General features: G+C 46.6%; 12 protein-coding genes, 5 long non-coding RNA genes and 1 other non-coding gene across 22 annotated transcripts; 8 read left to right on the forward strand and 10 right to left on the reverse strand.

Annotated features, from left to right (window-relative positions):
• Window positions 1-6,333: 6,333 nt before the first annotated feature.
• On the reverse strand, window positions 6,334-9,267 carry LOC117861351 (uncharacterized). The gene is made up of 2 exons (XM_034744885.2): window positions 9,144-9,267; window positions 6,334-8,754 (listed from the first exon to the last, which is right to left on the reverse strand). Exon 2 carries the CDS (start codon window positions 8,727-8,729, stop codon window positions 7,392-7,394), a length of 1,338 nt encoding a protein of 445 aa, XP_034600776.1. The 5' UTR covers window positions 8,730-8,754; window positions 9,144-9,267; the 3' UTR covers window positions 6,334-7,391.
• Window positions 6,597-7,241, reverse strand: LOC117861352 (uncharacterized). The gene has a single exon (XM_034744888.2). The coding sequence runs from the start codon at window positions 7,239-7,241 to the stop codon at window positions 6,597-6,599; it is 645 nt and encodes a 214-aa protein (XP_034600779.1).
• Window positions 9,268-30,205: 20,938 nt separating the features above from the next.
• On the forward strand, window positions 30,206-38,156 carry LOC117861449 (transcription factor TGA2.3). 2 transcript variants are annotated; one of them, XM_034745011.2, is made up of 8 exons: window positions 30,206-30,469; window positions 31,359-31,432; window positions 33,256-36,004; window positions 36,144-36,477; window positions 36,575-36,634; window positions 36,768-36,848; window positions 36,952-37,509; window positions 37,598-38,156. In XM_034745011.2, exons 4-8 carry the CDS (start codon window positions 36,226-36,228, stop codon window positions 37,748-37,750), a joined length of 1,104 nt encoding a protein of 367 aa, XP_034600902.1. In that variant the 5' UTR covers window positions 30,206-30,469; window positions 31,359-31,432; window positions 33,256-36,004; window positions 36,144-36,225; the 3' UTR covers window positions 37,751-38,156. The 2 variants fall into 2 exon arrangements, with proteins under 2 accessions (XP_034600902.1, XP_034600901.1); XM_034745010.2 differs by lacking the exon at window positions 33,256-36,004 and having other exon boundaries at window positions 30,293-30,469.
• LOC117861450 (disease resistance protein RGA5) lies at window positions 37,961-44,549 on the reverse strand. Of its 3 annotated transcripts, XR_011898456.1 has the most exons (5): window positions 44,179-44,549; window positions 42,712-43,283; window positions 42,312-42,637; window positions 39,052-39,981; window positions 37,961-38,886 (listed from the first exon to the last, which is right to left on the reverse strand). XR_011898456.1 is itself a non-coding variant. In XM_034745012.2 (3 exons), exon 3 carries the CDS (start codon window positions 43,124-43,126, stop codon window positions 42,080-42,082), a length of 1,047 nt encoding a protein of 348 aa, XP_034600903.1. In that variant the 5' UTR covers window positions 43,127-43,283; window positions 44,179-44,246; window positions 44,360-44,547; the 3' UTR covers window positions 42,065-42,079. The 3 variants fall into 3 exon arrangements, 1 of the variants encoding a protein (XP_034600903.1); XR_011898455.1 differs by having other exon boundaries at window positions 42,312-43,283; window positions 44,179-44,547; XM_034745012.2 differs by lacking the exons at window positions 37,961-38,886; window positions 39,052-39,981 and having other exon boundaries at window positions 42,065-43,283; window positions 44,179-44,246; window positions 44,360-44,547.
• Window positions 44,550-44,808: 259 nt separating this feature from the next.
• Window positions 44,809-48,691, reverse strand: LOC117860280 (uncharacterized). Of its 2 annotated transcripts, none has more exons than XM_072294639.1 (5): window positions 48,590-48,691; window positions 46,346-48,492; window positions 46,115-46,273; window positions 45,966-46,036; window positions 44,809-45,880 (listed from the first exon to the last, which is right to left on the reverse strand). In XM_072294639.1, the coding sequence occupies exons 2-5, from the start codon at window positions 46,680-46,682 to the stop codon at window positions 45,191-45,193; spliced, it is 1,257 nt and encodes a 418-aa protein (XP_072150740.1). In that variant the 5' UTR covers window positions 46,683-48,492; window positions 48,590-48,691; the 3' UTR covers window positions 44,809-45,190. The 2 variants fall into 2 exon arrangements, with proteins under 2 accessions (XP_072150740.1, XP_034599436.1); XM_034743545.2 differs by lacking the exon at window positions 48,590-48,691 and having other exon boundaries at window positions 46,346-46,438; window positions 46,595-47,167.
• A 1,144-nt stretch (window positions 48,692-49,835) lies between these two features.
• On the forward strand, window positions 49,836-52,682 carry LOC117860789 (uncharacterized). The gene is made up of 2 exons (XM_072294511.1): window positions 49,836-51,617; window positions 52,254-52,682. Exons 1-2 carry the CDS (start codon window positions 50,507-50,509, stop codon window positions 52,286-52,288), a joined length of 1,146 nt encoding a protein of 381 aa, XP_072150612.1. The 5' UTR covers window positions 49,836-50,506; the 3' UTR covers window positions 52,289-52,682.
• A 4,379-nt stretch (window positions 52,683-57,061) lies between these two features.
• LOC117860790 (uncharacterized) lies at window positions 57,062-58,060 on the forward strand. Its single transcript, XM_034744168.1, has one exon. It carries the CDS (start codon window positions 57,062-57,064, stop codon window positions 58,058-58,060), a length of 999 nt encoding a protein of 332 aa, XP_034600059.1.
• Window positions 58,061-59,701: 1,641 nt separating this feature from the next.
• LOC117859802 (disease resistance protein RGA5) lies at window positions 59,702-64,739 on the reverse strand. The gene is made up of 3 exons (XM_034742982.2): window positions 63,615-64,739; window positions 60,404-62,411; window positions 59,702-60,099 (listed from the first exon to the last, which is right to left on the reverse strand). Exons 1-3 carry the CDS (start codon window positions 64,433-64,435, stop codon window positions 59,974-59,976), a joined length of 2,955 nt encoding a protein of 984 aa, XP_034598873.1. The 5' UTR covers window positions 64,436-64,739; the 3' UTR covers window positions 59,702-59,973.
• Window positions 64,740-66,125: 1,386 nt separating this feature from the next.
• On the forward strand, window positions 66,126-67,585 carry LOC117859913 (uncharacterized). The gene is made up of 2 exons (XR_004641332.2): window positions 66,126-66,824; window positions 66,940-67,585. It is a non-coding gene; the product is annotated as an uncharacterized lncRNA (long non-coding RNA).
• A 4,625-nt stretch (window positions 67,586-72,210) lies between these two features.
• Window positions 72,211-75,424, reverse strand: LOC117859536 (phosphopantothenate--cysteine ligase 2). The gene is made up of 9 exons (XM_034742661.2): window positions 75,023-75,424; window positions 74,762-74,894; window positions 74,640-74,684; window positions 74,334-74,419; window positions 74,051-74,103; window positions 73,887-73,946; window positions 73,421-73,522; window positions 72,750-72,869; window positions 72,211-72,655 (listed from the first exon to the last, which is right to left on the reverse strand). The coding sequence occupies exons 1-9, from the start codon at window positions 75,174-75,176 to the stop codon at window positions 72,422-72,424; spliced, it is 987 nt and encodes a 328-aa protein (XP_034598552.1). The 5' UTR covers window positions 75,177-75,424; the 3' UTR covers window positions 72,211-72,421.
• Window positions 75,425-75,431: 7 nt separating this feature from the next.
• On the reverse strand, window positions 75,432-75,503 carry TRNAW-CCA (transfer RNA tryptophan (anticodon CCA)). Its single transcript has one exon. It is a non-coding gene; the product is annotated as a tRNA-Trp (tRNA).
• Window positions 75,504-76,940: 1,437 nt separating this feature from the next.
• On the forward strand, window positions 76,941-85,642 carry LOC117860998 (DNA polymerase I A, chloroplastic). Its single transcript, XM_034744448.2, has 12 exons — window positions 76,941-77,360; window positions 77,888-78,569; window positions 79,050-79,250; window positions 79,516-80,183; window positions 80,663-81,083; window positions 81,673-81,768; window positions 82,402-82,494; window positions 82,591-82,785; window positions 83,820-83,912; window positions 84,330-84,542; window positions 84,632-84,721; window positions 84,896-85,642. Exons 1-12 carry the CDS (start codon window positions 77,218-77,220, stop codon window positions 85,055-85,057), a joined length of 3,057 nt encoding a protein of 1,018 aa, XP_034600339.1. The 5' UTR covers window positions 76,941-77,217; the 3' UTR covers window positions 85,058-85,642.
• A 1,906-nt stretch (window positions 85,643-87,548) lies between these two features.
• On the forward strand, window positions 87,549-90,675 carry LOC117859926 (uncharacterized). Its single transcript, XR_011898565.1, has 3 exons — window positions 87,549-88,066; window positions 88,154-89,994; window positions 90,183-90,675. It is a non-coding gene; the product is annotated as an uncharacterized lncRNA (long non-coding RNA).
• A 3,494-nt stretch (window positions 90,676-94,169) lies between these two features.
• LOC117860651 (uncharacterized) lies at window positions 94,170-94,867 on the reverse strand. Its single transcript, XR_004641535.2, has 2 exons — window positions 94,726-94,867; window positions 94,170-94,612 (listed from the first exon to the last, which is right to left on the reverse strand). It is a non-coding gene; the product is annotated as an uncharacterized lncRNA (long non-coding RNA).
• A 531-nt stretch (window positions 94,868-95,398) lies between these two features.
• Window positions 95,399-96,045, forward strand: LOC140223114 (uncharacterized). The gene is made up of 2 exons (XR_011898554.1): window positions 95,399-95,540; window positions 95,628-96,045. It is a non-coding gene; the product is annotated as an uncharacterized lncRNA (long non-coding RNA).
• Window positions 96,046-97,333: 1,288 nt separating this feature from the next.
• LOC117860650 (uncharacterized) lies at window positions 97,334-101,168 on the forward strand. Its single transcript, XM_034744020.2, has 6 exons — window positions 97,334-97,520; window positions 97,663-97,795; window positions 97,913-98,016; window positions 99,373-99,544; window positions 99,635-99,775; window positions 99,862-101,168. Exons 1-6 carry the CDS (start codon window positions 97,462-97,464, stop codon window positions 100,882-100,884), a joined length of 1,632 nt encoding a protein of 543 aa, XP_034599911.1. The 5' UTR covers window positions 97,334-97,461; the 3' UTR covers window positions 100,885-101,168.
• Window positions 101,169-102,434: 1,266 nt separating this feature from the next.
• On the reverse strand, window positions 102,435-105,784 carry LOC117861430 (uncharacterized). Its single transcript, XR_004641777.2, has 2 exons — window positions 105,377-105,784; window positions 102,435-104,668 (listed from the first exon to the last, which is right to left on the reverse strand). It is a non-coding gene; the product is annotated as an uncharacterized lncRNA (long non-coding RNA).
• Window positions 105,785-131,545: 25,761 nt separating this feature from the next.
• Window positions 131,546-133,822, reverse strand: LOC117859971 (CRS2-associated factor 1, mitochondrial). Its single transcript, XM_034743176.2, has 5 exons — window positions 133,134-133,822; window positions 132,894-133,021; window positions 132,561-132,786; window positions 132,356-132,483; window positions 131,546-132,254 (listed from the first exon to the last, which is right to left on the reverse strand). Exons 1-5 carry the CDS (start codon window positions 133,696-133,698, stop codon window positions 131,985-131,987), a joined length of 1,317 nt encoding a protein of 438 aa, XP_034599067.1. The 5' UTR covers window positions 133,699-133,822; the 3' UTR covers window positions 131,546-131,984.
• Window positions 133,823-135,080: the final 1,258 nt, after the last annotated feature.

Below are 135,080 nucleotides of genomic sequence, written 5' to 3' on the forward strand. Positions count from 1 at the left end.
TGATCAAGTTATTGTACCGTGCCACATATGGGAAGGGCTGCATAATTTCAGTCACCCGCCTTTTTTTTCGCGGATGAATAACATTACATTTTTCGCAGAACAGCTCACAGATACCAACCGCATAAGAGGTCTATGTACGTGTCCATGAAATTGTCAGAATTGGTCATTTTTTTATAATAGGACTCGCACGCATCTGCCATCTCCACTCGTTTGAAACGTGCGCTAGCATCCAGAAATTCTCGATCGCTGTCACTCACACTCTGACTGTCGACTCCATGCAGGATTCAACTCCAGGTTCCTTGGGTACCAAGACTTGTTATGATGATTCTCATCATCATAGCAAGCCACAAAAAAGCAAAAGAGCCCTAAGTAAGTTTCCGCGAAACTTTTAGCAGTCATTTACCATTTTTACTAGAAACGCACAACTGACATCCGCACTCGTTTGAAACGTGAGGTAGCAGCCTGATATTCTCTTGGCAGGTTTAGCACCGATCGCTTTCATTTTGACCTCTGACTCCACTCCAGGCATCTCCTACTAGTTCCTTGGCCGTCAAGCCTGCACATCTTCCTGGATCCTTCCTGCCACTTGCAACAGTGTCAGTCCTAGCTACCTACAAATAGCTCTGTTCATCACCAGGCGTCTCAGCATCAGAAGACGAGGGTGGCACTTGGCAGAGCTAGCTGCAGCATCAGCAATGGCGTACGAGGCAGCCGCGGCCGTTGCTCTGAGAGACCAAAGCCAGCCGCGCAGCCGAGAGGACAAGGGCAACGCAAGGAGCCGCCGGCAGCAACAGGCGGAGGAGGAGAAAGTGGTGGTGAGGTGCGGCGTTCTCAGGATCCTCAGGAGGGTCCTCCCGCTCCCCGTGGCACCAGCGCCGTCAGAGAAGAAATAAAGGGTGTGCGTCCATGGTGATGGTTCCATGATCCATATCCCATCATGATTTGTGGTTGCAAGTAATCATGTAGAGTAGTTGTGACCAGAGAGGTGCCAATTCATCCCTAAAACCAAGCCGAGACTCTTGTTTTCCTTTACTTGTTCATTATTGTTGACGGAGGGCTAGCCGGCTAGGGTTGAGAGGACAGGGGAGGATGCAATCTACGAAATTCATCCATTAGAGAGCGAAATCTTTAGGATTTGAATCCTCCAAATGTTGTTGCATTGGCTTCCGCATCTTGTATCCTCCATCCTCATAATAGATTGTTTGCTTGCCGTCGCTCGTGGTTTTCCATGGCATGAGGTTTTCATGTAAATTATGGTGTCAAATGTGTGGTTGATTTTTTAATTGGCTTGCTATATATTTGTGCCATTTAGTTGGATGGTTTATAAATGGTTGCCATATATTTGGGCATATATGGGTTACTTTATGTTGAGTATATTGTTTATACTCAACATGTGAGTAGCCAAGCCACATGAAATCCACAGACCGACTCTCTTCGCATAATCGAACAACCCTCAAAACAAACGCTTCCGCATGCCTCCATGCTCCACGTGCATCATCATCGTTGTTTTGAGGATGGAGTGCAGCACTAGCACACAGTAGCGAACAAGTCATGGCGTAGGGTGCATGACATGTCCACGTGCGATGCACGCCATTCTGTAGGGGTTCCACATGTCAGTGGACGAGCGAGACCTGTCCATGGATGCCATGCCCTGTAGGAAGGCTCCAAGCGCTACTCGTTGCGAGCGGCCATGTCAGAGTTGTTTGTTGGTGGCTCCTCAACGGCAGCACTGGACACAAACTGGCCTTACACTGCTGCAACAGCATCCAGTTAGTCCAGCACCAATGTTTGTCGAATAGGAGCATCGTTGTGCGTTTCGTTGCCGTCGCCACTGGCATTTCTGCCCTTTCTAAAAGCCTCTCATCACTGCCAAATTAGACATGGCTCAAGACATCTTTAAGACTAAACAGACTTTTAAGAAAGATATGCTATAGGGAACCATATGCCCTCTGACTCCATCCAGTCACCACCCTTTGCCCTCTGACTCCATCCAGGATTCGACTCAGACATCTCCCAGTTCCTTCCTCGATGCCATTCCCACTTTCTGGGGCACCAGATTTAATGTGGTCATTCTGAGAACCCCTTTCCCTTATTCAATTCAGGCACTATGTAGTGGTTTTGGACCTGTAATAAAGTACCGATAAAATCCTTCTTTGACAATGACACAGCGTGTCACATTGGGATCCTCTGATTCAATTCAGCCTGCCTCAGTACTAGCTCTGCTCTGCCTGCTACAAATAGCTCACCATCGGGCGGTTCTGCAGCAGAAGCAAGCACACGGAACATTAGCAACCTGAGTGACTAGTCGTCCTTAACCCATGCCAGCAGAGAGAGAAATTATTCAAAGGTGATAAAGTAGTTCACCAATATCTGTGGTCTGTCAGGCGCCAATTAATAGCTGCAGCAATGGCGTACTACGAGGCAGCTGCGGCCATCGCCCTGCGAAACCATCTGCGTCGCGCAGGAGAGCAGGACGGTCATGCAGGAGAGAAGGGCGGCGCGAGAAGCCAAGGCAAGCCGAAGAAGGTGGAGGAGGAGAAAGTGGTGATGAGGCGCGGCTTTCTCAGGGTTCTCAAACCGGTTGTTCCCGTCTCCATGGCCTCAGCGTCAGGGAAGACTAGGTGAAGGGTTTGGCGTTGGTTGCATCATGATTTTGTAAGTAGCCACTGATGTGACCATCCGTTCGGATATTATCCTTGCTGAAAATCCTAATCAGGTTACAAATACTTTCTTAATTAAATTTGGTTCCTGGTAATGAATATGGAGAAAAGTCGAAGAATAAAGTTCAAGCTATAGCCATGCCAGGCAATATGGTATTTATTGGGTCTTATATTTGCAAGAAGCATCCAGAGAAGAAATCACATATTGGATTCATGCTGTTGGAGATGGATTAGTTATCAAGGTCATTAGCAATGTGGCCAGATTATTTTATATTATTTCTAAATGTGAGTTGCTAGCTTGTTTTGCTGGAGTCAAGGTTTGTTTCGTCAGGTGTTTCACTTTGAGAGTATGGGACTCCGGGTCGGTTTGGTCTTTTTTGTTTTGAGTCAGACTTGAGTCCGGTTTATGCCAGGGCCTGCTGAGTCCTAGCTGGTGCTTGCGTGCACTTTTAATTGGCCAGGGTCGGTCTTGTGACCCTAGACTTGTTTTATTTTGTGAGTTTTTCCTCCGTCGTCGGGCGCTGCTCCAGAGAAGATGGTGATCCCATCTGCTATCTGAGGTCGTCCAATTTTGGATTGTGAAGGAACGCGATCAGATTGTGTATAATCTTGGTGCGTTTGAATTTTGTGAGTTCCTCCTCTTTGATCGTGGGTGCTTTTGTCCACGGGTGAAGAGTCGTCAACACTTAATCTAATTACCTGTTCTGGCTGGTTCTATCTACTGTTGTTCTGATTTGTTCGGCAACTATTGTTCATTGTTTAATCAAATTAGTCTGTGATCTATTTGGCTGATAATTTGGAAAGTGAAGATTGTATCGTGAAAGTGAGGGAAAATTAGTAAATCGCCGCCGGTGCCCTTCAGCCACCATGTAGTACATGTAATTAGAGAGTTTAATTTCATACTTATTGTATTTGATTTCACAAGCAAGCATGATGGTTGTTTTAGATACATAGTTTTTCAGTATGCACCTAACGGAGGGAGTAGTAGGAGTTTTGTTTGTAACAATTCTGATGTAAGGCTTATCCATGTGGGCGTGGCTGCCGTTATGGGATCCAAATATTGTGTAAACTATATAACATTAGCATTTGTCTTCAGAAATAAATTAGCATTCAAGGGGTCCAGTGCAAATTTACCTTTGATGGCAGTCATTGATCACCTTGCAAATGCTATTGGAGAGGGTTTTTTTTATTGTATTGTATTTCTCTTGTTAAACAAATACGATGGCATTGGTGTTGTGAGTGCATTCATTAACAAAACTATTATTTTTTTCAACCGGCTTATCACTGGGTCAAATACGACCGGCGGTGATACCTTTTCCCTCGGGCAGTTCTACAGTAGGTGGGCACACTGCACACCGGAATCGTAAAATTAAAAAGCATATCACAGCCGGTTCCATCCACGGACTAACAATGAGAAACTTGGCGATTTTCACTCCGGGGTTGTGATATACCTAGCGGTGAAAACCCGTCCATTTGCAAGAAAAAATTTATAACCTTTTTTTCATATGAAGTAATATGAAGACAAACTTTATATCAAAGTTATAAAGATAGTTGAGAAGTAGAATTTTTTAGTGAAAACTTTTTAATTTGAGGTTGTGTAGCTGCCAAAATATTTGATCTAAGTTTTTAGACCAATCAAATGACATCGACGAGAAACAAGGTCAATGCGGAAGTTGTAATACAAAATATTTGATCTAAGTTTTTAGACCAATCAAATGACATCGACGAGAAACAAGGTCAATGCCGAAGTTGTAATACTCGACGAGATGTACAGCTTTGTGCTTGATTAAACTTTCATTTAAGATTGTTTTGATTCAAAATGTTAATAAAGTGTTCCCGTCTCCATGGCATAAGAGTCAGGTAAGAATAAGTGAAGGGTTTGCATTGGTTGCATCATGATTTTGTAAGTAGCCAGCATGTAGTACATGCCATTAGAGAGGTTTCATTCTCATTATTCTATTTCATTTCACAAAGCAAGTATGATGGCATTTGGTGTTCAGTAGTGTATTGTAGGTAGCTAGTAGTCTAGTAGGTATTGTGTTTCAAGTGTAAAGCTTTAATGTTGTGTGAATTGTATTCATTCCGAAAAAAATAGCATTCAAGAGGTCCTATACATATTTACTATTGATGGCTGAGATAGTAAACTGGATAGGGCTGCTAGTAGCTTATGCTAAAACTATGCTTACTAAAAAATGGTTATTTACTTGTAGATTTTGAAAACACATAATTTCAGTGCAAATGAAAAATATTAAGGACTAGATACAAACAGTAAGGTCAGTCCTGTCGGGCATACATCCCAAACCCACATGAAGCTCTGTACGGACCCACGCACGGGGACGTACGTCGGGACGTATCAGGACATGAATACTACTATACAGGGAAACATAGATTACATGGACTCCTGAAAACTAGTTGGTGGACAAGAAACTACTCTTCCAAGTTAGAGTAGTACTCTATAGTCGCATCCGACTTGTACTCTTGTAAAACAACTACTCTGTAACTCTGCTCCCTCGATATATAAGGGCGGGCAGGGACCCCCTAAGTTCAAGTTCAATCCAACACAAGCAAACAAACACACAGGACGTAGGGTATTACGCGATCTAGTGGCCCGAACCTGTCTAAATCGCATGCCTACGTGACCATCGAGTTCCTGATTTCGACGACACCCACCAACCAAAACTCTACGCCGGGTACTCCCATGGTAGGTTATTGGGTATAAAACACCGACAAGTCCCAGGTCCCAATGGTGCACACGGTGACTAGCACTACGCCAGAATCGATTTGTGCTGGCACAGGGAAATTAGCGTGCTGACAGGCACGATTGGCACCTGCTAGCACAGAGAATCATCGGGCCGACGGGGAAGCGCCCGCCAGCATAGTGGCCACTGTGCTGGCGGGCGACGCAAGCACCCACCAGCACAGGTCATCCCATCTGTGCTGACGGGTGGTTATGTCACCTGCTAGCACAGAGAGCCACTGTGCTGGCAGGCGACATAAGCCCACCGCCAGCAATACATATTCTCTCGTGTTGGTGAGCTAACTGGTATGTATAGTTACAAGTACCGATTGATGAGGCAGATTAGGATGTGCAAGGATCTCAAGCACTTGATATATTACCGTTTTAACACTGGCCCTGTTGGAAAAGGACCAAGCTGTGGGTTTTGGGCTCCAATGTGGAGAGTGTGGCTCTTCTTCCTTCGTGGTATTGTCCCATTATTGGAGCACTGGTTGGGTAATCTGTTGGCAAGGTAGTTTTAGGGTCGGCATTTGAAGGGAGTAGCCAAAACCGTAGCAAAGCAACATGTTGAGCTTCATTTTAATTTGGAGTGCAGTTATCCAACAAAGGTCACTGTGCTGGTGGGCAACGCAAGCACCCGCCAGCACAGGTCACCCCATCTGTGCTGGCGGGCGGTTATGTCACCCGCCACCACAGAGAGTAACTGTACTGGCGGGCGACATAAGCCCACCGCCAGTATAGATGGGTGACCTGTGCTGGCGTTTGGCTTATGTCGCCCGCCAGCACAGAGAGCCAATGTGCTGGCAGTTGGCTTATGTCGCCCGCCAGCACAGAGCAAAGTATAAGAGCTCCTATTCATCTTTTTCCCCAGGCAACCTTCCATTTTGACGCTTGACGGGTAATCGTTTGTGATCTATGCTTAACGGTAATCGTTTTGTGATCTGTGCTTAACGGGACATCGGCAACACCCTCAAGAGCTCGGAGTGATCACAATCTGACATCTGACATTGGCTTGTCTTTTTCGTGTCAGCGATATTGTAGCGGGGGCGGAGTTATATATGTAGTGTATTCATTACTGTTTTGGTTATGTTCAAATAATGCAGCGTAACATGTTAAAGTATATGTTGCTGAGGGTGGATGAATTGGTTGTTCCTGTAAAACGTGCTATGTTTTTTCATTTCTTTTTCCCTCCGTATTATTCAGACGGTACCAGAGGTTGAACCGGAAGGCAGCATTTTGCCTCTTTCACAGTATTCCACCAGAAGGGCGGCCAGGGTGACGAGCTCGCTGCCGTTGCTAAGCTGCATGGCATGAGAATGTGCGCTGCAATGGGCGCCTGCGTAGCATAGCATCTCCAACCACACCTGCGCGATCAGCTTGAGCATCATCCCGGCGGCCGCGGGTGCGGTTTGTAACTCCTCGTTGATCAGGCACCTGCAGATGTCGGATCCTTTTTTCACTGAACCATTGTACACCCCGTGACGTACCTGCTCAAACCGATCCCAATCTGGTGTACTGTCCGGATCAGGTTTGAGGGCCACCGCACGGACCAGATCCTCGGCTGAGGCAATGTATGAAGACCCTGCAGACCTGATGAGGTCGGAGCACGCTCTGGCATAGCCGGTGCGACTAGCAGGAGGGGGCAACATGTAGGGGCGTGCGGCGAGGAGGAACAACATGTAGTTTGAGAGCTCCTGGACGGCCCTGGCAAGATCATTATCCTCCTCCTTCTGACCTTTTTGCGTTTCTTGCTGGCGCCTGTACCAGCAAAGGTAGGCATCAGTGGCGATGTGCCACACAAGAATGCTCTCCCCAAATTCCACGCCAACAACACTCTCTAGCATGAGCTTCTTCTTGCCGCTTCCAGAGTATCCACGCTGCTCCACGCCGGCACGAGCTTCTTCTTCATCATCCTGGGTTTTGGGGAACAACCAGGCTTTCCACGCCGGCACGGCCGCGTCGTGGTGGGCTGATGCCCAGCGCTCTAGAGCTGCTCAGCCCCTGGAATTGCGGATGTGGCTCAGGTTGTCGTCGGGGATCTTCACGCTCTCCAACACTTGTTCCACCAGTAGGCCCTTGATGCGAGGTGATACGCGAGCGGAGTGGGAGTAGGCAAAGGTGTTCCACCAGTCCTCCACTCCTATCAATTGCGCAACCTTGGCGACGATCGGCCTCGCCGCAGTGGAGCACCACATCTGGAACAGGTTGTGCTGTCCTATGGAGCCCGACCAGGTCCTGGGAAGGTAGTCGGCGGCGTGGATGCATCGGCGGAGAGCTGCGAATGCAACATCAATCCGCCAGCAGGAACATCGGATGCTAGGACGACGCAATCTAAATTCAAAAAAAAGGTGCCATGTCCAGGTCGAGAGCATGATTCTCAGCCCTGACACGGTCTCCAGGACGACGGCCCCAGCTAACAAGACGTAGGTGACTATAGCATCTTTCCTACTACTACTACTCCCGCTGCTGCTACCAACTAGATGGAGATGAAACAAGAACAATGCATCGGCTGTGGCCACCCAGGAGAAGACACGGACGCATAAACCATACCATGTGTGGATCACCTCCGCCTTGCTGTACAAGACGTCGTGCATCAAGGACAGCTGCATCTCGGCCACCCTGCACAGCACGTCCCCTCTGAACTCATCCCTGTATTCCATGTCCACAAACACAAATGGTAGCGGAACCTTGATCAAATCCTTGGCAACATCAAGCATGCTGTGAGCTACCTGCAACAAGCCTTCCGTGTCCGTCTCCTTTAGCTGTGAATGGCCACAAAATGTAGTGGACCTTCTGTCAGCAATTCTGTAGCTCTTGCCAGATGGGTTACTATTTGCGCGCATGAGTGCCAACACTTTCTCCCCGTACTTGGCAACGCCAACCACGAAAAGGAGGATGGCGGCACGCCGGAACAAAGGACGACGTCGGCCGTTGCCAGCAGGTTCCTGCAGGGACACATACAGGACGTAAGCAGCTCCAGTGGCCTGCACGACGAGCGTCTGCAGGTGGCGCAGCCACAGCCGGTTGTCCTCCATGGCATAGGCCGTGATGTTGTCCTGCCCACCAAGGTGCACCAGCAGCAATGGTGCCCAGAGCGCCATTGCTTTGTGCTCAGCCGCCTGGCTCGTCGCCGACAGATGGCCGATGGTGTAAATCGCTATCGAGTCAGCCAGCACGTACGCCGACCAAATGAAGGCCCTCAGCATGCCGGAGTCGAATCGTCGCCGGAACTCTGCCAGTAGGAGGAGCGTCAACTGCAATGTGAAACTCAACAGCACCAGCACGTGGAGTCCCCATTCTTTCCACAGATGCACCACATCTACTGCTGCCATATCTTAACGCGCGCTCTTCTTTGTTCTGAAAGGAATACACAGACAAGCTCCATAAATACACAGCCTGACAATAACAACGTATACTTACTCCTTGTTTGGAGTTTCATGATATGTGAGACGAGTTTCACCACCATGAAACCCAGCATGTACATTTACCAAGTTCTCAGCTTTGGTAACTGTACCATGAAACTGTGCACTAAGACTGGCCTAATCTGATTCAAGACATGGATAAATATCGCTGAAATTTGGAAAAGGGGCCCAAAACGAGGGTAAGGGCTCACATGATTTTCAAAGTGTATGAATGAAAAAAAAAATAGAAATGGACCCGATGCTGATAATTCTTAAAATGACATTCTTGATTAATCCTACGTGATAAGAAGAGTGCAAAAGTTGTTGTACATACCATTTACGTACCTTGTATGTATACAGACCTATCACTTGAACGGAATGGACCGGTTGCCTCGCTAGTTATGATTTGTTTAAAATGAACTATTCATGGGCGATGCTGTGATGATCAAAGAGTCGTCAAAGAAGAAACATATATATAAGTAGTGAGTTGATGCGAGACTTGGCTTCTGAAAACTCACTGGAATTGCGTACGTTTCGTTCCGTGTGTGGCACCATATATTCGATATTCCACTTCATGCGCCGGTCACAAGCAAAGGTAAAAAGCAAGCGATTCGCATTCGTTCCTTGTTGTGATACAGTACGTTCTCTGTGTGTTATAACGAATGAACAAAAGAAGCAGCAGTTATAACAAACGATTGTATTAATTTGTTCGGTGTTATATAGGACATGCCGACAAATAATATAAAGAGAACTTACCAGATCTTTCAGATTGTCCATGTCATCGAGAAACAAAAACTGCCGAAGCATATCTGCGGTAGAGATGGCTGCGACTACAGCAGCCAACAAAAATAGCTGCAGCCAGCGAGCAGTACAGGACGTTGCAGCCAGAAGCCAAAGCTTACGACTACATGGATATGGGCAGTCGTTTGGCTAGCCTGCAGCTCCAGCAGCTTGGCTGTTTTGGGCGTGCAGTTGCAGCATATACGCTGCAAAAAATCTGAAGCGCTGCAACTTTTGGGCGTGGGCCTGTTTAGTGAGTTTTGCGTGCGAGAATGGGCTAGAAGCGTGCGCCGAAAGAAATGGGGTCTAAGGAATGTATGCCGACAGATAGTTGGATGTATATGTTGGGTTATACCACTACTAGAAAATGTGCCTCTACTACCGGTGCTAAACCCCCCTCTAGTACCGGTTTGCCAACCGATACTAGCAAATCGGTACTGGAGGAGGTCCCCTCCAGTACCGGTTGAAATAAAAAAGAAGAAAATCCTCCACCCCACCGGCCCCTTCCCGCCGCCGACCCCCGCCGGCGTCCTCCTCCTCCTTCACCCCCACCGCCACCCCTCCTCCACCCCACCGCCGCCGGCTCCTCCACCTCCAACCCCACCGCCGCTGCCGGCTCCTCCTCCTCCTCCTCCACCCCCTCCACTGGATCCGCTGCCCCCTCCACCGGATTCGTTGCCCCGTCCTCCTCCTCCACCGCCCCCTCCACCGTATCCACCCTGCCACCATCTTGTTCGCCCCTCCTCCACCTCCTCTGCCGCACCCGCCGTCGTCGCCCCGCCGCGCCCGCCCCAAAGGCCACCGCCGCTGCGCCTCGCCCCGCCACCGCTCCTCGCCGAGGTGAGGGGCAAGCGGAGGGGGGAGGAGAGGGGAGGCCGGGGAGGGAGGAGGCCGGTGGTGGAGAGGGAGAGGGAGCCGGCGGTGGTGAAGAGGGAGAGGAGAGAGTGAGGCAGAGAGGAAGAGAGAGCGAAGAGAGCATGCGGTGGCCGGTGGGAGAGGATAAAGGAGAGAGAGCGTGCGTGCGGGGGTGGAAAAAATGCTAAGTGTGTGTAGGTGCGCGGGATGGGGATCTAGTACCGGATAGAGCATACCCTCTAGTACAGGTTGGAACCTCCAACCGATACTAGATCGAGGGCCTCTGGGGGCTCCCCACTTTGGAACCGGTACTAATACCCCCTCTGGTACCGGGTTCAAAAACAACCGGTACTAAGGCTAGGGATAAAAGTTATTTTTCTAGTAGTGTACCGACCAATGATTCGATGGAACATCTAATATATTATATTGTCGAATGATGAGCCGTACTAACGTGATATACTAACGAATGGTCTGTTGCTCAGCTACACCGACAAATGGTCGTTCGGTATTTTTAAACTTATACCGACTAACGTCTGCCGGTATATTGGGGTTGTGGTATAGTGCGGCCCGCCCGCCCACGCGCCGCTCCCCCACGTGCCACCGCCCGCCCTCGCCCCGTTGCCGCTCCTCACTGCCAGTGAGGGGCAAGCAGAGGGGGAAGGGGAGGGGCAACAGGGGGAGGGGACGACGGTGGAGAAGAGGAGAGGGAGGAGGGAAGAGAGGAACCTATGGAGAGAAGAGGAGAGGGAGGAGGGGAGAGAGGAACCGGTGAAGAAGACAAGTGTGGAGAGGAGAGCGCTACCTAGGAGGGAGATAAAGGTGGAGAGCGCTGCCTCGAGGGCCGCATGCCCCCCTTTTGTTCCGGTTGGTAGCTCCAACCCAGACAAAATGGGGGGTGTCGGTGCCTGACCTTACCAACCGGGACTAAAGCCCCTCTCGTCGGTGTCCTTTCAGTGCCTCATTTTTAATCCGGGACTAAAAGCCCTTTAGTCGCGGATCCAATGTTAACCTGAACAAAAGGGATTGGATGGAAGGTCAGTTCTCTACTAGTGATATCATATGGACGGTTAGGATTTCAATATATCCTAGCTAGGCCTAGCTAGGCCGTCTACAAAAGTACCACTACGCCAGATTGATTTGTGTTGGCACAGGAAAATTAGCATGCTGGCGGGCGCGATTGGCACCCGCCAGCACAGAGAATCATCGGGCCGGTGGGGAAGTGCCCGCCAGCACAGTGGCCACATTGCTGGCGGGCGAGGCAAGCACATGCCAGCACAGGTCATCCCATCTGTGCTAGCGGGTGGTTATGTCACTCGCCAGCACAGAGAGCCACTGTGCTGGCAGGTGACATAAGCCCACCGCCAGCAATACATATTCTCTCATGTTGGCGAGCTAACTGGTATGTATAGTTACAAGTACTGATTGATGAGGCAGATTAGGATGTGCAAGGATCTGAAGCACTTGATATATTACCGTTTCAACACTGGCCTGTTGGAAAAGGACCTAGCTGTGGGTTTTAGGCTCCAATGCGGAGAGTGTGGCTCTTCTTCCTTCGTGGTATTGTTCCATTATTGGAGCGTTGGTTGGGTAATCTGTTGGCAAGGTAGTTTTAGGGTCGGCATTTGAAGGGAGTAGCCAAAACCATAACAAAGCAACATGTTGAGCCTCATTTTAATTTGGAGCGCAGTTATCCAACAAAGGTCACTGTGCTGGCGGGCAACGCAAGCACCCGCCAGCACAGGTCACCCCATTTGTGCTGGCGGGTGATTATGTCACCCACCACCACAGAGAGCCACTGTGATAGCGGGCGACATAAGCCCACCGCCAGCATAGATGGGTGACCTATGCTGGTGTTTGGCTTATGTCACCTACTAGCACAGAGAGCCACTGTGCTGGCGGTTGGCTTATGTCGCCCACCAGCACAGAGCACAGTATAAAAGCTCCTCTCATCTTCCTGCCCAAGCAGCCTTCCATTTTGGCACTTCCATTTTGGCGCTTGATGGATTAATCTCCAGCCAAAAATGTTTTGCTTGGCATTGAAGATTACCTGCTTTTGATCAATTTCGAGGGTTTGTGGAGACTTTACCGTCATCAACACCTCGACGTGAAGCTCATTACCGTATGGTGCTTGTAAGTCCACATCTACCGCATACACGAGTTTTACAAACCTACGTATATATTTTATATGTCTAGTACCTGAGCGACTACCTTTTCTGCAGGATGCAATGGAAAGAGGAAGAATCAACGAACGACAGGTTCTCGGTAGTGTACCTTGACCCAGCACGAATTAGCGCGCTAGAGCACAGCTTCAAACTGAATGAAAGGGTCAAAGCAGAAATGGAAGCAGCAAAGACAAAAGCTGAAAAAGATGCTATACAGAAGAACGCCCACAAAGAAGAAAAGGTCAAAGTGGCCAAGTACATTTATAGAGTTATGATAAAAAAGGCTCGCAAGGAGTGCATCACGGGGGCTTACAATATATATACGGTAAGCTAGCTAGTTGAAATTACTATTTATATACTTGGTGCTAATTAATGTCATCTATAATATAAATTATTCTAATATCATGCAAAGACCACTGGATTGGCATCTGTATTTACCCCAAGCTTAGATTTGCAATTATCTTCGACTCTCTCACACATTCCAAGCAAAATGATTACAAGGAATTCCTACACATTGTACAACTGTAAGTACTTAAATGCATGTTGAGATTCTATACACCTAAGTTGTATTACTAACTCTTGTCTTTATATTCTCAAAGTGTGCACATGTGTTACGTGGAGAGAGGCGGGGTATGCCCTGAAAATAGGAAGACACAGATGAAAATAATGGTGCATAAATGGGTAAGAACATAAAAATTTGGTTTATATGAATATAATGTAGACTTGTCAATTATAACAACTCATCATTTTTCTATTTTATTGCAGTGCCACAATCAACCGATCGGCTCTGTGCTATGCGGATGCTACATGTGTGAGTTCCTTAGAAACAATGGGAGGTACCGGACGAACCCCAAAGACGTAAGTCTCTTATACATTGCCATGTGCTAACTTCCTTATGGTAATATATCCTAACTTCATTCACTGTGTACCTGCAGTTGCCTAGGATTGACACTCGCGATTCGGCGTTTGCAGACCAAGGCATCGTCGACATTTGTCGAGACATGGCAAGGTTCATCCAACGGGAGATTTGTCATGAGACAGGACAATTCTTTGATCCAAATGGTGAGTTGGCAGCGGACAGATGCGAGCGTCTTCGTGCATGGACGATATAAGACGTATATGGATGTATAGTTCTATTCCATTTGTTGAATTATGTGAATTATTTATTATTTAAGTTCGTTGTTATGTGGTTGGAGATACATATTTAAATTTGGTGGCTAAAAACTGGCGAAAAATAGAAATTATAAATAAATAATAGGGAATAATAAATAGGGTGGGAAAATAAATATTCCTGGCGGGTGGCATAACCAACCGCTAGCACAGAATTTCTTTGAGCTGGCACGTGGTTATGCCACCCGCTAGCACAGGTCTCCATTGTGCTGGCGGTTTGTTATGCCACCCACCAGTACAGATCTCCACTATGCTGGCGGTTGGTTATGTCACCCACCAGCACAGTGGTTCACTGTTCGCGCTAGCGGGTGACATAGCCAACCGCCAGCACAGGTATCCACTATGCTAGCGGTTGGCATAAGCACCCACCAGCATAGTGGTTCTCTGTACTGGCAGGCGCACCCGTCAGCACAGACCGTCATTTGTGCTGGCTCAAAGTTGCTGGCGGGTGCAGAACCCGCCAGCACAGTGGGATTTTACCCGCCAGTAAAAACATTTTCTAGCGTAGTGTAGCTTGGTTGGCTAGCTTGCTCATTGTAGAGTGGAGCTAATAACTACGGTTCAAATCCCCATTTGCACAGATATTCCATCAATATGGCCGGGGCCAGGCCCCCATATAGCCATAGTCGTTTATGTCTTAGGCATTTGATCACCCTGCCACCTAGGTTTGTGGCAAGATGGCAACTGTATACGTGTTGTGTGCATGTGTTGCACTTTCTTCTGGTGCTGTATTCAACGCCTTTTTTAAAGGTGCTCTTGCACTACTCTAATATATTCTCTACAACATAGGAGTGCATTTTATTAAAAAATACGGCGAGGCAACAATCTCGTGAGGCCTTTTCCTTTTCAATTGCACTACACCTTTTCTCAGAACAAGTCACCGAAACCAACCGTATCTATCAGGTCCATTGGTATTCTTTTGTGAAAAAATGCGCACATCTCTACTCGTCTGAAACGTGTGCTGCCAATGACAAATTCCCAATCGCTGTCACTCATCACACTTTGACCTCTGACTCTCCATGCAGGATTCAACTCTCAGACGTCTCCAAGTTCCTTGGCTACCAAGCCTGCCTGAACCTTCCTCGATCCCTCCTCCGGCCTGCCTCACTCTATCCTACCTGCTACAAATAGCTCACCATCAGGCGGCTCTTTGCTCTGTCAGGCGTCAACTAGCTGCGGAAATGGCGTACGAGGCAGCTGCTGCCGTTGCTCTGCAGAATCATCTGCGTCATGGAGAGAAGGGCGGCGCGAGAAGCCATGGCCGACCGAAGCAGGTGGAGGAGGAGAGAGTGGTGATGAGGTGCGGCGTTCTCGGGATTCTCAAACGGGTTCTCCCACTCTCCGGAGCCTCATGGTCAGGGAAGAGATAATTAAGTGAAGGGTCTGCGTTGGTTGCATCATGATTTGTAAGTAGTCATCATGTAGGACATGTGATTAAAGAGGTTTATTGACTCTCAATTCGTTTCCCAAGCAAATATGATGGCATTTGGCGTTGTGGGTAGCGTAGTGTAGGTAGCTAGTAGGATTCATAATTCAAGGTGCTGTTTGGTTAAAGAATTGTAACGTAAACACGCAAATGTAATCATAAAGCAGCGGTAACGTTAATAAGGAAACAGAAGCCTGACTCTGTTTGGTTCCCGTGCCGTAAGGAAAATAAAAACCTGCCTCTCTTAAGCACCTGCCTTCATTGTCATCTAGCTTTTGTTTCTCTCCTCGCATCCTGCAAGTTTTTTTTAAAGACGTGTATAGCATGTTTTCATTAAGACGAAGAGCATAATTACAACGATGCGGTCTGTCTGAAGAAAATCTTGAAACACAATTACAGGATGCCACACAAGCAGTGGCAGAGGACCTCTAGCAGAAGAACAGAAAACCCTACTCACCCCACACCAAAACACACCTAACTAAAGGAGCGACTGATACAGCTGAAAAACTACAACCCAAACAACTGACAACCTGCAAGATTACAAAGAAATAGTAGGAGCGACTGATACAGCTGAAAAACTACGACCCAAACAACTGACAACCTGCAAGATTACAAAGAAATAGTGCAAATAAAGATTGCCTACATAAACTACCAAACAAACAGAACAACGCAGACGTCACTGGAACCGGAGTTGAATGCGGAGGGATATGCAATACGGCGCCTCCAAGGAGGGAACATCGTCAAAGACGTCAGCATCGTCCGTCTATTCGAGAAAGAATGGGCCAAGTTTTCACTCGGTGAGACCAAAGTGTTGTGGTTGACCTCGGCAGGGCTCCCAACAGAGTGGCTACACACGGATGTAGCTCACTGCCGGCACCGGACAACACCGGACATAGCTTTCGCTCGTGACACCCACAACTGAGCACCGCAAACACACCTTCGGAGACCTAGCAGATGATCCAAGATGAAGGTAGCCTGACGATGGCGGCAGACCAACACGAACATAAGAGCAAAGGTAGGTGCACATGGAAGCTCTCCCTCCAATCAGCAACACCCGACGACGATGATTGGGCACGACCTGCAGCGACGACGACCGACATGGATGGTGGCGGCGGCGATGATAAGGAATATCCGCAGGGCACAGTTGAGAGGAAGAACAAGAACCAAAGAAGAAGTGTTAGCAAACTAGACAATTTCAGTACTAATTTAATCCAGAAAAATACTGCTAAGATTGTGACATCAAATATGTGCAAATGTTTAGGTGATCTAAGTTTCAGGAACATGTAGACAGTACTAATCGGTGTTGAAATTAGAAGATGAAGTATAACAGTAGCATACCCAGCGCCGTTCATAGCTTTAGTTGATGTAGTTGTTCCTCTCGATGTAGTGGAGGCAGATGTCGTCCAATGATCAGTCGCATCTCTTCTGGACACTCCCCAAAAACCTGATGGCCACCCTTCACCTGAAAAAAATGAACTTGTAGACGGTTCAATTCCGGAGGCATGCTCTCCCTACTCATGTGCTTGCAGAAACAGGGATGGGAAACTTGATGTGGCAGCATGTTGAAGGAGTTCTCCTATTATTCTCACATACACTGAACGGAGAACTCAGGAAGTAACTCTCGTAACCCCCATAGACACCAGCTTTAAACTCCAGAAACTCCTCTCCATTAGAAGCCACTAGAATTAATTTCCTTGAGTGGCAAAACTCCGCTCCGCATGTAGGCAGGCACGGCATGGCTCGGCGGCGCCGCTCCGCATGCAGGTAGGCATAGCATGCCACGTCTCAGCTCGGCGGCGGCGGTGGTGCGCACGTGTGGCATGCCTTCACCCTTTTCTCAACTTGCCAATATAAGCAAATATATTTCACGTATATAAATCGAGTCAATGTTCAGTCAAATTCCCATGTGGTACTAAAAGACAGTACACACAATATTTAATACGAGCCTTAGAATTATTTGATTTAATTAGATAAAATATTGGGCTTGGCCCACAATTAGATAAAATATTGGGCTTGACCCACATTAAATCCAACAATCCCCACCAAATTCTAAGGCACATGTTAAACAATATTAAATTCACAGTTCTTTGATATACCAGGTTTTTTATGGATACTATTAAGTTGAACATCCATCTAGGACAAGAGTTACGGTTATTCACAACTGAACAATGGACTATACCTTGAGTGAACAGTTTTGTGCAAAGTGAGTTTCACCCAAGTTCTTTTCTAGTACTAGGCTGCTGCAAGCATCCCCTCTGGTTGAAGCATACAAGTCACACTTCAAGGCTTTTCATGAGTATCTAGAGATTACTCAGATCTCATAGACTGTGTCGGTGCGAAATCTGGCCGACAAATAATTATACGTAGTTTTGCCATGCGTTAATCGGATATGGCCTACCACTCAATGACACAGGATCTATACTGGTTCGGGAAACGTGCCCTACGTCCAGTTAGGGGGTCGGTCGTCGACTTTATTCCTGAGCCTAGGTGCTCAAAGTTTGCAGTGAGGGTACAAACGAGAGGAGGAAGAAGGGGGGTGTCTGAGCCCCGGTGCGGGCGAAGCCTAGACGTGAGCTAAGTGTTGGGAGTGTAGTGCGCTACAAGTGTGAGCGTGTGTGTGTGTGGAGTGTGTCAACTTGTTTTCCTTCTTCTTCTTGCTAAAGAGAGAGGGCCCATCCCCTTTTATAGTGCAAGGGGATGGTCTTACAGGTTGGGAGAAGAATAAGAGAGTGAGTGTACGGGCGCTGCCTAGCCTTGTCGAATCCCATTCCAGCGAATATGGTATGGCCTCCGTCCTTGGTCCCTATTCTCCTCGTCAGGTCATCATGTTGCAGCATCAGGCCATCACACCGTAGCGGGTAGGTTTATGGGGCTACTGTGCGAACGTGCGTAGGATGTGGTGCGGTATGGCTCCGCATACGGCCAGCTGACCCAGAGGTTGCCTCATTATCTGTCCCACATGCTCCCTGGACCCACACCGGGTGGCCATTCCTGGTCGGGGGTCAACGCAGGTGGCACAGTGGGAACCTGTTCGAGAAGGCAGGTCAGGAGCGCCCAGCCGAGGAGAGCTGGTCGGGAGACACCGGTCGGGGTCGGACTGCGGTCCTATCCCTAGCAGACTTCGTTTGGTTGTCCTGCCAGCTGAGCCCCTAGGTCGTGGGAGCTGGTCGGCAATTGGGCCGTGGCTTTGCCCTGATCGTGTGCAGCCAGGCTGGCCCAAATACTTCAATGTTACTATCCCCTCTATTGGGCTAAGTCTGATGGGAAGCGGTCCTGTTGGGGACCCCGGGTCTATGGACCCGTCAAACTATGACTAGCAGTTGAACTCATATAGGTGTGATCCTTCTAAGATATTCTGTAGGACAACATCTCTGCTTAAACAAGCCTCATGGATCACATTAAGGTATATACTAACCTTCCATACAGTAAGGAGAAACGTGCATCTCAAACGATTTGGACCTTTATTGTAAGGGGTTTTCTCTATCTCAGTCAACCACTAGTTTGTTACACCATCCTATTTCACGAGATCTCCGATCACGTAGGATAGGTTACCACCATGGTATGACTTCAAAAGGGTCTCAAGCCCATCTTCCTAGATGCACCTTCTATCACATTACGTGACAGACCCTTAGTGAACTGATCAGCCAGATTCTTAGATGTATGGACATAGTCCAATGCTATTACTCTGGAGTTTCTCAGTTTTCTGATAGATTTCAACTGTCTTTTTACATGCCTAATTGACTTCATGTTATCCTTAGAACTGTTTACCTTGATTATCACTGTCTGATTATCACAGTTTACAGAAATAGCCGGTATCGGTTTTTCAACTACCGGTAAATCCTTAAGGAGTTCACAAAGCCACTCAGCTTCAACTGTGACGGTATCTAAAGCTGTGAGTTCTGCTTCCATTATTGACTTTATTAAAATGGTCTGCTTGCAAGACTTCCATGAAATAACGCCACCTCCAAGTGAGAACACATATCCACTTGTGGCGTAAATCTCATCAGCACCAGAAATCCAGTTTGCATCACTATAACCCTCTAGTACCCTCGGGTAACCAGTGTAGTGTATGCCATAGCTCATAGTCCCTTTTAGATAGCGCAATATTCTCTCAAGAGCATGCCAGTGATTATCTCCCGGATTTGAAACAAAGCGGTTGAGTTTGCTCATAGCAAACAAGATGTCAGACCTCATTGCACTAGCCAAATATAAAATAGAGCCAATAATTTGAGAATATATCAATTAATCTCGTGCTATTTTATAATTTTTCCTTAATAGCATGCTCGGATCATAAGGAGTTGGAGCAGATGTGCAATCACTATATCCAAAGCGATTCAACATCTTTTCCACATAGTGGGATTGTACAAGAGTAACCCCACCATTTCCTTCTCACAATAGCTTTATGTTAAGAATAACATCAGCTTCTCCCATATCTTTCATTTCAAAGTTCCTAGACAAAAAGTCTTTCACTTCCTTGATCACATTGACATTATTTCCAAATATTAGTATATCATCCACATATAAGCACAAGATCACACCTTTTCCTCCACCATGCCGATAATAAACACATTTATTAGCTTCGTTCACAATAAAGTCGGCTGATGTCAAAGTTTTATCGAACTTTTCATGCCATTGCTTAGGCACTTGCTTTAGGCCATACAAAGATTTCAACAACTTACACACCTTACCCTCATGAATATTTGTTACAAAACCATCAAACTAATCCATATAGATCTCTTCCTCGAGCTCTCAATTCAAGAAAGTTATCTTAACGTCCATCTGATGAACAAGAAGACCATGTGAGGCAACCAAGGAAAGTAACACTCGTATGATCATCAAACGGGCAACTCGTATGGTTGTCAAATGGGTAACTCGTATAAGTTTTCGCAAAAATTCATGAAATTCGGAATTTTTCCAATCAAATGTTTTCTGAAATTTGAAATTGTTTCGAAGGTTAATAACTTCTCTACATAATTGGTATTGTAAGCGTGTAGTGCAGTGGTTTGGGTGATTTTGCTGATCCACTACATCCAGAGCTAGACCACTGCACCATTGCTTCGTTTGTGATTATGTTACCCTATCAGACATATGTAATGGCATAAAAACTCGAAATTTTCAATTTCTTTTAAATGAAATTAAGTTTTTTTCTCATCATCGAAAAGTGCGAAATTCGCAAAATTTCGCCGATATTACAGCGAAATTTTGAACCCTAATACCATGAAGATTATATCCGACCAAAATGTTTATTGATCTGCATAATTTTCTCTTTAACAAGATATCCTTACTCATCGATTTCACAAACTAATTTGGCAGGTACATCATTGTTGTGGATGATTTATGGGATTCAGAGTCATGGGAAACAGTTATGTATGCTTTTATAGAAAATAGTCGTGGCAGCAGAATCATCACAACCACACGTATAAATGAAGTAGCTGAATCTTGCTGCTCTATACATCGGGGTCACATATATACACTACGTCCTCTTAATGCCGTGAACTCGAGAAAGTTATTCCTCAAGAGAGTATTCGGTTCAGAGGAGGGATGCTCATCACACCTCATTAAAGTTTCCAATGACATCTTGAAGAAATGTGATGGTTTGCCTTTGGCAATAATAGCAGTAGCTGGTTTGCTTGCAAGCAAAGCTCGAACTTTTGATGAATGGAACAAAGTACAAACTTCATTTGGCTATGCACTTGAAAGGCACTCCGATGTCAATAGAATGATACATATACTGTCACTGAGTTACTTTGACCTCCATCCTCACCTACGAAGCTGTCTTCTGTATCTGAGTACATTCCCAGAAGATTATGAGATCGGAAAGGAGCGATTGCATGGTTCTGAGATGGATTGCTGGGGGATTCATTCACGAAGAGCATGGGTTCACCCAATACGAGTTGGGGGAGAGGTGTTTCAACGAGCTCATAAACAGGAGCTTGATTCAGCTATGTAAATCATCAGATTTATCTGATCTCCTGTCGAGTCCACGACACAATTCTTGAGTTCATTGTGTCCAAGGCTACGGAGGAGAATTTCGTAACTCTGTTCGGTGTTCCTAATGCAACAGTAGATTCACGGAGGAAGATTCGGCGGCTCTCTCTCCATGACAGGACTGAGGTCGGTGATGATGCCTTGGTAGGCTTACGGGAGAATACACAGTCTTGATAGCCTCCCTTCTCTGCTCAAGTTCAGACATGTGCGTGTTTTGGACTTAGAAGGCTGCGAGGAACTACAAGCCCACCATCTGGCACATCTGGGCAGGTTATTTGCATTGAGGTACTTGAGCTTATGTAGAACACAAGCTTCCTGAAGAAATTGGAGAGCTGCGGTATCTACAAACACTGGATGTAAGACATACTGGAATAAGGGTGCTGCCATCGAGCATTGTTGGTCAATCTTTTGGGTCATTCTGTGCTGCTGCCAGAGGGATTCAGGAACATGCAAGCATTGCAGAAGTTGGAAGGCATCAGCCTCCCGAGTCAGTTACCTAACTGCGCGCAGGAGCTCCGTGAGCTAAGAAATCTACGGATGCTGGTGGTAGGTGCAGGTGAGTTTACTAAAGATGTGGCCGCATCTCTGTGTACACTTGGTACCGGAAGGCTAAGTTCTTTGATCATAAGCCCTGACAAAGAGTGAATGGACTTAGTGATGGAGCCATGGAGCCCTACCCCCATCAGCCTCAGGCTACTACGAATCTGGACGGTAGCCCCCAGGGTCCCTACATGGATGGGCTCACTTGACAACCTCCAGCATTTGACTCTCAGTATCGACCAACTCGGGTTGGCAGATGTTGCTTTGCTCGGGCGCTTAAACGCTCTGTCCTGCGTCTTTCTCAGGGTATGGAATTGAGCCGACAGATCGTCGTCCTCTCAAGGAACACAACGACGGGTCAAGATAACCGGGGCACATGGATTCCCAAGCTTGACAAAGTTACGAGAGCTTGAGCTCCATTTCAACAGAGCCAGAACCGGGTCCCTCACCGACGGCATCCAGCATCTCCCCTGCCTTGCTATTGTAAGATGTGACCTTGGTTTCTACAGGGAGGCACGCGGCATAGACGGCTATGACGAGCCTGAGCACCCGGCTTGGGATGCTCTTAAGATAGCCGTCAGCTCCAATCCCAACCATCCCAGGCTTTATCATTGTTATTCACAATGATAGCTTTATCCAAGCTACGAGCACCAGGACCTGCAACCATCCTGACAAGGCCTTTTTCCACTCCAATGCGTGCTACTTTATTTCTGTATTACGCTTCACGGGATCCTAACAGGCGTTAAGATTTCAAGAGGGACACGCAGGTTCTGGATAGCCTCCTTTGCAAAAGCTCTACCTTAGTTGGTTAAGATTTAAGAATGATCCTTGCAGAGAAGACGTCATTTCGTGCACAACTCAAGCTTATAACTTTTGACTCTTCAGATGAAAACGTAATGGCACCGTTTGTTTAAAAATATGAATCAAATCAACCAGCTGGGGTTTGTTATTAATGGAATGCATATAGATGTATGAAGACTATATCCTGGGAAGATATGCGAGGCCAAGTTAGCAGGATCAAAGTTTTTTCCCACAGTTTGGCAGTGAATGATCATGGACCTGCTAATGGCATGCATGTTTGTTCGAATTATCTCGATAGCTCGTTGGTTGTCTCATGAAATCGTGCGTGAAAATTGATCGCGTGCAGGGCCTCTTGTAGGGATGAAAACGGATCACATACGGACGGATATATACGGATACAAATAGAAATAGTTATTTTTTCTTATATCGAATTCTGATACTAATAGTGACAAGATGAATTCTGATACTAATAGTGACAAGATGTGTCAAATATTGATATTTGTCCTATTAGATAACCTAGTTTGATTATCTGGATTAGTATGCAGTACAGATATTAAACCTTAGATACAAATTATCCAAGATGAATGGACCCGTACCACTTTCATCCAAACCTGAGCATTTCTCGGGCTGGGCCAAAAGAAGCCCAGTTCATTTCGCACTGAAAATTCGTGCCCATGATCATTCCATGGGTGGCCGGGCCCAGTTGAGCTCGGGCTCCCCGCTCTTTTTAGTTGAATAATAAATCAAATAAATTGTCTGGACGGGCTCGGGCCGGCCTAAATTTTTTTGGGCTTGGTTTTCGCTGCCCACGCACAGTCCCATAGTCATCATGGGCGGGCCAAATCCCAACGGGCTCGGACCAGGCCTGCGGGTTGGGCCAAAAATGCTCAGGTAGTCATCCCTACCTCTTGGTGATGTAAATCAATTTGTTCAGTAATTTGTTTGAGTTATTAAATTATTTTTCAGCCTTGTAGATCAAATTGTTTGCCTAAAAAAATAATTCGTTCATGACCTGTTGCAACCTATGAAAGCAATGTGCCTTTGTGGAGCACCGAGGCCCCTCTCGCACCTTACCAAAGGGTGTGTTTTAGTGATAAATGATAACCTTATGCTTGTGACTGACCCGTGTGTTTTGAAGCGGACCCTCAATTGAATTATCAAGTGGACTAAAAGGCTAATGCGACAAAGGCTAAGGAATCTTTTAGAACTAAGTGTCACAAGGAGATGAAGGACACTTGGTGTAGTATAGGGTTTGTTATTTTTCTAGCTCTTAGACCGTACAATTAAGAGGGGTTTCAACGATAGTATCTTGACCATACAAGGCTAGCCATGAAAATGATGCACACCCAATATACTCTGGCACTTGGTAGCTCAAATAACTCATAGAAGTACTCAAGAAGCGAAGAAATCGACAAAAAATCAAAGGAATTTGAATGGATGAGTTATAAAGACAAGGGGACCGTCGGATGTTCCAACGCCCTATTTTTTAGTTGCATCGGATGAATTTTCCAAGGTTGGAATCTCTGGAGGGAGGCATCACTTGTTCCGATGCTACCATCAGACAAATTGGTACAGACTATCGGACAAATCATATTTACAATTCCAACTTCCAAAGAGGTTTTGGGTTTTGGGCCTTCAGCACCGGTTGATCCGACGCCCTATATATGACCATCGAATGAATGCGTCGGAGCAAGTATATTTTCAATTGAAACTTCCAGAGAGGTTTTGGCCAAACCCTCTTCGGTACCGGATGATCCGATGCTCAGCTCAAGACCGTCAGAGCAATTATCGGATATACTTTTTACTGTTACTTTTCTAATGGTCACAATCTGGACTTGTGTGTGACCGGATGTTCCGGCGCCCTGGGGATGGAAACCATCGGATCATCCGATGGTGTGCTTTTCTGTGTACACTTTTCCAATGGCCGGGTAGTGTTGCCTAGCCTATTTATACCCCTTCCCCGGGTCATTTGAGCTGCTCTTAACACCTTGAAGACTTCAAGCAGCCCATGAGCAAGTGAGAGTGTGCTAGAGCCAAAAGTGATTTGTGATTTGCAAGATTAAGAACTTCTCTTAGTGCTTGAGAGTGATAAGTGTGCATCTAGTTCGTGGCTGAGCTTAGTGCTAGTCAAGTGAAGCATTGAGGCTTATTACTCTTGGTGGTTGATGTCACCTAGACGGTCTTGGTGATTTGGAGGTTCTTGGTGAGCTCTTGGAGATTGTGGGAGCCCCAAGAGGAAGATCTTATACACGGTTTGAAGTCCGCCGTTCTGGAGATGGAGAAGTGACATTCTTAGTGAGCACTCAAGTCTTGGTGGCTTGAGGAGAGCAAAACCCTTAGTGGGTGCTCCAACGTGGATTAGGTGGGAGCATCAACTCCTCGATACCACGGGAAAAAATCCGATTGTCTCGTGTCCTCTCTCTTTATATTTCAGCACTTCCTTTGAGCATTTACTTCTTGCAATTTATGTTTTGCTCTTGTTCTTGTTATGTTTGTTTTGCTCATATCTTGCCTAGGTTGCAATATATATCTTAGTGTGCTCATTGCTAGGTTTTATCCTTGATAGTGTGCTTAGTTCATAGGTTTGAACCTTGGAATTTGGGCATCACTAGTTATCTTAACCTTTTTCTCATTCTAGAATTTCAAAAAAAAAAATCCCAGTTCAACCCCTTCATGAACCACCGATCCTTACAATTTTCTTTGCGCCTTCCCTGCCAAAACTAAGCCAGGCAGCTACTGAAAGGTGTACAACATGCATAGTGAATCTGGACACATTCTATCACTTCGGGTAGTAGCCAGCATTGCACCCCCGTCCTTTACCTTCAGGCTCTACCACACCTTAAAGCTTCGATCCATGAGAAACTAAAGGCCGGCAAACCTGTCATCAACGTCATTCAGTTATGGGCTCTTCAGAACTTTATGCCGGCAAACCAGTTATCAGTGTCATTCAGTTATATATTCTTCAGAACTTCATGCCGGCAAATCAGTCATCAGTGTTATATTCAGTTATATATTCTTCAAAACCTTAGGCCCCTATCTAGCTTCTGAAAGCTATGTGCCTTCGTGTGTTGGTCCCTCCTCCATTTGTGCCTGGCACAAAGTGGCAACCAGTATATGCCCTGTCCATGCAAGAAGTAAAGGGGAAAGGTAGGGCAGAGGTGACATCATATCCATGCACATTGGCATGGCAGTGGCAGCTGCATTTTCTGCCTCTCCTTTCTTTGGCCAAATTATTGCCTTGTGAGTGGGAGAAAAGGGTTGTCACGTGTGGTTGCAGTAGAGAATGCACTGTTTGAGCTTCCTTTATTTGCAAGTGCAAGTGAACTCACGTGATCTTGATTTGCCGAAGACTGAAGTTGTATGGTACTAGGGCTTATAGCTAGCTGGTTCAGCATCTGATCCAACGGCACTAGAAATGAATTGCCGGGAATTGTGCCGCCGTTTGTCGGGAAAGAATTTACCTGACTGATGTATCCCTGGCAAAATATTGCTATACTGCTGTGGAATATCAATAGGCAAAGACTTATCCCGGGTCAATTCTCATCTTCATCTCATTGGTAGGTTGGCGTCTCGTATATCTGTCCATGATATAATCTTCATACCTTTGTGTGCTTCCATTAACAAAACAAAGCCGGTTTGATTTGATTCATGATGTTAAACAAACGGTGTCAGTGTTCTTCTGAAGAGTCAAAAGTTTGGCCTTCTATAAGCTTGAGTTGTGCACGAAATGTCTTCTCTGCAAGGATCATTCTTAACTAACAAAGGCAGCAGGCAGAGCTTTTGCAAAGGATAAAGTAGTATATGTGCACATGCATGGCACTGATGAGGCTATCCAGAACCTGCGTAGTGTCCCTCTTGAAATTTGATTCCTCTTAGGATCAGCACATTGTAGCATGACCACGTGTCGTGTTCTTGGCTAATCAAAACATTTTTTTCACTCTATAATGAGTTAATGATGTTTGGTTTCGAATATACTAGCTAGGATTGAACTGTTTCTTCCTATATATGGAATTATTACAAAAATTTGTACTATGAAACTAATAGGATCAAATTAAAGGATGCAGTGAAGGGGAGAGACTATCTAGTAATAATTGAAAAGAGACATGTCACTTGGGAACTTTGGAAGATGTCATCTACACAAGGTGGCCTCTTGGGTTAACCAGGAATCGTCCCATGGAGCAGCCAATAGGCAGATTCCAATAGCCGCGGCACCTGCGAGGAGCACATGGGATCGTCACCCATGAGCCGAGCAACCAATAGGCATTGGTTTATGCCGCATCTAGTCATCGTCTCATCGATCACTATACCCTTGCAAATGAGATATCCAGTTATCCTAAGACCTAAATGATATGCTTAACTATAACTTTTTGTTCTTGCCCTCTTTTTTATTAGAAGGTAGATCAGCACGTATTATCATGCATATTCAACTCTCGTTTCATGGTACTTTTGATCATAATTGAGATCACAAAGCGATGAGGTTTTCATTTAACAAGAACAAAAGGAGAATTGAGGGTCCCTGTAGTGACTCACAGAGTGAAACCTCCATTTTCACCTTGGAGAAGGAAATTAAACATCAGGTCTTGAGTGTTCACTTCTTCCGTATATGTGCCAAAATCTGACTATACCTTTTTAATGTGGAATGGTTTTATCTTTTTTTTTCATGTTGAACGATTGGGGTTGTTATTTCAACTGCCAAGGATTTAAGTGTTAGTATGGAACCTACATGGTTTGCTACGAAATCTCTAGATTCCAACCAAGTTACGCAAGACGTACAGGTGCAACTGTGACGTGAGAATCTTGGCCGTCCACCGTTGCCCTTGCGAGATGGCACTTCATTATAAGCCATTCTTGCTTCTGGAAGTGCCAATACAGCTTTTCTCTTGGTCCCATGCATTTTTATTTTGTTAACGTCATATTGACAAGGTGGCGAGCTCCTTTTGTGCCAATCAGGTACCTTGCTTTTGACACATGGAGTTGCCTGAATCGGCATGAGGTTGGGCAACAAAAATGGTAATGGTCTAATGGCTGAATATTTTCTCCATTTTTTATCCAATACTAGTTGCTCTAATTTCTCTCATTTTGCCTTTCAGAAAATGCTAACATTGAGCAAACATTGGAGGTTAAATTAAAGCAACGTGGGATGCCATACTAAACTTTCAAAAATTTATATATAGTTCTTGAAAACATGTTAATATAGTTGAAGTCGTAACGTGCGAAGTCCAGATGTCGTCACACCCCTTGACGGAGAAAACAAGCACAAATCTATATAACAATTCGAGCAAAGGAAACTGCTGATTTTCAAAGAAAGAAGCACTCCTCTTCAGTAGATAATAAAGATAGTGCTGAATGTGATGTATGAAGCGCTTTAGATAATGCAGCAATTGGCAACTGAGACTGTTTAAGACTGCATAATTTCATCACTATCTATAGAAGAACTTAAATAGCATAATAGGTGGCCTTGTTAATAATTTGGTTAATCCTTTTTCTTTCTTTATCTCTAAGTATATGCTTTAATTAGGTCACTAAAGGTTCTCATCTTTTTTGGCACCTTCAGAGGAAAAGTGAGGCTTTGTTGCATGCCATCCACCAACTAGTGTTCCAACAACACTAAGCATGTAACAAGATCACATTCTTGATTTCTATCCAATTTAGAGCCTTTATTAGGTTACTTATTACTGCTCTTGGGATGTTTTTGTACATAGTACATACTACAAAATGATGGTAAGAATGGAAACAAACTTGAATGTCAAAGAATGAACAAATATGTTTCTCGCACAACTTCTACTGTGAAATTCCTTCAAATTCTTCTTTTTTTGAAAGACTGTTCCTTCAATAATTTTCTTGCAAATGTCTCACTAAGTCGAACATTTCATAGTTCATCATTAAAGGAGTTAAGAAAAACAATGCTACTGCTATCTACACTGCTAATAAGCAGCACTAACTGTTCAATGCCATCGAAAAAGCAAACATGGATGAAGACAAGCAACATCATTGTATTGATAGGCTGGGAAAAAGCGTGCAAACGTGTAAGGATGCCCCTTTTGGGTCTTGGGGGGACAATCCAGAGAAAGGGTGCTCCATCATGCGTCAAATAAGTAGATGGGTGAATCTAGTTACTTCTGTCATGATTTTTAATTTGATTTCACCATGCATGGAATCTTGTAACATAAGAGCCCATGGACATCACTGTACATGTGACTTCTCCCTCAATCTTGTGCAAGCATATTTTGTGAACCTTCAGGTCGTGTCAATCTAGCTCTAAGCTGAGAGGTACTTTCTGGATAATGCTAAACTCAGAGCTATTGAAAATTAATTAAGCTGAGGATGTGACTTTTGTTGCTACAAGGATTTGACAAAATTCTTCAACTTTGAGTTTTTCCTAATCTTAACTTTTTCTTGGAGAACTATCTGCAGCTCAAATTCTAATATTCTACCTTAGCTGATTGCTTGCTTCTAATCCTAGCTAGAATGATTGCAGTAATGTGTGTTTGCAAGATGGCTAAGCTAAGTATTCCTCTTTAGTATTTATTTTTTAAATGAGGAAGCTGCTTTACTCTTATTTTCTCTTTGTAATTTTGTTAAATATACGGGGTAATAGCCAGTGTGCTATATTTTCTCAAACGTGCATATATGTATGGGCTTTCCTGAATCTTTTCTGGATAATCAGCATGTGAAGGTAGAACCCCTTAACCTCAAGCCTCTTTTTGGAAGCCTAAAAAAGTATTGAAATGCATACCATGTGTCTGCAATTATGAATCCATCAAGTGCCATTAGTAACCAATTCGTGTGTATATACTTAGAAAAATTAGATTAAGTATTTCAATTCATATGCTTATACTTCAAAAAAGTTTCAATTGTTCAATAAATTTAGATTAAGTATTTCTAATTCATTTTCCAATGACATAGATGATGAACAGGAAGGAAAAACTCCTTGACACCGAAGTTTTCAGGGCAATACAAGATCAACTATGTGGATTTCTTCTGGACGAGATCACAAATCCTGCGGGGGAGTTTCTTAATTCAGGATCTAATCTAGTGCACAAAGCGGACTCGGGTTCAGATTAGTAATTAAATACGATATGTGTATACACAGAATGTCTATATATGTGTAATATTATTCATATATGTGTATGCACAATATGTATATATATATAATATTATCTCAAATGTTATATTAACGATAAATAGAATTTTCCATAAATTAGCGTATTAGAACTAGTATACGTAAAGGAAACAAATACGAAATACGAATATAGACTAAAGGAACAGAAATAAGAAAAAAACTTAGTACCGGTTGGGGATACCAACCGGTACTAATGAGGGAACCTCCCCGCGTGGCGTGGGAAGCCCTTTAATATCCGTTGGTATCCCCAACCAGTACTACCGGTTATTTAAACCGGAACTAAAGGGTCCCTCTCTAGTACCGATTGGCCAGTACCGGTTGCACAACCGGTACTAGAGGGGGATTATGAACCGGTACTAGACGTCATTTTTCCAATAGTGTTTGCTTGCATGCATGACTGCAAATGCTACTTGAAAGCGTCCCTTCTGCCAACTTTTACAGCTCAAAGTTACCATCTTTCTGGTACGCATGAACCCCGTATTCTCTTTTCTTCCTCTCACGTAGTTAAGATGATCATGTATGTCAGCATATATGCTCCGGATTAGTTTAGTAGAAAGCATAATTAGTGGATCCTAAGCTAACAGGAGGCCCCAGTGATAACATTTGTTAGTGAAAGCAGGCATGCAAGTTGGCTCTTTCTTTTTAAGGGAAATGGAGTGGCTCCTTATATAGACTTGTTCATGGTCTCATGTGGGCAAGTGGTGTGGCTCTTTGGAGCTTGAGCAAGAGCACTCACACATACATACATGGGTGAGCTCTCTCTTGAGCTGATTCTTGTTGTTTGATTGGTGTACGTACCTTTCCCTTATCTGCTCGTCCTTGGAAGGTACTACTCACTCTTCAATCAATTCTTACTTGTTCAATTGATTCAGTTTATGCATGTTATATTCATTTTGTGTGTCAATTACAAGTTCAGTTAATTGTGTTGGATGACTTTTGCATGTAAAAATGTGTCATTTCACTTAGATAGCACCACTACTTCCATGTCGAACATGTAGCAGTGTGTTCTTTTGTAGCATGGTACAAAATTCTCGCACATCAGTTAACTATAGGTTCTTTTAGGCGACACAGATTTCCATTCAGAGAAATAATAGTTTCCTTCTCTTAGTTCTTACATGATATACAAATGAGTTTAAATCTGTCCATGAGGCCACAGTTACAGGTAATGCCCATGAAAAGTGTCTTCTTTAAGATTAGCAGCAATCGTACAATTTTTTTTATTCTAGAATGTGTTACGTCTCATTACAAGCTATGTATTGTTATTGAATGAAGTGCTCTGGGTGAATGATCGAACATTATTAAACCTCTTTTCGGGAGCATATCTTAGTTTTAGGTTATTATTATAATTAAGAGCATATCATTTCCTCGAGAAAACATAATGAGATCATATTTAGTTTCATATTCATGAATCATCAGACGTCCACAGATCCTTAGTTGATTGGTCACAGTCTATGTAACCAGGATCAGCATCTAATAAAAATGTATACAAGATTCTATATTATCAAAGAATAATAGTGCAGATGTTATCAACTAGAGTGTGATTAAAGTAAATAATCTTCCGTGAAGAATTGGTAAACATATATTGGGTTCTTTTTATGTTTTATTTTCAGATGAATTTCACAGAAGCTAAAATAACTACTTTTGTTTCCATTTTTTTCCCAGTATATATGTTATCATAACTATTGATTTCTGTAAAAAAATAATGATGTATTTAGGTTCATCAATTGGAGCATGAGATGGAGCTCTACCACGGGTATCTTGAAGACCACTTCAACATCCACAAACTCAGGTAACCATTCATATTTCCTAAACCGTACCCCTGCTCTAATGCTATGTTGGCTGTTACATAACTTGAAACAAAAAAAAAGGCCATCCTGTGCAACTTAATAGAGATTGCAAACAAAGTAGAACCTAGATCACGCAATGTCACATATACTAAGTTGTGGAATCAAATCTGGTGGCACTAGCTAGTTTGTTATCAGATATACACTATAGTGCACCACCTCCAAAAGGTTGGGGCTATGCTCTGCCTTTGGAATCTCCATCTAGTGGTGCAGCATGAAGGGGCATGGATATTGAACCGTTTTTTATGTTAATCAAGTGCATTCATGTGATTCACCTAACTTTTAAAAACATTTGTTTCGACAAATGAGGTGTTTCTTGTAGCAAAGATAATAAGCACAAGAATCAAAAGCCACACGGCTTCGTGGAAAACTTGCTTCCAAACAAGCAAAATCTCCACTCTTTTTACGGTCAGTCAAGCTTCTTTTTTTTAAAAAAATGTGGAGGATATGAAAAATGAAGGCGTCACAAATCTTTCAATAAAAGATCGAATTTCTCGCATGTCGTCATCACGAATATGGATCTTTGGTAAGTGAACAAGATGCCCCCAAATGCATATGGCACCTACTGCTTAAAACTCATGTGGGGAGACGATGCGATCCATTGACAAGATGAGAGTGCCATCGAATAATTTTCCTAACTCGACTTGAGTCTTATTTGACCATGGTATATATAGTGCGGGAGTGCTGGATGGTTCATCACAAAAGGGGATCCTGATTCCTCCATTTGTTGTGTTATGGGACCCATTCAACTAGTCTGCTTGTTGGCGTCTCAAGTTATGAACCTAAAAATAAAAAAAAGGTCTCGAGTGATATGCACTGCATCGCAAAGTTGTGACGGATGCATCATCGCCAACTAGCCTAAAATGACCAATGAGTTTCTTGTTATCCCCTCTCCGCTGCTATATCTTTTTTGGAAAAGATGAGTACATGCACCATCTTCATTTGCCCCCACTACTAAAAGTTTCCAGCTACATGGAGAATCCTTAAATTTTAGTTTATATGGCCTCTTCCGTATTGATTTCAAATTCAACATTTCGCCGAAGAATGATGAGTTGGGATCTAATTATTAGTGAATATGGGACTTTGGGTACCTGCATCTTAAACTTCATGGACAGTGCGATCATCATCCCATGAGAATGACACAAGAATTAGTGCCGAATAGTTCTACTAACTAGATGAAACTTTATTTGATCATATCAGTGTAGGAGCACTGCTAGGTGGCTTATATTGGTCCCAGGAAAAAGGGGAATCCCGATTCCTGATTCTTGCATGCATTTCTTGCGCGGCCCCCATCAAGGTAGTGAGATTCCAAGGGGCTCCCTGCTGGCCGCTCAAGTCTCAAGTGCTGATCCCTCTCAAAAAAAAAAGATAAAAAAGTTGTCAAGTGCTCATGCACTAACTTCGTAAAGTCGTGACCTATGCATCATCGCCAACTAACTTAAGATCGCCCCATGAAAAATTCCTCCTTTTTCCTCCTCCCCTGCCATGATGATAATTAGGTTCGCTATCTTTTCCCGGGAAAAGACAGACACGGATACAATTCTATAATTGGATGACACATCTATACCGTCGATTTGCCCTCGTTACGGTGACAAAATTCCGATGATACGGAGGAGAAAATGGTCGAGAGGTTTGAGTAATTTTCAAATTTCAACGCGGAAATTCGTTAAGTCATTATTTCAAATTTCAACACAGAAATTCATGTAGATCACATCAGGAGATCATTAGATCTATGGTGTAACTCTTTGGCCTTTTATTTTCCTGTTAGGAGCTGAAACAAAGACTGCAAGAGTGGCATTGGGGGGATGTGGGTCAGCCAGGTGAGGTGTCTGGTCCAGGCCTGGCCCTGTGTGTGTTTGACACCAATTAAGTGACGCCACTGGTGACGGCGCTGCCTACCAACATTGGCGGCGTTGCTGTCACCCACCCCGCTAAGGGCACCCTTAATGGTTGTAGTAAGATACTCTCTATAACAGTGTTCATGTATAATACAGCACGTTATATGAAATACGTGTTCAATAGTCTTGCTATAGCGTGGGTCCGCATATTAACTTCCAACCTTATCCTCTCCTCTCCTTCTCTCACGCCTCTTCCCTCAGCCATGGCGTCACTGCCAGGCAGCGCGTCCCTACGCCCGCGCCGGCTTCCGCGCTCACCGCCAGCCGCACCTCGCTGGCCGCTGCACCCGACGTCCGACCACGCCGCTCCTTGCCCCCGGTCGAGCCGCAGCACCCGGTGTCCGACCGCACCGCACCCTACCCCCGATCGCGTCAGCGCCCGCCCGTCCTCCCCTGCGCTGGCGCTGGCGCCCCTCACCGGCCACCGCGCCCCGTGTCCGGCCATGGCGCACCCTGCCCCGGCCGCGCCGGCGGCCCAAGCGGAGGCGCGGTGCTACGCTGAGACGGAGCTTCACCATCCAGTGCGCCGAAGCCGAGATTCGCCCCACGCCCGCTCTTGCCGACTGCACCTCTCCGACATTTTCCTGTGTCTCCTCAGTTCTCTTTCCTACTGGAATCTCGTAGAGAATATGTCGACCACGAGATAAGCTATTCTAGGCCTACGATGACTTGTGACTTGTGAGCTCTTGGGGGATTAAAATTTTAGTGTCGCCCAACGTGCACAGTTCTGTCCACTTCAGGGTGACGCCGCCCGATGTCGAAGCAAAATGAAACAGGAAAGAGAATAATTGTAGCGCGAGGTAGCGTGAGCCACTTCCTGAGCATACTCTGCGCACTTTGCTCTGTATTATTGGCTGAGGTTAGAGCTGGTTTCCATATAGCATTTAATAGATTGTCATGTAAGTGTTTTGATGACGTGGCAAGATAGTCATTGAGGAGAGATAGAGCAGAAAATGACATCGTTTCTCATGCACGAAACTGGATCGACTCGACATCCAACGCACGCGACACCGGCGATTCCGCGTTGCAGCACTTGCGCACCAATGCCTTTTGTGGGACCCACCAGCGGACAGACCCGAGCCATGCCCAGGCGTCCGCCGTGGCCAGGACCTTCCTCGCCGTAGCCGCCGTGCCCCTCGAAAGCTCGCCGTGCACGTCGTTGCTGTAGCCGCCGCGCCCCTCGGAAGCTCGTTGTGCTCATCGTCGCAGTAGGTTCCTCGGCCACATCTCAACCTTGGCGGGCTCGTTGCGGAGGCCTGAGCGCGGCCTTGACGCCGGCGCCATTCCCTCAGCCTGAGGGCTCACTCGCATCCGCGAGCGCGCAAACCACGCCAGCCGACCTCCCTCGGCAGCGTCGCCTTGTGCTTGGGACTGCCGGCTGCCATAGCTGCATAGCTGCAAGAGCAGGGATGGCTTGCAGGTGCTAATTTGGAGAAGATGGAGGATGTGCAGTTTGTATCTCTAGAAGAAAAGGAGCACTTGGCCTCCATGGATTGCTTGCAGAGCTATTGCTGCCGTGGATGGATTCATGTTGGATTTGACAGAGACGGAAATCCGAGTGCTGGATTTGGTTGGATTCTTGGGCGCGCCCCCGGCCACTCGTGCGTAGCCCCCGACCCGCCGTCTGGCGAGCCGGCACGCACCCCAGCCAGTCCGCCGCCCACAGGCTCGCTGCTGCAGCCCCACCATGGCGCCATTGCCGTGCAGGTTTGATCGGAGAAAGAAGACAGGGAAGAGGCTCAGAGAGAAGACGAGATAGAATGGAGAGAGATGGTAATATAATTTACAGACATGCCTTAACGAGGTAGTAAGGTTAGACACGGCGAAATTAAGTTCCAGTACAGACATGCCTTAACGAGGTTGCCATTAGGGAACATAAAAAACATAGGTGATGAATGTGTGGATGTATGTCTTGACCACTAAAGTTTGAATCTTTTTAAACGCGAATTTGAACCCATATCTTCTTCAGCCTTCCATCATCAATCAATCCCATGGCGACGAATGCTAAGACACAGCAGGACTGTAGGAGTGGTTGATAACAGCGACGGATTTGGAAAGCTACAAGTGAACCCAAGCCAGTCAAACCCAGCGTTCACACTGCACCTGTCCGGAGTACAGGCCCAACGTAAAATACTCTCTCGCTGCATGCGACGGGTTACCAACAACAATTGTCCAGTTGTCCTTCTGGCTCTCCCGGCGGCGAGGTCCCCTGTCCCCTCCCCTCCCTCTGAAGGAAGAAACAGATCGGAGGCGAGGCCGGGAAGCGACAAGGCGCCACCTTTGTCGCGTGGGAACGCCACGACGACAAAAGGGCAGGCCCGCCGCCCGTGTGGCGCCAGCCAGCACGCAACCAGCAGCAATCATCAGCGACAGAGAGGGAGGGAGAAGCTGACACGCCTGTAAATCCACCCGGCCGGCTCCAGCCAGCGTCATCGGCCTCCTGCTGCTGCATGCCACTGAAAGCTAACCAGCGCGGCCGGAGCCCCACCGAGCGTCCTCGCCACCAACTCAACTTCTCACCGCCGCCCGCCGCCATGGCTCTCGTAGTCTCTGGCCGCTAGCACGTAGCTTTGTTCATCCGTGGCGCCACCGCTCCTTCTTCTTTCGTCTTTCCTCGACGTAATTATATCCTCCTCTGCTTGCTGGTTGCTCTGTTCCAGCGGCGGCGTTGCCGTCACCTTGTTTCGTCTTCTTGATGCGATAGTCCTCTGCTGGAGAAGCTGCGCGCTGACACGTTGTGCCTGTTTTGCTCATGTAGCCGCCTCCAGCCGCTGGCGACGACGAGCGGCGCTCCGGCGGGGTGGTACGGTGCCCCCGCGGCGGCGGCCAGCGGCGGGGCCATGGGGATCTACGAGCGGCAGCGCCACATGGTGGCGGCCGGCCTGTGGGGGGAGCCGTTCCGGCCCGACGGCGACGCTTTCGTCGCGCCCCTGGCCGCCGCCGCTCCGGTAACCGGAGTGGCGGTGGACGTCGTCGTCGAAACAGAGGCCAAGTTCGCCTTGCAGGCGCAGGACGAGGCCGTCCCGCCGGTGGAAGAGGTGGCGCCGTCGTCGGATAGCTTCGGCCACGACGACGCCAGGCCCCGAGACAAGGTGAGAGAGGGAGGGAGGGACACCCACAGCTGCTGGATGAATTGTTGGCACGAGAAAAATTCCTCGCTCCCTGACGCTGTGCCTTTGCTTTGCGTAGACACAGAGGAGGCTCGCGCAGAACAGAGAGGCTGCTCGGAAGAGCCGGCTACGGAAGAAGGTGAGCAAATTCAAGCGAATTTTCTTCCTATCGCTTCCTCAATTCTATTCATGATGAACTTGTAAGAATTCGAAATTCGAATTTTCTGATCACTGATGATCGCCCCTTTGGTTTTGGTGGATTCAAATGGAAGGCCTACATCCAGAATCTTGAGACGAGCCGGCTGAAGCTGGCGCAGCTGGAGCAGGAGCTCACCATGGCCAGGCGCCAGCAGGTACAGCTACGAATCATTCAGGAGAGCAAGCATATTGCTGGAACTCCGGCGAGACGGCCCATCGCTAACCGCCGCTGCCATTGCCGGAACTCCGCCGCTGCAGGGACACGGCGCCGCCGGAGCCGGGTTCCTCGCGCCACCCGTGGACCCGCGCGTGACGGCGTTCGAGCTGGAGTACGCGCGGTGGGCGGAGGAGCAGAAGAGGCAGGCCGCGGAGCTGCGCGCTGTGCTGCAGTCGGGCGCGCCGGAGCTCCAGCTGCGGCTCCTCGTCGACGCCGCGGTGGCGCACTACGACGCGCTCTTCGACGCCAGGTCGCGCGCCGCCCGCGCGGACGCCGTCTTCGTGCTCTCCGGCGTGTGGCGCGCCCCCGCCGAGCGCTTCTTCCTCTGGATCGGCGGGTTCCGGCCCTCGGAGCTCCTCCAGGTCCTGGCGCCGCGGCTGGACCCGCTGGCGGAGCGGCAGGCGTCGGCGGTGCGCGCGCTGCAGAACACGGCGAGGCAGCTGGAGGACGCGCTGTCGCAGGGTATGAGCAAGCTGCAGCAGACGCTCGTCGACGCGCTCCTGACCGTCGACGCGCCGGACGACGGCGGCGGGTACGCGGCGCGGCAGATGGCCAGCGCGGTCGGCAAGCTCGACGACCTCGTCAGCTTCGTGGACCAGGTGAGCGCGCCGCTGCCTAGCTAGTTGCAAGCAGAGCAAATCTTGGCCGTCCTTGTTCTGAGTTCTGACCTCTTCGTTCTCGGCGCAGGCGGATCATCTCCGGCAGCAGACGCTGCGGAACATGAACAAGATCCTGACGCTGCCGCAGGCGGCGCGGGGGCTCCTGGCGCTCGCTGACTACTGCCAGCAGCTGCGCGCGCTCAGCTCACTCTGGGCGGCGCGCCCGCGGGAGCCGGCGTAACGTGCTATGGGCGGGCGCAGGCGGCGACGGCGAAGAGGAAGCGGCATTGGCAAGGGCACGTGCGCGCGCGGTTGGCGTGGCTGGCGACCGGATCGGCCGGCGTAGGAAGAGGCCAAGACGGGCTGCGTCAGTGGCTCGGCTCGTCCAGCTCTGCATCTCGTACGGGCAAGGGATGTGTTTGTTCTAAATGAAATCTGAATCTTCTGATGGTTACAGTACAGCAGTAGGATTTGGATTTGGTTGGCAAATCTTGAAATTTACAAGTGTAAATAGAGTATACATAGTTGTTTGGAACTTTGGATAGGAGTATAGGACATGCTTGTGAGACTATTACACATTGTCTCTCTCTTCCTGTAACTACTGTCATTTGTACGGAGATAATGTGAAAATGTTGATGAACAATCTACTCACAGTGGACGATAACCGGAATTTTGATCTCCAAACAAGGATTTGGTTGTGACCAAAACTTTAGTTAAATTTTGGGTCTGTCTATATGGTACTTAAGTTATTTGATGGCTTCAAGCACTCGGGTGCTTTCAGCCTTCAAATCACCCAAATCTTAATCTGGTGAAAAATTGAGGATGCATGGCCATCACCCAAATTTTGCATCCAATTGATTAAGATCCTCCATTTGTAATCTTTTCCAAGCTCCATTTGTAATCTTTTCCAAGCAGCTTTCACCTGTTTGCACTTGATGGATAGGTGGACACCATCTTCGTCCAGCCTATGGCAAAAGAGACATTATGTCTCGTCCAGCTTAACCCTTCTCCTTATAAGAGATTCAAGTTGACTGCCAGATTGATATGAGCCAGAAACAATCCTCACAACTCTGCAGGCTACAGGTAGGCACACAGCTCGACTCTGTCACTTGAATTCCTTCTCTCTATGATCTGTATATGCAATCTGTATGCTGATTTAAATGAGAAGATACCCTTGAGATCAAATTGCCATGCAAGGAAATTCTCCATTCATTCATGTAAAGCTGTCGTTGAATCATTGTTACCGTCAGTTCAGGGGTGTTCCCTCTCCTTGAATCAGCACTGTCAAACGCGACATATTGTAATTAATTCTCCTTTTCAACATTTCTCGAGCCACTCGATTGGTACTCCAAAATTTTGGTTGATCCGCTCCAAACGCTAGAAGAAAGGGTGAAAACAGAACAGAAAACAAAAAGGGAGTCAGAAATAAGCGGTTATTTAATTGGATGACCATGTATTGTCCCATGAAAGAATTAGTAGAAAGCTTGCAACTGAGAGGGTGCAGTAATTAATCAACGCCTGTAATTCTGAGAGAGAACTTACAGACTTGAAATGTATGCAGTAATTATCATCATCCTCTGTTTCGAAAACGATAGTGGGACGGTTGTTAAGTGTTTCAACGGCAGCTTTGATATCGTTTGCAACAGATTCGACAATTTCATTATCATAGATGTCCCAGGCATCATCACCTCTAGTAAAAGCCTCGACCTTCGTCAGAGTGGAGAGGTGCTGGATGCCAAAATTAGAAACACCATTCAAGCACTCCATTTTATGCACAGAGAACTTCAATTTGAGGTGCTCAACCTTTGGCATTGATCCTGCTTCAAACTCCGTTGCAGTCCCACAACTCATGATATACAGGGAGAAATGTTTCAGATTTCTGAATCCATTGTTGCCGCTGAAGACGATCCTTCCATTTGTGCCGCACAAAGTCACTAGTTCAAGAGAAACCAGACTAGGAATTGCTCCAAGAATTTCTAGATCTTCCGGCCCAATGCAGTATATGCTTAGTTCTAACTCCTTGAGATTTCCAAGCGAGCTCATCCAAATCTGCACCCTGTGGATGAAACGGAATGTGATGTGGAGTTTCTGGAGGCTACAGCGAGCAGTAGGGCACCACGACTCCATTGACAGTGGCCGATACCATGGGAAATCATCATGGCAGTCATGGATGTCTCGATGATGAAGATTGCATGTAGTGATCAAAGATCCCACGCACCTTAGGAGGTCCTCAAGTTGCTTTCTTCCTTCCAAGTCGAATGAACAATACAAATTCCAACATATTACCAACGTCTTCAGCTTGGCTAGCTGACTGAATTCATGCAGAGACTTCTCTACATTATATGGGTGGACTTCGAATTCTGCTAGCTCTTTCAGGCTCTTCATCTGTCCAATCATTCCAACTGGAAATCTAATGCTGGAATCAACATACAGACGAGCTAGTTGTTGAAGTTTTGTGACAGTAGATGGCAACTGTTCAACAATTACAGTACCTCGTAAGTCCAGAGTTTCTTTTTTTGAAACGAACCATAAACGAACCAGGCAGAAGAGCTGCCGATTATATTAAAAAGAAGGAGTTACAAACTGGAAAGATAAAAAAGAAAATAAAACAAACTCGGTTGGATTGGAACATGTAGACACTCAACTCAACACTGCCAGACCTGAACCAGTTGGATTGGGACATCGATGCGGTCTCATCACTCCACTCACCATGGCGGCACCCACCAACCTCCACGCTCATAATACGCTAAAACCTCCAGGTGTGGCTCGGCGTCGACAAGGAACCGATAGAAATAGACTGCACCGTACCGAGAAGGCTACCGTCATGCGGGACCTACCGCTGTAGTGCCGCTGCAACACAACACCCCACCTGACAGGATGAAACCACCGAATCTGAACCTCTCACAGTCGCCACCGCGATAGCACAACGCGCGGGGGCCTCGTCACATCCGTTGTTGGACTCTACCTCACTCTCGTCGCCTCAAAGAAACACCACGCGCGGTGCCCTCGCCATGCCCGCCATAGTACTTCATGTCACGGATCCATTTCTTTAGTCACTGTCCGAGTGGTGAGCAAGGTTGCCCCGCTCCACAAGCTCTCTGTTGATCAGCCAAGCCGGCGCCGCAAGGTCGACCTCGCCTCATTGCTTCACCCGCGCAAAAAGCAATCGCCGCCATGTCAGCAAGCCTGAGAAGTCGCTTGCGCCGTTTTCCGACGATGTTTCGCACCAGGTAGTCCAGCCAAGCTGAGCAACCCGCCGCGGTCCGCTACAAGCCTAGTTGTCCCACGATGCCGTTGCTGCAAGCGCCGTCCTTCGACGCAGTCCCACGCCGCACTGACCGTTGCGAAGCAACGCTAGCCGCCGTGGTCCGCTGCAAGCGGCCAAGACCGACATCATGCGACAACTCCTGGCCGCCACCATCACTGCGATCGCCTCCATGTGGCCTTAGCAACACCCTTCTAGCTTGCCACACGGCAGAATTGTCACCACCGGGTGCGGCCGGCCATAACTTATGGACCAGGAATGTCATAGACCGAGATGGGTCTCTAGAGACGACGCCTCCAAGGAGGGCACAACACTAGTGGCGCTGCCATCGCTCGTCCAGAATCTGGACAGGGTTTTCACCAAGAGGACCCTATGCGGTATGATTGTAGCTCAGAAATGACACCCCCAACGAGGAGAACGACGCCCTAGGATGCCGCCGTCATCTCCACCAGCAAACGCCAGCAAGGGCTTTCGCCCGGAGCATCCCAACTCCTGCACGCTCATGCCTTGGCATTGCCGGCCACAGTCACGGCAGCCCGTCCGAGGCGTCGTTGCCGTCGCGCCTTCTCGCACCACGCCGTCATACCTCCACCTTCGCTCTCACACCGGTAGTCATCCTCCTCGCCAGCCGCTGCACTCCCTCAGCGTCTCCTCCTGGCGGCCCCTCCGCAACTCCTTCTCCGTCAGGCTACCACTGACACCCTCGTCCTCCACCCGGGCTAGGGCTGTCGCCGCACCCGCCAACCTTCACCCGGGCCGCCTCCACCACCGCGCGACTTCTCGGACCTCCGCGCGTTGCGCCACCGTTGCAGAGCCAGGCGCGTCGTCCTCGCCGGACACTCACAACACAAAGCTAGCATGCGCAAACAATCTCTGTTAGCTTCACCTACACAGCGTCATGGCGTCCAAGATCTTGTACGTTCTTGTACGTCACCGTGTCCTCCTTCGCCGGCGTCGCCTTCGCCGCTGACGCCCCAGCGCCGAGCCCCACCTCCGGCGTGGTAGCCGTCTCCTCGTCGCTCATGGCCACTGTCCTCTGCTCGGCCGTGGCGCTCCTCCTCAGCAACCTGCGCCAGTGGAGCCGAGGGCCACTGCCGTCTTCGCGCACCCGCCCCACCGTCTTCACCCGGGCTGCCGCCGTCTTTGCGCGCCCACTTGCCGAGGTGGGTTGGGGGCGGCGGATCTGGGGGCAGGGAGGCCGGATCCGCCCACGGCAGGGCCGGATCCGGGCTGCCGCCGCTCCGGTGTGCCACCGGCCTAGGTCCTCTTACGCCGCCCCGTCTCGGCCCAGAAGTCACAAACCGGCTAGTCTACCCCGCGCCGCCGTCCTCGGGAGCTAGTCAGGCTTCCGGCGGCGGCAAGGCAGGCGCGAGGGGCGGTGGAGGGTGGTTGGCAGCGGCGACTCGGGCACCGCCCGTGTCGCTCGCAGGGGGAGAGACGCGGGGGCAAATGTCTCAAGTCCAGAGTTTCTAAACACTGCATGTCTCCAATTTTCCAGGGAAGTTCAGTAATTGATTTTGAGCCAAGACATAAGTACCTCAGATTAAACAACTTTTCAATATTTGCAAGATGATGGTCTTTCAAGCCCCAACAGTCTCCTAGGTCCAACGCACGAAGTGCCCTGGAAGCCAACAAAGAAGTTTGCAAGGGATATCCAAATATAGTAAGTGATCGAGCTTTAGATATAATTAGGCTTGATGGTATGGTGACATTATTTCCATGCCGAGCATCAACAAAAAGTCTTCGGACCCTGTAATCTGAAATTTTTCCATGTTCTGCAGCATGTAATGATGGTGTGACAAAATTCTCTTCAGTAGCCTTGCTTGTGATGAAGTCAAGAATGATGTCATGAACTCGACATGCCTGTGCTTCACCATACGTTATGTCAACAGGTTGGATCAAGCTTCTATTGGCGAGATCGCTAAAATAGCTCTCACCTATTTCATATACACTTCGGCCGTGGTCCTCATAGATGAATCCTTCAGCAATCCATCTATTTATCAAGCGCTGTTTGCCAATCCTAAAATCTTCTGCGAATACACTCAAGTACAAAAAACAAGTTCTTAGATAGTGAAGATCAAAGTAACTGAGAGATAGTATGCTTGTCATGTTGCCAGCATTTGGATCCTTAGCAAGTTCACGACCAGTACCAGTTAGCACCCTGCACCATTCGTCTTCTGCAAGATTATCAGCTAATAAACTGGATAAAGTGATAATTGCCAGCGGAAGACCACCACATTTTTCCAGTATGCCATAACAAACCTCTTTTAGGTGAGGATAGCGTAATTCCTCAGAACCAAATGCTCTTTTACAAAACAACCTTAAGGAGTCAGCGAAACTAAGGGCTTCCATCTGATAAACATAGCCACCATCACTTACGCTCCATGATGCAACTGCAACATTACGTGTAGTCACAATAATTCTGCTACCGCATCTATTATTGAACAAAGAAAACCTGATACTTTTCCACGCTTCCACATCCCATACATCATCAACTACAACAAGGTACCTACAGTAGTACATGATTTTAACAATATCAATGAAAATGCTGCAAGCTAAAGTGCATCACAAACTATCATCTCTATGCCCCTGAGTTTCCCTGTGGCTACGTGCTTATTATTATATGTGCAAATAAATAGAAAACCTAGGCAGATTTAAAATATTTTACTTCTTGTGGTACAGGTATGATCACCTTTCTGCACACAAATTTGATTATGCACAGTTGCACACATACCAACATTTTAAATGCATGAATTTATTGTAATGTTTTAAGCTTAACATGCTCATTTTATTAGTATGTGCAATGTGGCATTAACTGCAAATTTGCATTTCACAAAACGTTATTGTTGTTTTAAGTGAATCTGTATGCATTGTAATTTTTCTAGTAAATGACACTATTATTTAAAATTATGTTTGGGATTTTAGTAAGTTCTTCACTAAAATCATAACAAGAGTAGTGGCAAAAAATAAATTTGTTTATACACTTTGTTGACAAAAATACTAGTTCTAATCGTCAGGTTAAAATATAACAAAAATATTAGAAGTAGTGTGTACACTGCACTCTTCCATGAATTTCGGCTACAAATTAAAATACTCGTTTCACGTTGAGTTGACCTAGGAACTTGTTCGTTTAAAAGTCAGTCAACCACGTGTTTGCCGGCAAGCTTGACCAAGGGAATAAGCAATTGATTGCACAGTGTAAACTAATCTAGCATTCCAAAGAAACAATCTAATCTTGCTCAAAAGCTGGAAAACACTAATATACTACTTGTCCAACTTAATCAATCAGAACACCAAAATTGCAGTTTTTCCTTTTTGTCAGCACAGAGTTTTAATCAATCGAAAGCACTAATATACACTGGCTGTTAGCAGTTGAGTTTCATCAGTCAAGATAGAAAATTTACCTTCTTTTTCACAGTTGGCTCATGGCCGTCGCTCCAGCAGTGAACCAGAGGCCGTAGTGGATGGATGACTGGAATAGGAAAGCAGATCACAGCAACCCTAGAATGGATAAGCAGGACTCACCGGAGAAGCAGAGAGAGACAAGGCTTGGGATGGGAAGCGTGGCGGCTCTCAGGAACTCACCAGGTCTGACGAACCGCTCGAGAAGAAAGTGCGCGCGTCTCGCCGGGGTGTTCTCCGTTTTCTCCTCGTCAACAACTCAACTCGTTCACTATTTTCTGTTCATTTCAAATACGTGAAGTTGACAGATGAATGTGATCTGCCGGTTCGTGATAAATCCCGTGATTATGTAGTACTACGTCTAGATGCCGTGCCACATCTGCATGATGCAGTATGTATCATTGAACAACTAAGTATTTTCTAAATAGAATAAAGAAATATGCGGAAGCAGCAAGTCAGAGGTTGATGGAATCATCGGTGCCGGCAGTTCACACACCACATGACACTCCATTTTGAATTTGAACTCTTTTACGGTATAAAAAAAACTAAGTATACATCTAAAATCATAGCGAGGCCAAGCTCGAGAGCTTCGCGCAAACAAACTGGGGGGGGGGGGGGGGGGGGGGGGGGTGTTTGATGTCTTAAAAACGCCTCTCGTTTCTTTGTTTAGATCACCCACAGCAGTTGTCATTACAAAAATATGGAACCAGTTACGCCCATCCACAACTGTCCAACATCATCCACAGCGCACTCTTAAAGCAGGAGAAAAATTACAACCCCTCGCTATACTAAGATTGCCCGGCTTCGTCTTGTCCACCTTTTTCGCCAGCTTCGTCTTGCCCAGCTTTTTCCGCGGCTTCGCGCTTCGCTTTGTCTTCCGCAAGTCTATCTCTAGCAAGCTGCTGAACATACTCCTGGGCAGAGACTGCCCAGAGACGCCTGAAGATTTTCAGCTTCGTGGTTTCCACGCCCTCAGACCTGAGCTCCGCCCCGAGAGTAGAAGCAGCAGGAAAGTTAATAGTCATCGGCCGACAACGCCATGAAATGGTTGCAGCCCTCCTTCTCGAGAAGCTGAAGTGTGCTGTCAAGACAAAAAGACGCGGCGTAGTCGTTCAGGCCAGAGATAACTTCGGGCAGGACTTCAAACTCCTCCCTCATCCAGTCAAAGATCTTCACAACATCGCCATCACCAGGATAAGGAAGAGGCTCGGCGCCAAAAACTTCCAGAGCAGACTTATAGTTCTCATAAAGAACAGCAAAATTCGCCCTCAAAAGGTCGTCAGCTTCCTTGATAAAATTTGTTTTCTCCTCGAGCTCCGGACCAATAATCTTTATTAACTTCGCCTGCTCGGCGATGGTCTGTGCATCCTTATCCGCAGCACTTCGAAGCTCATCAATGATCTTGGCGTTATCTTCAAGATTTTCTTTCAGCTTCAGATTCTCCTCCTCAAGACGCCCACTTTTATCCTCGAGCTTCTCGTACTTTTCCCCAAGCTCCTCGCAAGTCTTCATAAGAACATCATTATTCTCCTTAAGCCCGGAGTTAATGCCTCTGAGCTTATCCTTGATGCCATCCAAAATCCTATTCTGCTGCTCAAGATCAGCAACTCTGGCCTCAAACCTCGTCATTTTCTCCATTTGCGCGAGCACGCCCCTCTCTTGACTCTCCACCCTCTCCATAGCAACGTCAGCTGCTATAGCAACCTGCAAAGAAGCATCGCGTAAATAGCAAAGCCAACCATCAACCTCAACCACAGAAAAACAAAGATAGCAAAACCCCTGAGCTCACCTTCTTCCCGAGGCTGGCGCTCAACCTCGCTAAATCTCCATCACCCAAACCCCTAGCCAACTCCTCAAACTCTGCCAAACGCAACGCGGAAAGTTAGACAAACAGCGTATAAGAAAAAACAAAAAAAAAGTAACACCATAGGCAACCACCTTTAAGATCCAACACCCTATCAGCACTTTTGGCCACAGCCACCGCTTTCCCTTCGTCAACAGCCGCAGCATCCTTAGAGCTACCACTCCCCCCAACAATCACGCAATCAGCTTCGCCGCCGGCACTCGGTCCTTGAAAACTTCCCCCATCATCCGTATCTGCGGCACGCTTGCCGTCAGCCACGTCAGAACCCCACACCAGAGACAGGTTATAAGGATTATAATCCTCACCTGCCCCGGCCGCGTGAGCCGCGAAAATCTCCTTCCTCAGTGTCGTCCCAAATGCCTCGTTGAAGCCCTTCAGCTTCGCAGGCAATTCAGCATCTGCAGCGTAACGTTTAACTTTCAATCTCAGATGGGACTCCTCACAAACCTCCCCAGGACCAGCCATGGTTCCCTCCAACTCCAGCAAAAATCGCTCCGAAGCGCCGTCGTACCTAAAAAATCTCAACATAGGCAAACGAACGACCACATCCTTACCGGACTTAGTCGCCTCGGAAGAGGGATCTTTCAGCTTCTTCACAAGGGTGTCCACCATCTTCTCCTTCTCCCGTGCAAGCTCCGCCATAATCCTCTCCTTCTCGGTTCGGGGCTCCGGTCTCGGGCTGGCATCCTGCGCCCGCTCAGGCAAAACAGCTTCGGAGACGGATCGGCTGACGGCGGCCTCGGGCGCTCGCGCCGAAGCAGCGGGCGGCGCGTCCTCACCCGGGACGGCAGACGGCACGGATAAACCGGTTCCTGACAACAGACGCCTTAACCTTCTTTCCCGCCACCGCGCTTTTCGCCTCAGGACCCGTTCGGAACGCGAGGCGCCCGCATCGAAATGGGAATAATGAGCTTTGGGTCCACCGCAGAAGAGCCCTGCCTCGCGCTTGTAACGCCTCCTGTAGCCAGCAAAGTTGCGGCGACACTGGGAGCACTCAGCCCCGCTTTCCCTTTCTTCTTTTGAGACTCGAGGCTACTTGTTCTCTGCTTAGCCTTCGCAGCCTCGCGTATAACAACAGTCTGAGAAGAACTCCCCTCCATCTTCCTCCTCTTCCCCACACCGCCGCCCCCCGCCCCACGAGATCTTTTCCCAAGTGAGTGCACCCGAGGTGGCACATAAATCTTAAGCGCCTCAAAGACACGATTCACCCGACGATCGTGCTTCACAATCTTTTTTAAATACTCCACCTCCATCTTCGAAACAGGACCTATGATGTCCACAGCATGCCTCTCCACCTCCTCAACATACACCTCGCCGACCATCTCCGGAGGAAGCTCCGCATCAATAACAGGGTAAGGCATAGGACTACTCTTCCACGGGACCTCCCTCGGCACAACATCAATGTCAACACAATGTGCAGAAAGCGTCCAAACACTGCAAGCAAGAAACTCCTCCACGAGGTCGCGTCCACTAATCGACCCCGAAGCGGCCAAAAAGGCAGCTTCGCAATCTCTGACAGCCTTAGACCTGGCAAACTCCGAAGTAGTGGCAACATCCAAAGGGCCCAGAGGGGCGTAGAAAGGAAACCCCAGGTGACCGCCCCCCCAATCTTTACATAAAACCAATGACTCAACCAATCGTCGTCCCACCTGTTCCTCTGCGCAAACGACAGTTCAACCCGCTTGATCTTCCTCTTGTCATTTTTCCTCCGAGTGTTGAAGGTACAGCACCCGAAGTGATTTTCAAAGGTGCCGACTTCGCCTTCAAACACAACACGTTTCTTCTGAATGTGCAGTTCGAAGAGCTGCACGAAGCCATCAGCATCAATGCGCCCGCCAAACGTCCTCTGCACCCAGTAAAATTTTGACAGAGCCACGAACGAGTTGGGAGTAAGATGGTGCAGCTTCGCTCGATATCGGTCCAAAATAACAGGCAGCCGGCCATTGCATGGGAAGCGCAGCCGGGCGGTAAAGAAGTCCCTAAACACGACAGCCTCGCCATACCTAGGCTCAAGGACGACCTCATCTCCAGGTGCTCTGCCAGCACCAACGGGAAAATACTTCTTCTTCTTGAAAACCTTTATGTTCTTATCTGTGACCAAGGACCGCCTGAAGCGCATGGTAGGAACATACTCTTCCTTCCCCGGAACCAAATTAGCCACGTCCGCCTCAACCCCTTTGATATCCTCACCGCTTCCAGCTTGGTCCCCTCCGCAATCACCTTCCCCGACAGCAGATCTAAAACCTGAGACACCGCTGCTCGACGAGCCCTAGTCGCCGGAGGCCAAACCTGAAACCCTGGATCCACCTTTCCCAATTTCTCCCTCCTCAGAAATAGCCTCAACGTCAATATCCTCAGACCGGCCAGGCCACCCAGCCTCGTCGCAAGGCCCAATCTGAGCCGAGAGCTCCTCCGCAGACATGAGTCGAGCAGTCTGCTTGATGCGAGCCACCTATCAAAGCAAAAAGAACAAGCCCCCTAAGAAAAGAGTCCACAACCCAACAAGCAAAAGACCAGAGTTAACCGAAGCAAAAAAACAAGTTCATTACCTTCCGAGAGAGCGAAACAAGAGCTATCCTTGTGCAGAACTTACTCCCGCCAAGTCCTCAAACAGCAAAGACTTGCGTAGCCTCGTAGGAGATTTTTTAAACCCGAGGGTAAGTTCAAAAGCAACCCCGCCTCCCCTTTTATAGCCGCGGTAAAAAGGCTCCAAGCGGCGCATGTAACCGCGCGCCGCATGCGAAGAGTCGTCCAGTAAGAGCCTGCCACGTCACCACCCAAAAAGGTAATTCTTGGCTCAATTCGAACTGACGCTCGAGGGTGACATTTTTTTGACTAAGATCCTTGCTTCGCGGGTTCGGTCATCGGTGTCTAACCTCGCCTACGAGGGGCTACTGTTGGGGATCAACCAAAAGAACTCCCAACCTCGAGCGATTTCAAATCGAGACTCCACCCCTCAGCCCCCTCGCAAGCTCCTTGGCTTCAGGAGAACGTTTCCCCGCAAGGAACTAACCTCGGCCCGAAGCCGAAAGACGTTGGATAACCTTTGAGCTGACTAACCCTAACCATGAAATGTTCAGTAATTCTACCATGAGTAGGGTCGACGTCATCTACAAATGCGGCGGATACGTGACGCGAAGCACCCCCATGTGTGCGGTCAGAAGCTAAGAGGCCAATCGAAGCCGGAATGACTTCGGTTGCGACCTCACCTTCCCAAAAGCCCGAGGCCGATAGAAGGTAGGCGCGAGAAGCATGACAGCCAAAAAGACAATCCTGGAGGGAATCTACACTGCATGTAGCAGTTGGCAAGGGTAATGTAAAGTGAGTAGGGTGGTGAGTACGGGGTCTAAATGACATTCTTGTAAGGGATATCCCTAAGATATAGTGGTTGAATAGGGTTGTTTAGGGTACCTAAAAGTATCACTTTATGACACTATATAAGAGGGTTTCAACCAACTGTAATGGACACACACTATTCATTGATAAGACCACTCGTGGAAAAGATTGTGAGTTGTTCTAGTCCGAGGTTAAGAAGTTTCTTTCAGATTCGTATGTTGTGATCCAACTTCCCCCGAAGTCGAATCCCAACAAACGGCATAGCATTGAAGTCTGAAACTGAACTTGGAAGTGTCAAGTTTTTGGCCGTGATGTTCAGAGCCTTTGATCTCCCAAACCGTGCATTCCCTGAGAAAAATTCCTATCTATCAATTGTAGCTCTGGTACATCTGCAACTTTGGTTAAAGGTTCTTGGAGAGTTTGTGTATGACTTTGGACAAGAATCATCAAAGAAGGGGCTGAATTTTTGTGCATTTTGGAGCTCTACTTGACGGCAAGCAACTTGTCTGCTCCACCTGTTTGCCAGCCAGCTCCACCGCCGGTCACCGCTTGAGCTGCTGCGGCCAATTTTAACCGTGCCACGCGCCAGTTCGCTAGTGCGATAGCAGCAAGCAGGCAGACTGAGTGGTTAGTTTTTGAAGTTTAACCCTGCGGCCTGCCGTCTTCGTCATCTGCTCATTCTATCTGCTTCCTGCCCAAGTTCCAGCCGCCAGAGCTCGTCGCCAGTTTCACCGTCGATAGGCCATCACCGGTCGATTCCTCTCACTCACAGCACTGCAACGCGGCGTGCGGCAGTTGCGGCGCGGCCCGGCTCCGACGAGCGGCAGTGGAGCGGGCGACGGGTGGGCAGGGGCGGTGGCGGTGGGCAGGGCGAGGGGGGCCCCTGTCCGTCGACGCGACCCAACCGTGGAGGGCAGGGGCGGCGCTGCCACGGTGGGAGGGGGTGACGGGAGGAGGAGGGGGCGACGGGAGGAGGGCAGGGAAGGACAGATTTGCATTGGCTCAACGCTTCCCTGGCCCCACCTGACAGAGCCACACCACATCTCATCATTAAATAGTCTGGTTGGAAGCCGAACCAGGCTGTGGCACCAAACGAAACCCTCGCTCCGATCCGATCCACCGCGCCCGCGATGCCGCCGCCGCCGGAGCTGATGGAGGAGCTCATCGAGGAGATCCTCCTCCGCTTCCCACCGTCCGATCCCGCGAGCCTCGTCCGCGCCGCGCTCGTCAGCACGTCGTGGTGCCGCATCGTCTCCGGCGCCGCCTTCCGCCGCCGATTCCGCGCGTTCCACCGCACGGCGCCGCTGCTGGGCTTCCTCTGTGACTCCAGGGTGAAGATGGACGGCTTCCGCCCGGACGGCGTCCTCGTCCCCACCTCCTCCGCCTTCCGCCCGCGCGAGCCTTTCGCCTGGTGGCAGCCGTCGGACGCCCGCCACGGCCGCGTCCTCTTCCACGACTGCTCCTCGTCGTCCTACCGCCCCCACGTCTGGAACCCCATCACCGACGCCTGGATCACGCTGCCCGAGATGCCGAACGATGATCGGGACAACATCTCACTCGGCTGGACATCACGCTGGACATCCGCGGTGCTATGCGCTGCTGCCGCCACCGGAGAGTGCGACCACCTCGACTGCCACGACGGACCCTTCACCGTGGTCATCGTGGGTTCCGACGAGGATGAGGAGGAGATGTTCTCCTACGTCTACTCATCGGAGTCTGGCCGGTGGAGCGAGCCGACCTACGCCGATTGCCGTAATTATTCTATCAGTTGGGACAACAGTGTGTTAATGGGTAATGCGCTCTATTTCAAGATTGACACAAACAACTGCAGGATCCTCAAGTATGATTTGGGAACACGGGAAATGACTATGATGGATCTGCCTCGTTACGAGGACTATCATGCATCCTCAGTACCTAGTATTCAGCTCATGACAACGGAGGGTGGTCGACGGCTGGGATTCATAAGATTGGAGGACACACGGCTTTGCCTATGGTCAAGGGATGATGAAGCTGATGTGGGATGGGCACCGAACAGAGTCATTGAGCTCGAGAAGCTTCTCCCCTTTGATGTTTCGTTGACCTATGATACTTTTTTGCTTGGCTTTGCAGAAGGGGTTGGTGTCATTTTCATGCGCGTTGGGGATGGGGTCTTCACTGTTGATCTAAAAAGTAGCAAGGTGATGAAGGTATACGAGGGTTTGATCAACTCCGTTGTTCCGTACATGAGCTTCCGTACTCCAGGTACTGATTTAGGCACCATGACAATCTTTTTCAAGTAGAACTTTGCGTATTTATGCTAAAAAACAATGCACACCGATTCCATACAAGTCCATCTCTGTTTTGAGAAGGGGGTTTATGGGGCTTATCCATTGTACAACGACTGTCCTAGATGGATGATGGGGTCTTGACTCTTGATAATCGATCTAAATGTTGGATAAATCAAAATATTTGTTAGTTGATCCTAAGCGCAACAGAAGTGAGTGGCAATTTATAAACTTTGTTTGCAAATTTAGGACCGGATACAATGATATATATAAATATGATTTTTTTTTTATTTTGACAGGTTAGTTACATGCATGGGTTTGTACATTTGTATCCACCTCATGGGTAGCTGAAACCCTGCAAGCCTGCATTTTTCTTAGCTATGAATGCTTAGTTGTGTCTATGTCACTTAGTAACATGGAATTATGGATGAAGGTATTCTCCATGCTAAAGTAAACAATTAGTGGTGTTTCCCAAGAGTTATGAGTCCATCTTCTCTTGTCGATCGTGTTGGTACTTGTGGTAGATGAAAATAAAAATTTATTATCCAGTAGAAATTTGATTACTCAACCATGAACCATCTGATTCTAGTTTCAATTTTTCTCATTTCTGTAGCATTGCGGTCAGCCTCTACAGATGCGAGACCATAATCATCGGATGCGTCGAGTGCACCCTTCTAAGCTAAGGGGAAATAATTGAATGGTAGTGAGCATTATATAGCATGTGCTTTTTGTCAGGACAGTACTTTAGCATGCATTCTCTCGGACTAGTTTTGAATTTAATTTGTCGACCTCAAGGGTTTTGCGGATTGCATAAGATATTTCATGTCTCTGAAACACTTTTCAGTTGATGATTGGTGTCGAGTATCGTGGTCATCTGTAAACTGGTAATAATAGGCCCTGCATGATCCTAATCCATATTCAATCCAGAGCTTTAGACTGCACTAAAAGCCTACAATAATGGATACCGTCTCTTTCATGCGAGGAAATCTATGCTCGAGTCGAGAGAATGCATTTGAACTTGAAACACTGAACTTTCTTTGGAGCATCTGTGTAGTAGCATTAGTGAGTTCTTCCATACCGTACCTTTGAGATTTTTGTGTTTTGTTCAAGAGGTTGTTTCTCTTGAATGAATTTGTTAGCTTGGTCCTTGGTGCCAAGTTCAAATCATGCTTGTATGTGAAGTCATGTTAAAGTTCTGCCTAAATCTTCTTGGTTGGCCATCCATCTTGTGTAGCTTGAATTGGTTGGATAACCAGCATCTTTTTTTTTTGTGTGTGTGACCAAACTGGTAAGCATCCAAGATCAAACAACGCATTATGGGGACTGATAGGGCCACGGAGGCACACGACTTGGTGGTTGGCTCGGTCAGCGGCGATCTCGCCGCCGGCCGCGGGAGGTAAGAGTGGCCGGCAGGAGCACGGTGAACAGCTACAGTGCTGTTGGCCGTGAGGGAGGTGGACCGTGGGGGCAGGGGTAGCGGTGTGCTCGCCCAAGGAAGAAGAACGGCTGTGAAAGGAGGAAGAGAAAGGAAAGGGCCTATCCCTTCGTTTGCTACCAACACGTCGCCACGCATGAGCGCTGGGGAGTGCCCCCCCCCCAAAAAAAAAATCTGTCTGGCCCCACCTGGCAAAGCCACGCCTCATTAAATAGCCTGGCTGATTTGAAAGCCGACTCACGGCCTCCCGACCGGGACCAAGCAAAACCCTCGCTACGCTCCGATTCGCCGCCGCCGCCTTTGGAGCTGATGGAGGAGCTCGTCGAGGAGATCCTTCTCCGCCTCCCGCCGGCCGATCCCGCGAGCCTCGTCTGCAGGCCGTGGTGTTGCCTCGTCACCGGCGCCGCCTTTCGCTGCCGGTTCCGATCTGTGGGTTCCACCGCACGCCCCCCATGCTAGGCTTCATCTGCGATGACTGGGAGGGAGACAAAGACGAGGAAGATGACGACAGTGGGGAGGGCATCTTCATCCCCACCACCCCCTCCTTCCGTCCGTCACAGCCACGTCGTCCTCCATGATTCCTCTCTGTTCAATCAACCCAAAGTCTGGAAACCCATCATGGACAGTTGGATGGGGCTGGATGATCCGTTCAATCAACCTCTTGTGGAGAATGCGCTCTACTTGATGTTTCAGAAGAATGATAGAATCCTCTAGTATGATTTGAGAACGCGAGGAATAACTCCGATGGAACTAATATCTGAACCTTTTGTTGAGCTCATGGCGATGGAGGACGGTCGACTGCGATTCGCAAGATTGGAGGACTCGAAACTTTGCCTATGGTCTAGGGATGATCAAGATGTGGGATGGGTGTTGAGTAGAGTCATGGAGCTCGAGAAGCTTCTCCCCTTTGATGCCTTGTGGGCCTACAAAACTTACATGGTTGGTTTTCCAGAAGGGGTCAGTGTCTTTTTTTCGCAACTGCGCGCCTTAGCACGTATTTCATTAAGCAGGAAGAGAGAAGAACAAGGTACACCGTTTTAGAGTTACAAGTGGTCATCTAGAAAGATGACCTTAAGAGCATTGCAGAGAGAGCTGCTGTTACATGTATACTACATCGCGACCTGGACTAGCAGCAACAACATGAAGAGGTCCTGAAGCATTCCCCGCACTGGAACCTGTCGAGGCAAATGGTGCCAAACAACTGAAGTGTGCAGAAACCCACCTCGACGCCTCATCTAATGATCGCCTGCATCAATTGGCTTGCATTAATTCCTGTCTGTTCTGTTGAAGGTCCTAGCATTTCGTTCTAGCCAGATACACCAGGAGACTAGTACAATCATGAAGTCAAGAGTTTTTCTGTCTTCCTTGCGCACACGTCTCCTGGCTTTCATCCACCAGGCGGCCAGTGTTTGCTCATTAGGTGATGGGAATAGAGTCTACCAAGTTAGTTGTGATAGGCATTGATGCCAAATTTGCTTTGCGAAAGAGCATCGAAGTAACAGATGATTAATCATCTCTTGCTCTTGTCCGCATAAGCAGCAGCTGTCATCATCCTAAAGGTTATGTCTCTTACGCCTTGCCAGCAGCGACCATGTAGTGCAAGCCATAGGAAAAAATTACATTTAGCAGGGGCTCTTGTTTTCCATAGAATCTTAGTTCCTGGTATCCCATGTTGACCAATAAAGAAGGCTCTGTAAGCACTTGCTGTTGTGAAGGGGTCAGTGTCATTTTCGTTGATCTTCCAAGTAGCAAGGTGGTGAAGGTATACGAGGGGTCGATCAGCTGCGTCGCTCCACATGAGCTTCTGCACTCCAGGTACTAATTTTATTAGCCATCCTGACAATCTAGCTTTTTCCAGTTACATCTTTACTTATTTGTGATCAAGAACATCCCAAATTCATTGAAGAAGCTAAGGCTGTGTCATCACTCCTGCCTGTGAATGTTTTGAGAAAGGGTATACTATTAGGTGTTATCCGTATATAACGTCTACTGGATGGACGATGATGGGTCTCAACTTTTGATAACCGATCTAATAATGTTGACCAAATTTAAATGAGAACTTAACATTCGATTTCTGCGGTAAATCGGGATATGCCGTGTTTCATTGTCTCCTGTTGTGATTACTGAGTGCAAGACCATGTGGCGATTATTGAGAGTAGAAATTTGATTCCTCAGCTTTCTGATTTTAATTCCATTTTTTTCTTTTTTCCTGTAGCATTGCGGGCAGCCTCTACATGTGCAAGACCAAGATCGAGTACCTCACGTGTACACTCTGTCTTCTTCGCGACCGTGCCTTAGCACGTATTTCATTAAGAGGGAAGAAGCAAGATTACAGTTTGGGGCTTTGCCATCTAGATGGGATGACCTGCCCTATAGAGACATCATTAGTAAGTAGCTACATCAGCACCGTTGTGCGACCAGTTTACAAGAGCACTAGGATGAGAAGTATCTATAACGAAAGGCAATAAGCTTGTGAACCGTCCAGTAATCCATGCCTAGGTCTCCTCCGAAATCTTCTGTACTAGTTGCGTTACTGTTTGCTCTTCCCTGTTGAAAGTACGCGCACTGGGTTCCAACCAAATGAACCATGAGATCAAAATGACCACCGAGTCAAAAGACTTCATGTCTACCTTGTTGATCTGTTTTCTTGATGTCATCCACCAATCAACCAAGGATAAATCTGATGCTGAAGGAGTCATCAATTGCCAGTTAACCCTGGAGAGGAAAGAGTGCCACACTTGTTTAGAATAAGAATAGTTGATGATCAAGTGGTTGATAGTTTTTGATTCTTGCCCACAGAGAACGCAGACATCATTTTCTTGTAAATTGTGCCTCTTTCTTCTCGAAGCCGTCCGGTAGAGACCATGAAGAGCAAGCCACATGAAGAACTTGCATTTGGCAGGGGCTCTAGACTTCCATAGAGTTTTTGTTCCAGGGATCACGTACTGTCCAATAAAAAATGCTCCGTATGCTGAAGCCGTGGAGAAACAGTGATCTCCCGTCCATTTCCACAGTACCTTTGTCCGGGATGGAATCATCTAACGTGATCGACCTCAACCTCTCTCAGATGTTTAGATAGTCTAGCACGACTTGGACCATCAGAGCTCCAGTAATATCCTTAACCCATCTTCGATTAGCCCTTCATAAACAGTTCTCCTCTTCCAGGTTCTAGGGCCTACTGCTTGAAATAAACAAGGGGCAATCTCAGCAATTGAGCGACCATCAATCCATCTGGAGGGCAGAACGAAGCCTCGTCTAAAGTGTGTTGCATAATTATTTCGGATCCGTGAGGATGACAGAGCAGACGCGTTTTTAGGATACACGTCTCCTTTTATACCCAACAAAGGAGACACGTATTAAAAACCCGCGTCTCTAATGACTAACACACTCATTGGAGACGTGGGTTGATAATATGTGTCTCCTATATAGGTACATAGCAGACGCCGGTGAACTATGAGGGCTTTCGCCAGACAAATAAGATTAACACGCGTCTCCTATGACTTATTGGAGATGCGTTTTGTTCCCGCGTCTCCTATGATGATGTCTTCTTTGACAGTTTCTTACATAGTGTGTGGTAGTAGTGCAGTGGTGTTTTCTTTCTTGGTTAGACATTAGTAGCAACTTTGTTGATCCTTGTGATTGCTACAAACAAGTGTTCGTGAGCACACGTTATATTGTTTGTTTCCTCAGTCAGCTGATGCTTTCGTAATTTGTGTATTTCTGCAGCGTTGGGAGTGGCCTCCATCAGTGATGTGCCTCAAATGCATGACAAAGTTGATGATATCGGACACAGGCTTCTTGATCAAGTGGATATATATTTTTGTAGCGGTAGAGTTGGTGGTGGTTTGGGTGCTCTCCCACTGACTCCTCGGACCCACCTGCCACATCCAACAATCGAGCTGGTTGACCCGGACCAGAAACACGGCCGCCGCCGCCTCATCTTCGAAACCCTCGCTCCGCCGGCCGCTGGAGCGCCGCCAGTCGCCATGGACGCGCCGCTGCCGGACGAGATCATCGACCATATCCTCCTCGGCCTCCCGCCGTCGGATCCCGGGAGCCTCGTCTGCAGGGGCTGGCGCCGCCTCCTCTCCGGCCCGGCGTTCCGGCGCCGGTTCCGCGAGCACCACCGCTCCCCGCCCATGCTCGGCCGCGTCCTCTACTACGACGGCGAGTCCGTCCCGCTCGAGGCGCCCGTGCGGGTGGACCTCGTCGTGTCGCACCCCATCACCGGCGAGGAGCGGAGGCTCACCACGCCGCTGAACCTGCTCGGGTACTGCACCTGGAGCGGGGCGCTGCTCTGCGCGACGCCGGGGTGCGCCCACCTCGACTGCCCGCCCGGAGGCCCCTTCGCCGTGGTGTTCGTCGGCACCGACGAGTCCGAGGAGCACACGCGCGCGTACCACTACTCATCGGAGTCTGGGAAGTGGAGCAAGGCCGCCTCTGTTGCTCATCCCACCGACCGTGTGGCCGAAGGCCGCAGCGCCCTTGTGGGGAATGCAGTCTACTTCATCTGGGAGGAGAGCAACGGGATTCTGGAGTACGATTTGGACAAGCAGGAGCTCTCGGTGATAAGCTTGCCGCCTGTGTGCGAGGATTGGTTCGTCGCACTCATGGCAGCGGAGGATGGTGGATTGGGATTCGCCATTGTGAAGGATTTCAAGCTCCACATGTGGTCGAGGGAGCCTGCTGGTGCAAATGTGGGATCGGGATGGGCGCAGCGCAGGGTCGTCGAGCTCAAGAGTGTGGCCCCTGATCGTGCCCTCTCAACCTTGCCTGCTAGTGTGATTCCCTTTGCTAATGGGTACAGTGTGATTTTCGCATTTACTCGTGATGTTGGGGTGTTTTCTATTGATATGAGGACAGGCCTAATCACAAAGGTGTGCAAGGTCGGTGCCGTCCATGGCATTGTTCCCTGCATCTGCTTCTACCGTTCTATGTTCCAGGTGATGGCCACACACCCTCTTGCTTATATTTCTAGCCTGTAATTAGCCTTGGTTACCTGTGATTTTGTTATTATTTAGGATGAGTAATGTTAATGTGAAAGTATGGATGATGGTACATGTGCTCAACAACGACATTGCGAAAATGCAATATCGCAATGTATATTATAAAAACTGTTTTGTTAATACTGTTAATATTTGTTTTTGGTTCATTCCTAAAATCTGATAGATATCTATGCCTGGGAATCTATTCACCTGTCTGCACTTATTATGGTACAGATTACGGGAATCTTGAAATCAGATCAATATACAAGTCTGGCTAGGTAGTTATCCAGTAGGAAATGACCCCCAAAAACTGTTACCTTCATGATCTCTCATGCCTGTATCTAACTCCTGCATAGTACTTCCCCTTAACAATGATCTCTCAGTGTCCCAGTGTGTCACTTCAACAGCATATAAATGTGGATGATGAATTGATGATGTATGTGCCAAGCAAAGATAGGCAATTTTCTTTATTTCTGGAGTTTTGAGTCATGTTACTTGACTATGGTTATTACAAGGTGGAACAGTGGAAAATGAGGTAGATAGCTAACAATGCAGTTGGCGTGGCCGGCAAGCCCGCCGGTGGTGCCGCTGTTTGTGGCTTGCCGCATAGCCAAGAACGGAGCCGAGCAGAGGAGATGCCGCGTGACAGAAGGGCCGGTGTGCTAGAGATGCGGTGCAGCGGCGGGGGAGTGGCAGGCGCGGGCGGAGCTCAGTACAACGGCGGGCTTGGATTGGCACTGCTGTGTCAGAGTGAAGCGGCGGGGAGGAAAGAGACGGAGGAAATAGATAGGACTGGACAAGGAACGTAAAGGAGAGAGGAAAAAGATAGAAAATAAAAGGAGAGAGAGAAAATAAAAGAATGTAAAGGGAAAAAGTTAGTTAATCTATAAGCTTAGTATTAGTTAATTACTTTTCATTTCACGTTAAATCACACAATAAATTGATGAAATTATACTATTTGATAAGATAGCAAAAGGGTACAATGGACTTTTGAACTCTTGATCCATTCATGAAAAATAGAAAGAAGCCATTCTGCCAAACGTTTTCCGAAACGACTAGAGAAGTTGCTTCACCAGAGGAGCCACAGCTGGAGCCGTTTTAGCCACAGCTGCAACCCTGCCAAACAACCCGAAGTCTACCACGATCAATGTGAACAGAGAGGACATGGGCAGCTCTGGTGTGCAGTTGGCAGCTGTTCAATGGGGCCCAGCTTAATGCTACATTGGACCATAGTCATTGTAGGAATTTCTATATACGTGCTTAATGCTGCGACCACAGTGACAAATAACGATGGTCCTCGTGTATCCACTATGCCGTATAGTCGTCCGCCTTTTGTCTTAGCGTTCTTCGTTCCTATGCGCAGCGCATATAGTACGTCGACACTGCAGTGCATGTCCTGTGATCATCACAAATATAAGCCACTCTCTCAAGGGGCACTTAATTAGGTTATTAACAGCCAGATTCCGATTGACCCCTGCAAAGATACGTACGTACGTGCACGCAACGAGCGCCAGGCCATCGTACATATCATCGTACGTACTATATCACCATCGTGTTACTTAGCTCCTTTTCAGTTTGCCAAACTTTGAGCCACTCGGTCAATAACCCACACATTTCATTCATCTGCTTCAAACGCTAGAATAAAACTGAAAAATAAAGCATATATAGATAACAGAATGTCAGAATGTCATAGATAGGAACGTTTGTCAAGGTTCTACGACTGTGATCATATTGTTGTTGCTGAAACTGTCAGAGGAAGCAGAGTGTACCTAGTGGAATGCTAAGCGGGTGTAGAATTTTGTGCATGTGGAGCTGATGGAATTATTGTCACACGTGATAGGGAAAAATTAGTAGAGATCATGCTGGTTAAAAGGAACGGGCCAGTGCCAACTGCCTGCCAGTCCTGTTCACAGCTATAGTAGTGCCTCTTGTCCAGTCTGCACTTCTGTTACTTGCTCTGTCTGCCCGCCTTTAATTTGCCAAATTTTGAACCACTCTGTCAATAAACCCCGAAGCCGTTGATTGGCCTTCCTCAAAACCTACAAGAGAAAGTGAGGCGAGAACATGAATATATTGTGAATATTGGATGATCTATATTGAGCATCATGAGATATTTATACAGAGATAAGAAACTAATCCGCAATCCTTCCACAACAACCCAGACCCTTTTGGATCATTGCCATAAGTCTAGTAAGTAAAAACATAGCAAAAACAAGGTAAATGTGAGAAATAAGGATTATTCAATTGAGCCTACAAGTAATAATTGCTAAATGAGAGAGAAAAGCTGAGAGGGTGATAGAATAAATGAATAATGAATGCCTACAACTCTGAGGGACAACTTACACATTCAAAATGTTCACAGTGAACCCTATGCTCTGTTTCAAATCTGATAGTGGGACGGTTCGGAAGTGTATTGACGGCAGCATCAATGGCAGCAGCAACATATCGGATGATGCCATCGTCATTATCGTTCATCGGATCATAGTTAGTGTCAGATATGTGGTTGCCACTAATTTTTACCTCAATCTTGCTGAGAGCAGAGAGGTGCTGGATGCCAAAATTAGAAGCACCATTCAGGCACTCCATGTTATGGACAGGTAAGGCAAGCTTGATGTGCTCAAGCTTTGGCATTGATCCTTCTTCAAACTCCAGTGATGTCCCACAGCCAGTGATGAAGAGGGAGAAATACTTCAGAATTCTGAATCCGTTGTTGCCATGGATGAATATCCTTCGGTTACTGCCTCCGGTAGTGGTTAATTCAAGAAAAAGCAAACTGGGTATTGCTCCAAGGATCTCAACATCTTCTGGTCTCACGCAGATGAAGAGCAGTTCTAGCACCTCCAGATTTCCAAGCGAGCCCATCCAATTTGGCACCTTATACACGCAACAGCTTGTGATGGAGAGCTTTCGGAGGCAACAAGGAGCAGTGGGGTGCCATGGATCCAGCAGCAGTGCGTATCTCCCTGTCTGGTAGTCTGAGATAGATAGATTATGAAGGTTGCATGAAGATAATAAAGTTCCAAAATAGCTGAAAATGGCCTCTGGTCTTCCTCCTGAGCAATTAAACAAATAACACTGCAATCTAATTTCTAATGTCCTCAGCTTGGTTAGGTTACTGAATTCTTGTAAGGACTTCCGTTGTTTGTATAGGACCCCATACTGCCTTAGCTCTTCCAAGCTGTGCATCCGTCCAATCATTCCATCTTGAAATCTAGTGTGATGATTAACATATAAATAGGCCAAGTGTTGTAGTTTTATGATAGTGGGTGGCAGTTCATCGATTCTGGTACCTCGCACATCCAGGGTTTGTAGATGTTGAAGTTCCCCTATTTCCTCTGGGAGCTTAGTTATTGAACGTGAGCAGAGACGCAAGTACTTAAGATGAAACAACGTTCCAATACTTGCAATATGATGTTCTGTCATGCCACCGCAATCTCCTAGGTCCAACACACGAAGTGCAGTTGAAGGCAACAAAGAGGTTTTCACAGGCTGTCCAAATACAGTAACTGATCGAACGTGAGACAGAATTTGGCTTTGCCACAGGCTAACATGTTCTTCATCGCCGTTTTTAACACAAAGCCTATGAACCTTGTATTCTGAAGTGTACGCATGCTCTGCGGCATCTAAAGATGTTACAAAATTCTCTTTAACAGCTTCGCATTTGATGTAGTCAAGAATGATGTCATGAACTCTACAAGCCTTCGCCTCACCATACTTTATATCAACAGGTTGGATCATGCTTCTATTAGTGAGATCATTGAAATAACTCTCACCAATTTCATATTTAGTTCGCCCTTCTTCCTCATGGACAAACCCTTCTGCAATCCATCTATTGATCAAACGTTGTTTCTCTATCTCATAATCTTCTGGGAACACACTTAAGTATAATAAACAAGTTTTTAGATGGCGAGGAATATCAAAGTAACTCAGAGATAATATAGTTGTCATATTTCCAGCAGCAGGATTCTTTGCAAATGCAGAACCAATATCATTTAACACCCTGTCCCATTCATTTTTTGTATGCTGATCTCTTAATATGCTTGATATAGTAATAATTGCCAATGGTAAACCATCACACTTTCTTAATATCTCATCTGGAACACTACCCAAATGAGTGCCATGGTTCAAGTTTTCGGAACCAAATGATCTTTTAAAAAGCAACCTTTTGGAGTCGTCGAAACTGAGAGGCTTCATTTGGTAAACATCACCACTTTGGGAAGAAAAGGATAATGCAATTGCAGCATTGCGTGTCGTTGCGATTATTCTGCTCCCCAGATCATTTTTTGGTAATGCAAGCTTGATAAACTTCCATGCTTCTGTGTTCCATACATCATCAAGTACAACAAAGTACCTACGACATGATTTTAACAAGATATAGTTAGTGCTGATAGCAATGCTTAGAATTTTATGGGTCGATAACAATCAATTGTGGAAGCTAGGGAAATGTTGAGGGGTTAGTGCAGGATGATAGGAACCAAAAAATTTAAATGATACTCTTTGCTGGTATAAAGAGTGTTAGCCTAATATGTGTCAAACTATTTCAACTTTTGTTAACATTATGTTATGAATTATTAGATCATTCATGTGAAATATATTGAACTGAAAATGATGATGATTTTTTTTTAAAAAACTGCCCTGTATATTAATTTGGTCCACAACCAAAATTCTGGAACTAGTTTAAATTTTTCCATACCATTGTGGACTTCTTTGTAATTCAAACTGCTAGAGCTTAGTTTAGATTGTGAGCCTAAATTGCAAAGTTGAAAAATGCCACTTCAAAAGTTCAATATTTTGTAGGCTAGATTTCGAAACATTCATATGTTACCCCAGCTGCAGTAGTGCGCAATAAAATTCATCCAGAAAAAAAAAAGCACCTCCTGACTTCCATCTAGTTTCTAATTATAAGGCAGCCTTAACAACAATTGTGCGCACAGACAAATCGAAAGAGGCACACATGTCTAAGTAAAAGTGAATGAGAAATGCCCACACATGCATGTCTTTGTTGATCATACGGTACGAGTGTATCATGCTAGACCTTTTTCACATATTAATTTAGGGGAAGATATCTCTACCATACTTGCTTTCAGGAAATTTCGTGTCAGGCAATGATTTTTTTTCTGAACTATTATTCATTCAGTAATTATGAAAAATTATATTAATAACTACACTCTTATCTTTCTACATGAGCATCTATCTTGGGACAACTTTTCTTAGTAACAGTCTAGGATTTGTGTTGTAAAACAGATTGAGTACCTTGCAACTATGTAAGAAAATAGTAAGTAGAGGTCAAAGTTGTATTTCAATGTCTAAACGCCATATATTTGTGACTGAATATTGTATACTTTTAAATATCAATGGTTTCTCATTGAATTTGGACCTAACATATAAAGCCATTTTCTAAAAATTAAATAAAGCCAAAAACTAATATATTAGCTTTACGTCGGGATGCAATTAGAAGCCGTACTTGCTAGATGTCGGGATCAACACCAACGCCACAACATTTATTTTGCTGCAGACCATGCATACATTATTATCAATGGATGATCAGGTTTACCGTTTATCCTGGAGGTGTTCTCTAAGTTTATCGATGAGCTGCTGCTCATCATCATCCTGTGCCGTCTTATCACTGAGGCCGACTCCTTTAGCAATGTCTCTTAGTATCCTTCCCACATCAGGACTTTGAGAAACCGACACAAAAGCTGCACAAGAGAACTGGCTCTTAATGGTGTTAAAGACTTGCTTTGCAAGAGTAGTCTTACCAAGACCTCCGCAACCAACAATTGAAACCACTTTCAGTTTTGCAGATGACCCAGTAGACTCCATGGCTAACAACTCGATGATGTGCTTCCTAGAACCATCAATGCCTACAAGCCTGTCTATGTCCTCGTAGAGCGCTGGCAGTCGAGGATCAACGAGACAAGTGCTAGAGTGGCTAGATCCCGATTCGACAAAATTATACCTCTTATGCCTCTCGCTGACCTCCATTACACGTTTCTTGAGTTCCTCAATCTGACAGGCGATCTCATGCCGTGCTACCATTTTCTTAAACTTGCGGAATAGCCCCAAGATTCCTGCAAGCCCACCATGATGTTGCTCATGATCATCAACTCGAGCCAAGAAGCTATCCACGCAATCCTCCATGTCGTAGGCCAGCTCGCGTAACTCATTCCTCCAATCTCTCATCAGAGGGCTGAGGTCACGTGCGTCCCCGAGCATCTCGAGTGCGGGACTCATGGCCCTCAGCTCATCTCTCAAGAACTTGATCTGCTTGCTCACACCCCTGAGCTTGTCATATTCTTCCTCCATCAACTTGGAGAGCTTAGACAGTAGCGGTTCCATCACGCCCATGGAGACGCTCACGATAGCACTCTTCATTGCTGCTCTGCCACCACCGACGAGCTCTCCCGTACTTGAGATCTGCTGAGGCGTGGAGTGATCTGACAGGATGCTGCGTCGGATTGTTTGAATGTAACGCCCTAACGCCACTGCGTCAAGTGAAGCTCAGGGCGTGGCGTGGATCGAGGGCGGCTAGCTGAAGCGTCGGACTAGGAGTAGAGCTGTAGGAAAGGGAGGAGCTAGCTATCGAGAGCGTGGGTGAGGTGTTGGTCTCTTGGACGTGCACTCACTGGTGCCTCTTCACTCTTTTTTTTCTTTGAAGGTTGCCTCTTCACTTCAGTGAGCTACTGAAGGTCCTCATCATTCAAAAAGCATTATGGTGTTGTCCAGCTGTTGTTGCACGCGCTGTTATGTCAATCGAGTTTACTACTGCTTGAGTACGACATGCAGAGCTGGATCGCACTTTGCGATATCGTGGCCCGTGCTAAACTGGAGATTTGAGAATTACGGTGTGGATCCTCCTCGTCGTAAATGGGACAGTTCATTATGGATAGATCCTATGAATTTTAGCAGGTGACCTTATTCCTTTTTATACTATTAACTTTTTTTATACACGAGTGACGTGAGGTGGTGATGGAAAAACTCATTCTATTTCTCAAATCGAACATGAATTTTCATTTTTCAAAACAAACACCCTGCGCATACTCTTGCTTTGTTGGATCCTATATAGTAGGGGGGTTTTTTACCTCGAGGAAATATAGGAGCAATCCACTTCCACAGGCCCCACCAGATTATGGGCGAAAACGGGTCGGGTATTTCTCCGACCGGTCGATCGCGAATAGATTCAGATGCTAATAAGATAAAAAAGTAGATATCCTGGTACAATCTTTGACGTCGACATCGAATCAGATGTAAAAAAGCTAGATCAGCCAGATTTTCTCTGATCTTGATACTGTCATTTTTGTATATGTGACAAACAAGGGCACGGCTTCTCTTAGCCTAAAGGACAATTGGATTAGCTTGATGCTAGGATTATCTAGCTTTTTCTAAGCATACATGAAATTGACGTATTGTGATCCCATTATTTTGCCTCCTTTGTGTTCACCGTTATCATGCACTTGCTTCTATTTTAAAATCAATTCCCTAGCTGCTTCCCATTAAAAAAATATCTCCAGCGGACTCTCTAAATAACCCCTATCCCAAGAGGTCAAGTAAAAAAATGCACTCTAGCAGGCCATTTGCTGTCTCCCTATTTTGGGGAGGTCTCCAAATTTCCCCTCCACCCTCCATTCCTAGGGCGTTATTGCTGAAGTTGGAAGCATTTTTGTGACCCTCAAAAAAAATAGAGTGAACCTCCATTTGATCTTTGGAGGCTTTGATTTAATGGTTATTGCTGGAATTGCTCTTAGACCTTGACTCCTACGATCGATACCCATGTCGTGTTCATGCTAGTGGTCAAATAGTATTTTTTTAAGGAAGTGGTCAAATAGTATTACATTTCCATATTAGTCTATATCTATATACTATACATACTATAAAGATCGAAAATAATTAAAGTTTTTTCTTACCTATATTGGGGTCACCGTACCCCTCCAGCCGTACCCCTCACGCTGGATCCACGAAGGCAGGAGGAGGTGTATACCCATAGAAATCAGACTTTGAAAATGTTTCTCCCAGAAAAAAAAACTATTTTTTTTACCCATCTCGTGCCTACCCGCCGCTGTACCCATACGCGTACGTCCAAATTATTCGTCCGCTGCAATTACTCCCTTGCCGTGCCGCCCCACACCAGCTACCGCCGCGCGCCCGTGCTCGGCTCCCCGGTCCTCCGTCCGCCGTGCGCCGCTAGCTCGCGGTGGCCGGTGAGCCACCCGAATGCTCCTCCCCTCCCGAAAAGCCCCGCAGCTCCGCCCCCTACCTTCGCACGTGCCCGTGCTTCATCGCCCTCCCAGACTCCCTCACCCGTCGCGCGCCGCCAGCAAGCCGCTCCCCCGCCCGTTGTGCGCCACCAGGGAGCCACCCAATAGCCCGGCTGCGCACCGGGCGCAGCGGTGTCCCCCGTTCCCCAGCTCGCCAGTCTGGCCTCGTGGGCGCGTGGACCACGGCTCGCTCCCAGGAGGACAGGTGTGCCTCGCTTGCGTGCCCGATGCCCAGCGAGCCGCCGGTCGCGACGAGGCCTCTTTGGCCACAGCTACGGCGGCGATGTCAGCGTGTGCCGTGCGCGTGTGTCCTGCGCCCCCTCCTCCGCAATCCCCATCGGACTCGGCCTGGAAATCTCCGTTGCTCTGGTGACCGCAGCATCCTTCATCCAGAACCTGTTCGTCCCTGACGACGCCCTTATCTAGGTAAGAACGGGTTGTAAAAACGAGTTGCCTGGTGCCCGCAGCATCCTCCATCCCCAGGAGAACCTGACGCTGCCCTTCTCAAGGTACAAACGAATTACCCGTCGCCTGCTGCTTTGTTTGTCAGTTAACAGATCGCAATGTTCCTGAACATGTTCTCATACTCTGGCTCTGATCTGACTAACGTTGTATTGGATTTAGATGACTCTTGAGCTGGCACTATTTGGAGCAGTGCAGCAACAAACAATAAGTACATATGATCGTTTTTCTTAAAGAACCAATGACATGCATAATGGACAACTTAAAGTCAGCAGTCAGCACTCATTCTTTGTCTTAGTCTATCTTTTTATATGTCAGCAAACTGTACGACGATCCGCGCATCTTATGGTAGAGCTACGGGAAGGACTGTAGAGGAAGTGGCAAGGCTGGCAGTTGTGGTCACTGACACTGGACATCGTCACAGCAGAGGATGGGTTGGTATCTCTGCTCATCGTGACGGCAAGGCTATGCAGGGAGACAGAGCTAGAGGTTTAGGAATTGCATTTTCAGTAGATTTTGCATTTTGTGCATATATAGTATATGGTCTCCAAAATGATGATAGCTGAAGTAATTGGAGCTTGGGGAATGTTCCTGAATTTCTGCTTCTACGATGTATGTCATGGGAGTTTGTTCCGGTTGAGATGATGAAGCAAGACCACATTACTTAGATTGGTAGAATTTCATTTGTGTTGTATTCCTTTTACCCCCTTTGCCTGCCCTCTCTCAATTGTATTTTGAACATGTTTGGTTGCTTGTCAAATTGATTGTGAGGCAGTATGGTAAAAAAACAAAATGAATTTGTCTGGAACTAACACATGTTTGGTTGCTTGTCAAGTTTTCGATGATGTAAAATGATAAATGTATATTCATAGGTTGACTTAAACACTAAGGAAAAAAATTCATTGATTGATACACATAGAGTAAATATTTCCTTTATTATCTCTTCATTCTATTTTTAGATAATGGAAATAATTCCGGCTTTAAACCCCTCAAATGAGAGACATCAGACCACCAATATTACAAGCACACTCAAAGTTTAATACACGCATTGTGTTTAACATTATTGACCAATTCGAAAAAAGCAAGGCCATCCCTTCGATCCCTTGGATCATCAATGTATAGCTCTAGACTCCAGAAGTTGGCATGTCTTGACAAACCATTCCCTTTGATCATCAATGTGCTGCAATAGAGCCCAGAACCCCTGCAAAAAAGTTTCTCGTCTACGACAGTTAAACACAATATCATTTCTTGTGAGCCAAATTGCCCAACAATCGCCTCTGGGGCGATGGAAGCGTGGATGGAGTTGGGAGAGCAGGTGAGTGTGCCAGTGTGAGTGGAGTTGGGGATGAAAAAGCACAAGCAGCAGGGGGTTTATGAGTAGAACCTCGTGATCAATGTTCACCACTCACCAGTCACCAGGACAGCAACGATATCTGTAGCCTTCACTGAACCAGTGTGTTTCTGTGAGCAGCATCTCTTTTACAAAAGGGAAGATGGATTCTCTTATCTTAAAAGAACAGAGTTGTGGATTGCTTACTGTTTTCCTGGACCCATGCAAAAGGTATTGTGATGCCATTATCATGCGTCCTAATGTGCGCCATTATTCGCTTTTGCTTTAGAAAGATTCCCTAGCTGTTTCCCATTAGAGAGATGTCCTTTCGATCTTGACTCCGCAACTCACTGCTCGCCAAGTCGCTCGACTGGTTCACATGTCAATGCCACAAGGAATTTGGTATGTATCATGAAAGTTTCTTCAGGCTCTGGTTTATCAATAATTCCTACATACCTAGTTTTCTGGGTTGTATCACTGTAAGTTGTAAGCTAGCTCTCAATTTCACAAGTCGAACATGGTTCAGTGTTCATCAGAACCGGCAGCCAAAGGAGGAGGGCATAATCTGCATATGCAGCACCTAGCTTAGGAAATACCGGTTGTTTATCTCTTTCTTAGTATAGGCCCACATTTAACATTTGTAATCCGGCAAACGCCACAGGCAGCTCGGTGTTCTTTCCAGACATTGTGCGCCTTGGTAATACAAAGGTACATAGTGTGTATCAGGATGGTGCTGTTATTTGGAGCCTGTCAATGGAGCGAAAACGAAGAGGCAGAGCATGTGGATTTGGAAGACTAATTCAGTTCAATCGGTCAAAGATAATAGAATTGCAGTTATTTGTTCGCAATTTTCTGTAATTTGGCCAGTGTCGTCAATCAAAGTAGAAGTCCAGTAGATTTGTTTTTGACAGACGGTTGTCCCTGCAAGGCAAATGATGACCAGAATGGCAAAACAGAACAGAGGGAGAAAAAAATCAGAGAGAGGACGCACCAACCTCAGAGAAGCCAAAGATAGAAAGTATACGGGGAATTTACGGTTTATTTGGAGAGGGATACTGGGAGTGAAGGGACTGAAGATTATTTCCATGTCTACACGACATGGAGAGACTTCAATATATATTTTTCTCATCTGATCTTATACTATTACTGATTGGAGGCTCATTTTAATGCCTTCACGTGAAGCCACCTAGTCATCAATTCGGTATATTGTAATCACTGTTGATAATAATAGATGTTAGATCTAATTTGTTTATAAAAAATTATCCACCTACACCATTATGAATAATTAGACTAAAATAACCCCTATATCATAATTACCCACATCTATCGTTAAAAAGATAGTATCACTTTCAATATTTTCAAAAAATACTTAAAATTGTCACGTTAACTAGAGATAGAGAAAAAAAATCTAGCCATGTATCCATGTCACACGTATTGTCTCGTGGCTCATGTACGTAACTATGCAAATTTGCAACAACTCAGTCGCATAGCTAGCCGCCAGTGGTTCTTCAGAAATTTGTCCGATGGAGGCCCGCAGGGCCCATGTTGGTGTGGCCAATGCATGGTAGGATGGCCCGCACTAAGTGCACGTACCACAGACTGACGTCCTCCCACTATCTTGTACTAGTCCTGAAATTCACTCCACATGGCAGTCGAGCTTAGGATCTGGAGGTGCCACTAAAGCGCTGCAATCATTAAGCTACAAGCTACTAAATACCATTGAAATACCATAGTTCAAATGAGCCATGAGGAGGATGCATATAGCGGAGAGAACTGATTGACAAGGAACAATTCGTTGTTTGGAGGAAAAATAGGTTACTAGCATCCTCAAGTGTGGCATTCTGTGTACTCGTCTTTGATTCACCAAACCTTAAGCCATTTGATCAATGCCTCGGGCCCCATAATCTTTATTGACGACCTCCCCCAATGCCTAGATGAAATGCATAAACAAGACACGAACAAGAGCATGTCAAACAAAGAATTATTCAATCTAACAACCAAGTAAGTGCTGGCTAAATAGAATAAAGAAATATGAAGTGGTCTCAAGTCTCAACCAAGAAGGTGATGCAATCGTCGAAGCCTGCAATTTTTAGAGAAAATCATGCATTCAGAATGCCCGCATCCATGCCATGCCGTTGTTTTGTATCTGAAACTGGGATGGTTTGGAAGTTTTAATGCCTTGCAAAGCATTTGATGGTGCCGTCCCTACTGTCTTCATCAGGATTGTGGTTCCTCTCGTCGTCGTAGTTCACAATAAAAACAACCTCATCCTTGGTGAGGGTGGAGAGGTGATGGATGCCGAAAACAGAAGCACCATTTGGGCACTCCATCTCAAACGCAATGAACTTAAGCTTTAGGTGCTCAACCCTTGGCATTGATCCTTGAAAGGATCGGTGCCCTAAGACGGGATTGAATTGGGACTTTTTCAAATTTCTAGAATAATAAAAGCAAACCTTAACCTAGATTTCTAGTCTTGCCCAATATACAAGGTTCAAACCTAGAAACTAAACACACTAGTAAACAAGGAACCTAGCGAGAAAAGCACACTATCATGATTATCATTTTCTAAGGCAAGATATAAGCAAAACAAGCACAACTTGAACAAGAGCAAAACAACAAGTAAATTGCAGGAAGTAAATGCTCAAAGGAAGTGTTGAAATGTAAAGAGATAGGACACGAGATAACCGGATTTTTTTCCCGTGGTATCAAGGAGTTGACTCTCCCCCTAATCTACGTTGGAGCACCCACTAAGGGTTTTGCTCCCCCTCAAGCCACCAAGACTTGAGTGCTCACTAAGAATGTCCCTTCTCCATCTCCGGAACGGCGGACTTCAAACCGTGTACAAGATCAACCTCTTAGGGCTCCCAAAATCTCCAAGAGCTCACCAAGAACCTCCGGATCACCAAGACCGTCTAGGTGACGTCAACCACCAAGAGTAATAAGTCTCAATGCTTCACTTGACTAGCACTAAGCTCAGCCACGAACTAGATGCACACTTATTACTCTCAAACACTAAGAGAAGTCCTTAATCTTGCAAATCACAAATCACCTTTTGGCTCTAGCACACTCTTATTTTCTCATGGGCTTCTTGAAGTCTTCAGGGTGTTAAGAGCAGCTCAAATGACCTAGGGGAGAGGTATAAATAGGCTAGGGAACACCAGCTAGTCGTTAGAAAAGTGTTGCAGAAAAAGCACACCATCGGATATTTCGATGGTCTCCATCCCTGGAGCGTCAGAACATCCAGTCACTCACGTAACCAAATTCTAGCCGTTAGAAAACTAATAGTGAAAAGGTCATCCGGCATTTGCTCCGACGGTCTTGAGCTAAGCATCGGATCATCCAGTGCTGAAGGGAGTTTGGCCCAAAACCTTCTGTCAGCTTCAATTGAAAATATGCTTCCTCCAACACATTCATCCGACGGTCATCCACAAGGCGTCGGATCATCCGGTGCTGAAGGCCCAAAACTCAAAAACCTTTTGTCAGCTGAAATTGAAAATATGCTTTGTCCGATGCTCTGTACCAATTCATCTGATGGTAGCATCGAAACAAAGGATGTCTTCCTTCAGAAATTTCAGTCCCAGAAAATTTATCCGATGCAACTAAAAAAATAGGACGTCGGATCATCCGACGGTCCCTTTATTTATATAACTTATACTATTCAATCTCCTTTGAGTTTTCATCGATTTGTTTGCTTCTTGAGTTCTTCCATGAGTTGTTTAAGCTACCAAGTGCCATAGAGTATTAAGTGTGCATTATTTTCATGGCTAGCTTCACATGATCAAGCTACTATCATCGAAACCCTCTTAATAGTACGGTCCATGAGCTACAAACTAGCAAAACCTATTACACTAAGTGTCCTTCATCTTCTTCTTGTGACACTTAGTTCTACAAAGATCCTTAGCCTTGTCGCATTAGCTCCATGTCCATTATTGCAATTCAAATTAGGGGTCCACATTCTAATATATTCGTGACGAGATAACCAATAATATATCCACTTCAAAACACACGGGTTAGTCACAAGCATAAGGTTGTCATTTATCACCGAAACACACCCTTACCAAAGGTACGTAAAGGGTGTGTTTCGGTGATAAAGTCCGAAGTAATTACTGAATTTGTTTTCATTTTGCAAGAAAAATTAGCGCTTATATATATTATAAGATTTATATATAGTTTGCCCTCGCGACGAGTTCGCCAGAGGGCCCTCAGAAACTTAGGAGCGGCACTGCAACTTGATAGGAGAAGTAATCAAACAGCTGATACTCTGCCTTCACCATGTGGTATGCAACCAACTCAGCTCGCGTGGGTTTGATGGTCCTATGAACTGGGCTGCGTGATGTGCTCCGAGTGCATCTTTACCAGGAGCTCGGTTAGCTGCTTTTCCAGGTCTTCCTCCTTGCTGCTCCTGCTCACAGTCGTCCTCCCACTGCTTGTGACCATGACCACTACATCTTTGTAGTTCGCAAGCTCATTTGCAACCACCACGTTCATACCGTACTTTTTCAAAGCCATCTCTGCCTTCTGTAGGAGGATGTTGGGATCCGTCTCGAGCTGCAGTGTAAAGGCATGAGGAACAATTGGCAAGGCAGATTTGGAGATGGGAAGGCTGAAGAGTTAGTGAGGAAAGAAGAAATTTAGAACTAACCTTGAATGATACACAAAATGCTGAAGGAGCCCAATTTTTTCTGAGGATGAAAAGCATCTTGGGGACTTGATTGAGTTGCATGTTTAAAGGGCCAACTGCTGACTCGATTTTATGTTTGGCCTGTGATAATATTTGTGTTAGAAGGGAATAGGGAATGGAACCATGCAAAGGTGTCAGAACAATTTGAATATCTAACTGAAAGTTCCATCAACTCCTCTCAACAAACATTAGTGACCAAGTACTAGCAACTGTCCAACTAGTGTGGGATGTGCTCTTTTCAAACATCTGAAAACAGAATCTGGAGCAATTCTAATAGCAGAAAAATCATATTATGCTTATGTTTCCGGTATTTCGAGTATACCAAGTCATGTCACAATTCTAAAATTTAATGATGAAGTGTGCAGAGGGACTACAGTAAAAAAAACTTTGTTTCTGTGCACCAAGTGGATTGTGAAACCTTGATAATTCATTTAAAAATGGAGGAAGTAAAATGTAAAAACCATGTATAACTATGATGTGCAATGATAATGGCAGTCTAAAATTGTAGCAGTGTGATCATCTGATGTGCACTGACTGCTTCAGATGTACTCCTGCTATGCTCCACGAGCAAGCAGTTGACTGGTCTCGAATGCGATAAACATGTGAAGACATTGTCTGAAGATAGAACCTACCATGCTTTCCCATGGAACATAGAAGTCAGAAACTGCAGCAGCAAGAAAGAACATTCCACGGTGCCCTAAGCAATTCATAGAAGTTGCTACCATTTGTAGTAACTGTTGGAAACAGGGAAAGAACAAACAAGTCAGATTCTGTGGTAGTACAATATCATTCACAAGTTTAAGCTATCATGGATCATGGATGCACATGCAACTAAGCTATTATTGTCTATAACAAAATAAGAACGTGAATCTTATGATATGGTGGGAATCTCTTATGAGTACTTTGAATCACAAAAGTTTACCCAAATTGACTTCCTCCCACCTTAAACTATGCTGAAATCTTGAACAATATTCTAACCAATAAACCATGAGGGTACAAAATATAGCATGGACAACAACAGTTGATACGTGAGACCGACACTCTACTCAAAACAATAAGAACTGGAAACATCCACTAGTAGGAAATATGTTTGGGTACCTGAAGGTACTCGAAAATTGTAGTGAAAGGAAGTTTCAGAAGCAGGCCTTCATGAATTGCCTGTAATCATGAATACAAGATGAGGCCATGGTACCATATCAATCTGATTTGCAGCCAAAGCATCAAAAGAGAAAGCAGCATGCAAATAGGGGTGCAGCATATACCTTACGATAATTGCTAATAGCTGCCTTGACCACAGCGGAATGAGATTGGGGAACTGAGATGCATAACAGAGATACAAACAGATGTTTCAATTCAATAGTGGAATACAGATATACTGATTTAGAGATTACTTGAAACTACTGTAAAAGAATGAGGTGATGAGGCAGGAAATGAGATAAACTTAGGCAGGCATAAAGCCATATAGGTGAGGGCAAAATTGGTCAGACCAGACAGATTTGGTTCAGTTAGCATGACATATATAATTCAGGAAAACAATCCCCAAACCTTGGATTTCTGAGTCTTCACCAAGCTCAAAAAGATCGAGAAATGAATCCTCTGGAAGAAATCTACAGTAAGGCTGCTTGCTCCCACTGCAAAGAGGCACTGGTGTCACTCACACTTTCAGGCATTCTGGCATTCTCTTTGAGCAATAGCATTCCGGCATTCAGAACTGAAACGAGAACAGCTTGCAGCTAGCTACACAATGCCCCCACGTCCTAGTAGTAACGACAGCCTCACAAAACCAGCCTATGAAACACAAATTAAGTGCCGGGAAACACAACAGCGAAGAGAAATTGTTGACGTGCTCACCGGCGATGGATGAAGATGACGGCATAGCCTGCCTTGAGAAAATACCTGCATTTTGCCACAGAGAGTTCTGAACAAGCAGGGCGGTGACAAGCAAAAGAAGAGGGCGCGGTATGCGTGTGTACTCGGTGGAGGCGGCCCCACGCTGGCCGGAGGAGAAATTGTCGATGTAGCGCACGCAGCGCTGCTCCAGGGGCACCGTGGTGCCGCCGGAGGTGATGCAGATAACCCCGGCGGGCCCTCCCACACCGCCGCTCCCTGCAGCACGCGATCGGGGTCAGGAACAGCTCTGGATTGAGCCGGGTCGGGCTGCCGCGGCGGGAGCCAGCGAACCGGAGGGGTGGGAGCAAAGGGAGAAGTGAGGGATCAGCGTGGGGGGCACTTGCCGGCGGAGTGGCGGGCGACGAAGTCGTTGAGGCTGGCAGCGACGCGGTCGCGGTCGCGGAGCGGCGGCGCGGCGCGGAAGAAGGCCTCCGCCGCCTCCTCGCTCCGGCGCGCCGCGGCCTCCGCCTGCGCCGCGATGCTTGGATCCACGGCCATGGCTTCAGTCTGCTCTCTTCTCCCTCTCTTCTGATCCTCCACTTTTCGTCAAAAAGAGATTACTTTGTGCGGATTTTTTGGAGAAAATAAGCGTGAGAGTGATGGGACTGCATTAAATGAGAGGAAGAATAGGATTCTTGGCATCCATTTTGTTGAAAAGGAAGACATCGAGACCGAAAGATGGTGTGGAGGTGAAGAATTGGTGAGCAAAATCTTTTGGAAAAAAAAAAAGAATCCGGATGAGGATCGGGAGTTTGAACCCGACGTGAATCGAACACGCAACCTTCTGATCTGGAGTCAGACGCGCTACCATTGCGCCACGGATCCGGTCGTGCAAGGATTAAGAATTGAACCTTAATATATAGTTCTGTAATACTTGTCGCAAGCTCCACCAAATCCGTACCTAAGTTGTTGAAAAAGGACATTATGCCATTCTAAACTCAGCCAAAGTTCCCTGGACCAAACAACTTTCTTCGAGTTGGTTGCATACAGGTATCACTATCGAGGTATGCCATTTCAAATTCATTCTCTTTTAGTTTTCAACAAGTTGAAGTATATATGCATTTGCTGGCAAAAAAAAAAAGAAAAGAAAGAAAGAGGGTACACGTGCATTAGCGTTACAACCGATTTGATCTATAGTACTCAACCTAAACACGTCATAAATCTCGTCATTGACTACCCGACCTTTTAGTCGATATCTATCATTATTGGTGTCTTAATTTTTCAATGTTAACCACACCATTGAGCGTGAGGGGTAGTGGTATCGTCACCAAACGAGACGGGGCAAGGTTTTATAGGAGCCATATGAAAAATAAACAGTTCAATAGCAATTCCTAATGTTATTATTTTTTTATCTTCCCTCGGATTGGCAATTTGCTGTGATTATTTTCCCATTAGTATGCTAGCATCCATTACACTCTTCTGAATTTGGCATTTGGATGTTTCCACTTACATATTCTCTCCCACTCCATCCCTTCATCTCCATTGAAGCACGAGCTTCACGGAGGAATGGAGCCCCTCGACTACATCTGTCACTAAGCAAAAATGACCTACCGATCATCTTTTGTGATGTTTTCTTGCATGAGAGGATGTAACGAGCATGCAATCCATCAAATAATAAATCGGTTGAAAGCATAGTTGCCTAAGTTAAAAATGCAATCAAAGAGTCGTAACATAGCATGCTCGATTACTATCGAGGTGTTTGATCTTTAGTCCGGACTAAAATTTATGTCACATCGAATATTTGGAGGTTAATTAGGAGGACCAAACATGAGCTAATTATAAAACTAATTACACAAATGGAGACTAATTCCCGAGACGAATCTATTAAGACTAATTAATCCATCATTAGTATATGTTTACTGTAGCACCACATTGTCAAATCATAGACTAATTAGGCTTAATAGATTCGTCTCACAAATTAGCCTCCATCTATACAATTGGTTTTATAATTAGTCTATATTTAATACTCCTAATTAGTATCTAAACATCGAGCAATTAATTTTATAATTAGTTTATATTTAATACTTCTAATTCTAAATAGTATCTAATATTCGATGCGATAGGAATTTTAGGAACTCGTGGATAAACAAACGGAGCCTACGTGGACACGCCTCCGCAGTGGAGCCTACTACTCCCGCACCATGTGGAGTCGCCATCCTCCAACGGAAACGGGTTTCGCCGCTTCTCAGCGCTCACCAGTCACCAGGCCAGCAGCCGCTTAAACCCTCGTTCCCCTTTCGTCTCCCCTCCCAAACCCCCCAACACCCCCCGCCTCCACTCCCCCCACAGCCCGGCCGCCACCGCCTCCGCTCCTCCGGCCTCGCCTCCCCAGCAGCCTCATCCCGCCCCCCTTAATGCTCTATCCCGCCTCCCTCCGCTAGCCGCGCCGCGGGCGCGCGTCCCCACCACCACCCGCTCTCTCTCCCGTGGCGGCCGCGCGAAGACGGCGCCCCCCTGCGGCCTCGGCTTCTGCGTGGCCGGCGGCGGCGCTGCGGGGAGGAGGGCGGCCGGGTCCAAGCTGAGGCGGTTCGTGGGGTCCATGGCGGTGGCGGGGCCGGCGCCGGCTCCGCTTCTGCGGTGCCGCGGCTCGGCGCCGCCGTGGCTCGCGTCGTCGTCGCCCTTCTTCTCCCGCCGCCGCGCCCGCCGCTCCTCGCCGCCCCCGGCGCTCTCCGGATGCAGGAGGTAGTCGCCGCGGCCCCGATTCGGAGATTTATTCATGCCGTTTTTGCGCCGTGTCCTGTTGGGTCATTCGATGTTCGTTGAGGCCTTTATGAGGCCCGTTGAAATGTATGAAGAGGGTGTTCTAGAGCTGCTGCTTAGCTGTGTCGGAAATGGTGCGTGTGCTGCTCTAGGTGCGGAGTGACTGTGGATTTGAGGCTGTTAGCCTGTTACTGCTGTGATTTAGACTGTTATTTGGAGGTCTGTTATGTTGGTTCCAACCGATTAGCCCCATGTCTTGGTTAGTGTAAATACAGTCTTTGTCAACCAATTAGAGGATGCCCAGGTTGACATTAGTTATGTTAGGCAAGGGAACATGGTCTCACCTTCTATTGCCCCATGATTGTTCAAACCTGTCCATGTGCCGCCTGAAAATAGTGGTCCACTGAAGCTTGCCATCATCTGATATGTTCCCCTTTACCTGTCTTTCAGTACTTAGCAATTTGACATTGCTTTGGTGCTTTCTAACTTCGGCAATCGTTCTGGCACAGGCAAAACTATTCCCATAGCTCAGATATGGAAGTTCGAGGAAGCAGCACTTTCAAGCTTGGATTCTATGCCAACTTAAACGTGCAAAATATTGCACAAGAATGGCTTGTTGAGAGCAGGAGGCTGTTTTATCTCAGAACCGTCAACAGTGTCACGAATAACATCTTTAAGGGCACCACTCCTCTACGGGCTGAGAACCTACAAAATGAACTCTCAGAAGATCGCAGGGGCTTAAACCACCCTTCCTTGCATAATCTAAGAGAGTTTATATCATCCAAGTCAATTGTAAATAGACATGAAAATACCGAACTGGTCAGGCATAGTATGATAAATCATGTGCAATCAGTGTTCCCAGTAAGTGCTGTTAATAATAGTGTCAAACAGAGCATGCCTAGAGGCCCAAATGTTACTTTGCGTGACATCTCTAATACAGAGGCAGTTTTGGAGCTGGATGATAAAGTTCATGATGGTGATGACAAAAAGGTCAAGAAACCTGTAGTTAAAAAATGGGTTTCATCTTTGCCACCTAAAGCATCCTTCTCTGAGGAATCTGTGAAAGCTCGGAAGGCACTTGCTGGCATCTACAACAAAGTTTTGGTAGTTGACAATATCGAGTCAGCTAGGACCATTGTTCAACTGCTTACTACAAAGTACAGGAACTTTATTCATGCATGTGACACGGAGGTAAAAAGGGACTCTGCTTGATTTATTTGCTTTCTTATGTAGTGGTTTTGTTATCCAACCTTATTCACTAAGGCAAACAATTTGTTTCACAAAGACAGCAAAATGTTCCATTTAGTTGAGTATTATCCTTTTACTGTGAAGTGCCATCTGTCATGTATTACATCCCGTGTTTGTTCCAATTTGATAGTTATCAGAAGAAGCTTATTTCTGATAGTGATAGGTGTAGATTGTAATTCCTGCAACTCCATTTGCTGACCCAAGTATTTGGTCATTTTATTTGGTCTATGTTCCTCATGAATGTACCAAAATTCACCATAGGCAATGGAAGAATTTAAGTCAGATGTCATCATTAATGTCGAAGATTGCAGTCTGTATCGGCTTCTCTTAGTTTCATGAGCTATGCTCATTGTCTACTGCTGGGATCAACCTATGAGCAGAAGTAAACTCAGTTGTAGTGATTGAAGTATAATATTTGTGCAGGTATCAAATATCAATGTCAAAGAAGAGACACCAGTTGGTCATGGACACGTAACATGCTTTAGTATCTATTCAGCAAATTCTAATGCACAAGTGGCTGATTTTGGAAATGGCAAAACTTGCATTTGGGTTGATGTTCTGGATGGTGGGAGAGATGTCCTGATGGAGTTTGCTCCTTTTTTTGAAGATCCATCCATCAAGAAGGTGCAATTCTTTTCCTCTTTGTAGTAATTTCATGGCCATTTTTCTCCTTTTATGTTGGTTGAAGCTGTATTCTTGAAAAAAAATTGGATACACTTCACTATTTTATCCTTCACCGTTTCACATGATCATCAACATGGAAAAACTGCAGACTTTCCAACAGCAAAACCTTACCTGGTTACCTGCCAAGGCATCACATATCAACTACTTTAGCTTTGTTTTTTCTTGAATTATCTGAAGTGAACATATATTTTCTCTTCATATGTAGGTTTGGCATAATTATAGCTTTGATAGCCATGTTATTGAGAACCATGGAGTTAAAGTAGCTGGGTTTCATGCTGATACAATGCATCTTGCACGCCTTTGGGATTCATCGAGGAAAACTGATGGTGGATATTCACTTGAAGGACTTACAAATGATCGTAGAGTCATGGATGCTGTTCTAGAAGATTTACCTAATGCTGGAAAGACATCAATGAAAACCATATTTGGCAGGAAAAAAGTTAGAAAGGATGGATCTGAAGGGAAAGTCATATCTGTTGACCCAGTTGAAAAGTTACAAAGGGAAGACAAAGAGTTGTGGATTTGTTATTCTTCACTAGATTCAATGAGCACCTTGAGGCTTTACGAGAGCTTAAAAAGAAAGCTTGAAACAAAGGAATGGATCTTTGATGGTTGCCCCAGGGGCACAATGTATGATTTCTATGAAGAGTATTGGCGTCCCTTCGGTGCCATTCTTGTGAAGATGGAAACAGAGGGAATGCTTGTTGATCGTGGTTACCTTTCAGAGATAGAAAAGGCTGCTATTGCTGAACGAGAAGTAGCTGCAAATAAGTTTCGAAAATGGGCATCTAAATACTGTCCCGATGCCAAGTACATGAATGTGAATAGCGATACTCAAATTCGCCAACTTCTCTTTGGTGGCATTGAGAATAGGTATTGTTTTGCACTGATCTCTCAACAAATTCCATATACCTTTTCACGATGGTATCTTCCTGAGTGCACCTCATGTTTGGATCTTTATGAAAAGGGCACTAGTAATTATGGTAGTGATTTGGTGTAGAATATATTAATTGGACTGCAATTCATATACACCGTCCCAATCCCTAAAGTTGATAGGTATTGACCTTTAGATTCAGTTATGTGAGCATCCACAACCATTTTTAAGAGCAAGAGGGGGAAATGGAAACTGACTTCTCCTTTGCCTTTGTGCCTGCTTATCATTGTGTATGTTATATCCTATGCTGAAGTGAACTGAATCTTTTTGGTTTTCTTTTGTTATCTTCTAGTAACTGATTGCTTATATATCCTTGGAAATTGAAGCTTTCTTTCACATTGCTTTTGTATAATTCCTAGAAGTGTTAACATTGTGTTCAAGATAAAAAGAAGTGTTAACAATTTTATCTTTATAACAGACATAAATCTGGTGAAACTTGGCCACTCAGTAAAACTTTTAAAGTGCCAAATGAAGAAACTGTAGATACAGAGGGAAAGAAGACTTCAAAGTATCGTACAATCAAACTTTGCAGTATTGTCGAAGATCTGAAAATTGATATGTTCACCCCAAGTGGCTGGCCATCAGTCAGCGGGGATGCATTGAGAAGTTTGGCTGGTAAAATACCCACGGAACATATTTACACAATGGATGATTGTGATGAAGATTCCAGTGGTTCAGAAGATCCGGAGCAGGAAATAGATGAAAATTCCTCATATGGAACAGCATATGAAGCGTTTGGTGGAGGAAAGAAGGGAAAAGAAGCATGCCATGCAATTGCAGCTTTATGTGAAATATGTTCTATCGATTCATTGATATCCAATTTCATTCTTCCCTTGCAGGTTAGTCAGCTGATCTTGTAAGTTGTTCCTACCTTGAGCTAGAGTGTCTGGCATTACTGATCTTGCAGGCTAATCAGTTTGCTGGTGGGCTGCATGCTCACAGCTCAAAATTCTTGTGTATTCTGTGTTGTGAAACTGAAAGCTTCAGCATCGTCAGAAAAACGTGCTGATTCACTTAGGGTTACAAGTTTTTTTCTTTTCATTTTTCCTTTTGTTGAGAGGAAGCATGGGATTTGCTAAATTAAGTGTCAATCTGCACCATAAAGTTTAGTTGGTTTGCATTAATATTGTTCGTAAATTTTGTTTCTTTGCAATATAATTGTTGCATCCAGTTCTTATGATTGCATGTTTTGTTACTTCAATTCTATCATGATGATTCATTTCTTGTTTTCCCCTTTGCGGTATCTTTGAGGGCTTTAAAGGTACTTAGCTAGTTCACATTGGCATTCTAGTGTGGATTGTGAGTGAGACATTGCTACATAGTGATTATGCCAACTTTTGTGAGCATAGAAGTTATGTTTAGCTAACTTCATTCAACTGCAAAGTGTTTCTGTATTTTGTGTATCTGAAAAATTTTACCCCATGATAGGGAGATCATATATCATGTGCAGAGGGGCGCATTCACTGTTCATTAAATATCAATACTGAGACAGGGCGCTTGTCAGCACGAACTCCAAATCTACAGGTATGCATAATCTTTTGTGTTTATGTGGGGTTTGTAAGGAGCTTTTCAAATCTACAAGGGATCTGTAAGGAGCTTTTTTGCAATACCATCTCTGGATTGATATGAAGTGCACGGTATATCACCATAGAAGGAAAGAAAGAAAGAGACAAACAAGTGGTACTTACAAGTTTATTAAAAAAATAATCAAATGACATTGGCAACTTTTGCTTCTATGGTGATGTGCTTCTATTTGGTTTATTAAAAGCTACTGTTCCACAGAGGCTGTGGTCCAAAGATGGATGTGCTACGTGTAATGCCTGCTGATTATAGCCTGAGGCTTCAGCATTTACCAGAGGCAATATAAATGAAACCCTCCATAGAAATGTGATAAAAATCATTAACTTACCTACCTCACTTTTGCCATATCTCACTCTTTTGAAATCTTCGTTTCTTAATTAACTGCAGCTACTTTTATGCTTCATAATCATGTATATCCATAAACTGGATAAAAATATACTTTAGCTCCAGAAGTGGCAAATGGTTTAATTCTAGTTGTAATATAGTTAAGATCTGGTAAATAGTGCTCACTGTTAATGTAGCACCTTATTCATTTGGCCAATATTATTAATTGAACTCAATATGTGCCCCTTCCAGAATCAACCTGCCCTTGAAAAGGATAGGTATAAGATTCGGCAAGCCTTCGTTGCGGCTCCAGGAAATTCTCTTATTGTTGCTGATTATGGTCAGGTGTGCTAACTAGTGCTCAATAGTCAATATTTTTGTCCTTGAATTGCCTGAGCAATTTCACTATTAGGGTCTTATTAAAGGCATGTTTTAATGTAGCTGGAGCTGAGGATCTTAGCCCACCTTACTAATTGTAAAAGCATGCTGGATGCTTTCAAGGCTGGTGGTGACTTCCATTCTAGGACTGCCATGAATATGTACCAGCATATCCGTGATGCTGTTGATGAAAAGAAAGTTCTTCTTGAGTGGCATCCTCAACCTGGTCAAGAGAAACCTCCAGTGCCGCTATTGAAGGTACTCCAAGTGCTACTAGTTTTATTTTTCTCTTACAGCTTTGGCATTTCTTAGAAGTTATGCTTGATATGTCTTAATTGTCTTTTATTTGATGATATCTATATATATTGTGTTTTCATGCAATTATATTCTCCCCAGCTTGTTGTTCATTCAATAAATTCCTATTTCCTTTTCTAAATGATATAGGGATATATACCGTTCCTGTACTTTTGGGATTTGTGAACTTTTTACTCCTATTTCACTTTTCACATGTGGATGGTGTTGTTCCACAATACTCCCTCCATTCTCCTTTGATAGGGCTATTTGCAAAACTAATTTTTTCTCTTTTGATAGTCCTATTTGAGTTGCCACCTCGTGTTTGACACAGATGACTGTTTGATTCCCGTGCAAAGTAACTCTTCTAGAAAAATAATTGGTGCATATATATGATGACATCGATACCGAGGTACATGTATATGATAACGAGGAGTACATAATGACATGATTCATTAGACGATAAGTAGAGTTCATTCTCTTTGGTCATTGTGCCAAGGTGAAATAGGCCTATCAAAAGAGAATGGAGGGAGTATTTGTTGGATACACCAATCCATTGCAAGTTTTTGAATTCCTTTCTATAAGGATGGACCCACTCAACCCTAGCATGGGGCATCACACTAACCAAGAATGCCATAATTGTATTGCATGTGGCTTGTTGAACAACATTTGTATCACTAAATATTTGTACTCTCACATCTTCAGAAGTGACACTTAAATGGCTGGAATGAAATCTGGCAAGAGCAGGTACCCTTGTACATTGCATTCAAGGATGGTTTGTATTTTTCAAGATACATCCTTTTTTTTTTATCAATTACCATTGATCAGGAATTTTCCTGTGTGCTTTTAGTTCACCAAATGCCTCATGCCCTGCTGTTAGTCTTACGTGATTAAGGAAATATATGTACATCAATTTTTACATGATCACATAGAGTATGTGAAATAGAAATACTCATGCTAGTTATGATGCAGTTGAATCAAATTTAGTGTTTCCATTTTAGGATGCTTTTGGTGCTGAGAGGAGGAAAGCTAAAATGCTTAATTTCTCCATTGCGTACGGAAAGACAGCTGTTGGGCTATCCCGGGATTGGAAGGTACGAACCTAATTACCACCAACCTACATCTGAATTTTGAACTAGGATAGCAGCGTCATCGATGCCAGCAAACTATGCAGGAAATTACTTGATCTGTAATTGATCATTTCCTTTTAGAATTGACTGGATTCTTTGTATCACAACTCACCAAGCCAGACAACAGTAGATGGTTTCTAGGAGAGTTTTTGTAACTTGATCCGAGTCTCACTGCTGAGGATGCTTTGTTCCCTTAGTTATTTTTTGCCAACTTCTGAGTTACATGGCATATTAGCTCTCTATATTTAAATTCTACACGTTAGATATTGGTTATTGCGAATTCCGTTAATCGTATATGTTTTTCCTTTCAAGTTTTGTACTCAATATAGTAAAAAGAACTTTTAAGAAATTGTTATAACCAATTCTGGAGTTGTTCTCTAGGTTTCTGTTAAGGAGGCAAGGGATACGCTTAAGCTATGGTATGGAGATAGAAAAGAAGTGTTAGCTTGGCAAAAGAGGCAGAAGAAGCTTGCACACGAGAAATGTGAAGTTTACACTTTGCTCGGCCGATCGCGCCGATTTCCTAACTTGACTCAATTTGGTCCTGGTCAACGAGGTCATATTGAGCGTGCTGCTATAAATGCACCAGTGCAGGTACTTATTGGTAACTAGTTGTGGATCAACAGTTATGCTTCATGACTTCTCAAACTTGATCATCAGCTTGGTATCTTTCTGATCCTCAGGGAAGCGCAGCAGATGTTGCTATGTGTGCCATGCTTGAGATCGAAAGGGATACCCGTCTTAAGGAGCTTGGTTGGAGGCTCCTATTGCAGGTTCGTCTTTGTTTGCATAAAACAATGCATTCTGGCTGACAACTTTACATCTTAAAAGAAGGGCAAGCCACTATCTTGTTTTCTTTTATGTAAACAAAAGTGAAGTCAATGAACAACTATAGCACATTCTGGAACATCATTCGTTCAACGTTTGCATTTGTTTGCTTCTGTCAGGTGCATGATGAAGTGATACTGGAAGGGCCTTCGGAATCTGCTGAGACGGCCAAGGCCATAGTAGTGGAGTGTATGTCCAAACCTTTCTACGGAACTAACATCCTGAACGTCGACCTGGCTGTTGATGCCAAGTGCGCAAAGAGCTGGTATGCTGCCAAATAGACACTGCACACATCCTGTTATCCTACAAAATACAAATGTGCAGATGCACGTTTGCCTGCCACAAGGTTGATGACAGTGGTGCAATCGGCGCCCCTCCATTCAGATTAAAAAAAAATGGAATTGAGTCATCCTGGAGACCGCGCCTCCAGGATTATCACGTTTTAAGTGGTAGCCCCAACCACGGCAGGATCACACCCCCATTTCTTGGTTGCAGCAGAACATTGAAAGACCGAAGACTTGCTGGCAGTCACCTCGAGTTGTTGTGAGTGTACACTAGTAGTGTAGTAGCGCTTAGATTTCTTGGAGTGTAGGTTCTCAGTAGGACCAGATCGGAGTTTGAGATGGCTTGATCTCGAGAGAAGTAGCAGTGCCAAAGCATGCTGTTTGTTCATAAGATGACTTGTTCAGCATGCTGGTGCATTAGGTTAGTTTCCTGATTTGTTCTGTTCCAGTGAGGCCAGCTAACGTCTTGGTGAATTGGTGATGCCGGGTTTATGTTGGTCGAGGGATAACACAGTTCAGCTTTTACCACGAGCTATGTCTCGTTTTCCTTTTTCTTGAGCTAAGTAAGTTATTCTGTATTCAGCACTTTCGTGTTATTGCCTTGTTCAGCAGCAACCACAAATTCTGATTTCTTCCTCCCCTCGTCACAATATCGTAAATAAGTGACATTCTAGACATTGATACGGTTTTAAAGCACAATTTCACTTATATTTTTGGAGTTATATTGGTTTGAATCAATATTTTGAGATAAATCTACTTGCATCATTTTTTTAATATCCAAACTTAACAAATAAAAGTAATTAGCAGCTAAATTTAGACTGATGCATTTATGACAGTCGTAGAACGTCACTATTTTGTGACTGGAGGGGGTTGTTCGTTAATTTCGTAATTTTGACTTATGAGGGCTTATATTTGGAATATATGTATCCAGAAACACAATATAAATATTATAAAAGGGATTCTCACTTGAATCGTATGGCACCCATTCTTCCTTTTTCCTGCAGTTTTTTTTTCTACTTTTGGGATGCAACCTCACTTCATTTGCTTGCTACCTCGCCTCCAAGTGCCATCACCGTTGGATCCGAAGCCCTCTCTTCAATAGGTGTGTCGTGAGGTTCTAAGTTTTGGATCACTGGAGCACTCTGCAACCACTTAGTTCTAACTCAGCGATAAAATCCCACCGTTGAGACGTGTGAATGAAATTGACATTTTCAATCTTATCAATAACAGAAGGTGTAGAGAAAGGGCCTCTAGTAGTGGTCAGAGCATCTAAGTAGCATCCAGCAAATCTGAAATAAAAAAATTATAAAAAATATGTTGGGTTTCTCTACTGACTTCGGTCAAAAAAAAATAATATAAGGTGTAATAGTAAAACACAAAATTAACTAAGAATTAGAATTGCAAAATGAAGGATTGTAAAATACAGAAAATATAGGAATAATTAATGGTTGGAGGGACATACGGTAGATGTTCTGTTGTGAACCCTCCGCTCCCTTCCTTATCCATCCGTCATCCGTCCACTAATAAAAAAAATAGCAAGGCACATCTATTGCTTTCCTCCGTCCACTCTTGCTCCCCCACCCACCCCCACTGCGAATCGCACCTACCGCTAGCCTCAAAACTCATCCGCATCGTCTCCAACGCTTCAAACCACCACCCCCCCCCCTCCCGGCGGTGAATCGCACCTACCGCCAACCTTCGAACTCATTGGCATCGTCGCCGACACCGCCGAGGACCGCCTTCTTCTCCCCTTCCTCCCCCTCCCCTTCGACCCCTATGACACCCTACCTCATCTGGATGAGCTCCCCCGCCTCCAATGCCGCCCCTTCCGATTCGATGACGCCATCGCATCCGCCTTCTACACAACCGCCACACCACCCCGACGTCAGCCTTCCAACTGGTCTCCTCTACCATCCATCCGACGGCACCGCCGCTTCGCTGCCTCGCCACCCACAACCAGCAACTATTGCCAATCTTGTCATTGCCGCCGGCCATCTCTCTAAGATCGCCAGCCATGGAACCCCGCCCATTTTTCCTCCACTCACGCCTCGATCAGCCGCTCCATGGAACACCTGCCGGAGCCGGAGTTGGAGGAGGTTACTTCCTTCAATCCTGTTGTTACTTATCTTTTTTTCTATTTTTTTGCGCCTGGACAACTAGAGTACATCTGTAGTGTATGAACGTACGCACAAACACATGTTAACACCACCACACTCACACAAACACACACCTCTATGCGCACGCTAGATCTAAACTATATACACCATGCGTCCTTCTAAAGATCGATGAAGTCGAACAGAATTCTATAGGTGCACGTCACGGTACCATTGTTGCTTCACGTGTCGAAATTATTTTTAGTAGTAAAATCCCTGGTGAGACACCGGATATCCACCACTTTCTTGCCCGCTATAAATAGGGACCCTCGAGCTCAAGTTAAATCAAGTTGCGTTAATGGTTTAAGTGTATATATTTTGTTGTTAATGGTTTAAGTGTAGAAAAAATAGATGAGAAGAGAGTTCACGCAAAGGAAGTTTCCGCACATCACACGGTTTCCTTGATTAAAGAAAGAACACACACACTGACCCACACAGGCCTCTACTGCCGTATTTCTCCTCGGAGCTTCCGAGTTTTCTACCGAAGCCATTCAACAACAGAGAGCAGAAAACCCCCGCCGCCCGCCGGAGCGGGATGGCCGCCGGCGACTCGGCGGTGGTGTTCCTGGAGACGAGCCTGGGAACCCGCTTCGCCGTCTCCTTCCCCTCCCGCGGCACCACCGTCGCCGACCTCAAGCGTGCGTGCCTCTCCGTCACCTCACCTCCCCCCTCCCCGATTGCAAAATTGATCTCCCCCCTTCCGTTCTTTCTCTGTATACATCGTCTCCCAATTTCCGCGGTTTGGCCGAACTCGAATCGGAACCGCAACACCTCGAATTGGACAGGCCTACTGAGCGCACAGCATCCCGCGTGTTTCCCCCGGACGGGGCCAATCGCCGTCACGTCCTTGCAGGTATGGTACCCGCCGCCGCTTTGCAATTCATACTTTGCTATCCCATTTCGTTTCGTTTCATCGATGGATTGGCAATCCTTTTCGTAGGTTAAGGGAGATGGTTTCTGTTACGTTCTCTCCGACCCTATGGATGTGCAAGCCGCATTTCGTGGGGTCGAAGGAACCTGGCACCTCCGGGTCGAGGCCAACCAGCTTTCTCCTCGCCCGATTACTCGCAGAGATGCCAAGTTTGGTGCAGGCAACGCTGAACAAAGTGCCAGCCACCCCATTGCTGAGAAATCCACGCAGAACATGTTGCCTGGGGTGCCTGTGCCTCAAGGAGGTGGCAATCTTGCTTTATATGGGAGTGGTAGCCCACCAACGAGGGAATTTCTCAAGCATGCTGGTGGCAGCAGTAAGTCTGAAGATGCAAATGGCATACATCAACAAAGTGCAGGTCTTGATATAGCAGCAGGTGGCTGTAACACACCACCGACGAACCATCAGGATGGACCGCAGGAGTGTCCTCAGCAGATACCACACCAATGAGCCACCTGGATAAACCTCTCGAAGGTCTTGATCATGTTTCCGGTCAGAACGTGTTGCCTCTTGGGGTGCCTCAAGGAGGTGGCAATCTTGCTTTATATGGCAGTGGTAGCCCACCAACGAATCAGGAATTTCTCAAGCATGCTGGTGGCAGCAGTGTCAGTCTGAAGATGCAAGTACCATGCATCAACAAAGTGCAGGTCCTGATTTAGTAGCAGGTGGCTCTCACACACCACCAACGAACCATCAGGATGGACCGCAGGAGTGTCCTTAGCATGCCTCCGGCCAGTGTGAAGATGTAGCAGCATGTGGCAGTGATACCACACCAATGAGCCACTTGGATAAACCTCTCGAAGGTCTTGATCATGTTTCCGGTCAGAACATGTTGCCTCTTGGGGTGCCTCAAGGAGGTGGCAATCTTGCTTTATGTGGCAGTGGTAGCCCACCAACGAATCAGGAATTTCTCAAGCATGATGGTGGCAGCAGTCAGTCTGAAGATGTAAATACCATGCATCAAGAAAGTGCAGATCTTGATTTAGCAGCAGGTGGCTCTGACACACCACTGACGAACCATCAGGATGGACCGCTGGAGTGTCCTCAGCATGCCTCCGGTCAGTGTGAAGATGAGGACACCATGGACCAACAAGTTTCAGGTCGTGATGTAGCAGCTTGTGAGAGTGATATCCCACCAATGAGCCAGCTGGATAAACCACTTGAAGGTCTTGATCATGTTTCCAGTCAGAGAAAAGATAAAAATAGCATGCCTCAACAAAGTTTAGATCCTGTTGTAGCAGGATACGACAATGGTCCTGTTGGGGGTCAACGAAAAGACATATTTAAGGAGACAGGAGGGAAGAAACGCTCTAGGGAGGAAGATGAAAACGGTGAAAGCACTGTTGTAGATCATGATGGCTGCCTCACCTCGCTTGCTACCTCCACACTTGCTGGGGGTAACGGAAGTGAGCAAGAAAATTTGGGATTGCTTTATAATCTTGAAGATCATTCACATGGTTTGGGGGAAATCTCTCTTTTGGCCAGAAGGAACCATGGACACACAGGGTGTGCAATGGTGAAAGCAGCATCGGCGGATCAGATATTGCACCTTGTTTCGAGTCCATAGAAAGAGAGAATCCTTCAGACGAAGTGAAGGCACATAGCAGTAAGGAGAAGGAACCACAGAGTGAAAGCAGCTGGAAAGGAACAGACTTTCTACATGGTGTCGAGTCCATGAAAGGAGACAGCAGGAGGCTGACTTCCAGTGTCCATTATCTCGACGAAGGGGAATTCGAAGGGTCCCCATCAGCTGTTATCGCTGAACATGAGGCATGTTTCCCAAGAAGAAAACGGAGGCTTGCAGCGCGAAAAGTTCCTATGAGTATGGCAAGAAAGATATGTGCTTTCAGGTAAATATACTGTTTTCTTGAGATATCATGTACTCTTGCAGCGTCTCTTGCTCACCGTTGATTTCTTTAAGATTCAGTTTCTTCTCTGACTACGTTGGTGGTGAGCTCATCCCACGAGACGTCATCTGGGTGACGTTCGCGTCGCGGATTCCTTTCTGGTTGATCTTCATCTTTGCCTTCTTGTGCAGCAAGGTGAAGAGTTTGCGTTCCGGAGAATAGCTTCCTGAACTTGACGTGATGATCTCTGTTGGAGCTGTCTTCTTCGTAGATGGACGACAGAGGGGTTCCCTCCTAGTATGGGAGGGTATCGAGGTAGGCGATGAGGCGTGACTCGTCGTCCTTGGCAAGAGCGGGTTGCTTCATATTGGGCCAGTAGACGAATCTGCCTTGTGGAGTTGATGTAATCACCATGCCCTGTGGTGGACTTGATAATGGAGTCTCCTCGTCCAGATCCGAGTAGTAGTTGAGGTTCTTGATCAAATCCAAGTTGAATTGTGATCTGGACATGGTAGCTTGATAGATAGCACCCGAGTTTCGAAATCCAAATGGGAATCGACTTGGGTTGTAGACCGCACGATGGCTTAAGCGCCAGTTCGTGGGAATCAATCTGACTAGCGGGAGAAGTTGAGTTGAACTCAGACTCGTCCTCCCTGCCTCTAACTAGGTCAGAAATTGAAATTTCGTCAAATTTCTCGACGAGATCCTCTTGAGCTTGGCGATGAAGGTTGATGGCGTGCTACTTCTTCTCTAGAGCCAGTATAATGTGGCGGTGGAAGTTTCCAGTGCCGTTTACGATGCAAACCCAAGGGCCAAAGATGAATGTTGCGTCCGCTTTGAACGCAATGGTAGGCTTGATGATGACTTGAGCCATTGAATTTGCCAGTGAATTCTCAACGAGATCCTTTACCTGGCGCATATGCCGAAGAGATGTACTCGATATTTATGATATTTATACTTTGTTGCTACTCTATTTATGTGTTGGTATGAATTTGTACTATCTGAGATAGTAATTCACACGTGATAGTCTTTCTGGGACTATCATAGAGGTACGTAGGTTTGAATTCTCAGAATTAGGAATTCGGATCATTTTAGCTCCCTTGACAGACCCAAATTGACTCTCACGGATTGGCAAGGTCCTCTATATTTGCGCTAGACAAGGCAAGCTCGTCCAAAACCGAACGGTCGAGCTCATGATGACTGGCGTATTTATAGCTTGAATCTAGAGGTGGTAATGGATTATAAACCTCATGTCTCCTTCGTAATTCAACTAAAACCTATCTATCTTTACGTCAAAATCATATAGTATCTGAGCATGATTCTTAAATTAATTAGATTAAATTAGAATATTCTTTTCCACACGATTCTTAAATTAACTAGGTTAAATTATAGGATTCTTTTCCGTTCCTACTTGAATCAACGTAGATAATCCAAGCATCCTAGTTGGATCGTGCTTAATTATCTAGGTGCAGCTGGGCACGATTTGCGTGCAACCTGTTTTCCTTTGTTGAGCTCTAGTTCCTCTAAATCAGGTTTTTATTTAAATTTCGGCAACTTTTTGTACCACGTACATCAGTGAATTTGTTCATTGTTTGCAACTAAAATAAAATTCAGCATGCTCAAAAAAAAAACGAAGAAAAACTCGAAGAAAACGCCGGAGCAGAACAGGTTCAAGCTCCCCTTTCTTCCCCCCTCCCCCTTCTCGGCTCCTACCCTCAAGCTCACTCAACTCAACAAACCTCCAAACGCAATCCTCCCAAACCCTAGCGATGGAGTAGCCGATACGCCTCGCCCGGCCGCCCTCGCTCCACCCGGTCCTGCCGCCGCTGCTCCGCCTACCTCCCGACCGACGAGGTGAGCGGTAAGCCCCTTGCTGTTGCCCCCATTCCCGCCACCCTTCCCCTTCCTTGGCGCACTCTTCCTCTCCGCGCGCGGGTCGCACTCTCGATGCCTCTACATTTGGAATCAACTGGGTCCGCAGGCATTTGGGTTTTGCTGTGACCCTCACGCAGCCCACTAAACACTCCATCACTTAATTGGGCCCATTAAACTCCTTCCGTAGCCACTAACACACCGTTGATTACTGTTGCAAATCATCCCCCAAACTAAAAAAAAATTACATTGCGTGGTGGGATATGATTGTTTTGTGTCTGTTTTCTTTTGTCGGGGGCCGAAACCAGCCATTCCGAATTTTGGTAGTGCCAAACAGGGTCTGCCTGCCTTTTGGACTGATCCTGACTCTAGGCATAGCCCAAAATGTGATGACCAAACTTGGTTAAGGCAATTCTCGCTCCTTTCCCTATGGCAATTCATACCAACATTGCCAAGCTTTTTCTTTTCTTTGTCTAATAAAACTTGCAGCAACGTGCTTGCCATTGTTTCGGGAAAAAAAAACATTGCCAAGCTACATTTTTTTTGGCTACGGTTTGATTTGGAACCAAAGTGTTTCTGATGTGCCCATGATTTGGTCATCCCAAAAACAGATGGTGATGAAGTTTTGTACTCATCTGGTTGGTTGCTGGAATTTTGGCAAGCACATACATCTATTTTCATAGTTCATTCTCCATATAGAATTAGGTGAGCCAAAATTTTTGCCAAGGACTTGGTTGACCACACTTGGCCAACTTTACAAGAAATTGTACAGGGGATGTGGCCAAGAGTAGTCATGAGATTGCTAAACTATTGGCAACCATTAGCAGGAATCCAAATGGGGGCCAAGTTCTTGGGGCTAGCCAGATTTGGGGCCAAGTTCTTGGGGCTAGCCAGATTTGGTTAAGGTTTGTTTGAGCACAAACATGGGAACCATTAATGTGTAAATACCTGCTTAACTCCTCTCTCTTATTCTCAGGGCATTGCACTTCTTAATCCCCATGCTTAACCCAAATACACTTTATAAAAAGAAACAAAAGGTTTACTTTTGGTTCTACTTTCGATTAAAATCTAAATATGCTTTATATAAAGAAACAGGGGGTGTACATTTCGTTCTACTTTTAAGCATCTCAAGCCATATATCTGTATGCAGTTTTCTTTTCCCTTTTTCTTTGTTTTGGCTCACTAAAGTATGATTAATGGGATTGATTTTACCAGTCAAGCTTAGTGCTAACAGATATGTCATAGATCTCAGCAGGTTTATACATATATGTAGGCCATAAACTTGTATTTGTTCGCTCAGTAGTATTCAATCATGGATACAGTGAATATCATATATTTGTTTAACCTACCCCAACTTGCTTGGGCCTAAAAGGCTTTGTTGACTTGTTATATGTAGAAAATATTATCTAGACATGGCGCCTTGCATTTAGAATTGCTCATTATTTTTTTCTTGCCCAATCTCATTATATCTCAATTCTAACATTAGCAGAACAAAAACTAGCAGTCAAGTGGTTTTTGTTAAAAAAAAGGGGGGGGGGGTTATTGGCATTGTTTTGTATTTCTCACTGAACTGCATAAATTTCCAATATTACTTTAGTTTGCACTGTATTTTGTCATTTCTTCTTACTATTCAATAAATGTGCATTTAACATGTTTTCAATTACTAAGAGTTATTTTCTATTTAAGTAAAATTTAGGAGCTAATTCACTAAAAAGTTCTTCTGGCGGTTTTGTTTGAGAAAGTGCAGGTGCAAATGCAGGGGTAAAAATTCTTCTTTGTGCCAGGGGCTGGAGCTGTGCGCCTCTGCGAAGAAAGTGTGTATCCACTTTCTGGTATTTTCTGTTTGATGAATGACTCAGAGCATGCTCAACTGCAGTTGGTAGCATTATATGTGAGTGCTTGTGCAGTTTTCCGCCCCCAGAGAATATGGTTGAGTGCAACAAGGAAGAGGCCTTCAGGGCCAGGGAAATCGCTATAAAAAAGATGGAAAGTAATGATTTTGTTGGTGCCCGGAAGATTGTACTTGAAGCTCAAAGGCTATTCCCAGAGCTTGGGAGTATATCCCATCTGTTAACTGTCTGCAATGTTCACTGTGCAGCAGAGGTAAGAGTGAACGGAGAGATGGATTGGTATGGAATTTTCCGAGTGGAGGAAGCAGCCAATGAAGCCATCATAAAAAAGCAATACCTCAATCTAACCAGTTCACTTCATGCTGATAAGAAAAGGTTTCCTGGTGCTGAAGCTGCTTTCAAGCTGGTTTCTGAAGCTTATTCTATCCTGCACGAATCAATGAAGAGATATAGGTATGACATCAAAACGAACAGAAATGCATTTTGGACCAAGTGCCCATCCTGTAAGACACAATATCAGTACTACTTCCGGTTCCTGAATAAGAAGGTCTACTGCCAGCAATGTGGAAGGAGATTTTTTGCATCTGCTTTAAAGGAACAGGCCATGCCCACTTCGTTAGGTGCACGGATTCCTGTGAAAGCATTTCGAACTCGAAAACGTCTTGCAGTCAACAAGGCCACCACGTGAAGCCTCCTGCAGGCCAAGTTCGGATGTGGAAGTTCAATTTTCAACACTGAATCAAGATAAGTCTTCAGTTCCAACTGAAATGATAATATGCATGCAAGGCTGATGCCAGATCCTCCTAATCCAAACATGGTTGGTACACACAATTCTGGTATAGAAGATGCATTTACAGTGGCAGATGCTCCACATGTTCCTAGTTCTGCAAAACATTCTTCTGCAGGTGGAAAAACAGATGGACAGCCAAGTATTGGTCAGTCAGCGATGTTACATGAGGGAGTTGGTTTTCCAATGGAAAAAAATAATACAGGAGAACGATCTATGCCATACCCTGCTGATCCAAAGATTGTTGACCCAGAGAACATGGGTTTGGTGGAGGATGCTGAAGTGCTGAGTGCTGCAGCGGAGACAAGTAAGAGAAAACAAGATGCTGATGAAAACACTATCCTGAACTCAGATAGCAACAAGTGGCAAGGGAAGAATGATTCGCCGTCAGCTCATGTTGACACCAGCTGCAAGCAAATATCAGAAGATAATGCCACCAGGGCCGACAGACAACTAACTCCTCCAACTCATGCGTCCAGCGAAGCAACCATCAAAGAGAAGTTAAGAACCACAGGTACATGTGACCAGGACACAGATACCTCTCCTGAACTGGATACAACCTTGCAGGAAAACACCCATGGTGCCAATCAACTCGGCAGCAGCCAACTCTCCCCCTGTATTTATAAATATCCTACCCTGAATTCCACAGATTTGAAGAAGACCGCTCGCCTGAGATGTTTAAACGTGGGCAGATATGGGCTTTGTATGATGATGATGATGCTGATACATTCCCCAAGCTCTACGGCTGTATAACAAAAGTTGAGCCAGATCCTTTTGCGGTGCGTCTGATCTGGCTCAAGGCCTTCCCTCAGAAGGAGCAGGAGAAACGGTGGATGGGGCAGGGGATAACCATCAGCTGTGGCACATTCAGAGTTATGAATCAGGGAGCTCGGTACGACACGACTTGCTGTTTCTCTCATCTAGTAGAAGACACTGGAACCACTACACTGTTCGAGGTTGAGATTCTTCCACAAGTAGGCAGGTTTGGGCTGTGTACATGAACTGGGAGCCTGACTGGTCTCCTTCCAGCATAAATGCTTGTGAGTTTTCTCTAGTCGATGTCGTCGGGCGCAGTGAAGTTGGCACAAAGGTTTCGTTGCTGACAAAGGTTAACGGTTATGTTGCAGTGTTCAAACCCGATGATGGAAGGGGGGGCCTTGGAGATCCCTACTGGTGAAAACACGAAGGGTCTGCTTCCGTCTGACCGGAGGAGGCGGCGGCGAGCACCATGTCCTGTACGAGTTGGATCCTCCTTCCGTCCCTTGCGGTTTCCTGTGCAGCGACCTGCGAGGACACCCCGTGACTTGCAAGTGTCTCTAGTGGACTGATCTTGAGGTAGTGGTAGCATTGATCAAACCTTTTGGATTTTTATGTGCCTTTGATTCGCTATACCTGGTATCGAAGCCTTTTGGTATGCATCAAGTCCATGCCAGCATGTGGATGGTAACGCAGAGGCTTCCATCCTTTCCATTGTCAATTTGCAGAGCTTTTAGGGAATTGCGGTGCCTGCATTATGTTTCTAACCTGAAGAGTTGATTTTAGCTAGTCTCGTCTAGTACCTAATAGCTGGTCAGGTCACCAGTGCTTGTGGAAGAGTTTTATTACTGTTTACAATTGAGTAATAGCCGTTCCACCGTACTACATTGAGCCTGCAGGAACTTGCGTAGTTCAAAATTACCCTCCAAAAGCTTTTTATTCTGGTCAAACTTTAAAGATGAAAATACTGCTGTTGGACGTCTTTATGCCGGAGTTCCGATATTATTTCGATTAATGGAGGTCACCTTATCTTTTTCTGGAAAAGATACCCTGATTTTTAAGAAATTTTCAAAGCTGAGCACAACCTTCTCGTTTTTGGAACACTGGGTCCTGTACTAACCTACCATCTTTAGGTGACTGACAAATAGGATGTGTGTATGTGAAACCCAGGCCCGTGCCAAAGTTTTTGAGCCCCTGGTGCAGAAAAATAAACTGAGGCCCTATATATTTAAAGAAAATACAAATAATTGAAAATGTATTTGGATTTTTATTATATAACTTGAAGCATTTTCCTTTATATAACAATAAATCTATCAAGAGTGCTCTTGTGAGTCTGAGTGAACAATTCAAGCCTTCTTTGCTTCTTGCATTTTCTTAATGATCGGAATCATACTTTTTAACTCTAGAACAAAAGCTAAACCAATTAAGAAAGATGATGAAGTTCATGGTAACCAACAAAAGAGGGTAAAAATTTTGTTTGTGACCAAATCTTAATGCGAAATGTGGTGATTTGGGGTTAATACTTATAGAATCAAAGCCAAAAGCATCTACGGATCCATCTGCGCACTGTAACACACCGTAATGGAGAAATAAGAAATTAGACTGGAGATTGAGAGTGGAAGCATGTTCCAAAGGGCAGGGCCGATCCTTCATACTTGGCGATACACGGGCACGAGACACGGGGCTCGCGGCATTTGGAGGCGATCGCGAGCATCCTGCTCCTGCATGGCTGTGCGCCTGTGTCGACGTGCGGCGTCATGTATTGGTTCGTCACACTCGTGCGAGGCATGCCGCAAGAGATAGGAATCCCAGCCGTCCGATCTGGAGATCGGAATCCGAGCTTGCTTTCGAGCGAAGCAAACCCAAGCCCAAGTCTCCTGACTCCCGCCCGAGTCCTCCTGAGCCCTGACTTCGCCCAAGTTTGCTTAATCCCTGCAAAAACAGCCAGACAGCGAACGGCACGAGAAATCCGCCGTCCACGTGTCCTCCACGGACGGCCCGGATCCCTCGCGCAGTGGAGCAGGTGCCCCCCGTCGCGTGCTACGCGCACGCACCGACCTGGCCGACGTCGCACACGGCTCCGCCTCCACCTCCACCTCATCGCCTCGTCTCCCTCAAATTCCCTCCTCTTCTCCCTCTCGGCGTCGCCACTCAGATCGAATCCCCCGCCGCTCGCTCATCCGATCAGGCAGCACACCGGGAGTCATGTCGATGCTGGACGCCTTCTTCAAGGGCGGCGGCGGCGGCTTCCGCGGCGCCAAGTGGTAATAAATACGCGCGGGTTTTCTGGGGCTGGGGATCTCGGGGGCGGGAGATTGGGGGAGTTTCGGTTCTTCGATTCGCGTGGTTTCCTGTTCTGATCGGGTTTCTCCTGGTGCTGCGTGTCGGCGGTGGGCGGGGATGCAGCAAGACGCTGCTGAAGCTGACGATCCCGCGGATCAAGCTGCTGCGGAACCGGCGGGAGCTGCAGCTGCGCCAGATGCGGAGGGACATCGCCAAGCTCCTCGAGGCGGGGCAGGAGGCCACCGCGCGAATCAGGGTACGGTGCAGTCGTGCGTGCGGATTCAGTAGTGCTCCCGGTGGAGTCACTGCTGGGTTTGGTTTCTGATTTGGGGGGGAGTTGTTCAGCCTGGCTAATTGGATGCTGCTGCTGCAGGTGGAGCACATCATCCGGGAGGAGAACATGATGGCCGCACAGGAGATCCTCGAGCTCTTCTGCGAACTCGTCGCCGTCCGCCTGCCCGTCATCGAGGCCAAAAAGTTCGTTCCTCTCTCAGTTTTCCATTTCACAACTCGTAACTGCAGATGCGATCACTTGTCGATCTAAGGATCTTGGGCATTGCAATATAAACTAGTTGTAGCTTGGTTGCCCTTTGACATGGCAAAGTGTGCTGGAGCAACAGTGTTCTCGTGGTGGTTTCTAGAGACTCGTTGACTATTTTTTTTGTTGGCCAAGAACTTTCGAGGTGCTTTTTTGTTGTGTTCTGGACTTCCGGTTGATGCGGGATGGCCGCTTTAGAACTGGCTTCATTGTAATCTCCCGTTAGTGGTCGGTCGGTTGCTAATTTTGTGGTTCAACACGGTGCGCCACTAGTGCCACCATTTTTGAACTTTAAGATGGTAGATTTCTTTAGTATTTGTATAGTGTGTTTGTTTTCCATTTGTAGCCCCTGCATTCTTATATTCCTTCAGGTCCCGTTTGGGTTCCTTCATTTTGAAGGAATTGGAATCTATTTAATGGAGTAGGCTAATTTATGTTGGAATGTGGCATTCCACAACTTTCCAAAGTTTAGATATAAGCCTATCTTAAATTCATGGGGTGGGAGATGGAAATTGATTCTATAGATTATGGTTATTAGAATGGAATTCAATTCTTATAGCACGCTCTTGGACTCGCTTCTCTATAGTAGAAGTGCAGCATATAAGTATCTCTCCCATATCAGCAACTATAATATACAACTATATTCCACATACAATTATATTAGCTTAATTAATTTGTGTCTAAATTATGATTATTAGGATGGAATTCAATTCCAATGATCCAAACGGGGCCTCATTGTTTTTTAGGCATTGAGTCTTTCATAGCCTGAATTCTGAGGATGTCACTAAATTTCTTTTTGTGTGTATGTCTGTTGGGAGGGGGTATCATTTCCATCTCTCATATATAAAAGGGCTAGATTAGATGTTAATAGTGATAAACTGTTTTTTATGGTACTAAAAATGGCGCCACTAGTGCCCGGATGTCTGATGGGAAATATTCCATCGGACGCTCCGATGAAGCATAAAAAATTACCTAGTGCAACATCAGCGGTTACTGTTTGAAACATGAAAAATATTGTGTAAAAATAACTACGTCGTTTGATTCTGGGATGGAAAATTCCCGTCGCAACATGAACACTATGTTTTATGCAACATTCACCGTGAAATATGCAGAAACAATAGTTGCAACATCGATGATTAACTATTGCAACATATGTCGCAACATATGTCGGAGCGTCTGACTTTTTTAAGATTCCGGACAGCATTACCGTACTAAAAAAATGTATTGCAAAGTTCTGTAGATTTACAGATGACTGTGACTGATCTGTGTTTCTTTGTTGTTTCTATCTGCTTCAGGGAGTGTCCTATCGATCTCAAAGAAGCAATATCCAGTATCTGTTTTGCTGCTCCAAGGTGTGCAGATCTTCCTGAACTGATGCAAGTTCAAATGACGTTTGCTACTAAATATGGGAAGGAGTTTGTTGCTGCAGCTTCAGAGCTGATGCCAGATTGTGGGGTCAATCGGCAGGTCATATGATGCTTTTAACTGGAAGTAATTTGATCATGCTATCTGATAGTTTGAATGTTCATAACGTATCCAGAACAAATACTTTTGCAGATAATTGAGCTTCTTTCTATCCGTCCTCCTCCTGTTGATGCAAAGTTGAAACTGCTGAAGGAGATCGCTGAGGAGCATGAAGTTGATTGGGATCCATCAGAGACGGAAACAGAATTTCTCAAACCTCATGAAGACCTATTGGTAAATATATATTTCTTTACAATTAACCATGGTTGGTTGTGGTTCAGTAATTTGAATTTCACTTTGTACATTGTTTCCCTTCTTAGAATGGACCAACCTACTTCAATGGTTCCACGTTACCTCTTCCTAAGGAGAAACATGAGGAAACACTAGCTGCAAGTGCTGCAGAGCAGCCTGATGAAGATTATGAGTCAGATACTGGTCTCGATTCACTGGATTTGCCTGAAGTCCCGAAAGCTGCTATTCGTCCACCTACTGATGCCCCATCAACCCCAGATATTGGTCCACATGATCAAAGGTCTCAATCAACTCCTCATGAATTCTCAAATCCCAATTTGCCTTCAGTCCCAAAAGCTGCAGATTGTCCACCTCCTGACGTACCATCAACCCATGATATTGGTCCACATGCTCAAACCTCCCAGTCAATTCCTCATGAATTCTCAAATCCTACCGACTTGGAGGAGAATCCAACAGCTGATGGTATTTTTAAGATTCAAATGAAAAGTTTGGAACATCTTATTTCTGGACCATCTGCTCAGTCAAGCATGCCAGATTTGCCAAATGAAAAGAAGCAATTTATTCCTTTTGCCTCACCACCGCCAGTTGTTGCTACTTCTTCGATGGAGAAAAACGAGTCAATCCCCTCACCTTCTCCATCTCCAGTGAATCCAGTAGAACCAGAAATCTTCACAAAGAAAATTGATGAAGTGCCTCCTACTGATTATATGTTCTCAAAACAACCAGAACAGGTGCACACAATCTCACCTACTGGGAGTGGGGCAGAAATAGACTTGGATGATGTATTATCTGCTGCTCAGGCAGCAGCAGAATCAGCAGAGCGAGCTGCATCAGCGGCCCGTGCTGCTGCAAACCTCGCGCAGCTGCGCATTGCAGATCTAAAGAAGAATACTAGGTCCTACAGTGATGGTGTCCCACAGGAAAGCCATCATCAGACCGAGCCAACACAGAAACCAGTATTTGATCACCAGGACTCCTTTACCAACAATACACAGGACTATGTGCCTTCCCATGTACCACAGAGGTCACCATCTTTGGAAGATGACCCATATTTCTCCTACCCCAACCTGTTCTCTCCACCAAAACCATGAGGATGGAAACTACTGGTTTGCAAGTAGTTTGTTCAGCATAGTTTGAAGTCTCTGTGATGTTACTTCAGCTGTTCGGTCATCCTGTATTTGGCTGTCGCCCGGAAAATTCTGTGTATGCTGAGTTGATACGAAAAGGACTGGAGGAGACTACTGCGTTGTTACTAGGTTATAATACCTGTCTTGTTGAGTCTCTGTAAATTGTACATGTGTGCTGTTTGTATCAGGTTTCTGAAACATTTATGCAGTTCCACAGGTAATAACAGAAACCGAATCTTAGAAAATAATATTCCTTGCCATTCTGTTGTGGTACTCCGGCTGTAGATAATTGTTCCACACGACATCCAAGTTCTTTTGTTATGTGCTGCACTGCTGCTGTGATATCCAAGTTGTTATGCTTCTTTCTTGGAGCGTGCCGAAGCAGGGGATGCTAGGATATTAGTTCTTCTGTCATTTGTCTCACTGTTTGCAATATTTGTTCAATCACTATTTTTTTATAAAGCTGTAGTTCATATATAATAGTATAATTGGGATTGATTTTTGGGCATGATGCTAGGAAAATTGGTCGATGTGTTCTTCAGTGAATGGAGATCTTGTTACATTGCTCGATCAGGTAATGCCGCAGATGGCAGTGTGTGGATGCATCTTGCTGTTCTTGACGATGGAATGGGATCGCTGACGTGCCACTAGGGGCCTCCTATATGGCTTCCATTAACCACTTAACTACTTGGCTTAGGCCCATGAGAGCCCACCAACACCATCTTCCTCCTAGACCCTTTCTTCCTCCGCCGCCCCGGCCGCTGCCGGCTGGCGTGCCGGCGGCCGCCCACCCACCAACCGCCCCTCCCGCCCACCCCTCCCTTCCTAATCCGGCGTGTATACCAAAGTTCCTTGCCCAGCACCTTCTCTAATTTAAGCTATGTATACCAAAGTTCTTTAATTTATTTACCATATGAGGCTTCAAATTTAATATGTGTATGCCAAAGTTCTGTAATTTATTTGGTATACCATTCGAGCCTTCAAATTTAAAATTGAAGTAGCTAGAAAATTATGTATTGATCTGAGGTATGTTATCACACCAGCTAGGAGCAATGTGGTCAATGTACTGTACTAAAGATAATTTTGATGCTAGTATGCAGCTCACCTTAATGTTACTTTCGTACAAGCAGTGAGAGATCATGATAAGGAAATAATAAATTATAGTTCTTCAATAATTAGTTTCCTCCGATGTAGCAGGGTTAGGAATGAGTCCTCAAAATGGTGTGGAACTAAGCCGCATGGCACCTTTGGATGAAGCAAAGTACTCCTACGGAGCAACAGAACCAACAAATCAATCCACAGATAACCTAGACAACCTAGGAATGGTTAGGAGCAAATAGCGTATCTAATTCGAATTGTATATTTACATTTTTTTAAAAAACATACTAAGATATTCACAGGCACGCACAATCATCCCTAAGAATACTTTTTGATTTGTAAATCTTGATATGTTTGTGATAGGTTGCTTCCACTCTACTCTGAAGACCAGACTAAAAATAAGTTTAAACAGTGAGTTCCAGACAGGCCGAGCCTTTATTGAAATCTAATTCGAGTCTTACAATATCTTCTTTGCAATAACTTGGTATCAGATTCCATGGGATCTCGGATCAGAATAACAAGGATAAAACGAAAATATAAATGGAGTCAATAGATCCAGCTTAGCGCAGAAATATGAAGTGGCAAGCTATGTTTCTGAAACAGCAGAAAAAGACTCCCAGCTGTGCAGGTAACCAGCATATCCTAAATCAATGTAGCCAAACACATCAAGCTCTGTTTCTGAACCAATTCATACTGCATTCTGATAGCTGCTACCAATCTAAGAGTGTCCCTGTTGATGCACAACTTGTTTTTCATTGGTCCATTCAACTTCTTCCCATTCTTATCTCTCATCCTGCTAAGGATACCATAATTCCATAAAGGACACGAAGATGATGGAGAAAACATAGTGACACGGAACTGCACGTTATTTGAATAAGAATGAAGAAACCGATTAGCACCACTAAGTGCGACCTTTGGTACCTCTTGTTCAGTCTCTCCAAACGTAGCTTGCCCCTCTCCAATTTGCAAAAACTTGAGCCACTCAGTTAATACCCCTCCAATTGCTTGGTTATACCTCCTCAAAAACTAGTGGAAAAATGAAAAAGGGGAAAAGATAAACAAGGGCATCAGTAGTAACAATTTGTTCAATTGAACAACAAAGTGTGTTTTCTAAAAGAAAGAAAGAAAGAAATATGCTGTAGCAACAAATCAGAGGTTGATGAAATCGTCAATGCCGGCAGTTCTGGGAGTTAACTCATGCATTCGAGATGTTGACATCCATCAAACCATGTTTCAAATCTGACAGTGGGACGGTTGGGAAGTGTCATGATGGCATCACTAATGGCACTAAAAAACACACATCTGACAGAGTTATCATTGACATAAACACACATCTGATCAAGATTTGGCATTGATCCGACTTGAAACTCCAGCGCGGTCCCACAATAACAAATGCGCAGGGAGAAATATTTTAGACTTCTGAATCCGTTATTGCCACGGACAATGATCCTCCCTTTGGTGCCTCCGGCAGTTTTTAGTTCGAGAAACAATAAACTGGGTATTGCTCCAAGGATCTCAACATCCTCTGGTCTCAAACAGATGATGGTCAGTTTTAGCACCACGAGATTTCCAGGGGAGCCCATCCAATTTGGAACCTTGTAGCAGGGACAACCTTCTATGCAGAGCTTCCGAAGGCTACAAGGAGCAGCAGGATGCCATAAATCCAGCGACAATGGGTACTCTTCAGCGAAGCCCATGATATATAGATTATGAAGGTTGCATGAAGATAATAAAGTTCCCACATAACTGTGAATCTTCTGAGCCATCAGGTAGATGAATTCCATCTAGTTTCCAATGTCCTTAGCTTGGTAAGTCTACTGAATTCTTGCAGAGGCTTTCCTTGTTCATAGGATTGGACTCCATATTCCCTCAGCTCTTCTAAGCTGTGCATCTGTCGAATCATTCCATCTGGGAATGTAACGTCATAATCAACATATAAATGGGCCAGCCGTTGTAGTTTTGTGATAGTGGATGGCAGTTCTTTAATGCCGGTGTCTCGTACATCCAGTGTTTGTAGATATTGTAATTCTCCAATTTTCTCTGGGAGCTTAGTTATTAAACCTGAGGAGAGACGCAAGTACTTCAGATGAAACAGATTTTCAATACCTGCAAGATGGTGGTCTTCCATGCACTCACAATCTCCAAGCTCTTCTCCAATTTTTTGAGAAATTGAGAAACAGAGTTTCACCCGACTTGAACACCAGATATCAACTAGACCACCCAAAATAACCCGATGGTAACAACGCAAACCAACCTACCGGCACAGCCTCAAAAGTTAGAAACCACCACTGACCATTTTAGCAAAGATCCACATTCAACCACGCAGGCGGAGGACCAAGTGCAGGGTGCAACCATTTTGGATATTGCAATCAGCCACTGTGCGCTCATTCTCGAGCTGCTTGCCTGCAAAGATGACCCGCTGCTGGACCACTGGAATTCCCTCCTTATCTTCAATCTTGGTCTTCACCTTGTGGATTGTGTCTGACTGCTCAACATCCAACGTCATAAGACTGCCAGAGAGGGTCCTAACAAAGATCTGCATGCCAGGATGCAGGTAGGGCCCAAGCTGCAGGGTGGACTCTCGATAGATCCCATAGGCTTCCAGTTTGTCTCCATCCTTTAGCGGCTTGCCAGCAAAGAAGAGCTGCATCTAAAATAACCAACAATCGTATTAGGACATACTATCCACACACTCTAGCATCATAAGCTGCAAGATATTAGGGGTATGTCTGGCTCCCCTTAATTATTCAGGATATTAGGGGTCCTTTGGATGGTGCCTGCTTTGGACCCACCAAATCAGTCACTTCCCAAATGATTGGCCCATCCTTCACCCATGATAAACTGAATGGATGAGCCAGAAATATTGGAATGTACAAACATATGGACTAATCAGGATATTAATCACCCCAAGGAATGTTCTGAGTCAGCTCAATCTACAAGTAACTTTTTCAAGAACGTGCAATGCACGTCTGAAGACCAACTAGTTTAACAGAAATGATACAAAGTGCTGTACATCTCCTTGACTAGAAATCAAGATGATGTATTCCATTGCAGAAAAGTTTAGCCCACCTTCTGAACAGCGATCAAAATTTCCGGTATTTCACTACTATGTATTTACGAAGCATCCTACCCTAACATACCTGAACTCAAAATGCCCCAAAAACAAACACTGTACTAATCCAGCATATACTGTATGTCCGAAATCATACACCAACACATCGAATCTATGGACCAAACGCAGAAAACCACCAGGATTTTGGACCAAATGCAGAAAATTTTTGAACACGGAGCAAATATTAGCCAACTAGTTTCACATACCGAATGAGAGTGCGGGGAGAGTAGAGTAGGATTGGGGTACCTTAAGAAGGGGATTAGAGGAAGATTCTCGATTGGTGCTTCGATTCATTATTAATCTGCTATTGTTTCTGCCGGTCTCTACACGAACCAGAGGAGAAGAACATAACAGCTGCGGCGTTTCAGTTGGACCGGGCCATCCGGTGGCTCACAAGCTGGCCGACAGGCAAGCACACGGTCACAAAAAAAGCAGCAGCTGGCTCTCACAGGCCGGCGGCCCCACTAGCAGAATTAGAAGGCCACCCTTTGACTCATTAATTGGTACAACAATTTATGGCCCCACGAATAAGCTCACATATGCTTATCAACAATGCTAAATCAGTTGCATAGCTTGTGTCTTTATATCAGAATCCATATGTGTTCACGTATGTTAGTAACCTATAGGATTTAGATGAGCAAGATTATTAGGGGGGGGGGCGCAAATATAACATGCAAAATAAATTCATTCGTTTACAGATTGAATTAGGAAAAAAATTAATTCATGGAACTGGAAAATAGAATTGTAAACCATGGAAAGGATTTTTTCCCACAGAAAAAAGCGAGGAATTTGTGGTTTCTTATTACAGAGCATTTGAAATTGATTTAGAGTTTGAGAAATTGAGCAAGAGCTCAGATTTGGACTTTTAAGTTTTTGAAAAAGATATGCGGGATAAAATAATGGTCGGACATTCGAAATCGAATTTGTATATGAAAAATATGGCTAAAGTACATATATATTTGCTAATTGTAGGATTTCTAGCAGGACAAGACAAGACGCATGAATTCTTATTATAGAGCACTTGAAATTGATTTAGAGTTTGAGAAATTGTGCAAGACCTCAGATTTGGAATTTTAAGTTTTTGAAAAGATATGGAGGATAAAATAATGGTTGGACATATGAAATCGAATTTGTATATGAACATGGCTAAAGTACATATATATTTGCTAATTGTGGGATTTCTGACAGGACAAGAGCGGACGCATGAATTGTACTACTATTTTGATGATCATTATTTCTTGAAATTGCAGTGTATAATTTAATGCCCTTTTGCAGTTAATCAATGTTGGACACATATCAAGTTAAGTTTCGCTACATGTTTATTGGGGGGCATGCGAGAATTGTTTTGTCCCGTTGCAAGGCACGGGCATAATTGATAGTTATAAATCAAATCCTTATAACTAACTTAATTAATTAAATTCAAGAGAATCCTTTTACCGTTTGGTTTGTTAAATCATTGATCTCAAGCTTTATTTGCACGGTGTCCGTAAGTCAAATGAGGTCAGTACATATAGCATGTTTGAAGCCTGAATTACAGCGAAATTAAACCTCCAGCTGTGCCTGTTTTGTCAAAAATAAGAAAATTTCGCCGTTCCACATCGACAGGGGAAAAGATCATACATCGCCCAAAACTGGCCATCAATGATCAAAAAACCGAAAAGGTGTAGAAATTGAAGTGAAAATAGGGGTTAGAAGATTATTATGATGGATACAGTATACAGAAGGCTTTCCCGCGGGCCTCGTTGTCGCTGTCGTAGCGCTCTGCCATGTCTTCCTCGCTGAGAAGCTCGTACTCCATGTCTCCAACCCACCGCGTCGTCGTCGTCGTCGTCGGCGTCGGCCACCTCTTCATCGTCTTTCTCGTTATCCCCGAGAACAATAACCGCCTCCTCGTCCGCCTCGCCGTCAGAAGACGCCGGCGGGCCAAGAACGCGGACGTGTGGAGCAGCACGGCGACCGCCACGGCCAGGTCGTGGCGAAGGACGAACTCGGAACTCGCCGCCGAGCACCACCGGCGGCACGGCCACGACTGGCTCCTTGGGCTCCCCGACTTTTTTGTTTTTTAGCCCTTTTTTTGAAAGATTCTCACAAATAGGCTCCTGACGGAACCAATTCCAAAAATGGACCCTTAGCATGGCGCCATCCACGCTGGCGCCAAGCTACAACGTCTCGGCGCCAGCCACCCTGACGCCAAGGTCTATACATAGCGGCTGACGCAGATGCCGACGTGGCGGGGGCTTGGCGCCATCCATGATGGCGCCAAGCCTTGACGCCATGGATCTTGGCGCCGAGCTTGGCGCCGTAGATCTTGGCGTCGAGCTATCTACCCCGTCCCTCTACGCGTTTCGAACTATACAAGTATAATTATTACGAGAACTATGCAACAAACTAACATGTGGTTTGACTGGTTAGGAGGTGGGCTTCGTATCTTGGAGACCAGAGTTCGAACCCCACTATTGTACTTTTTTTCTACATTTTTTTTTCTTTATATTCCTCGTAATAATTATACTTGTATAGTTCGAAACGCGTAGAGGGACGGGGTAGATAGCTCGGTGCCAAGATCTACGGCGCCAAGCTCGGCGCCAAGATCCATGGCGCCAAGGCTTGGCGCCATCATGGATGGCGCCAAGCCCCCCACGTCGGCATCCGCGTAAGCCGCTATGTATAGACCTTGGCGCCAGGGTGGCTGGCGCCGAGACGTTGTAGCTTGGCGCTAGCGTGGATGGCGCCAAGCTAACTGTCCATTTTTGGAATTGGTTCCGTCAGGGGCCTATTTGTGAGAATCTTTCAAAAAAAGGGCTAAAAAACAAAAAAAAAGTCGGCTCCTTGGGCGACAGCCTCCCGATCCCGATGGGCATCCCTATATGACTTCCGGAAGTTGGATAAGAGATTGAAATATAAAGCCCACTAACGGCCCAGGCACGTAGCACTGCATGCTTTTGTTTTATTTTTTCTGCACTTCTATAGTTCCGTTGCGTGCACGGATGCAGTTACCTGCGCGTGGCTTTGGCTTTTTTTTTTCATGACGCTGTACATCATTGCTCAAAAGATTAATTTTTTTTGCCGGGTATGTAATTTGAAAGCGGATAATAATGGGTTGGGAACAAACTATCTTCTTTATTCAAGTATTAAACAAATATGCTCAACATTAAAAAACATTAAATTCAACACTTACCCAAACTTAGTTCAACAACTTACTGGTTCAACATTTTATGCGAAATGTTGAAGCAATATGTTAAAAATGTTGAACACATATCACAAATGTTGAAAGAGTATATTTTCGAATGTTGATTTTTAAAAACACAGATAAAAAATCAAAATATATTGATATTAGATCTTATTTTGTTGTATAAATTCTAACTAACATTATGGTTCAAGAGGAATCCAAAACGCATTTATGGTTGAAAGAAAATTGAAATTGAAGTTTCAATAAAAAAAGGCTCACCAACCAACCCATCAACTGCAGCCATCCATGAGCCGCCACATGTCTAGGTCCACCAGCAGCAACTCCTCGTTCGTACAATGTGCTAGCTTTGATCTGGTCCATCCATCTTACCTTGCACGATCTTAGACAGTGGAAACCATGTAACAAAAATACGTCTAAAAGCTATATAGGTTTCACAATCCCGATCGCGCGCTTCTTGTGCCCGACCTCGGCCCATAGCCCCAGAAGTTCACGCGCATGCCATGGGCCTTGGCCAGATGGCAACAGGTGGCAGGTGGCACGGTATGATTGTTGGACAACGTATACATACATCGAATCCTACTATTACTAATTGAAAAAACTTTTTAAGCCTTAATGTTAATCCTCTTGACAGAAAAAAAATTAAATTCTAGAAATTCTTATAAAAAGTAAAAATATCTCACCATCAATCCAATAGTTCGAATCATCGTAGACATTGGATGTATTATGTTTTATAAAAAAGTACTCACCCCTATCTACAAATTAAAAATCTATGCCAGCCTGTTTGTTGGCCACAGACCACTGATCGCAAGCTAAGTCTTTGTCTAATGAGCTCAAAATTCAACACAATTACAAGCCAATCCAAAGTTGCCTCTTCATTTTACTTTCGTAGATAGGTTGACCAACATAGCTCACTCACATGTGCTGCATTTGGAAGGGAGGGGGCATGTGCCCTACCATATTGTATGGGATGCTCCGTCTATAGAATGACCTAATTTCAAAGGTTATATAATATATCAAATAACTAGAACGGCACTTGCAGCCTCACAAATTAACCCCTCAAAACAGCTCTCTTACACACTGACACATTATTTACTGCATGCAATTCACTTAACACCTGAATGATTTATTCGTTTACTCCATTTTGCGTCGTGTGTATAGTAGCAGAGAGCTAGAGACACACTACTGACACATCTAGCTTGTGCTTTGAGAATAGTAAACTAACATAGCTGGACTTCACTAGGTTTTACAAATAGATTTATATTTCACATAACTTTATTATGATGTAGATTTAGTAGCAAGTGATAAACATTCTTTAAGAGAATTTAATAGTCAAAGTTTGTTTCCAACGACTATTTCAAATGCTAATACACCTTACAGAAACAAAAATGAGGGAATATCCCTTTACATAATTACATTTTTATTATTGCCAAGGTGTATTCAAGGCATATTTGTTTACCCACTATATTTCTAGCTGCAGACTGCACTCTGAATCTTTTTCTTAATCACAAGTTGGGATGGGCACATACCTTCTCGTCTCTGTGATAAAACCCTAGGATCAGTAGGGTTACAAACTTACAGGCGCAGTGGAAGGGCCTCGAGCTCGATGCGATGGGTGGGATGCGGCTGTTTTTTCGTTTGACACAGTACAACAATGGCAAAAGAGATATTTGTTATGAGAGGAAATAAACGGGAGGCACGCTGGCTGACGTGGATTGACACCTTGGACAAGAGACCAGATTGGGAAAAAATAGTTTGCTGGAGGATTTATAGCCAACTTGAAAATCGAGGGATGAAGAGTCTCAAGGGCTCAAAGCGGAAATGAGGGAAGCGCCGTGACCACCTACCCTCAAGCCTCGCCCTCCCCTTGCTTGTTGTGGCCGCGCGTCCATAGGAAGCTCGCCGTGGCCACCCACCCTTGGTCCCGCAGGCGAGCTAGAAGGAGGTGACGGTCGACGGGAAGACGCCTGGGGGTGACCGGTGCGGGGCGACCGGCGGCCGGCGTGATGCGGGTGACGCGCGTGGGGCAAAAAAACAAGCCACGGGAAGACGGAGGTCGGGGGATTGGGGAAGACCGTGCGTCGCGAAAATATGCGGGGCGAGGGGGTATTTTTTTCACGTCGCTAATCTTTTAGGGGAGTTTTGGGTGGACTGTTGGAGCTCATTTTTTCTCTTTTTTCCCCAAAAGAAGGTATTTGGAGGTAAGATTAGGAGTCTTTTGGAGTTGCTCTAAATCGACAATTATGTTATTATAATTTTTTAAGAAACACTTCTTCAGTTCGGAAGAAAAAAAAATAGTAGATGCTAAATATGAAAAATTATTAGAAATCTAAGGAAGAAAACTCCTAAAGTCTTGATTATAATTTTTTTTTGAAAAAGACCTATTCATTTAGATGCAACAATGCCACCAGTCTTTAAAGCATGTCTATCATAATAATTCTTCCGACGTAGTAATCGGTGTGGTATTTACAGAGAGGTTCTCGTCAAATTAATCGTCAAATTAATCCAAGTAGTCCACTCCTTTCCTGAGCACTTTCATCGAATCTCAGTTCCGCGGGACCCCTCCTCGACTCCAATTTAGGTGAATTTGTTTGTTCCAATGTGATGATACCGAGTTCTTTCAATGCATATTATCAGTTTTTCATTAGTCTGGACCATGTATAGTGCATATAGTCATTACTGCAGCAGTTTTTATCGAATTACTTGTGCCTCCTGCTCTGTCCCATCGTAACCATGTCACAGGTACACTTGAGAGCTCGATCAATTGACTTAATTTGTTACAGCCAAGGAATTTGCTACACTTCTAGTCAAGCAGATTCAACATCAAATTAATATCCTTCCTTACAGCACCAATCAAGTTCTAACGAAAGAATTAGGGTAAAAGCTTTTGATCTTGCTTCTGAATCCTTAATGATCTAGCAGACGAGCGCGTCTGACAGCTTGTGCCTGCACAGCGGGCACGTCTCCCTCCCGGCCAGCGTCTCCTCCACGCACCCGCCGTGGAACACGTGCCCGCACCCCGGCCACGCCGCCAGGCCGCTCTCCAGCGGGTCCAAGCACAGGCAGCACTCCTCCTCGATGGCGACGATCCTCCTCCGCTTCGCCGGCGGCGGGGCGCCGCCGCCGTCGTCCTCGCGCCGCCGCACCGGCTCCGGCAGGTTCAGCTCCATGCCGACGTGGTAGTACTCGGGCCACGCCTCGCCCATGATGTCCTCCAGCGCGCCGCGCATGTGCTCCATCCGCTCCGCCGTGTGGTCCTCGCGCCGGAGGATGCCCGCGTCCACGACCACCTGGAGCCGCGCGGCTCGCGGCGGGATTGCGGCGGCGGTGACGGCCGGCGCCGCCAGGCCCGACCACAGGTCCCGAAGCTCGCGCCGGAAGAGGCCGGGGTAGATCAGCGGGGACAGCGAGGCGCCCGCCCACGCCAGCGAGCTCGCCATGTCGCCGGCGGGCGGGACGGCGAACCGGAGCCAGTGCATCTTCGTCCTCCGGCACGCCTCGACGCCGCGCCGCCCACTCCACGTCCTCGAGAAGCGGGTGTACCGGTACAGCACGACGATCTCCCTGCTGCCTTCATGGTGGCTCCCAGTCGTCGCAGCCTCCGCGGCGGCGATCCGCATGAAGCCGGCGGTGTTCTTGACGGCGGCGAACCGCGGCGGCCCGAGAGACACCCCATCCGGCACGATGAGCCCGGCCGGCGCGGCGACAAGCGCCATGCTGTCCCACCACCTTTTGCTGGTCTCACCATCGCTTTCCTTGCGCGGCCACGGTAAATCTTCCTCCTCTTCGTCGTCGCCGTCGTCGTTATCGCTGTCGTATCGCTCCGCGACTTCCTCCTCGGTGAGTGGCTCGTAGAACTCGTACTCCAGCCCCGCCTCCCCGTCGCCGTCGCCGTCGTCCTCGCCATTATCGCTGTCGTATCGCTCCGCGGCGTCCTCCTCGGTGAGTGGCTCGAGGAACTCGTACTCCACCCCCGCCTCCTCGTCCTCGTCGCCGTGATCGCTGTCGTATCGCTCCACGAGGCTCTCCTCGATGAGAGGCTCGTACTCCTCGTCCTCGCCCATCTCTTCCGCGTCCATGTCCACGTCCACGCACACCACGAACTGACTCCTCCTCGTCGGATCGAAGAGCGAGGTGGGGAGAAGATCGAATTCGATCTATGCGAGGTGGGGGAGAAGAATTCGACCTCCAGGCGGATCGGTGTTGCCGTGACCTCGCACGTTGTTGGAAATTGAAATATATACGTAGAGCGCAGACAGCTTCCCAATGTAGTCGGATTCCCGCGCAAAAAGAGCCGAGTCGGACTTTGAACGGGGGATTAACGGATCGGATTAGCTTAGCTACCGCCTTAACTTTTTCTTAGATTAGCTACCGCCTAATGAACTGGCAATGCGCTTTACGTTTAAAAGGAGTGAAAAGCGTATTAGAGTCCGGTACGCTTCTACCAGCCAGTTGCAAACATTCAGTTAGCTTATCTAACGTGTGTCAGCTGACATGGGATCCCTTCCCCCATCGTCTCTTTTCCTAATAGGCTAATACTCTTGGATAAATTCTCCTCATAACATTGCAAAATATCATAATTCGAGTTTTGCCACTATGGGCCTGACATCGATGTCGGTGCTGTTGGTTACAAACAACACAAAACATCAGTATCAAGAATTAGTATAATAGAGAAATGACCTCAACGTCCTTCATTTATACCAATTTCCTTCTTTAAAACATCAACGCTAAGGCCATTCTCGATGGTAATTTTATGGGCAATAAATAAGCTGCCATGTAGGCAATTGTGGTGACATGGCATGCATTTATAAGGTGAGAGAAGATACTAGTTTCATGGGGATGAAATCATATATACAGTATTTTTAAAATATTTATGTCTTGCATGTAGTCTTAGAAACAACAAAATATGAAACAACAAAATATTTCATCCATGAATTAAATGCACTCTTACTTATGTGGTATACTTGGAAACATAAACACGAAACATTGCACTGAGAATGGCCTAACTGTTCGCCGGCCAAGACAAATCTTAATTGCTAATCACGCTAAATGATGCAGGAGTTGAAGAATTGGATGAATGTGGAATCTTTTTGAGAATGCATTAATGAGGTGAGTGGTGCATGAATTGAACGGAGTTAATTTATTTTGAAACAAATTTTTGCTACAAGTGATGTTTTGTGAAGGTCTACCGCCGCCCGTGCCAGCCCCAGCCTTGCCCCCCGTTAGCTCACTGGGTTCGGATGCACTAGCCGTCGCGCCGTTCACTTGTAGCAAAAATTCGAACAGAGGCAAGGACGGATCCAGTGGTGGGTCTTGGGGCTCGAGCCTCCTACCGCCGTGAATCTTATGGAACCCCCTAAAGCCTCCCTACAAATTTCAAATTTGAGGAGGAAGAAGAAGGAAAGAAGAGGAGGGAGGAAGAAGAGGGAAAGGAGAGCCCCCTAAGCTTCAATCCTGCCTTCGCCACTGAACAGAGGGCTCAGGTACAAAGAGAACTTCTTCAGAACAGGGGATGCATTCGTTTCAGCCAAAAATGTTGATCCCAGTTCCCAACACTAAAATCTTATATTCGTGTTGCATCAGTTCGACGAGGAGCAATTCAAGAAGATCCTGCGGTACGTTCAGTCCGGCATCGACAGTGGCGCCGCGACGAGGGTGGGCAACCGGGGCTGCTATATCCAGACGACGGTATTTGTCGGCGCGGAGGCGGGGCGAGCTCGGGCGGCGTGGGGTCAGGGTGAGGTTTGGCGACGGAGCGGAGGGCCCGCGTCAGCTTGGAGCCCCGGCCGGCCGCCGGCACACGGGTGCTGCCACTGGACACAACCTCAGCTCCCTTCGCTAGCGCTGGCCGGCCTCAGGCCCCGTCCGCTCAACAGGGCGAGACGGCCGCCACCATCCGCCCCGTGCTGGCCGCGGCGACGCCGTCCTCTCCTGACGGGCCGCCGCCGCTCGCTGCGGCAAGTCTTCCGCGCCACCGGCCGCCGTCCATCCCCGTGGGGCGCCGCCGCTGGCCGCCTCGACGGCGAGCCCGTGCTGTGCTGCTCCAGCGTAGGAGAGAGCCCGGGAGGAAGAGGAGGAAATGAGTGAGAAAGAGAGGTCGAGGGGGTCCCACCAAGAGCCATGTCAGCGTGGATAGTGGACGTTTAATCTAAGCAAGTGTGATTTGGACCTTTTATGAACGGATGAGTAAGTTTGTGGACTTCAATGTGTATTTTAGGAGTTTGGGGACCTAAATGAGACTACCTGCCAAGTTCATGCACTGCTGGTGCATTTTACTCTATTTTGAGACAATGAGTAGTTTAATAGTACTCACTCTGTCTCAAAATATAGCTACGTTTAGACTTTTCAAAGTCAAACTTTTTCAACTTTGACCGTGAATAGCAAAATAAGCCTAAGGACTGCTAACTTAAATTGATGTTAGCAGTATGTAATTTTTTCTATTTAAAATAAAATATTTTTAAAGATAATGTTGGTGAAAGTCAAAAAAGTTTGATTTTGAAAAAAACTAAACGTAGCTATATTCGTTCGGGGGAGTAGGTTCATCCAAAGAGATTTAAGTGTTCGACTACATATATACATGCTGTCACGGTAACAAGTCCTTTTCACATGCAGTGCTTGATGACGGCTCAAACCGGCAGATTTTTCTTCATGAAACAAACGAGCAAAATTCTTGAAGCAGCAGACAATTGCCCCCTAGTTTTTCGTTTCTTTTCTTTGCCTGGACGAGCAGCGAGCCTGCTGCGCGCGAGTGAATTTGGACGACTGATTCAATTTGCGCTAATCCGATTCCGACGCTTAATCCCTTCTCGGTCTCGGTTGAAATTATTCCGACTCCCGACTCGACCGTGAACTTGAACTTCGCCAAGCATGGTGAATATATAAAGCCACAAGGGCGCATGACCACAAGTGCACGAACACCAATCTGCTTGGTGAATGAATTCGATCTTCACCTAGCTCGTCATCAATCCATCGGACAGCCGACCCATCGTCGGGGGCAATGGCGGCGCCGGTGCCGGCGCCGTCCACAGGCGGGGTGATGCACATGACCTCGGAGGGCGGCCGCCGCCTCTGCATCACTGGCTTGTCCCTTGCCGATCCGGCCAAGGCCCGCGGCCAGCGCGTGAACGTCTGGGCTGAGGTCGGCCACGAGAAGCGCGCGATCGGGAAGCTGTCGCCCAAGGAGCCCGCCGTGGCCGTGCCGCCGGTGGTACTCGGCGGCGAGTTCGTCCTGCGCCACGACCTGGCCGTGGCGGCCGCCGTCCTGCTGCACGTCCGCGTTCTTGGCCCGCTGGCGTCTTCTAAAATCGACGGCGAGGCACGGGAAGAGGCGGTTATTGTTCTCGGGGACAACGAGGAAGACGATGTAGTAGAGGTGGCCGAGGCCGATGCCATCGACGACGCGGTGGGGGGCGTGGGGATGGAGTACGAGCTTCTCAGCGAGGAGGACATGGCGGAGCGCTACGACAGCGACAACGAAGCCCGCGGGAGGAGCCGCAGGAGGGACAGCGTCGCGCTCTTCGCCGCGCCGGCCGGCAGCGCTGTGCCGGACGGGGAATTCCTTGGGCCATCCCGGTTCGCCGCCGTCGAGAACGCCGCCGCCTTCATGCGTGTCGCCGCGGCGGAGGCCGCCGACGGGGACGAAGGAGGCAAGGAGATCGTCGTGCTGTACCGCTACACCAGGTTCTCGAGGGCGCGCGGCGGGCAGCGCGGCGTGGAGGCATGCCGCCGGACGAAGCTCCACCGCCTCCGCTTCGCCGTCCCGGCCGCCGGCGACATGGAGAGCTCGCTGGCGTTGGCCGGGTCGTCTCTCGACCCGCTGATCTACCCCGGCCTCTTCCGCCGGCAGCTCCAGGACCTGTGGACGAGCCTGGCTGCGCCGGCGACTAACACTATCCCGACACGCGCCGCGCGGCTCCAGGTGGTCGTGGACGCCGGCATCCTCCGGCGCGAGGACTACACGCCGGAGCGCATGGCGCACGTGCGCGGCGCGCTCGCGACGCGGGTGCTGGACGCGTGGCCCGCGTACTACCACGTTGGCATGGAGCTCCACCTGCCGGAGCCGGTGCCGATTAACGGGAGGATCGCCGGGGACGAGGAGGAAGAGGAGTGCTGTGTCTGCTTCGAGGTGCTGGAGAGCGGCATGGCGGCGTGGCCGGGGTGCGGGCACGTGTTCCATGGCGCGTGCCTGGAGAAGACGCTGGCGAGGAGCGAGATGTGCCCCCTGTGCAGGCACAAGCTGTCGGACCCGCTCGTCCACAAGAACACCAAGATGCGTCCATAACCTGCGGTCTGTAGCGTTCAGTGAATCGGTGATTGAGTTTCATTCTTGGATCTCTAGTTGGTTGACGTAAAAGGTTCCTTTTCCTTGTGTTTGATCAATGGAATACACATGCTGTATGGCTGCCAAAAGAGTACTTGGATGTTGCCAAGCTTTTTGTGCGTGCCTCGTGTATAATCTTCTAACACTAACACCTTTGCTAGTGCAATTTCTACACGCTCTGTTTTTATCCTTGATGACTAAATTTGGGCAGTGTATGATCTTTTCCCTGTCCATCTGAGTTGAGTGAATCTGAGTTAGGTGGCTGAATCATGGGCAAATTGAAGCTCCTTTCTTTTCTTCCCATGAACGAAATATGGTTCAGTTCCTGATGATCAATCGGTTTGTTTTCCTCAACTCTCACTATCAGTGCTTGACAAAGCACTTCAAAACTATCCATTGGTAGTAACAGTGAGAGGAATGGAAGATTTTGACACGCTACCCTGCATTAGCACTGGAGGTGTTGTACTGCAGCTCCGACCAACCATCATGGAAGAAGGCACCCTTGGATGTTCAGAAGAGTAGCAACATCTACTTCAGTTACACTTGTTTTGTCCTAGCACGGTTGAAAAGCTGGAAGACAAGATACCCAGTAGCCAGTATTATGTTTGCCTTCTCGCCACATGCAGCTGGCCGGGCTTCAGTTAGGTTCACCGTGATCTGATTGATGCTGGGAACTTATGAAAAAAAAAGTACTTTAGAACCTTATGAAATGGTGAAATGGTATATTGAATTGCCAGAGGTTTATAATTTATAATATTTCATAAGACCACATGCCTGCAGCCTGCTATTGTAATACCAAAGCACATGTTTAAAATTTTAAAATTCCTTTCCCAAAACTTCAGGTTCTCTGTACATATAACACGACAACTTTTGCTTCTCCTCTCCATCTGGTAAAAGAGAAAATGTAATTCCCGTATTCCAGTGATGTGGAGGAGGAGCCGCGGTTGATCAACAATTGCAAGAGTTGAACATCAAGTTTAGCGACCAAACAACATAGCTCCTAACTTTGTGCAGTCTCTGGATCCAAGAAATTCATACAGAACATTCAATGTGGATGATGTGTGCCTTTTAGCAACGAAACTTTATCCTGCTGATTTCTCAAAACAAGAGAGGACTAACTTGAACTGCAGCTCTTTGTTGAAAGCTTGCAGAGACTGGGGGATCAAAAGATTATCATTTGATTGATAGGTTTTTTGTTATTCGTGCTATCAACTATACTCTTATCCTAAGACATCGTTTTAGATTAGATTTTAATAAAAATTAACTACATTTTGCAGGTTAATACGTCATATCCTCACTTTGCCTGTTTCGACACAACAACAGAACGGGCTTTCTTTGCAATGAAACTTGTTAAGACAAGACTTGAAAATAAAATGGAGGATGAATTCCTAAAAGATTGTTTGCTGATCTATATTGAGAAGGAGATGGCTGAGTTCTCGGTTGATACAATCATGGATGATTTCAATTAAAAAAAGAGCATCGTGTGGAACTAAAATGAACATCAAGCATTTTATTTCGTATTTATTATCATTTTTAATTGTACTTGGAAACAACATGCGGTTCTTTTACTATATGACTAATTGACTGTGCGATTGAACAAATTATTTGAACTGGGATATATAATTCCTAGCTTCGTCCCTGGGCGGCACGTCGTGGAACGTGAGAGTGTGAGCCTGGCCGAGACGACCGCCGCACAATAATTAAGTTTTCTAGCTAAATTAACTAAATGAAATTCAATTGCACGCCTAAATTAACTAAGTTTTCGTTCTAAAAAAAATTAAGTTCTCTAGCTTTGGGTGCACTCTCGCTGTTACAAAGCGTAATGTGACTCTAATGCGCTTTCAGGGTTTCAAAACGTAATCCGAGCTTGTCATCAGTTTAGGCGGTAGCTTCATCTAAAAAAGTTGTTCAAAGCCCGACTCGGCTCTTTTTGCGCGGGAATCCGACTACACTGGCAAAACTTTCCGACCCGGACCGGATCGAAGCTGTCTCCGCTCTACTTCATATATATTTCAAGTTTCAACAACGTCGTGCGAGGTCTCACGGCAACAGCAATCCGCCTGGCGATCGAATTCTCCTCCCCCACACCTCGCAGATCGAATTCTTCTCCCCACCTCGCTCCTCGATCCATCGATCGGAGGCAATGGAGGCGGAGGAGCCGCTGCAGCCATCGAGGCGCGTGACCTTGCGGGAGGGCCAACGCTTGCGCATCACCGGGCTGTCCCTGGTCGACCCAGCCGCCGCCAACGGCCAGCCCGTCGTCCGCGTCTGGGCCGAGGTCGGGCACGAGCAGCGCGTGATCGGGACGCTGTCGTCGTCGGAGGAGGGGCGCATCACGCGCGTGCGGCCGCCGCTGGAGCTCGTCGACGGCGAGTTCGTCCTCTGCCACGACTCGGCGTCGTCGAGTGTCCGGTTGTACGGCCACTACCTTGACCCGCCGGATCCGGACGGCGAGGGAGTGCCGACGAGGAGTCAGTTCGCGGTGGACATCGGCGTGGACGAGATGGGCGAGGACGAGGAGTACGAGCTCCTCACCGAGGAGAGCCTCGTGGAGCGATACGATAGTGATCACGGCGACGAGGACGAGGATGCGGGGGTGGAGTACGAGTTCCTCGAGCCACTCACCGAGGAGGTCGCCGCGGAGCGATACGACAGCGATAATGGCGAGGACGACGGCGACGGCGACGGGGAGGCGGGGCTGGAGTACGAGTTCTACGAGCCACTCACCGAGGAGGAGGTCGCGGAGCGATACGACAGCGATAACGACGACGGCGACGACGAAGAGGAGGAAGATTTGCCGCGGCCGCGCAAGGTAAGCGATGGTGAGACCAGCAAAAGGTGGTGGGACAGCATGGCGCTTGTCGCCGCGCCGGCCGGGCTCATCGTGCTGGATGGGGTGTCTCTCGGGCCGCCGCGGTTCGCCGCCGTCAAGAACACCGCCGGCTTCATGCGGATCGCCGCCGCGGAGGCTGCGACGACCGGGAGCCACCATGAAGGCAGCAGGGAGATCGTCGTGCTGTACCGGTACACCCGCTTCTCGAGGACGTGGAGTGGGCGGCGCGGCGTCGAGGCGTGCCGGAGGACGAAGATGCACTGGCTCCGGTTCGCCGTCCCGCCCGCCGGCGACATGGCGAGTTCGCTGGCGTGGGCGGGCGCCTCGCTGTCGCCGCTGATCTACCCCCGCCTCTTCCGCCGCGAGCTTCGGGACCTGTGGTCGAACCTGGCGGCGCCGGCGGTTACCGCCGCAATCCCGCCGCGAGCCGCGCGGCTCCAGGTGGTCGTGGACGCGGGCATCCTCCGGCGCGAGGACCACACGGCGGAGCGGATGGAGCACATGCGCGGCGCGCTGGAGGACATCATGGGCGAGGCGTGGCCCGAGTACTACCACGTCGGCATGGAGCTGCACCTGCCGGAGCCGGTGCGGCGGCGCGAGGACGACACCGGGGGAGACGAGGACGGCGCCCCGCCACCGCCACCGGCGAAGCGGAGGAGGATCATCACCGAGGAGGTGGAGGAGTGCTCCCTGTGCTTGGATCCGCTGGAGAGCGGCCTGGCGGCGTGGCCGGGTTGCGGGCACGTGTTCCACGGCGAGTGCGTGGAGGAGACGCTGGCCGGGAGGGAGACGTGCCCGCTGTGCAGGCACCTGCTGTCAGACGAGCTCGTCTGCTATTGCTAGACCATCAAGGAGTTCCTGATGCTCAACTGCATTACCAGATGATCGATCGTTGTAATTTGTGACAAAAAATTGTGTTAATTCTTTGGATTCGACTGATGATGTAAGGATAGATGATGTTGCAGTTGCATCTCTTTCATTGGAATTTCAGAGTGTAATCCATTATTTATAATGTAATCCTTGTGTTTATGTTTAATCGAAGGACAAGAACTGTCTCTTGTAGTACATCAATATGCATGTCTCATCTTTATCTGAAACAGCAGGTAGTTAACATTGGATCTTAAAAACTTTTATTACAGAACAGACCGTGGAGCAAAGTATCAGTGACCCCACCTGTTAAGTGACTGAGGCAGGGACCACATGTCAGCGACACACCAATAGCAAATTTTGGACTGCGGTTTTTTTTCCTGAATAGCAGGACTGTAAATTATTCCAATGTGCAGATGTCGGATTGTCCATATATTCTAGTGTATGTTATTCAACACATCCGTGAAATTCATAATACTCTACTGCATTTTATTCATTCGGTACATTTTGATAATAAGGTATCCAAGATGGTATTCTTCACTGAAGTTGTCATATTCAGATCATGGTGAACTGAACTGGAGCGGTGGAGCCTGATCAGCGAACATGGATTTTTCAAGCTGCATGTGACAAGAACACAAGCACACAGTACAAATCTTGCAGCTTTTTAACAGACCAAGGACAGGGCATAACCGGTATGATGGGTAGGTGTAACAGAAAGTCAGAAACAGATGCTTCTCTCGGCTGAACTCGCAAGGTCGTCCTCTCCTCAAGTAGGCTATAAAATTGGGTCGAGCTGAAGAGAAGCAGCTTCACAGACACAGCCAATGCAGGGTAGCCTTCAATAGCTGCTCTTTGCTCTTCCCACTCCATACTGTTATGACCAGCTAATTTCAGGCACTGAAAGTGAGAGTTGGATGAAAACAAACCAATCGATCACCAGATTCTTCGCTGAATCGATGAGCAAACATGATCGCTGATTGGCTTGTTTTCCTCCAATATCTCACCTTCAGTCGATCGCCTGGTGACTACGCATTACGAGAACAGATATGCTAGGGAGTTTGCCTATGTGTGCCATTTCAAGTGAGGATTAGAGGGAACTGAACCCTCCATTGCAAGACAGGAAGCAAGAAGGGTTCAGTTTCCTCTAATATCTCATCTCAAATGGTCCATTTCTGGGGATGGTTTTCAGTATATGGCAGAGATGCAGTCACACAATGTGAGAACTGGAGGCAATCAAACTCAGATCCACTCGGTCAGATGGATGGATAGGCATAACCTGTCTTTGTTGCCTAGTTTGTTTTCCTCCAATATCCTATCTTGATTGAATTGCTTGATATTGAGTAGTTTTGCAAGAACCTTTTATTCAATACTCATCAGACATGCTGCCTTGCTCAAAACTTCCGCTGCGCTTCCTGGTAAAAAGAATCGCTTCGGCCTGACCTACCCTTTCTGGGACAGATAATTTCACTGGATTTATTTCTAGAAAAGATTTGTTTTGAGGACCCTAAGAGGAATTCCCATTGCTTCCATTTCCTACTGTGTTTCCAGCCTAGAAGCAGAGATTTGTTAAGTTAAGCTAAGTACCCAAAATAAACTGACTCTGTCCCATTCGAAATGTGCTTCTAGGCGTCCTTTCCAGATTTTGGGTACTTAGCTTAACAAGCAAACAAGCACGTAACTGCTGGGCTCGGTTGTTTTCATCACAGGCTCAAGTGAATTCGCAAACAAGCAAGGCTGCTGGGTTGGCTGGGCTAAGGGGTACGGTGCGGTACATGTACATTATTGTGGCGAAACGACGCATGTTTTCATTCTACCCTTTTGCAACTTCTGAGCAGGCAAAGCTCTATTCAGAAATCCAACCAGTGGATCTTCTCCATCGATGTTTTGAGCTCACTCATCCATCCTTTCTCCGCCCCCTCCCTCTCTCCAAGTTGGTTTCCTCTTGGATCTAATCCCCTCCCTTCTTCTCCCTTTTGAATGCACTCAAGCAAGGATACGGGCGCATGGAGCTCGTGTAGATGATGCCCCTTGCATGAGGAAACTGGAGCCCACTCGATTTGATGCCATTAGGGCCGAAGGTTGCTGGATTTTGTGACCATCGATGACTATTTCCTCTCGGTGATGCCCTTGAGTTAAGAGGTTAGAGATTATTCTTGGATCCCCACCGCGGTCGGAGTTTGTTGGATTGAAGGATTGAGGCCCTGATGAGGTTGTGTTGTGGCCATTGATCCTCTTAATTATATATGATATCAACTCGGTTAGGGTGTTCCACGTATTTCTGTTTCTTGTTGCAACCGCTCTCTCTCCATTTGTTGCAATCTTCTTCTTTGGTTGCGGCCTTCTTCTAAATTCAAATCCGGTTTTTCGATGTTGCATCCATAACTAGAAATATGGCCTCTAGTACTGGTGCTATACCCCCCTCTAGTACCGGTTGGGCAACCGGTACTGCCCAATTGGTACTGGAGGAGTCCCCTCTAGTATCGGTTGAAATAACCGGTACTAAAGGGGGTTAAAAAATATATTAAAAAAAATCAAAATCCCCCAACCTCCACCCCTGGCCGCCCCCCCCCCCCCGGCTCCCCCCCCCCCTCCACATCCCGCCGCTAGCCTCCTCCTCCTCCTCCTAGCCCCCATCCTGTCGCCGCCATCCTCCTCGGCCGCCGGCAGCCCCCTCCGCCGCCGACCCCCTCCTCCTCCTGGCCCCCATCCCGCCGCAGCCATCCCCCTCCACCGCTGGCCACCACCTCCTCCTCCTCCTCCTTCTCCCTCCTCCTCCGCCCCTCCCCACACCAGCCACCTCCACCCCCGCCTCCTCCTCCTTCTCCTAGCCCCCATCCCGCCGCCACCATCCCCTTCCGCCACCAGCTCCCTCTTCCTCCTCCTTCCGCCTCCGCCCCTCCCCACACCGGCCCCCTCCACCCCCGCCTCCTCCTCCTCCTCCTGGCCCCCATCCATCTTGCCGACGCCGGTGCACGCATCCCGCCACTCCCGCTGGCTTCTCCTTCACTGTATCCACCTCCGTCAGCTCCTCCTCCACCAGATCCCCCTCCCCGCCGCCACCTCCGCCCCTCCCCGGCCGTCGCCGTCGCTAGCCCCACCCCGGTCGTAGCCGCCACCCCGCCCCGCCGCCCGCCGCCGCTCCTCACCGCCGGTGAGGGGTGAGCAGAGGGGGGAGAGGGAGGGAAGGTAGGAGGAGTGAGGAGCGAGCTAGGGAGAGAGGTCGCCGGCGTGGATCGGATAAGAACGAGGAGAGAGGGAGAGATATAAGAGAGGCAGTGCGCATGCGGGTGGATTTCAACGAAAATTTCCAAGTGCGCGAGGCAATTGACAAGGATGGGACTCTAGTACCGGATGTGCCATTTGGTACTAGAGGGTCTCCGGGGGCTCCCTACTTTGGAACCGGTACTAATACCCCTTCTAGTATTGGGTCAGAAAACAACCGGTAGGGATGAAAGGTCATTTTTCTAGTAGTGCATGCTTAGGTAATGTTGCATTTATGATTTTTGAATGTTGTAATCTTATATTTTTCTTAATTTTCTTGATCGCAGAATGTGTGTTTCAGGTGAGAAAGGAAAACTATTCTTCACAAAATATAAGATGTTGCGATAGGCAATTTGATTTGTTGTTGTACAAGATTTGGGATGTTGCATTAAGGATCTCACATTTGAATTGTTTCAGAGGTTAATTTCTATTGTTTCAGAAGTTAGTTTCTATTGTTGCAACATGCAAGATGACTTATCTCAGCTCTGTTGTTGCAATAGCTTTTTTAAGGGGATGTTTCAAGGCCAAATGTTGCAATGGGGTTTTCAGTATGTTACAATGGATTTTTCTGGATGTTACAATAGTTAAATTCTTTTGTTGCAACTCGAACAAATTGTGCATGTATGTTACAATGAAATGGGATGTGTCGCAGTCACACTATTTGCATGTTGTAGAGTACGGATTTTTTTTTCAAATAGTTTAGGTGGGGCAGAAGATTTGTCCGGTGATAGATAAGTTGAGAAAGAAGGAATAGATTTGACCCGTGGTGTTGCGTGAAACATTGGTTTTTGTGTTTGCAGTGGAAATATTAGGCTTGCGAGGTCAGACAGGAGCGTCCAACGCTAGCATCCGGATCGGACGTCCAGGCCGAAAAAAATATACCGCTAGCCGACAACTAGATCGGCCATTGTTGATCCGTGAGTTCATCTCTTTTGTTAAGCAAAGTACCCAAAATCTAGAAAAATATTACTCTTCAATTGCAGTTAGTGCCATGACGAAGTAGAGAACAAGTTTGGAGCCCTCCGTATATATTACACCCATCACATGATCCTGCCAACAATGGCTATCCAGACGAATTAGTTTGCTGCCGTTGGATAAATCCTGCACATGGGGAATCAGGCATCGGTTTAGTACTTTAGTGTCCTCAAAACATTTTTTTTAGAAATCCAGTGAAATTATGTGTTATAGAAAAGGGTAGGGCAGGCGAAGTTTTGAGCACGGCAGCATGATGAGTACTGAACAAATGGTTCTTATTTTTGCCGTTGACAATGAAGCCCTTATTTTGGGCTTGGCTAGTGCTAACAGCTAGGAGTAGGATATGGTCTGTTCGGCTGGACTTATAAGTCGGCTAAAAAGCTGAAACGGCTGATTTGTTGTGGGAGAAAAATACTATTTGGTGGCTGATAAGCCGGCTGATAAGCTGAAGCAAACAGGATACCCTCAGTATCAGCAATTCAGTCAGGGTAGGATATCGGAGGAAAACAAACTAGACAGCAAAGGCAGTTTATGCCTCTATCCGTCCATCTGACGGGTGGCTCTGAGTTTCATTTCCTCAAATTTTCACAATGTGTGACTGCATCCCTACCATATCCTGAAAATCATCCCCAGAAATGGACCATTTGAGATGAGATATTAGAGGAAACTGAACCCTTGCTTCCTTTCTTGCAATCAATGGTTCAGGTTCCTCTAATCCTCACTTGAAATGGCACACATAGGCAAACTCCCTAGCATATCTGTTTTTGTTGTGCGTAGTCACCAGGCAATCGACTGAAGGTGAGATATTGGAGGAAAACAAGCCAATCAGTGATCATGTTTGCTCATCGATCCAGAGAAGAATATGCTGATCGATTGGTTTGCTTTCATCCAACTCTCAGTTTCAGTACCTGAAATTAGGCTACCCTGCATTGCCTGTGAAGGTGTTGCTCTGCACCTCGATACAGTTTTATAGCCCTGCTTGAGGAGAGGACGCCCTTGCGAGTTCAGCCGAGTAGCAGCATATCTGTTTGTGACTTTCTGTTACACCCATCCATCATACTGGTTATGCCTTGTCCTTGCTCTGTTAAAAAGCTACGAGCCTTGTACTGTGTGCTTGTATTCTTGTCACATGCGGCTGATCAGGCTCCAGTTCAGCTCACCATGATCTGAATATGAGAACTTCATTGAAGAATACCATTTTGGAGACCTTATTATGAAAATGTACTAAAGAAATACAATAGAGTATTATGAATTGCACTGATGTGTTCAATAACATACGCTAGAATATAGGGACAATCCGACATTTCCCATTGGAACAATTTGCAGTCCGGTTCATGGGGGAAAAATCGCAGTCCAAAATTTGCAATTGGTGAGTCACTGACACATGTGGCCCTTACCTCAGTCACTTAACAGGTGGGGTCACTGATAGTGGCATGAGGAGAATCTATCCTTAGTAAGTATTGAAGGAGGAGATGATTGGGAAGGGATGCCATGTCAGCTGACAAGTTAGCTAAACAACTTTTTCTATAAGGAGCTAAGCAACTTCAATTGCACACCTGAAGTAACTAGTTTTCTGTTTTTGGGTGCACCTCTGTTGTTAGAAAGAATGTGACTCTACTATGCTTCGCATCTCTGAGACCCAATACCACGATCCTCAGTTTAGGCAGTAACTAAGCAGATCCGATTAAGTCCGACTCAGAAGTACGAGACACTCACCGAGAATCTCGCAGAGAGACAGTGATAGCGTTGCGCGGAAGTAGTGATCGATGCATGCAAAGGGAGCAACCAGAAAAAAATGGTTGTTTTTGAAAGAACAGGAGGGGAGGAGTTCCAGAACTGAGAAGGGAAAAAGAAAGTAAAATTACAAGGCCTGAAGCCACTCAGTCATATGCTGGACCAAACATGGTCTGGCTCTAAGAACTAAGGCAGCCATGAATTTCCTTTTATAGGATGCCACTATTGGATCAATGTTGTTGAAAATCCAATCATTTCTAGTTGACCAAATACTCCATGATTATTATCTCCATAAAGAAGGGGACTTCAAGTTTCTCTTTAATTTGCTTTGGCCTTGTGGTGATTATTGTAACTCCAATCGATGCCCAGCAGGCTTCGGCAAAGTTGCATTGCAGAAAAAGATGAGAGACAGATTCTGATCTTTGCAATTGCAAGTGTAAGAATCAAGAACCATGTTTCTCCTTCTTAGTAAATCTCTTATGCTTAGCCTATCCTCAGAAGAAGACTTTGTATTTCATTTAACATTTCAACTTCCATAACGAGCCAGAAGAAGACTTTATGTTTCATTTAACATTTCGACTTCCATAACAAAAAAAAATGCAGGATGCACACTTCTGCTTCCCATAATAGTCTTGTATGCTTTGAAAGCTGAGCAAGAATTATTTCCCCAAATGTAAGACCACTGATCATTGCCTTGTAAATGTTGTAAATTCTGCGGAAGCTCCTGCAACTCTAGAAATTGTTGGAAGGCTTGTTTTGAGAGGGGAATATGGAAGTTCTGATGAGATCATTGCTACTTGTAGCAAATTCGAAAGTGATGTGGTGATTTTTAGCAAAGGAGAAGAGCTCTGGGAGGTTAAATTGTTAAATAATGATTGTATTCACTGGAAGCGACTAATCACCTCTTCCAGCTCTGAAAGTTTTTTTTTTGAGTAACCCCTGAAATTAAGATTCCTAGGCACAACCGAACAAGCAACATATCTAGTTTAAAAACAACTTATTACAGAATAGACCGTGAAGCAAATTAATAATAAAACTATAAAAAGCACTCAATTGAAATGGAAAATTCCAGCCAAGAGGTAGCGTAACGCTAGGTGGAAACAAGCGGCTGATCTTCCTCCTCTCCGTCGTCGTCTTCGCCCCCGGTGAGTGGCTCGTACTCGTACTCCACCTCCGCCTCATCGTCGTCGACGCCCAACTCTTCCGCGTCGATGTTAACCAAGAACCGCCTCCTCGTCGGCTCTCCCTCGCCGTCCGGACCCGGCGGGTCGAGGTAGTGGCCGTACAGCCGGACACTGGACGACGCCGAGTCGTGGCGGAGGACGAACTCGCCGTCGCCGGCGAGCTCCAGCGGCGGCACGGGCGCGATGGGCTGCTCCGATGACAGCGTCCCGATCGTGCACACCTCGTTCCCGGCCTCGGCTCAGACGGTGACCTGCGCCTGGCCGCGGGCGGCGGCCGGGTCGGCCAGGGACAGCCCGGTGACGCGGAGGCGCTGGCCCTCCGACAACGATATGCGCATGCGCCTCTCCCCGCCCCTCCACGTCATCAGGCGCGGCGGCTCCTCCGCCTCCATTGCCTCCGATCGATCAAGCCGCCGATGGATCGACGAGGTGGGTGATCCACAAGAACTCGATCGCCAGGGGGATCGGTGTTGTTGTGACTTGTGACTTCCGTGGCGCAAGCATATAGAGACGATGAAGAGCTCCGGAGACGGGATTGGTTGTCGCTTGCCGCGCGAAGGAGAGTCCGAGTTCGAACCGAGAACGGATAGGTTCCGTTGCTACTCCCTAAAACCCTCTTTCCGAAATTGGGATTACGTTTCAAAGGGGTAAAGGCGTATTCGAGTCGCATTACGCTTCTAACAGAGAGGTGCATCCAGTCAGAACCAGGAAGCTAGCTACTTTTAGGAACATAAAACTAGCTACTCCCTCCATTTCAAATTTTTAACTTTTTTAGAGAGTCAAAATATCTTAAGTTTAACCAAATTTATACAATGAAGTACTGACATTCATGATACCAAATAAATATTATTAGTTTCTTCATTAAATAAATTTTCATAGTACATATCTATTCGGTGTCATCAACTTTTGTGATCCTCTTTATAATTTTGATTAAACATAAAATAATTTGGTTCTAAAAAAATTAAAATAACTTATAATCTGAAACGGAGGGAGTACTAAAGTGTGCAAAATCAATTGAATTTGTTTAGCTAACGTGTCAGCCGAGTAGCCAACTGCATCCCCCCATCATCACCCCATATGCCACTGGCACACTGATGGCAAATTCTGGATTTCAAAATATTCCAACGGCAAATTTTGGGTTGCCCCTATATTATAGTGTATTCTGTTGAAAACACCGTGAACATTCGTAATACTCCATTATATTTTATTCCGTACATTTTCATATTATTAAGGTCCCCAGTTGATTGAGTTCTCCAATTCAGTTCATGGTGAATTGAACTGAAGCCTGAGCAGCTGCAGGTCTGGCACGAGCCTGGCAAGGCCCGGCCATCTTCGTGCTGGGCCAAGACCGGCACTACGGCGCCACCATGCCGTGCCGTGCCCGCCCACGCGCCGCACCACATGGGCCCACGAGCTCTTTTTGGTGCCAGGCAACCCGGCTGGCCTAGGGAGTCCGTCGGGCTCGTGTCGGCCTTGCGCCCGCTGCTCGCTGGAGTGGGAGTTGGTGGAGGAGGAGGAGGGGAAGCGGCGCCAGAGGCGGCGGAGGCGGTGGAGGGAGCGGAGGAGCCTGCAGGTCCCGGCGGGGCAGGGCGGGGAGGGGAGGGCTGGAGGGGGCAAGGGAGGCCGAGGTGGAGCGCGAGTGCGGGCGGGAGCGCCGGGGATGATGTGGCGGATGCGAGGCGCCGGAAGGCGCATGCGGTGGCGGGCTGCGCGAGGATGCAGAGCAGCACGTCCTCCAGCACCGTGCCCGGCTCCGTCACCGCCGGTGAGGTCCGCATGGTGGCGGCGCTCCGATCTGGGGGTCGGGGCTCGAGGATACGCGGATGGATGCGGTGGAGGAGAGGGGGAGCGGCGCGGCGGCGCCGGCGGCGGAGACGAGGAGCTTCGAAATGGGGAGGTCGACGATCGGAGGGAAGCGCCGCCACCGGAGTCGAGGCCTGGCGAGCGGCGAGGGAGAGAGGCGGGCAGGCAGCGGCTTGGTGGGGAACGCGGCCAGGGAAGGGTGGCGACGGGGTAGAGGTAAAATGGATTAGGGTTGGCTGCCAGAGTTTCTGGTGTTGGTATTTATACGGGCCCTTAGCGGGCCTGCTCCTTTAGATTGTGTCGAGCCGGGCCGCCCGGCGTGCTGGGGTGGCGGCCCACGCCCGGCACGAGCTAGCGGGCTGGTCCAGCACAGGCACGAAGGCCGCCGTGCCAGGCTGGGCTTGGACCGGGCCAAAAAGATGGGCTTGTGGGCGGGCTACCGGGCCGCGGGCCATCTATAGCTGCATGTGACAAGAACACAAGTACACAGCACAAGGCTTTGCAGCTTTTTAACAGACCAAGGACAGGGCATAACCGGTACGATGGGTACGTGCAACAGAAACTCAGAAACAGATGCTGCTAGCTGCTCTTCTGAACCCTCATGGCATTCTCTCCTCAATGAGGCTATAAATCTGGGTCGAGCTGCAGGGCAACACCTTCACAGCCAATGCGTCTCAACAGCAAGTCTTTCCCTTCCGATTACATACAGTTAATTGCTATGATAATCTAGCTAGTGTCAGGCACTGAAGGTGAGAATTGGAGGAAAACAAACCTGTAGATCATCAGGTTGTGTAGCAGATCGATGGGAAAAAACATGATCGCCGATCGGTTTGTTTTCCTCCAATTTCTTACCTTCAGTTGATAGCCTGGCTGGCTGTACAGACGACACGAAGAAAGATGCTACCGACATTCATATGTGCCATTTGAAGTGAGGATTAGATGGAACTGAACCATCTCATGAAAGACAAGGAGCAAGGTTCAGTTTCCTCTAATATCTCATCTCGAATGGCCCATTCCGGATACGGTTTTCGGCATAGCTGAGATGCAGTCGCCCAAAGTGAGTTCCAGAGGGAATCTAACTCCAAATCACTCCATCAGATACATAGATACAGTCTGTGTTCATCGTCTGGTTTGTTTTCATTCCAGATCTTACCTCAGCTGAATTGCTTCATACGGAAGTTGTTGACTACCTGTTCTTAGTACTAGCCGAACCAAAAGTAAGGGCTTCAAGCTTCAATGTCAATGGCAAGAATCCACACTCCTTGACCCCTGAACGCCGACAAATTTAGTTTTGCTAGAACCGTTTATTCAGTACCGATCATGCTGCCTTCCTCAAGACTTGCTCTGCCCTTTCTGATAAAATAACTTCACTTGCCCTGACCAAACCTTTCTGAAGAACATAGTTTCACTGGAGTTTTAAAAAAAACATGTTTGACGATCCATGGACAAATTCCCGTTGTTTCCATTTCCAACTTTTTTGCTACTCGCAAAGTGATCGTCAGGCACTAAGAGTGAGGGTGGGAGGAGGGAAAACTGTCTGATCATCACAGTCTGCAAAAGTAATCACCTAATTCAGCTTGGCTTTCTCCAATATCTCAACCTTTAGTTGATAGCCTGGCGGCAATAGACAACATGAAGATATGTGCCGTTTGATCTCTCGCCTTGAATATTCCATTTCCACAGATTATTTTCAGTATGTGACCGAGATGCAGTCATCCTATCCGAGAATTGGAAGAAATCAAACTCGATCACACAGCCAGATGGATAGATAGATAAATTGTCCTGCTGTCCAGCTTGTTTTCTTCGGTATCTTATATTTGAATGAATTTGCTTGATCCTGAGTTGTTTCCTTCCCTCAAAAGATTGACTCTGAGTTGTTGAGTTGCCATTAGTGCTAACCAAGGGCAAAGAGATGTCATGCATTGATCAACAGATGCAGAACAGAGATACAGATGCAGGGCTTCAGTATTAAGGTTAATGGCAAGAATTCACCCCGACAAATGTAGTGATGCAATAAACATTATTCAGTCAACCGCATGTTGCCTCTTCTAAGCTCAAAACGTTTTATCCCTCACCCTATCTGCAGAACATGAGTCCCACTGGGATCCTACAAGAAAGACAGAACATGTCTGAACTCTCAAATGAATTATTCCCTCTTTTTGATTATAACCACAACAATGAATACAAGTAAAGCATAGTAGTACCAGTACATAGGCAAAGCTCCTTTCCAGTTCACTAAGACCCAAAAACTACATAACAAAAAGGGTCCAAACAATCCCCAATTGATGGTTGTACAAAAAACATGACCAGAGAGAGTATTCAGGGCTAGAAGAGACCAGATAGCATGGTTAAATGACTATTCTTAAACTTTACATGGCGTTTGTGTAATGTCAAATAAGGTTTGTAAAATATGTTCTGAGCCTCAAGTAACAATCATGTGAAGTCAGGTGGCTGATCAGTCCATCCAAAGCAACTTTTGTCAATCTATGTACAGGGGGAAAATATAAATTGCCCAGCCAGAAATACTGGTGGATGATTGACAGCCTTAGAAATTCCCATGGGCCATCGCTACATGAGATTGGATCACTCTCATGGATAGAGAATACACAAGCTTCATTCTGAGGGAAGCCAACACATCATTGGTGATGTCTAGTAACAGTTTGCAACCATGTGAACTGTGTATTCTGGATGTGTCAGATCAGCCTAGAAGAGTCTAGGTTCGAAATTACTGGTTTGTCATCTGGCTCTTCATTAGAGCTACTGATCCCAGAACACTCGTCAGAAGACCAGTCACTTGGTGCTTGTTCCTGATCATCACTTTCATCCTTTACTGATGCACCATCTGAGTCGATAACTGAAGGGAATGGCTGCTGCATTTGATCTTGTAGGCTTCCATCATCCTTTCCCCTCCAAACAATAATCTGTTCCTTGTCAAAAGAGACAAGAATGCAAGGAACAAGGTCCTGCACCAAAATAATACGATGTGATATACAATCTATTATAAATCAATAAATCATGTTCAAATCAGATACACAATTTCGGTAAACTCATATGATAAACTCACCCTGAGTTTGACTCCAATCTTCCGATAATCACTTTTTGGTAATCCTTTACAATCTATTCGAGCCAATTCATCAACCAAAAAGGCATCCCGAACCATTGGCACAAGACTAGCATAATATCCATTCTTGGCTGTAAAATAGGATGATTTTTAGTGATCAAAGTCATTTACTATATGTATATCTAAGCAGAGAAGGGAACAGAATTACCAAGCTTCGTCAAAACAGGAACATGTAGGCCCTTCTTCCTCATTTGCTTCGTCTCCTCAACTGTGAGCCCCTCTATTGTTGTTTTGATCAACCTTGGGTACACAGGTTCAACTGGCTTCCATAGCATCAACGGAATAACAGGCCTTTTCTTTGGATTGTAATGCCTACCCCTGTACAGTATCAACTGACCCCCTTGCCTGTGGATGATCAGTCCACCAGTTTTATCCTGGGAAAACCATGGTCATGAATCTACTTGGAAACCAATGCTAACACCTGAAAATGTCCACCAATATTTTAAATAATCACTGCAATTGAAAGTAAACATGTAGCTACCTCAAGCTGGTGGCACACATTTTGCATATCAACTGTTGGCACACCTAGGCATTTCACCCTGACCGCCTCACAGCTCTTCCAGTTATTGTGGATGTCATTTAGCATGTTGTGAGTAAGCCCGTCTCTCCCTACAACAAGTCAACTAAATGAATTAGCATCGTTCATCATGATGATTTGAAATGACACCCGAATCAGCAAATTGGCTGCTGTTCTTGCTACAACAAAATCACAAAATTTTACCAAGGTTAATCTGCCGCTTGGTGCGGTTCTTCTGGCATTTCTCGACCAAGAACGCGCGCTCCGCGGGCGTGAGCGGCTCTCCCAGCACGCGCTCCCGCTCCCGCCGGCGGGCCTCCTCCAGCCCCCTCTCGGCGTCGGGGAGGGGGTCCTCGGCCGCGACGTCGCGGAGCGTGGCGTCGACGGCGGGCGCGCAGAGTCCCGTCCAGGGTCGGTCGAGCCGCCCGGGCCCGAACGGGGAGTACTTGGGCTCGCGGAGCCCGATGGGCTTGGAGGCCGTGGTGCTCTCGGTGTAGCTGAAGCGGAAGTCGAAGGGGAGGTCCGAGTGCGCGGGCGGGCGGCCGCCGCGGTCCAGCGAGGACGGCGGGCGGTAGGGGGGCTTCTTGGCGCGGCGCTTCTTCGCGGCGGCGGAGTCGGTGGCGGCCGCGCGGGGCGGCTCTCGCGGGGACGGGGTCAGGGAGGCCGGGGCCACGAAGCCGTAGCGGTCGAGGAGGCGGGAGAGGTGGCGGTGGGGCGGGAGATGGGGAGGTGCGCGCGCGCGGCGGAGGAGACCGGGGAGGGGGAGCATGGGGCGGCGGCGGCGGGACGGGCGGCTCACTAGCTGAGGTGCTGTGGCTGTGCCGGCAGACGGCCGGCGACCGGCGGCGGTGGGGGTTAAGGGTCCTGCTAGTGGGTTTTTGGGAGGGAAGATCTCAGCCGTACAATGGAAGGCTGCCTCGATAACGAACGGTTCGATTTGATTGTTATTTGTTCATGCTTTGATCCCCTGAGATCTGAAGGCTGCCAGTTTTTACTTTTTAGAATACGGTATGATGTTGCAACATTCCTGTGAGGATTACAATCCACGAGTTTTAGACATTTCATGAAGATAAGAGAAGGAGAAATCAATGCACGTATATTTAATTAAATTTAGAGAAGGAGAATGTAACCTCAGAGAAATATTGTTTGTCCATATTTCCATAACCTAAATTCAGAGCACGAATTGGTTGTGCTGTAACTTTTGGAAAAACTACTATGAGATGTAAACTATAGAAAAGAAGCTGTAAGAAAGCAGCTGTGAAAAAAGCAGAAGACAGTTTGGTTAGAACAGCTGTGAAACTGTAGCATGTGTAAAAAATACCTGTAATATCCTTAAAGGCCTGAGGGTCTGTTATATGAAATTTAGTCGTAACAAAATAATGTGTTCACTAATTCGCATGTAAATGACTATTTTAGAAAGGAAAAAAATAATTTTTTTAATATTTTTCATCCATCAAAGTGATTGGTCCACATAAATAGAACAATATCCGTTAAAAGGCTTATACAATGATGCCATCCCTCAATACAACTGTTCTCCCCTCGCGCTAACCAAAGCATCAGCTATCCTAGTACGAATGGTATTCATGGTATCCTCATACTCCACATCGTCACTCTCATCTCCTTGTGTTTGTGTCGTGCCACTTGTATGTTGTACCAAGTACTCCTCATCAACATCACATCTTTCGAAATCCTTATCACACAAATTGTTGTCACGGATAAAGTTATGCAATGCAAGACAAAGCATAATGATATGCTTCTGAGTACGAGGTGAGAAACTTAGCATGCCCTTCAAAATACACCACTTCTGCTTTAAGACTCCAAAAGACCTTTCAATGACATTACGAAGAGATGAATGCAAGAAATTGAACATCTCGTACTTTCCTTGAGGAGGCTCCGAACAATATTAAACTTGTTGTGAACTGTCCAAAGTGACCGTGTGAAACGATTTTCAGCTTGTGAAAAAGATTGTGGTCCTCCAACAATCCACAAGAATATCGCCAATGACTCAGTAGATGAAACATTGTTGGTTGAGGTTAATCCATAGGTAGAGACTAGCAAGTCATGAAGTTTCTCGAAAATCTCGGTGCTCATCCGAAACATCTTATAAAAATACCTTGGATGTGACATACACCTCATCACCTATTGAATTCC

The sequence above is a fragment of the Setaria viridis genome, chromosome 6 (genome assembly GCF_005286985.2).
Source record: "Setaria viridis chromosome 6, Setaria_viridis_v4.0, whole genome shotgun sequence".
In the NCBI taxonomy this organism is placed as follows: domain Eukaryota; kingdom Viridiplantae; phylum Streptophyta; class Magnoliopsida; order Poales; family Poaceae; genus Setaria; species Setaria viridis.

Bases quoted from the DNA above. Each gene is read 5' to 3' on its own strand.
- LOC117859971 (XM_034743176.2), bottom strand. From the start codon at position 133,698: ATGCTCCCCCTCCCCGGTCTCCTCCGCCGCGCGCGCGCACCTCCCCAT. The intron at 132,484-132,560 runs GTAATTCTGTTC...CCTATTTTACAG, and splicing joins TCCTGTTTTGACGAAGCTTG to CCAAGAATGGATATTATGCT. The intron at 132,255-132,355 runs GTGAGTTTATCA...ATTTTGGTGCAG, and splicing joins AGATTGGAGTCAAACTCAGG to GACCTTGTTCCTTGCATTCT.
- LOC117861450 (XM_034745012.2), bottom strand. From the start codon at position 43,126: ATGGAAGCCCTTAGTTTCGCTGACTCCTTAAGGTTGTTTTGTAAAAGA.
- LOC117860280 (XM_072294639.1), bottom strand. From the start codon at position 46,682: ATGGCGGAGCTTGCACGGGAGAAGGAGAAGATGGTGGACACCCTTGTG. The intron at 46,037-46,114 runs GTGGTTGCCTAT...TGCGTTTGGCAG, and splicing joins TAGGGTGTTGGATCTTAAAG to AGTTTGAGGAGTTGGCTAGG. The intron at 45,881-45,965 runs GTGAGCTCAGGG...GCTTCTTTGCAG, and splicing joins GCGCCAGCCTCGGGAAGAAG to GTTGCTATAGCAGCTGACGT.
- LOC117861351 (XM_034744885.2), bottom strand. From the start codon at position 8,729: ATGGCAGCAGTAGATGTGGTGCATCTGTGGAAAGAATGGGGACTCCAC.
- LOC117861352 (XM_034744888.2), bottom strand. From the start codon at position 7,241: ATGCTAGAGAGTGTTGTTGGCGTGGAATTTGGGGAGAGCATTCTTGTG.
- LOC117860650 (XM_034744020.2), top strand. From the start codon at position 97,462: ATGTCGATGCTGGACGCCTTCTTCAAGGGCGGCGGCGGCGGCTTCCGC. The intron at 97,796-97,912 runs GTACGGTGCAGT...CTGCTGCTGCAG, and splicing joins AGGCCACCGCGCGAATCAGG to GTGGAGCACATCATCCGGGA. The intron at 99,776-99,861 runs GTAAATATATAT...TTCCCTTCTTAG, and splicing joins AACCTCATGAAGACCTATTG to AATGGACCAACCTACTTCAA.
- LOC117859802 (XM_034742982.2), bottom strand. From the start codon at position 64,435: ATGAAGAGTGCTATCGTGAGCGTCTCCATGGGCGTGATGGAACCGCTA. The intron at 62,412-63,614 runs GTAAACCTGATC...ATCATGTCGTAG, and splicing joins GAACACCTCCAGGATAAACG to GTACTTTGTTGTACTTGATG. The intron at 60,100-60,403 runs GTAAGTTGTCCC...TTTCTCTTGTAG, and splicing joins ACTGTGAACATTTTGAATGT to GTTTTGAGGAAGGCCAATCA.
- LOC117859536 (XM_034742661.2), bottom strand. From the start codon at position 75,176: ATGGCCGTGGATCCAAGCATCGCGGCGCAGGCGGAGGCCGCGGCGCGC. The intron at 74,420-74,639 runs GTGAGCACGTCA...GCCTCTTTGCAG, and splicing joins GTCATCTTCATCCATCGCCG to TGGGAGCAAGCAGCCTTACT. The intron at 73,523-73,886 runs GTACCCAAACAT...TGTTTCCAACAG, and splicing joins CAATTTTCGAGTACCTTCAG to TTACTACAAATGGTAGCAAC.
- LOC117860998 (XM_034744448.2), top strand. From the start codon at position 77,218: ATGGCGGTGGCGGGGCCGGCGCCGGCTCCGCTTCTGCGGTGCCGCGGC. The intron at 79,251-79,515 runs GTGCAATTCTTT...CTTCATATGTAG, and splicing joins AAGATCCATCCATCAAGAAG to GTTTGGCATAATTATAGCTT. The intron at 81,769-82,401 runs GTATGCATAATC...TGCCCCTTCCAG, and splicing joins CACGAACTCCAAATCTACAG to AATCAACCTGCCCTTGAAAA.
- LOC117860789 (XM_072294511.1), top strand. From the start codon at position 50,507: ATGCCGCCGCCGCCGGAGCTGATGGAGGAGCTCATCGAGGAGATCCTC. The intron at 51,618-52,253 runs GTACTGATTTAG...TCATTTCTGTAG, and splicing joins CATGAGCTTCCGTACTCCAG to CATTGCGGTCAGCCTCTACA.
- LOC117860790 (XM_034744168.1), top strand. From the start codon at position 57,062: ATGGACGCGCCGCTGCCGGACGAGATCATCGACCATATCCTCCTCGGC.
- LOC117861449 (XM_034745010.2), top strand. From the start codon at position 31,380: ATGGAGCTCTACCACGGGTATCTTGAAGACCACTTCAACATCCACAAA. The intron at 31,433-36,143 runs GTAACCATTCAT...TTGCTCATGTAG, and splicing joins TTCAACATCCACAAACTCAG to CCGCCTCCAGCCGCTGGCGA. The intron at 36,478-36,574 runs GTGAGAGAGGGA...TGCTTTGCGTAG, and splicing joins ACGCCAGGCCCCGAGACAAG to ACACAGAGGAGGCTCGCGCA.